Source organism: Anopheles arabiensis, chromosome X, assembly GCF_016920715.1.
Source record: "Anopheles arabiensis isolate DONGOLA chromosome X, AaraD3, whole genome shotgun sequence".
NCBI classification, from domain to species: Eukaryota; Metazoa; Arthropoda; class Insecta; order Diptera; family Culicidae; genus Anopheles; species Anopheles arabiensis.
This window is the reverse complement of record NC_053519.1, coordinates 10560261-10695836: the sequence shown is the minus strand read 5'-3', so window position 1 is coordinate 10695836 and position 135576 is coordinate 10560261. Positions and strand designations below refer to the sequence as shown.

General features: G+C 45.5%; 4 protein-coding genes and 1 long non-coding RNA gene across 6 annotated transcripts; 3 read left to right on the top strand and 2 right to left on the bottom strand.

Moving 5' to 3' along the window:
• Nucleotides 1–69838: 69838 nt before the first annotated feature.
• On the top strand, nucleotides 69839–72438 carry LOC120906776 (achaete-scute complex protein T4-like). The gene is made up of 2 exons (XM_040318753.1): nucleotides 69839–71424; nucleotides 71545–72438. The coding sequence occupies exon 1, from the start codon at nucleotides 70282–70284 to the stop codon at nucleotides 71398–71400; it is 1119 nt and encodes a 372-aa protein (XP_040174687.1). The 5' UTR covers nucleotides 69839–70281; the 3' UTR covers nucleotides 71401–71424; nucleotides 71545–72438.
• A 4037-nt stretch (nucleotides 72439–76475) lies between these two features.
• On the bottom strand, nucleotides 76476–78913 carry LOC120905931 (cytochrome P450 4g15-like). Its single transcript, XM_040317280.1, has 3 exons — nucleotides 77991–78913; nucleotides 77012–77862; nucleotides 76476–76937 (listed from the first exon to the last, which is right to left on the bottom strand). Exons 1-3 carry the CDS (start codon nucleotides 78665–78667, stop codon nucleotides 76777–76779), a joined length of 1689 nt encoding a protein of 562 aa, XP_040173214.1. The 5' UTR covers nucleotides 78668–78913; the 3' UTR covers nucleotides 76476–76776.
• Nucleotides 78914–81219: 2306 nt separating this feature from the next.
• On the top strand, nucleotides 81220–83061 carry LOC120905932. Of its 2 annotated transcripts, XR_005739962.1 has the most exons (3): nucleotides 81220–81426; nucleotides 81514–81895; nucleotides 81963–83061. It is a non-coding gene; the product is annotated as an uncharacterized LOC120905932 (long non-coding RNA). The 2 variants fall into 2 exon arrangements; XR_005739961.1 differs by having other exon boundaries at nucleotides 81235–81895.
• Nucleotides 83062–93083: 10022 nt separating this feature from the next.
• LOC120905569 lies at nucleotides 93084–104873 on the top strand. Its single transcript, XM_040316491.1, has 3 exons — nucleotides 93084–94156; nucleotides 103196–103508; nucleotides 104817–104873. The coding sequence occupies exons 1-3, from the start codon at nucleotides 93084–93086 to the stop codon at nucleotides 104871–104873; spliced, it is 1443 nt and encodes a 480-aa protein (XP_040172425.1).
• A 20819-nt stretch (nucleotides 104874–125692) lies between these two features.
• Nucleotides 125693–131954, bottom strand: LOC120906549 (protein yellow). The gene is made up of 2 exons (XM_040318307.1): nucleotides 131524–131954; nucleotides 125693–127629 (listed from the first exon to the last, which is right to left on the bottom strand). The coding sequence occupies exons 1-2, from the start codon at nucleotides 131756–131758 to the stop codon at nucleotides 126215–126217; spliced, it is 1650 nt and encodes a 549-aa protein (XP_040174241.1). The 5' UTR covers nucleotides 131759–131954; the 3' UTR covers nucleotides 125693–126214.
• Nucleotides 131955–135576: the final 3622 nt, after the last annotated feature.

Here is a 135576-nt window from a genome sequence, read left to right as displayed (position 1 = left end):
TCTGCTGCCAAACCTCGATCATATCTCAATCCGTATTTTGGTGGTTTTGTTTTTCTTCCGCTCGAGATTCTGTTAGTCGCATGGAGCTTGAATGCTGCAGCACGGTGGGACTGAGACTGGACAAAACAAATAATTTCATACTACACACATGTCATACCATTTACTAATCTATTTAATTTTTTAATCGGTCAATCAATTAATATATTGTACATCAAACTTTAAAGTTACGTTGTTAAATGCAAATATTTCATTGTTTTAAATTTCATCAAAACCTAATATTTTGCATATTCTTTTAAAGTGTGTTTTATTTGAAATATTGGTCTCAAATCTCTTTTGCCAAATGTGTCATGCCAAATATAATCCTCACCATAGGCTTAAGTCTTCAGTTCTTAAAGCCAAACCTAACCTTAAAATTATGACACCGTTAGTAACCAATATGTTTAATAGAACTATGGAAATACAAACGAAAGCGAAAAATTATGGGATCCAACACTGGACTAACCCGTCAGAGACATGCGATTTCTCGATAAGCTACATGCAATATAGGTTTATCTATGAATTCAATACAGAATTATCACACTCAATACAGAGCTACAAAATCTATGATAAGACCAGATATTGGGAGATATTATGTCAATACCAAACCTCTTTGCTGTTGTTGTTTATTTATTTGTATTTGGGTTCACTATTTTATTTCAATCTTAATTTAAATCTAACCTGCATAATTTTCTTCTTTGCAAGGTAATTTCAGCTAATAACGTTTGCATAAAAAAGGCTTTTTTCGAAAGGCTGTAGACAAACAAAACTATAACAGATATTTTCTTTCCATAAACTTCCCTTGAAAGCCAGTTGTTCAAGCCTAATTAAAAAAAAAAATATGCAACCTTGCGCTTCATTCATAATATTAGCGATGGCGGACGAAGATATGCGTGTTCTTACTTCTATTTTTACCTATTGATCCTCAGTTATCTCGATCAAATTGCTGGAATAGATCTTTCGCGTCCTTTTGGTCCATAAATATTCGTTGGAATACAGCTGGTTGGTGTTTGACCGGTTCGCTGACTAGGGTATCATATAGATATTTAGCCGTTTCATCTTCTCCAAAGATCCCTGCAAGTTTTGACAGCTCCGAAACTAGCGGACGCGATTTCCACTTCCTGGCACACTTTCCTGACATGAAACATAAACATACGTTTCCCATTTAATTTTTCACTATTTGGCTGATTGCATTGTCCTCTCGACCAAGCGAACGCAACGATCGCCACTGTCCTCTAAGTCTTCATATTAAGCTTCATTTGGAGCTTCTTGTCGCTCCGGGTCGTTGCCTACCATATTTTTGACCATCACGGCTAGACGGTTCTACTGATAGCGCTTTCAAGTGTTGGCTGCTGACTTAACGGTTACTATTGTTGAAAGTACAATTAACAATTCGTCAGTGCAGATGCAGGTAAACCCATGTAAAAAATACAATTTTTATCAATTTTTAATCCAATAATAGGGCTCTAGTATACATTAAATAAAAACAATACGTTTAATATCTCTTCGGAAAAAATACAACATAAAATAAATATGCACTGTATGATGTAAGCGAACTGATTATTTTTCCCATGGTGAACCGATTTCGTTGACATCTTAACTTCCACGTGCAGCAGACCCTCCGTCCGTACGTACAATTGTAAAGCCGTGCTCGTCAAACTATGAATGACTCCTCACCTCACAAGAATGCTCGTCCCGTGACAGTGTCCACCGAGTAAGTCCGGCTTTCGGACCAATTCGTTACAGGTTTGTTTTGTGTTTGTGTCTAACAAAAAACGCTGTACCCTGCACATCGTACCGCATTAGCAGGGAGCAACTTGGGAGCTCCAAACGTTGTATTGCTATCGCTCCGCTACGATCGGGCAAGATAACGACGGTGGACACGCAGAACCGTCGCAGATCCTGCGACGGAGATTACAGGTTTGTGGGTTTCGCTTGTTCCACGAGGCCTGGGATCATCCTGCTACAGACAACTTGCCGTTTCAGCTTGCCGTTGTCATTCGCGCTATCTTTCAATCGTTGATCGTTCGATAAGCAGTAGCCTGGAGTAGCCCCCGACAAGAACGCCCAGAGAGAGTGAGAACGAGAAGCGAACGTTCTTTGCCTGTGGCTGCGCAATGGGAGTCAGTAGTCTGCAACATTTGCATGTTGTGCACGAACCTCTGACTGCAAGGACCTCCGCCGTGGTCCAAGGAGTGGAGGCTTCTCAGTTACGGGATTTAAGGCTGGGTTAAGTCGATCCCAGGGAGAATAACGAACCGCAGTACTGGTACGGCAACGACTGCTGGGTTGATGATGAAACACCACCATTGCGGCTGATCGGTACGATCGGTGGGGGGCACAATTGTCGACCCGTTTGTTGTCGTTTTTTTTTCGGGTTGTTTCGCTGTTTCGCAGTACCGATCGATGTCATCTCGAACTGTCAACAGCTGCTCAAAACCGCTCCCCAGCAAAAGGGTGGGAAAACCTCAAGCAAAAGGTGCGTAGATGCGTCTGGCTTCCTCTCGCAGGCGAGTGCTGCACCCGGTGCACCCGCGTGGATCCATGTGCTGTGCTGCACGGGAAAGGTGTGCGATTGATTGCTTGCATGCGGGCGCATTTGCAATTTACTTTCGGCGCAATTTATTACCCACGACGGCTGAATGATGGACACGAATGGGGCAAGATTTGGAGGGGGGGGGGCACCTGAAGGACGTGCGGTCGCATCGTCGGCGAGGGAGGTTCGCACCTTGTCCCGTGGTGTCAAAACGCACGCGAAAGATACGAGCAAAATGTTTGATGAGCGATTTTTATTGATCTTTTCAGCATCTCGGTAATCGCCGTTTCTGGTTGTTGCAAACAACATCCTGTTAAAAAAGGCTCCCAAGAGATAAAACGATGTGTTTCCTTCTTTTATTAGTTGTTTATTTGAATGTAATTATTCTTTTAATGCTCACTTATTTCTTACTTCAGCTTCGGGATGGCTCTCGAGGAACAGGACAGGGAAAAGAAATACACTCTAATTTTCAGAAAAAAGCGAAACACAACAAAAAAACACCGCTGCGAGCGCTCGGCTACACCGGGAGCGGGTGACACCTGTGGGTGACATTTATTATCGCCATCTTCGCAGGGCAACCGCGGCAGCAAATTAATGAGCTTCGAAAAACATTTAAACTTTAAAACCGACTGCCCGGCCCGGCGGCTGCAACAAATCAAGAAGAAATGGCCCGGCAAACCGAAACGCGCGCGCGCGCGCGCTCTCGCTCTCGTGCAGCAAGCGACGAACCCGAAACATTCGAGTGGTGATTTCTTGTAAGCGCACAGTGAAGCAGGGAAGGGAAAAAGGACCACGATAAGTAGAAAGTGTTGCAGGGGCGCTATTTTACTTCTTTTTGTTTTGTGTTTTTGGACGAGGGTGTTTTCTTTAATTTATTTTCGCGCAAGGGAGCCACTGCAAAGGGTGCTCCGGCAGTTTTACGATTTGGCTACTCCATTTGCTGCTGGCGTTACGTAGCCGGTGCAGAATCGGCGCAACCATCTCCCCATTACGTTTGTGTCGCCCGTTCAGCCCCATGGTCCGAGTAAACACATAATTATGCATACGTGCACACCGCAGCTAGGTGTCACTTTTCGCTGGAAGCGACGCGTAACGCTCACGCACTTAATTTATGACGATTTTATTTCAGGACATTGGTTTGGAGGAGCTGTTGCATGCCGACCGTTGGCCTAGGATAGTAAAGGAGCAATTTGCAGCTCGTTAATTTAGTGCCGGCCGGTGCGGGCTGCTGTTGTTTTAGCACGGGTGATGAAAGATGGAAGTGAATTGTGCGAAGCAATGGCAAACAACAACAACAACTACAAAAATGGGAAAAACAATCCGATCCCGCACGAAGGCAAAGCTGTGAAAATTGACACACCGTAATTGGTGCTAATTGTATGCAACGGTGCGCGTTTAAGGAAAGGTTCGTCTTAATCAGGTGTCAAGTGGCTAGTTTAGCGGCGCGCTAAGGTGTCGGGAAAATTGGGGGTGACTTTTGCGTCCTTGCATTTTCTGCACGATTAAGCGGGTACTCTCACCTTCGTGTGAGCGGAATGGCACAAATGGTGGAGTAAAAGTATTTCTTCTCACCCACATATGTTGGCTGTGTTTGTTGCTGATTTGCGATGCGTTGGGTGACAGCGCAATAAAAACAACACTTAAAATCGCCGGTAGACAGGGGCGGATTAATCCATCTCGGAGCCCTAAGCAGGGGATCTAATTGGGGCCCCTAGTTTCCTTAAAAATCATCAAAATGTATAAATATGAACAAACATTACACTGTTTACATTTTTATGAATATCTTTTCACGGATACCAAATACATAATCCTGAATTCGTTAGGGATTAATGTGTATGATCGTTGTTTCCGGCAGTGTAAATTTTGCAAAACTAATTCAAATAATAGCCATTGTTAGGTGTAAGACAGTTTTCATTCTCTACAAAAGTCATTCAAACCAAATACACATTTGGTCGTTCTTCTAAATCAAGAATATATTACTTACTTACTTACTTATCCGGCGCTACAACCGCTTTGCGGTCTTGGCCTGCCTCAGGAGTGTCCGAAACCGCTCACGGTCTCGCGCCTTCGTCTGCCAGTCCGTTATCCCGGCCTTAATGGCGGACGCCTCCACGCCATCTTGCCGCCTCAGTTTGGGCCTACCATGCCTCCTCTGTCCTTGTGGACGGCCTAAAAAGACTTTACGGGCTGGGTCGTCTGTTTCCATGCGTACAACATGGCCAACCCACCGGAGCCTGGCGAGCTTAATACGCTGTACGACAGTGAGGTCTAGTTAGAATACTACATCTCGTATAGCTCGTCATTATAGCGGCTCCTCCATTGTCCTTCCACACATACGGGGCCAAGTATCCTTCTGAGCATCTTCCTCTCGAACGCGGCTAAGAGGGTTTCGTCAGATTTGGACAGTGTCCATGTCTCAGAGGCGTATGTGAGTACTGGTACTATATAGGTACTATATAGTCCCAGCTTCGTCCGTCGCGACAGGTTCTTTGAGGTGAACTGCTTTTTCAGGCTGTAGAATGACCGGTTGGCAGCCAGCATCCTTGCGCGCAACTCAACTTCCATACTGTTGTCGTTGCTGACCTTTGACCCAAGATAGGTGAATTCTGGGACGACTTCAAAAGTGCGTTCACCTATCTGTACATCACGCCTACGTAGATTCGGATTATTTATTGGTAGGTCCGCTGATGTTGCCACCATCAGTTTGGTCTTTGCCTCGTTTATCTGCAATCCGAGGTTCTCTGCCGCCTGTTCAATCCCTTGGTAGGCTTCTGCTACATAGGAGAGTCGCAGACCAATGATGTCTATATCATCAGCGTATGCCAGGATCTGGGTTGACTTATAGAAGATGGTTCCCGTAGTCTCCACCCTCGAGTCACGGATGGCTCTCTCTAGTGCCAAGTTGAATAGGAGACAGGCAAGCCCGTTCCCCTGGCGCAGACCCTTGGTGGTAGCAAAAGGTCCTGAGAGTTTTCCATCCATCCTAACCTGGCATGTGACGTTGGTCATAGTCATTCTAACTAGCCTTATCAGTTTGGCCGGGATTCCAAAAGAGCTCATAGCGTCGTACAGTTTTACCCTGGCTATGCTATCGTATGCGGCTTTGAAGTCTATGAAGAGATGGTATGTGTCGTTTTTGTATTCAGCCATCTTCTCCAAGATCTGCCGCATGGTGATGATCTGATCAGTGGTTGATTTTCCGTTTCGGAATCCTCTTTGATAGTTTCCTACTATCTCTTCGACGTGCGGGACAAGGCGATCCTGAAGGATCAGGGAGAATATTTTATAGGCAGTATTCAACACCGTAATACCCCTGTAGTTGTTGCAGTCCAACCTGTCTCCCTTCTTGTATACGGGGTAGATGATGCCGAGATTCCAATCACAAGGCATCGATTCGCTATCCCACACCTCAGTAACAATTTGATGAATCTCGTTTTCTAGTCGTGCACCTCCATTCTTGACCAGTTCAGCTGCAATTCCGTCGGTTGCGGGTGCCTTGTTATTTTTCAGCCGACGGATAGCCTTTCGTGTTTCTTCTATGCTAGGTGGCAGTAGCATGACACTATCTGCTAGTGGCGCTTCTAGCTGTTCGTTTAACTGGTCGTTGAGTAATTCATCAAAGTACTGAGCCCACCGCGAGAGGACCTCTGGCTGGTTACTAACCAGATCTCCATCCTTGTTGCGACAGCAGGTTACCTTAGGTACAACGTTGTTTCGGTGACCTGCTATCGCTTGGTAAAACTTTCGTGTCGGTCCGTACGCCTCTCTGGTTTGCTCGAGTTCCCGCATGTTTTGCTCTTCCAAAGCATGCTTCTTGGAGCGGTGAACTCGTTTCTCTACGCGTCTGAGCCGTGAATATTCCTCTGCGCATGCCCGCGTTCTATGCCGTTGCTGCATTGCTCGGTATGCAGTATTCTTACGTTCGGTCACTAGTCTGCATTCATCGTCGAACCAGCCAGATTTGGTGTTGCCACGACGTGGTGGGAGTATATTTCTTGCACAGTTTATTATTTTTGTTTTTAGAGCGTTCCACCTCTCGCTCGTAGTTTCATATCTGTTTTCTATTTCTGTTCTAAGAATATATTATATGGAAATAAATCAAACAACGAAATGTTAAATTGCCGCTTTTAAAACTCCACACTTTCCAAGCTTCAGTACTGATCTAGTTGGTCTACTTTGATTCTGTTGCCCTAACCTTGACCAATTTGATCTCGGTAACAACCTGACGAATTAGTATATCTAAAAGGCAGGAAAGCCTAAATACAAACTTAATTTTACTCATTTGTACTTTTGTATTTTTAGAGCAGAGTTTACAATTCATTTGCTTGCTCAATTATGTACAAGAGAGATGTAAGCCGCTAAAAAAAGTTTGTGTGATTTTTTGTTTCACAGAAACATAAAAATTGCCTGAAATCCAAGTGTCCGACAATGATTATTCTGTACTTGCGTATTTGTAGACTTGTTTCCTTGCAATCGAGACCATCGACGAAGTTTTCCAAAAAAAAAAATTAAACGTCCCAGGAGCTTCTTCATGCTTCATTGTCATGAGAGGTTTTATTGCTAATATGGATGGTCCGAAAGAATGTCGAGTTTGTGTAAGCCTTCAAAGACTATCTCCAATGTTCTTAACAACTTTTGATTGCTTTAAACGTTATCAACACGTTCCACACAATTAGTTGTAAGAATGTACTACTTTGGTTTAGTTTTCCATTCATATGACCATTAATACAAAAATCTGTCGCTTAAAAACGCGAACTAATATGTGCCGGTTTAGCTCGGGGCTCCCTTTAGGCCGGGATCCCGCGACCGCTAAGTCCGCCTGAAGGAAAATTCGCCTCTGCTAGTAGATATAAGATTTTTGTAAAATAAAATAAAATGAAAACATCGCACGATATTGAAAATACAACAACAGAGGGGCCATCAATATACACGCTTTTAATTTTATCTTTTACTTAGTATGGCTACCGGAAGTTGTATGGACCCATTGTTTTTGTTTTTGGCTTGATTTGGATCACCAGTAAAATGCTCACTTTATCGATCGAATTGATACACCGTGGCAGTGGCAATTGTAGGACACAATTTATTCGATCCCAAAACATTTTAAGCAAGGGCCAGCCTAACGCTCTCGCTGCCATGTCGGGCAGCAATTTTAAACCACGGAGGTCAAACCCCAAAAACCTCCCCGCCTTAATAGGCCCTAATCGATGCCGTGTTTCTTGCTAATGCTAATCGAAGCTCCAGCTCTGGTGGTTTTGATTAGCTGTTTCTGGGTGACGCTTTTCTAGCCTGCCGAGACGACGAACCCTAGACAAATGTTTAACACGAATCTTTGAGCCTGCCAGCTGGGGAAGGCAAGGAATGCCACGTGCTGAGGGCTAATGATTTGTGAAGCGTGCGCCAAGCGTGCTACCCTCCTCTGAAGCAAAAGCCTCCTACCTCCCAGATAACTTTTTTTTTTATTGCATGACATCGTTGTTGGATACAGTTTGGTTAGATGCATAAATTAGTTGGGTCCCTCTTTTTATTTCTTGGGGCGAAAAATTCGCCCCATTTCCGTCTTCGGCTTCCTAAAGCGTCCTAGGAGGGTGGTGTGGAGGTTTTGTTTTCATAGTGCTGCGACGGCTGTGGTCATCTAATTCAATTAACAAATAGCCAAACCACAACACGCACGCACGCAACGCGACAGGCAGCGGGAGCAGTTTCGCCGTGAGCATTTGCCTCCGTAAACCGATATCCGTGTAAGGGCGTATAATTATTATGACATCAAATTAACATGTAATAAATTGTTCGGAATGTTCGGCGCTCCGTAGCCGATCATCTGAGCCCATTTGGGGGGTGGATTTTGTTTCTTCTTCTTCTTGTCCCATTGCTCCTTCAGCCCAATAGAAACATAAAAATAAATAATTCGGGCCAAAGGGGAGAGAAAAAAAACCTCGCGCTAGACGAGAATATGCAAATGAAGGGATCGCGAAGGGACAATGTTAATTGCTTAACAAGCATTTATTCTTCATCCTCCTCCCTTTGGTGCAGGTTGTGGCAGCGGAAGGGTTAATATATGAGCATGTTGAGCATGTTTTTGCTTTGTTTGACTTAATGAATCATGAAGAAATACGAATTGGAAAACTATTTTTGTTTCTCCAAATCAAATATTGGCTTTGCTGCTCGTTTAAGAGGGAAAACAACTAGTTTTTTTTAAGTAATAAATGAACTATCGGAACTTTTGGATAGGATAGGTAAAATATACACTTCATAATAAAAAAAAAAATCAAAGTAACCAATTTTAACCACATCTTAACCACCTATTTTAAAGGATAAAACTTTCTGCTTTCGCCTTTCTTCCTTTGTCATTATTAGTCTCTTTCCTTGCAAAACTACTCTGCCACCGTGAGAAACAGCTTCGAGGTCAAACCAATTATGCTGATCTTCAAACACTGCACTGGGCGATAATCACTCACCCGCAGCGTAACCGGAAAGGCTTCTGTCCGAGTTGCTGCCGGAGCCGCTTTTCGCTAAAGCCAAATTGCTTTTATTTTTTGGCAACGCTCATTTTCGGTGACAAACTGTCGCTTCCGCTTTTAGTGTAAGTGTGTGTGTGTATGTGTGTGTGTCCATGGGGGTATGGGCCTTCTGAAGATGCGTTTTAAAATATGCAAATTACATAATAAGGAACCTAAATGTTGGTACGATTGTCGGTAGAAATGAACCGAATAATGAAAAAAAGAGACAAAGCAAAGAGAACGGATGTTCCGGATGTGGCATAATGTTAGTGCACTGCTTGCCGAATAAGTTGCGTTATGTTGGTTTGCGAGTTTGCGGTGAGTGGAGCACAGGATCAACACAGATAAGGATCAGATACAAAGATAAAGGACACTTGTACTTCATTTAGACACCAATCTAAACCAATCAAAATCAATTTCTGAACATTTGAAGTCCTTGTAGATGCACTTCAAAATCACGTATAAGGACATGTAATAATGGATTTTGGAACCGTATTGTTTGTAGTTTGCCTTACAACTAGAAAGGAGCTTAAAAACCGGGGTAAATTTTAAAGAATGTTTTGGGTAATTCATATCATTTTGATTTCAAATAATCAGGAAATAAAGAAACTAAAAGCGCATCTCTCAACAATCAATGCAAAGTGGGCAACGACCACATGTGTCCGCCGGGATGAAAATCAATTCGTCATACTAGTGCATGCTTTTCTTCATTCAATACATTTGTTATGAGCATTTGGGGGCGGTATAATATAGTCGTCAACACAGAGACTACCAATGAATAATTTTCATTCACAACATGTTATTATTCATTTTGCGTCGAAGTCAAAAGCATCAACAATTGTTGGGAACTAACGCGAAGGCTGAATAAATATCTTCCCTAAAACTATTACGCATTTTTAAACTATTACGATCTGATTGCTAACCTGAGACCTTATTTTCCTCTGTTAAGCCTCGTGTAATCTGCCTGTTCGTTTCAAATCTCCGTTTACGACAAGTAGTTGATGATGACTCCAACAACATCATCAAAATCGGTGACGCTCTTTGGAACAAAAAGTTAATTTTTGTTCGCGACCGGGAATGATTGCAGCTAATTTCAACGACAAAACGTATGAAAAATGAGAATCTTTTATATTATATACGACTCACGACTGAAATCGAGACAGATCATTTTAAAAAAATTACGCTACAAAACGAAAACCATTTTAAAAAATTACACTACAAAACAAAAATAATAAAACAACGAAATTAATTATCAATATAATTGATGTTTGATTTTCGATCATTGATACACTAATTATCCATTGAAGGTAATTTGCTAATAGTTTCACACCACCATAATATGTTGTTTTTCCAAATATTTATAAAACATTTATTGTTTAAAATTAAGCATTTCTACCGTATACTCTGCTATTTTATTTATTTCTTGTAGCACTTTTTCGACTTTATATACAAAAATCAAAAAGGTTCGGCTGCTTTTGATCAAAGTGAATGAATTTTTTAACTAAACCGTTAAGAATTGTGCATGAAAAAGGTTTTTTTTCCACCCTGTGAACCACTTAAATTGTTTATTTTGATATAAATCAAAGAAATATACGTTTTCTTTACGATTAGGTAGCAACATTTTTAACTTTTTTGTTTAAAAAAACACTTAATTTAATCCACTGTTTAATAATTGGAACAAAGTACTCTCTTGGTACTTCGCTAGTACTTTGCAAATACTTCGATCCTATTAATTGCACAAGCCAAAGTGTCCTGTTTTCATCGTGCTATCATTTTGACAGTTTTTGTTTACCATTCACGAGCGGCAGCAGGTGCAAGTTCGCTACTTATTTTGCGGAACTTCGTCTTGAACCAAGGACAAACGTGTAATTTAACAGCGTTTCGTGTTGTCCCAAAAACTAATCGATAGAAAAACATCCATTTCAGGGCTCTTTGTTGTCGATTTTATTTTATTGGAAAATGTGTAATAATTGGCTGTAAATTGTGCAGCAATAGAATTTTGAGTTTTTGTAAGTGTGCATAAATTGGATTTTTGAATTGATTTTAAAACACTGTTTCAGTTAAATGTTTCTGCCTAAAATAAAATATACATACTATTTTTAAACCATACTTGTTATCCATCTCAAACGTATGAAATACGTGGGCTGTTCTCTTAAGTATGCAACAATTGGCAAATTCCCCTATAGAGGTAACAAAAAATTAAAAAAAAAACTTTCAAGCGACACATTGATTATCAAAAGCTAACCATTATTTAGTTAAATAGAATGGTTTATGCTTGATGGAAAAATAGCTCGAATTTCGGACAAAACACCAAGATTATACTCTTTATGGCCTTTATCTCAGTAATTTTATGATAGAAACGTGAAATAATTTGGTCTTTCTTCTTCTTCTATTTGGCGTAACGTCCTACGCGGACATGCAGGCCTATACAGGCTTTGGAGACTATATAAATATATGGCACTAACCTGCGGTAAAGTGAGTTTTGCTATTTTATATACAGGCGTTTGCCGTTGCATTTTATAGCCTATATGCACTGAAAAAACTGAAACTATTCAAACCCATCAGCTGATTTACCCTATTGCCAATTCTTCACATAAAACACGTTCTTGCATAGCACAAGTACAGAGCAAGTGTGCCCCGAACGTATTCCCCAGCACCGTGGTATCTACCTTAAAAAATCCCAAACACCAATTTCTGTCAGTGCGAGCCGGCTTCCTTAAAAAACATCCAATTGAACAAAAAAAAAACTACGTCTGAAGAAGGGCCCATCTTTGAAATCTGTTTGAAAAGCGCAGGATTAAACGCAAACCTCTCATTACCGGTGCAAGCGGCAGTCGCAACCTGCTGTGTGCTTGTGCACACGAAATCATACCTTTGCCGTTCTGCTGCAACGAAATCGTGAGGTGATCGTATGAATTATCACTTTTGATTTTTATTTAGCGCACCAGAGCGAAGACGTCCGCGTGCAATGGTAACCGAAACCGGTCGCGCGGCAGGAGTTTTAACAAAAATAATAATAATCGATTGAGAGGGCCGCCGCCGCCGCCGTTCCTGCGCCAATCTTGGCAGTTTGCGGCCGGGTCCGCACGGCCGAGAACGGCAGCTTCAACGGCGAGCGTACGAGCGCGCGCGCGCCTGGGCTCGCTCCTTTGCTGTGCGCCGCGCCAGTTTGTCGCGTGGCTTTGGGTCGGGCGCGGACGCGGCGCAAATGGTAGCGACCGGTCAAACGGTTCCACGGGAGTAAATAAATAAATAAATAAAACCTTGATGCGCTCGCGTGGCCCCCGTGGGAGAGCGAGAACGGGAGACAGTGCGAAACAAAAACAAAACAAAAAAACCGATCCATCCCCTACTGTAGCCGGTTTTTCGTTGCACGTTCGTTTCGGTTGCACGTCGCTGGCTCTTGGGGTCGAGCGTTCAGCGGCCGAAAGTGGAGAACCGGGGTCCTGCAATTCTGCCGCACATTGGCCGAGCGAACGCCTTAAGCAGAACGACGAACGTGCGCGCCGTGGAAGTACGAAAATTAAGAAGAGCGCTCCAAACAACCAACCCCTCCAAACGACTGCACATTATTCCCCACACGCTTCTTGCCGCTCTCGATGCGCACGTCTCGGTCTTATCGTGGATAGCATCATCGTCCGTCATTAGGCCTCGGAGGCCCTACTCCCTTTCCAGCGCCGTCCGGCACCGTTGCGGCATCGGCCTGCCGCTCTATCTAATGTTTGCAAATCGCATGTCACCTTGTTCCACGATAATTGTGTCCCCGGGTCGAACCTATCACGTGCGGGGTGGTCCTTTCAATATCTGCATGGACGCCCGAAAGGCGTTTTAGAAAACCCCCGTCGCCCGTTTCGCGGCGACGGCAATTGAGCTGCGGGACCACACCTGTGGACCGCGAAGTGTTTTTAATCGAAACTGCAGCGCAGAGAGCGGCACGCAAACGCATCGTCTGGTTTTTTGATAAATGTCATCCGCATGTGTGCCGTTTCGTCGCTTGGCCGCACTCTAAGTCTCTAATGCACTTGCGGGCTGGTGTTAATCTAACTTCGCTTAGCCGGTTGGATAATGGTTGCCTTTTTCAGTCCTCCCTTTTGCTGCACACAGAGCCAAAACAAATCCTGCCAGCGCCTGTACCAACGCATCAACTGTGGTAGGTCGTTGGACATGGCGAAGTTATGCCCCGCCGCGAAGCCACGAGCACGGTGCTGTCCCTCCCCAAAAAAAAAGTGCAATTATTATTGCGAATCCTCGTAATGGGCCCGACCGAAATGTGACGGCGATAATGGTTCAGCAGGGAACGTTTCCCGTGGTCCTGCCTTTCCTGTGCATCCCTCGCGGGGATAAGCCGCCGGTCGGCTCATTGATTGAAAATTGATTTACGTCCAGTGTCCAGCGCAACCGACATCCCTTGCGTACGCGCCGTGACTCGTCTTGTGCGGTCCGCAGCGAGCGGACTTTGTGGTGCATCCTTCGGTGCAACTGCGCCAATTTGGCAATAGAGGACTGGAACCATGCCATGGGGATACAATTTATTTTTATTTTGGTTTGGTTTGGACTCTCACGCGGGAGGTCCACGGCACAGCGCGTTTACTGACTGCGCATGCGGTTGCAACCGAGCGGTCGAGTGTGCGTGAGCTATTGTTCCCGACCGGAATGTGGACATCTCCTCCGGGTGGTTTTAGGTTTTAGCTTTTAGTGCAAAACATACGAAAAGTGCCAAACTAGGAAGCAGGAAACACGTGGAAACATGTGTGTGTGTGTGTGTGTGTGTGTGTTTGCGTTGATTGATTGATGAGGTCAGCTCGGGTCTGGGATGGCCAGCACGCGGGGACCGCAATTAAAACTCACTTAGCGGATCGAACCGTTCACGCCGGTAACGAGCTGCTGTCATCAGGTGGTCAAATTTGTCTCTCTTGTTTGTTTATTGTGTTTCTTTTTTTTTTTTTGGCACACCACCACCCATACGACATGAAGTCGTAAAGGAAAGTGATTGTTTTGACTGTCAAAAAAATGAGGAACAACAGCCAATCGTGGTTTTGAAATGATACCAACGCAGGATCGGTGACGTTGATGGATTGTTTCGCCGGAGCTTATTGCGCTCTCACTCTTTCACTCCCTCTCTAGCTCACACTGTCATTCACAGTCACAGAGCACTGTAAGCTTGATAAGGAAGCCAAACAGTTTACACCCATTTTATTCCTTTAGTGGCGTAGCTTTGAAGATGTTTACACTAATTAATTGTATTATTGCTTTGCTTCGTGTGCGTCACTATTAGCATGATCAACTTTTACAGGGTTTCTCGGCTACCGGAGTGTCTCATTCGGACATAACTTAATCGCATGCTTTTGACATATTTTGTGACACAACACAATTTTGGCCAGTTTTCTTAAGCTAGCTTTAACAGTGATTTAGGTAATCATTAAAAAATCAAATTGAGAATGTGAAATGTCCCAGAACAATTTCGTTCGAAGCTTTTTGTTCATCGGTCAGCCAGATCATGTTTCATCAACTAGAACAGACAATAATCTAAAGGATCAATGTCTAGGCTACACACCGGGGGAGTAAAACTTCCATTTTCAGTGTTTTTTTTTAGTACCGTTTTAACGATGCCGTTGGAGCAGTTCTTTAAAAAGTTAACTAACGGGGTCCGTCGCTTGTTAAGCAATTCCCTCATGAGATTTATAACTTTCGGACAATTTTCCTTTCTTTTAGGCGATAAGATACTTGCGAATATACGTGCAGTGTGTCAAATAGGGCCCACCGAAAGGTTTTTTTCCAATAATGAAGTAGAGCTGCGGTCCAGGGGTAAGATTTTTTTAATATTTTCACTTAAACTATTACAATATAAAGTTGTAGAATCAAAATGATTCATTGTTGCTATCCGACACTGCAATTGTTGAAAGAGTTATTTTTTTGTAATTCGATAATAATTGTAAGCAATATCAGCCAAACTAAATTCAAAATTGATAGTTCCTATTATTAAATCGTAATGCAAAGATTCGTAAGTTAAGAATCTGCTGAAAAATTATCGGGTTAAAAGTACATTTGATAACTATCAAAATGCTTTTCGAAAAAGTAATGCCATTTCAGACAAATTAACAACTGATTTCTTTTGAAAATGCACTTTGACAATCGTTTTACTCATAAAAGGCAACAGTGTTGCATAAAAGGCGCCAAACTCGTAAAAACACGAGTAGTTTTTTATTATTTTTTTCAAATACGATCGAAAATAATCCTGAAATAGATTGAAATAAAAACCAACTAATTTGAGTGAAATTTTGAAGAGCTCATGGAAGAATAAATTATTAATACGTGAATAATACATGGATCTTTTCATGGATTGTCGTGGCGCGCCATGAACTTATTCGTTGTACAGTTTATGAACTGTATTCGTGCCATGTGGCCTATTCTATGATAGTTTATTTTTAATGCGTTTAAGTTCATGTTTCTAATTTTGCCGAACTTTTATGTATTTTTTTACCTCGCTTCGAAAGGGCCACATAAGGTCCGGTGAATTTAACAAATAATTATCAAATATAAAATAAAGTCGCTTGCAGAACTTTAAATAGATTTACTGCAACCAAACTTTATCTAACCAGACTAGTTTATCTTTTCTGTACGAAATTTCGTATACCACTTCCTCCATTAAAGACATGTTGAAACAATTTTTTTAATAAATATGCTAATATTGAACTAAAGTTCGACCATGCTGATTGGACCGTCATTGCACATTACGATAATTAAAGTTGAAAGATACAACGGTACAAAATTTCATTCTAAAAGATCTTCAGTAATTTGTATACTCAATCTATACTCAAGATGGGGTAATAGATTTTTTCCATCTTTCAGTCGAATCCTTTCGCGGGCCGGATTGCATGTTGCGAAGTACAGCATGACGCAAAATTACACTTTTTGTAACAAAAGTTAGAGTTTACATATTAGAATCATACAATTACAAGGTTACATCCATCGTACCGAAATTACCAGTAGTGGAAAATAAAGCCTAAAGATGGCACTTAAAAATTACTATGGTTTTTTTTTTCATTGCACCAAATTAAAATAAATTATTGACGACACCTATGCTGAATGCGAACCAGCTTATTTATAGCCCGAAATGTATTAGCTGACATGTACTGGTTGTTTCAGATATTCCAATTCAATCAATGAAATAATCAGTGATTTCTTCATCATGTTATACGATGTCACCACTTGCTCGATCATTACACACGAGTAAAGATGTAACTCCTACAATACTTCTGGAGTATTGTGAACTTAAATATACTTAAGCCCTTCTCAACCCAAAAAGTCTAAACTCAATCACAAGTTCAAATAACAGAATATGTGTCGAAACTTCTATCAAATAAATATATAGTACTAGTCGTAAAAACCATTTCTTCTCCAATATTCATCATCAAAAAGCTGCTACATGCATTATATTCTATATTAAAACCTCTTTAATCTAACACTTCCCCGGTGCCGGTCTGGTGGTATGACTTAACTCGTGACTCGTCATGAGTTCAAGCCCTGAATGGATCTTTCCAGACAAACTATCCTAGTATGTGTAATCAGTAAGTCCACTGAAAGACAAGCCCCACTAATGGTACAGGCAGGCCTTGACCGACAACAGTTGTTCTGCCAAAGAAGCAGAAGAATCAAACACTTTAGCAGATCTTTCAATTTTCAAAATATTTGTATAAGTCTGAGCACTCCTCAGACTCCAAATCGTGAAATGAATCTTATTACCCATGATTACAGTGAACCCTAACATACGTTTCGGAGGCAAGGACAAATCTCGGAAATATACTCCAAACAAAATACTTCAACGTATAATTCAAAATATTGGCTTCAAACTAATTGTATCTTTCATCTATCGCGGCCTTGCTAAGCATTGGAAAGCAGAATTGACAGCTGTCGTAGCAGACCAGCTCGATTATCGAGAGCACTGACCTCAAATGAAGTACGTACGGTTGCGTGCGAATCTAAATCCCTTGCAACAGCGAAGAACAAACGTACCGAGAAGCTGCCGACTGTTCACAAACACATCAGCTCACGTTATGATGCGCAAACGTCATCACCAATTACCGATTATCGATGTTTATGCCGCAAAAAAAAAGCAAACGCTTTCGTGAGTGCATATGATGCGAATGCGAAAGGTTAAATCGTTTATCCAAAAGCCCAACAGGAACAACAACAACAAAAAAACCGCAAAACAAAACGGGACGAAGCGCACACAATCGCATGCACATGATGACAGAAAATTATACGGCTAGCTCGGAATTAGATTTATAAGATTATGCGCGAGGCGCGCATCCCGAGAGTGCGAGATCCGGGTTAACTGACGCACTGATAGGGGATAGGGGTTTGCGTGCCGGAGCGCGATGCACAATTGTAGGGTTTGCCGCTACCGCACAATAAAGGCAAGACATACACATTTACGCAAGCGGCAAACGATGGACGGTGAGCGAGACTTTGGAGCTTTGTGGCAAACGCCTTCCCTGCGCCCCGTGAAGACCCGCTCGCCTTCCCGTAACGATGAGGTGTCAATTGGTTTGGCCGGTTTTCGGCGTCACCGTTTGACGCTTTTGGTGCCGTGCAGCACGCTAACGAGCGTTTCCGAACTCGAGACTTCCTTTTTTTTCCTCTCTCTCTCTCTCTCAGGATTAAAACAAGCAAACATGCTGCAAGGATGGAAATGGCGGTTGCTGCGGGAGAGGGATAAAAATGATGGGTTTCCGCGGGTGCGCACGAGAAATGAAGCTGGCAAATTATCGCGCTCATAATTTATTCGCGCCAACTGCAAGCGCTTGAGCAAGCGTCAAATTTCATCTCGTGCAAGCGTCTTTAGCTCCAACGGGCGGGGAAAGTTGCTCCAGAAGTAAGCAGTGTTGACCTTGATGAGAAAAATGCGTGATTTGGGATGGAAAATGGTGAGCATTTCGATTAAACAGACGCTGTGATGAAAAAAAAAACAGTCAACCAGAAGTTACGCCGGTTTAGTCTTGTGGAAATTGTTTCATTCTTTAAACGAACGCAATAAAACGATGACAGTAACTATCCGTTACGAATCGATTGAAAGCTCCATAGCACCAGGCATTTGGTAAGATGAAGATCTATTTCATTCTGCCGGTATACAATCTCACCGTTCGTCCTGCGCGGTCACCATTACTTGCCCGTTCCTTTGTTGATGGTTTCGAACCGAGGGCAGTTGATTTCCATCTCACCGGGATCGTCGACTCAACTCATCCGGCAAGCCCCTACGCCTAACCCTTACGATACAAACAAACATTTGGCCGTAGAAAATTTCCTTTTCCCAAACAAGGGCCCAAACGAAGGCTCCGAAGGAGAAGAAAAAACACTGTTTGATTAGGCCCTGTCATGGCGGAAGTCCCGGAAATAACTCCCGGCTACGAAACGTCAAATGCACGGAAGTGCCTAGACTTTGGCGTTGGAATTGTTTGCCTTTCTCATCGCTCATTCAACCAAAAAAAAAAAAAAAGGTCTTAAAACTCGATCTTGCGGCCGTGATTTTCTGTTTGATTTTGTATTTAAGTGCTCCATTTGCATTGGAGAATTTTGAGCTTTTGAGGACAGGAGCAACAAAAAAAAGGGTTTGATTTGACTTAGCGGGAGCATAAAAACCAGAACGGATGCTGTTGGAGGATTTGTTTGCCCAACTACTGTGTGTTTGTGTATGTACAAGCTACTCCACACTCAATCTATTTCGATAGCCGTTTCTGAGAGGATCTGTGCATCTTTGTGATTTGTGTAATTGTGCATTCCGGCGTGGCCGTGGTCTTGTTGACTTCTGGAGCATCCAATAAAAACACCCAAGAAAAAAAAACACATCATTTCAATGTACGGCTCAGGATTAAATTTCTTAGAAAGCATCCTCTACCGTATGTGTGAGTGTATATGTTTGTGTAATTATTGAATCTGTTTCCCACAGCAAAGCTCCCAAAAAAAACCGACCAGAAAAAAATCAGACGCATAATTAAATTTCAAACCTTACGCTACGGAACGCAATCGGTGCAATGCAGAGAGAAAGAGAGAGAGAGAGACCAAGAAGAAAAAAAGCACCCAAACACACAAGCCCTGTACCAGAAAACGGCACACACACAAAACGATAAATAAATTCGCCACGCGAAACATCAGCCTCCCTACGCCCTTTCCCCTCCCCATCCTCCCCCTACATCAACGGACGGGTGTCCGCTCGGTGGCTTGCAATGCTTCTCACGCCGCAGCGCAAAGTCGTTTGCGGGCGACTGTTGAAGATACGCGCCACGCGAGCACCGTTTTTCTTGCCGGCGAGAAGTGCTGCCGATTCTTTCTCTTTGCTCTTGTTTATTTTTTTTGCAGCTCTTTTTGTTGTTTGCTTTTTTTGCTCATCGAACCTTGTACCTGTACCTTTTTCCTGTCTTCGGTTTTCGGGGTTAGCGTGTGATGGATATGCATCGGGAGGTAGTCAACAGACTAAAACAGCAATACAAAAAAGCACAGCCAAACAGAAGACACCAAATGCAAAAGGCGAAAAGGCGCAAAAATTGTTCCAGAGTGGGGGGGGGCAAACGCATTATGGCAAAAAAGAGGGGGACGCTACCAATGGGAGGGCAGAGGGGGACTGGGGACGACGCCCGGCTGATCGGTAAGTCACGATCCAAGGCAGCAAGAGCTACATAAATTACCGCGAGCGATCGCCAGCATCCTTCGGAATATAAATATATAACCAAATAAATTAAGACCGCTCGCGGTGATTGGAAACCATCGCGTCGACGCACACACATACACACGCGCGTACGAATGCAATTTAGCTGCACTGTGTCTGCATTTGGGGGTCTGCTTTTTAGGCTCCGTCTTGTGGCGAGGGACGGGGAAAAACAGGAAGCGGTAAATGAACTTGTTGCATCGCACTAATACGCTCCAGTGAGTGGGGCGACCGAGCACGACCAGCGTACCCGCGGCAGTTAGAACGTTCTTGGCGAGCGCAGGACCCTTTTTAGGCGGGCGCAACAGCGCAACCCGTCGTCTGCTGGAGGTTCCTCGCTTGGTGTCTTTTGATATATATATTTTTTTAAGGGCAACCTGGGAAAACGTACGATGGCGGGGATATTGTATATTGAAAAATATGAGAAATCGACCCCGGCAGCAATCGATACGCCGGCCGGTGTGGTACGAGAACGTTACCGTGGCGATTATTTATCAACTTCATCTTCAGCCCCCCCCCCTCCGCTGGAACTTGGACAGGGCGCATCCAGCGCATCCAATCTTGGTGTTAACCACCACCAGCAACGGAAATCTCTTACAGCCCAGATTGCAGCTCGGCAAGCAACGCATCGAGCGTCCGGTCGCACCGCTATCTGGTCTAGAACGATCGCCAAGGATGCGAGCTATCCTTGCGCGGGTGGGTACAAATTGCGTGCAAAATCTGTGCCGTGCGCTGAACCGAAACGGGCTGGCACGCTGCGGTCGGTGAAGCCGTGGAGCCGGGTCATCAACGCCTTGTTTGGTGTTAAGAACTTTTCCTCCTGGACCGGTGGTGCCGTTCTCGTGACCGCCGCCTTTAAAGCCACCGGATATGTATATCATTTTTAGGATCTGCTCCCGCCGTGGAAAACGTAAACGCACAGGAACGGCGATCAATATTCATCCGGCCTTTGTTTTGACTGTTCTCTCTCTCTCTCTCTGCCTCCCTCTCTATCGTCCTCAATCGTTCCCTTGCTCTAGTGCCGCTTTGGCCCGACACCGGCTAATGGTCCGCTGTTGTGTATAGGGTTGTAAACGCACGCATAATTGGAGCCGATGGTTTGTGCGGATGCTATTCGTTTCCTGTTTCCTGGAACGAGCCGCGGGCCACCGATGGTTGCCGTAGCCTTTTTTTGCCGTTTTTTTGGCCTTTTTCTTTCGGTCTCTCGGTCTGGACACGCGTACAGAACTCGCCCGCTCCGCGTGTCCAGCGTGCGGGTTTAGTTTGTTATCATGCGATGGAAGTTCGCAGGTTCTTGGGAGAATATCTTCATTGAAAAAGCAAGCAGCGCTCATTTCGAGAGCGGCTTTGCACGGTCTACACAACTACTCAACTCCTTATTTTCCCTTCCTTCTCTACTATTATTGTTTTTTTTCTTATTATAAGGGTTTATCGTAGGGATCAAATCCAGCACTCAAATCCAAAAGCTCCGCTCCAAAATAAGCTCGTCCTAGGGCGTCCCTGTCAGCAAGGCAGGACCAAGCAATAACCAAAAAATTACCTAACTATTAAAGGATTGAACCGACGCGCTCCATTCTCTGTCATTCTTCTGTTTTGTATGCCACGTAGAAACCGATCTTCTAGCCATCATACTACGTCACAATAGAGTCCGCGCTCGGAACCGGATCGTCGATAAGTTTGTGCTGCTCGGTTAAATACGTTTAATAGTTTTACGTTGCACAAACTTGCAGCTTCATCGGGATCCGTTATCATCCCGAGCGCTCGTATTCCATCAGCTTTACTCGTGTTTTTCCCCCTTTTTTCCTCCATTCACCCTGTTTGTACGCCAGGATTATCGAGATCTTGGGCCCGGGTGTTCTGTTCCCGCTTTGTGCACCCGCCACGGCATTAGCAATTCCCCGTCGGTCCCAAACCGAGCCGAGTTTAAGTAATTTGTTATTCATTTTATTTTGTTACCCACCGCTTGGTCCGCCAAGGGTGCAAAAGAGATTGTATCGTACGGGGTCCAGGGCCCGTTCGATCGATCCCGCACGACGGCTGCGGGCACAAATTGATAAATTCCATTCGTTCTAGTATTTTTTTAACCCGAAAGGATACGCGAAACAATACGTCCTAGTGAGTGTAGAGCTTCGATCGCACGATGTGAGAAGGATGCAGAGAAAACACGACGAGCATTCAAAGCTGAAAACGATTAGAAAAGAGACATAGAGGGGCAGAGAACGGCTTTGAATTAATGGTAAGCGCTTAAGCCAGCCATCAGCTTCAAAAACGTATCACTCAGCTACCTCTTGAAGGAGTGCAAATGTTGCCTCAAGATGTTGAAATTCGGATACGGATCCGGTGACAAAAATTCTGATGTTTCTTTTTATTCCCCTGGGGCGCACAAATCAGATCTGACAGAAGGTGGCAAACGTGTTTGCATAATTTAACGTGACAGCTCCACCTAGGGATGGCACATCCTCTCCAGAACTGGAAAAGGGATGTAAAATGCAGGTGACAACTTCACTTCGTACCGGAATGTCTAACGGGCAAATCACACTAACGGTACCTAGTATAACGGGGTTGCCAAAAAAAAAAAAAACACCGTTAGTGGGTGTAGAGTTTCCCATTTTTATCAACGCATTGCGCCGCATCGAATCGGCACGGAAATGGAAAGTAGCCCTCACAGGTGTGCGCGTTTGTGTGCGCGCGCCCTTCGAGTCGGCTCGTGCTCATTAAACATGTCAGCTGCCGGTAAGGCTCTGCCGGAAGGAAACACGGGCTCGAATAGGAGCAGGCGCGCTAGATCAAAAAAAAAAAAAACCTTCGAAGGGTGTCGACTCGGTGTCAACTGGAGGACACAAATTGATGGAATGAAACACCCAGGCCCAGACCTTTTGCAACGCAGCGCTCGCTATGTCAATATTTGCCTGCGTTGGGGTGTGTGTGTGTATGTGTGTGATGTCAGCTCAGAGCACATTGCTCCGGAAGTTGGGCAAGGTTTGCGTGGGCGGTTCCAGCACGGTTTCGCTACCAGCAGCAACAGCAGCAGCTGTGTGGTGCGATACGGAATAGATTAGAGGGCGCGCGCTCGCTAGCCCTCATTGCCCTAGGCCACTCTAGGATTCACCAAGCGTACACGCATGCACCCGATAGGTGCTTCTGGGAGGGAGAAGAAAGCATTCAAACGACCTACAACACCTACGCGGTCCTTGCACAACGTGTTCGGTGCTGTGCCCCAACGCGCTTGCGCTAGGATGTAAGCGCGCGCCCGCGTTACCCAAACAAACATACCGTTGCTGTGCCCTGCACAAACTACACCCGCCTGTCACCTGCACAAACATACTGGTACATCACAGACACACACACACACACACACACACACACACACACACGTCCTTATAGACAAACCATCTTATCAAGGCCTTTGTGTGTTTGCGCATAGCCGCGCGAGCCGCGAACGCGTGCGCAAATCCTGAAGCCGGCCACCGAGGGTGGAGGAGGATTAGAGCTCGAACTGTAATAGAAATGCTATTTAGCGTAAAATTGCTTCATTCTAGTGCGGGCCGCTCCTGGACCTAAGCCAACGGACGCTACCCTGGATGGATGATGCTGTTTTCTTTTCTTTTCTTTCGATTTGGGTGTGGATGGAGTTTTTTCCACTTTCTGCCTTTTGTTTGAACCTTCTTTCCTAATCTTGCATACGTTCGCCGGTGCGGTTACAGTGTACTTCGGGCTTCCCTGCATGTTTTCCTTTTTTCATCAAATTACGGCTCGTGTTTCGTAAGAAGTTGCGCGTTTCTACGGCATGTGCGTAGAACCGAGAATTGAAAACTTCATCGCACACATAATCTTCCTACCCTTGTGAGTGTTTTTCAGCGTTTGCAAAATCAACTCATAGTACAATCATTTCTTGTACCCATTTCAGAGCCTCTCGCTTTCTGCTTTCTTTTTCTTTAGATGTTGGCTTTGTTTTCCCCCTAAACAATGTACGTCCGTAACGAAGGAGGCGATTAAGGGTTCCTGCGTTAAGGTAATCTCGTCCCAAGTTTTTGAGTGCAATTGTTTTATTGACATGCCATGGCTATGCGTGTGCGTGCAATTGTAATGTTTTGCATTATCAAAGGCGCTCATATTTCGGGTGACATTTGACCCGTGAATGTCACAATAAAGCAGCACACTCGGTTTACCGTGCGTGCTGTTGCGTGTGTACGCTGCCGTAGATATTTTAAGGTAATATGGTTTTATTTACAAAACCGAACATTACATTACATATTGCACTATAGGCCTACACAACTTATTTCTATACAATACAGTACAACAGTTCGCAAAAGTGATTTGAGTTTGCTCACACTAACATTAGAATCGACAGTGCAATTCGTAGAGGAATAGGCATTAATCATTGTTGTAAACAGGTCTTTTGAGCTAAACTCTGTCGATCTAAAGTTAGTACAAAATAATGGTCTTGGCCTAAGGATTCGACTAGGTGCACGAAAGTTAACATGTGCACGAATGGACGGGGTGTCAATAGAACTGCAAAGTAGCTTACGTAGAAATACACAATGTGCCGTCATTCGTCTATATTTGAGAGACTCCAGTCCGAAAAGGAGGCACCTAGTTCGGTAGCTGGGATATGTACAATCGCAGGACCAAGGTAAACGATAGAACAATACGCGTAAAAACGCGAATTCTTCTATCTGTAATGCTGTTTAGGAGTCCATAAAACATTCGCGAATTCAAGGATTGGACGCACGATATGGTGAAAGGGTCTTTGAAATCTTTACCAGCACGACAAATGGAACCTAATAAGCAGTTCGCTTTGGAAATGCAGAGCTCGTAATGATCTTGATACTTTTACCTGCTGACTAATTGCATATTTTTTAAAGTATTATAATGTATTTCAACAGTGATTTTTTTCATGACATGGATTTCTGCTTACACGCGAGCGATTTCATCAGAAATAATATAAATAATATAATATAAATAATATAAATAATATATAATATTTTCCAAAATTCATATTTTTTTTTGTTCTTCTAGTACAAACGACTGGGTAGGATTGACTATCCTGCTACGGTAACAATAAGTCACTGAAAGCCAAGCTCACTTCATTAGTGGGTACAGACAGGCCTTGACCGGCAGCGGTTGTTGTGCTAGAAAAAAGAAAAAGAAGTACAAACGACTGGAAGACCATAAATTTTCCTTTGAATTATTTTGGTATTTTCTGAGCTTAAAATTTTGATCACATGCTTCAGTGGTTCCTTTTTATGAACTTGAATCATCAATTCAAAGAATCAGTGATATCAATTATTTCCTCAGTTTCTAAACCACATTAGTTTTCCTTACGCATTTGTTTGACTACACTCTTTTTTTATAATATTAGCGTCGTGGATACCTATACACTAGACTATCCTTGTTAGTAATCAAAGGTAATGTCTCAGCTGTAATCGAAAAGTTACTAGCCGTGTATAACGACCCCCTTAATCTAATTTTGGTCATTTTTGACCTAAAACGGTGTCGTTGTAAATGCTAAAATACGGTATTTAACATTGAATGTTTTATGATATGCATTTTACAATTTTCAACATTGTCAAGCTGGGCCGAATTTACGCTGATCAGAATTCCATTTGTTGTTTTTCGAACCAAACTATCCCAAAGTAGATCTGATAACTAGTTACGATTTTTCTGCCAATTTAACTCCTTGTGTTAAACATTTCTTCATATATTAATATAATTTACAAAAATGTCATATAAAATAACTTACTTATGAAATAAGTAAACTATACTTGTTTCAGGATTATCAAAATGATTATTATCGAAAAAAAACAGAAGCTAGTGATATAGGTTTTCTCTCACAACTCTTTCCCCTTGAAAATCTTTCCAAATTCTAAAAACACAAGCTTTATTGCATCTAATTCATGCATGCAACAGATGGTTTGCAAAAGTTCCTTCTTATAAGTCCATAGTTGCCCTCGTCCAAAATGCAGTCGCTCGTTTCCATAAGCTTTTCCTATGTGAGTTCGCTCGGTCTGGCGCGCACGCGCACGCGTGTGTGCACCTATGTAATATCCTTTTTTTTTTTTAAAGCAAAACTGGCCGGCTGCATCCGTGCCGGGCGCGGAAGCAGTCGATAGCCGCCGAAAAATACGGACACACCGGGAGCCGCCAAGTCGAATTGATCGCATCGAAAAACGGGAGAACAAGCGGTGGAAGTAGAGGAAGAAAAAGAGGCAGAAGATCCGAAAAACACAAATCAACCGCCCGAGCCGAAAAACCTCAACCAACAACAAAAAAATACACACACACAGCGATGCGCTCGACCCCGGCCGCTCTCCTTTCGATCGAGCATCAACCAGCCGACCGGCAGGTGTACCGGGCCCTAAAACCTTCCCTTCGCGCGCCGTCTCTCTCTCTCTCTCTCTCTCTCTTTCCCCCTGGATGGTCGTACTTTTCATCCTCACCAGCAGCTCGAATCCCTTTCTGTTCGGCGTTAAGGGCTTGCTCGGTGGGGTGAGGGGAGCTAGATCCAGGACACACGCCGCGAAGATGATGGAGATCGCGCCTGTACGTCTCGCGGACAGTGCAGAGGAAAGGCCGAGGAAGGGGAGATAGCTGGCACACGCCACATTGCCGACTCGCCGAGCGCTCCCCCTGTCTCTCTTGGCTCCCTCGTACGAAGCTCCCTCGGCCTAGCGAGCCAGCTGCTCATTTCGGCGCACGGTGATGTAGGGCTGCCCCTGTGGAGCTACGTTTTAGATGTTGCCTCCTTCCCCCCCCCCTCCCTACTTCTCCTCCTCCTTCTCCCCCTCCTGTCCACCTTTCATCACTCCCGTTTTGGCGGGGCTCGAGCCGTGATAGAGATTAATGGAGTGAACAAGGTGGGGAGGTAAGGTAGGCCGAACGGGCCAGGATTTAAGACGTAATTATCGTCAATTTGTCGCCCCGGACAGGCCCCGGCCGCAGGAGCTTGTTGATCTTTTAAGTAGACTTCAGCATGTCAGATTAACAGAAGGAGAGAAGGAAGTGCTGCCGGTACCAGAAGCAGGAGAATCGTCTCTGTTGTTTGCGGTCTAGGCGCAAAAAGGGGTTAAGGGACGGCACGGTAATCGTTCTGTTAGCTGCTTCGTTCGCATTACAGCATGATTAGGAGTTGGCTAGAGTTGTTAACGCATGCTCAATCTAGCTATTTGGAGACACCTTTGCTCAATAATAAGTTCAGTAAACTCGATAGAAGAATAATGCAAAAATTTGAAAAACCAAAAATTTATATCAAAAACCATTTAGCAAACTTGGACCAAGCGAGTTGAAGTCATTCGTTCTCACTTTCAACGGAGGTAAAAAACTGAAGGACACAGGAATTTTAAACAAAAAAAGCTCTTTTCACTCTCACCTCCACAAAGATGCCATTCCCTTTCGATAAAGAATATTCTTGTGTCGGATATGTCGCTAACGTTCTGTATCCGCGTGCGCGTGTGTGTATGTGTGGTTTTTGATAAAATAATTTATTACAACTCCTTGCAGTCCTTTCATTCTTTTTCCCCTTATTTTTCCTCTTTCGCTATCTGTCTCTCTCTCTTTCTCTCGCCCTCTCTCTCTTTTTCTTTCTCTTCATCAAGCTACTTTTACTGGAATGGAATAGTGTGGCTGTTTGACTGTTGGGTGAGGTTCAGAAAAAAAGGGTAACAAAGTACAGTCACAGCCTTGTGTGTACGCATGTGTATGTGTGTATGTGAGTGTGTGCATCAATTTTAATGAATAATTTATGCCATCCGTGCGATTGTTTTAATGTTCCGCTTTCGACACGTGTTCCGTGCGGTTTACGCACCCGTCTAGTTGACTACTTCAGTCTTTTTACGTGGAAAGTGACAGTGTGGCATTTACATCCATGTGTTTTGAAAGTTTTGGTTTTTATTTCGTGCTCACTTACGTGAAGTGAAGAATAATTGCGCGTTCACGCATTCTTGAAAAGTACAGCAACACAACACATACCAAAAGAAGCAATTTGCGCATAAACTTCTCGAGCTAATGCTATAAACGTTTTGAGTAGCAGCGAAATAAAAACTAAAACTATTAACCATTGTTCTTTCAATATAAAACCCGAGCCCTTTTTAAGCATGTAGAAGCTGCCTGACATTCATATTATTCGGCATAATAATGATTATTACGATCGATCATTTCCAGCAACTAGCTGTTGGGCAGTTCACAAAAGGGATCGGGATACGTATTTGAAAAAAAAGGAGCTAAAAAAGTACGATCTTTTCGAGGTTCTATTCTTTCAACGGGATCAGAGAATCTCGAATAAAAAGACACAACACTTACCCGCCAATAAATCAGGTGGCTCGAAGCGCGGTGCGACCAGGGAAGACCTCAATAGAGGTCGGTAATTTTGGTAGCTTATAAAACAATAAAAGCCTAAGAACCGTGCGACCATTTTCCACGAATTGGGCAGCGGTTCTCAGTACCTGATAGATTTTTGTTTCTAGGTCGCACCGTTCGTTCGCCGCGCTTCTCTACCATTAAGAGGCGCAACAGGGATCGCTTCCTGCGCTTGTTCCGCTGCAGGCCACTGCACAATTTATGACAATATATATATATATATTTTTTAACCGCTCTCCTTAAAATCGAACACGCCGTACCGTGTAATGATTATCCTCGTGATAACAGGATGTATATTCAAAGCACCGGGTGTCACCGGATGTGGAAGCTAGAGCGCGTTTCGCTTTAATAAGCGCATTGGAAACGACTGCAATTGCACAGCCCGTTCCGCTGCATCCGGTGACATCCGGTGATGGGCGAGCGAAAAGAAGAAGGAAGCAAACCCCCTTCCTGCAACCTGCACAGAAGGATCACTCGCACACGTATGCTTACCGACCAGCCTGTTACTCGAGACGATAAGCTTTCCCTCGCGGGAAAAAAAAACACACAAAAATTGGCCTACCATCGGGTGAAATTCGATTTAATTGTCAGCTTTCTTCCGCGTGGCCAGCCACAAAGGCAAGGAGCAAAATGCAGCCCGGCAAACCGTCCCGACCGGCCCCGATAAGCGGCGGCCATATATCCCCCCACCTTGCGCGGCCGCGGGGGAACGATTGATAATAACTCAGCGGCCAGGGCAGTGGGCGCGGAGATCGAACAGGCCGAAATGTAAGCGCGCGCGTGCTCGCCCCATGCTGTGCATCGCTGCGCGCACCACTTGATAACAATTATGCGTAATTATATGCGTTTGCCCGGCCGGTCGCGTTTTATGACGGACGGCTCTGCAACTGGGGGTGCGCAGCGTACCCAGGAGCTAGGCCACCGGTTTTGAACATTTCGCTGGTTGTGGTCCTGGTGAATTCTGTTGCATTTTTGTTTTTTCGAACTTTTTTTGGACCTGTTTTCGAGAACGGGGAAAGTAGCGCCTTGTGCATGCATCCTTGCTTTCGCCTGCATGCTCACGGGTGGGTGGAAAAAGGCAAGAGTATGTGTGCGTATGCGTGTGTGGTGAGCTATAAAAAAGATAAGAGGAAAGTAGTAGCTCATGCTCACGCTGAATGCTTCTTATCGTCAAAAGAGGTGTCGATAAAAATTTGGCCTGAAATACCAGACTTCAGCAGGGAACAACCGCTTATTAGTTTCTTTAACGCAGTAACTGGTTCTGGATTCCGTAGCCAACATACAACGCTTCAACCTAATCCTACACCTGTGCTAGTCTAGCGCAAAAACAAAAACTTTCATTCATTTAAGTAAGTTAAATGACAATTCAATAATATTGCATGTTTTTGTCAAACGTATTAACAGATTGTTAGCATGGTAAAAAGGAAGTGGTAGTCAGTAGCTAATATACTATGTGTCTAAGACATAGAGATCGATTCGATACAAAAGACTACAGCTAGAACAACTAAATGAAGCAGCTAGGTTTCCAGTCTTTATTATTAGCATAAATAATCCCTGAGCTCCCAGTGGCCGGACACGTTGTATAGTCGTCAACTCGCACCACTTAACAGCGTGTCCGTGATGGGTTCAATTGACGAATGGACCGTGCCTCCATATACAGGAATGACAATCCTGCTCAGTGCTGCAAAATGTCATGAGTATTTAGTTTAGCACGCATCTCAGCCGACATTTTTGTCGGCGATAATCACGACATTCTTGGAATATATTTGGCGCGTGAGCTCTAGCAACTACAATGAGCATGCTTTCTCGCTCTATCTGTTATGATTATCTGTCGGGTCAAACAGAGCGAATCAAAAGCTCATTTTGATTTCTTGGAACCACTCGCATGATCATCGCGATGATCACCGACAGAAAATGTCGCGACCAAGTGACTGACCAAGAGTTGGTTGCACACAATGTCACCAAGCATGTGATGGTCGCACCAACTGTTTGAGGCTCGCCTCTGATCATTACAGTAGAGCTCGTGACGCTGAGATGATTTTGTTTCAGCTGGAATTTATCATTACTATGTCAGTGACATTTTGCCAAACTGATCACAGCAAAAAAAAGTCGTGAAATAGTGACTGACCAAGCGATGGTCGCAAACATGTCATGAGCATGTATTAGTCACACCAACCGTTCTGGGTCACCTCTGATTATCACAATTGAGTACGTGACGCTGATATGGATTTTGTTTCAGTCAGATTTTTTGATGACATCGACAGTGATATTTTGCAGCACTGATCCTGCTATGGGTAATCAATAGGTATCTGACTGCCAAGCCCTCTAGTGGTACAGGACCGGTAGGGTTTGACCGACAACGGTTGGTCGTGCCAAAGAAGAAGTAGAATCCATGAACTTTGAAGTTCTATAGCAGAGATCTCCAAACTACGGCCGGTTATAAGGCGGTTCGCACTAACTTTGAAATGGACAAAATAAATAGTAGATTATTTTGACGATTCACATTAAAAAATGAGTTTACACACGAAAATCAAGCTCCAAAACCAAATATTCTCTCATAAAAACGATCTATAAACGTTCACCCATTAGCTAAAGGTAACGTCAAAATGATTCTCAACAACGTTATTTGCGCAGTTAGTGTCTCCATGGCAGCCCTTTCCTCCTCTCCTGCTGCTGTTATGCATGTCTTGCGCGAAGGTAAACAGTACTACACAATTTCGACAACTTATAAGTACCTTCTATAGTTGAAAAAAAAACATTAGCTAAAGCGACCGCTCTCTACAAAATGTAATTTTGCGCAGCGTAAAATGCTGACAATTATTAAAATGGCACAAATATAATCCAATAATACTAACCAATCATGCTTTAGATCGCAGTTACTACACTGTGAATAGTATATTTTTGTTTGTATATCTTATTAGGAATAATGTTAAGCAGTATGGCGTTGATAGTGTTAGGTTTAGTTATAAGTATGTGTGAATTATACATGTAACGGGAATTATATATGTATATAGAGAAGCGACTCAACTCGATAACTTCGATGCAAAAAGGTTAACCAGAATTAGGGACATGTTACGAATAAAAGTTAAGAAATAGTGTACTCATTCATATTGAAAATGAAAATAAAATTATTAGAAGCATAAATAGCTTCTTATTTTTATTATTTTTCTCTGTTTATGCCTTATTTACTTGCACCCTTGTATTATTATCCTTTACAGAATTTATTATTTGTGTTTGCTTTATTGTATACCTTTTTAAATTATACTTAAATGTTTGTGGCACTGTTGGAGCTTTGACTTGTTTTCTTCTACATTCAACTTAAATGTGTTTTAAGTTCATTCATATTTCTAGTAGTTTTTTATGTTTTTTTCTGGATTTCATATGTTTATTTTATACTTTATTTTTACTTTTTTCATACTTTCAAATAGTATTTCAATTGGCGATGTGGTGCAACTTTTCTCCACATAAAATTAACCTACGAGCGATATTATCCCACTCGTGGAGTCGTGTGTGTGTGTATCTCATCCACTCGTGCTCTTCCGGTGTGACGGCGCAGATAATCGATTGCACTTGAACCTGAAAAGTGCAAATGGATGCGCGCGCCCTCGAAGCTGCAGGGTGGACGGCGGGCAATACAAACCCTCCACTCCCGCTCGGTGCGCCGGCATTAAACCAAACAGATAAGAAGATGCCCAAAGTTGAGATGCTGGGGAGAGAAAGGGAGCGACAGAAGAAGAAAAAAAAACGACACATCGCAAGGTTGCATGGAGCCGTGAGTGCGAGCGACATGCGTTACGGACTTTCTTTCCAACGGCATGTCCTTTGCGGTGCGTTCTCGTGACCACCGTGGTGACGTGTGTGTCTGTGCCCGTGAAAGCCATGCCAGTAAAGGAAGCAACACAACAACAACAACAACAACAACAAAAAGCGTATACACAACAAAACGCAACCACGTGGGAAAGGCATTTCTCTTTCTCTCTCTCTCTCTTCCGCGCTCTATCTCTCTCACAGGCTTGAGTTTCGAAAAAGTACCGTTTTCATATTAAAGCATTCTCCTTTGATGTGTGGATCCCTTTACCTTACTATTCCCCCCAAAAAAAAAACGGTAGCGGGATGGTGAAAAGGGGGCGCCTAATTGACGCACCACAAGAAGCACAGGGCGCACTTATGTGTGTGTGTGTGTGTGTGTTTGTGCGAGTTCATCACGATGACGATGAGGGGCGGATGAGGTCAAAATTGATCGAGTGACCCATTTCGAAATTGGTATGTTATGCATGCCGCGATTATGTGTCAGGATCGAGGCTCCGGTGCACTATTCCCCGTGGCCGGGGCAGGAGAAACAGGAGGAGGAAACAAACCGGGGTCCGACCGCTTCGGTTTTGGATCGCGGAAGCGCATAATTATGTTTCACATTTTCGCATCTTGCGATCCCTTGGTGGGCAAAGGGATAACATTCGGTGGCGTCGAACTCGCGCGAACTCGGTTCTCCGCGAAAGGGCGGGTACGGGCAAAAACAAAAACAGAGCAGAAACTGAAGGGCGGTTTGAACGCATCCCAGGACGGTGGCCGTTTGGAAAGGAGTGCCAGTGCCAGCGGTCTGACTGGTTTCAATCGATACTAGCTATATATGGCGATGGCAATTACGAGTGCGCTCGGCTGGTGTGGAATATATTAGGAAATGGAAACAATTGCTAAATGAGGCATTCGATTGATTCACTTGGATTATATCATACGTAGAAAAAAGAAGAACTTTAGAAAGGGCAAGAGAAAATGAAGCAAACACAAACAATTCCACGTACCAAACAAACTTTCCAACATGTGGTTAATGTTGAAAAGAATCTGAATTCAAAATCACATTGAATATTTCAAAATTAGCTTTACGTTTGACACAAAATACAGTAAAAAGTAACTGAAATGAAAATTTGAAGAATACATAAAACTGGCTAGCAAGTTTAAACGCAATCATGCATTGCAAACGATTGGAAAGCGTCGTAGATTTTGAAGCATTTCTTAAAGCAATCTATGGCCGCTGAAGTACAATTACCATCTATCATACATTTGCCAGCTCAATGCCTTGCTACCATTTTAATCGACAACAGACAACGTTCAAGTAAATGGTTGCCTTACTTGCAACAAACCATCCATTGCCGAGGAGAGTGAACGAAATTTTACCATTAATACGTCCCTTTTCCATTTTATTAAAGAACCACCTACCCCGCTCAGCGGAAAACTGTGCGCACTTTGCATGCAGCCATCACACACTGGTGCAGATCTTGCGTGCAGATCGCCACTGGTACCATGAGTACTATCAAATGTCAATAACGGGGTAATTGGCGCTTGTAGGATTAATTTCGGTACCGCTAACCGGGAGCGAACAAGCAGCGAGTGCGCTTCTGTCCATCTTTCGGGCGTTTTTTTTTTTTTTTTTGTATTGTTGCACTCCACCCCAACTCCAGTTTGACGGTAGCAGTGTCTTGTTTCCTAAGTAATTTGTGTAACGGTACCGGTAGAGCCGCGAGAGGTTCTGGAATGGCAGAACGCGTTTAATGTTTCGCTCAGCTCGCCGCCTGTTTGTGGGCGCATTCGGTGCGTGTGTGCTCGTCTGTGCACGTTGGTTTGTTTGATGAAAAGGTTTCGAGTCGCAAATTACGCGCATCCTTGGTGCAGTGCGCACGTTGCACTTTGGCACATTATGTCATCGGCATTGCCTGGAGCGAAGCAAGGAGTGAGCGCGCGCGCGCGCTATTACTCGCGTTCTGTAAAGTTCTTGGCTCGTTCGCTTGCCAGCATGTCCTGCGTTACGTAACCCTGTGCGGCCGGGCAATCTTGCGGGCTGGGGAGGACCCGCTCATTAAGCGCACGGAGCGCGGAAAGATGAACTCACTACCTGCTCATTAAGTCCGTGCGAGCGATCCATGTTGCAATCATAAAATGTACCGTTCCAGCCGGTTGTCACCGGGGCGACCTGTCATCAATTTGCCTAAATGCGGCACCGAACCGCACGGCAGATGAGGACAGATGGCATTAGCGGAAGCTGGCAGCGGGTACCGGCAAGTCAATGAACTTTTGTGCGACCTGCGAACTGTGTGACATTGCATTGCCTTGGAAGGTGGGCGATGAACCTTATCGGTGCGTGGTGCAAAACTTCTAGCTGTACGTCTGTATCTATTGCCATGCACGAGATTCCTAGAGGTCCTTTAAATTCTTGGCCACGTTTACAGAGATCAGCCAATGATTTGGAGGTTCAGTCAGTGCAGCTATAATTTCTTTCCAATATATGCTGGCGTTCAATCGGAGCGTGAATTTTCAATTACAGTAATGTTGAATCAAACGAATCTCCAGAAATTTTGTGTTCTATTGAAAAGCCAAGAATACTTGGAACGAACTTCTACCTGATTGTCTGAACCCATTTCCAGTGAGAATATTGACTAGTTTCAATGCATATGGTTAAAACATGGATAGGTCCTCCGGTATATGCATACTGCGCTTAAATAACAAGAACCCTAAGAACGTACTCGTAGCTGCACGTCGGCCTGGAATGAAAAGGACCTCCAAGAAATTCATGCTAAGGAAAACCGCCAGCAAGTATTGGAAAGAAATTCTAGCTGCACGACCGCCAAAACATTGCCTAGTCTCTGGAAACGTGGCCAAGCATTAAAAGGTCCTCTAGAAATCTCGCATACAAACTGCCACCTTGCCTTCCCGTGATCTAATTCTAATGGATGGCTCAGCTCCTGACATTGATCTAACTTCAGCCGCGCGCCTATCATTACCCCGGCGCTTAATAACCGTGTTTAGCAGAGTATCGTTATGATCGGTGCCGCGTGCAACCAGGACGCAATGCATTAAAGGAAACGAAAGCAAGATAACAACAACAAAAAAGGATATGCATTAGATCGATCGACTGACCGCGATCCTGTTTCGGGTGCCGGACAAGGATGCACATTACCTGTTTTCCTCTGTCCGGTTTTGGTGGATTGGGACACAATCCCTCTACCTGAACCCTGGTTGGGTGTGAAGTAGCCCGTACCCTATAGTTGCTTTCCCGGCTACAGGCTGTGGGGCGTACGGCAGGCGTGCGCTAATTGCAGATCCGGTGCGTAGGAGTTCGAACGTGTCGAACCCAATGCCTTAACCTCGTTAGGGTCCGTGCGCCGTGAATCGTCTCAAAATTGCTGGTTTTGCTTTCGATTTCGGACAATTTTGCCGCCAGTGGTGATGGCGCGGCGGTCACAAAAAAAAACGGCAACAAGCAAACCACCAATGAGCCGAGTGAGCTATGGGCGACTCGCCCGCCGACCGACGGGACGGGGGCGTGTGTGGTGATCACTTTTAAAAGTTAGCTGCCCATTTCCGGTTCCTAACGATCGGCCGAACAACCTTTTTGGAGCAAAACAGTGCAACAATGTGTCAAAATCCATCATATCGAGGTCGAAATGTAATGATGGGTTTGGTTGGTCGGAGCAAGCTTCAGCAAGACGCAGGGAGGCGTTTTATGCACTTTCAGCCACACGTCGGGTGTCTCGTTCGCTTTTACTTAAGCTCAATCAATGCTGAAAGGAATGGATGAAGTCAGCAAAATCAATCCAATAATTGGTTCATCCGATTTAATCCGGCAGCTTAGCGGAAGGTGCAAAGCTGCACTTGGCATCGGTGTAGGTTTTTACTGTCATCGTATGCTTTTGATTGTGCGCCAACGAAAACCGTGCATTGAAAATAGCACTATTATATCTTCATTTTCAAACCAAACCCTGAATTTCGAGCATTATTTTAAGTAAGCTTTTAGTGAAGCTGTCAATTACCTTTCTGTGCCGTGAGATTCCTGAAAATGTTATGAAAGAACAAAAATAAAACACTAAGAATGGCGATAAAACAGTCTCAGCATTGAAATTCGTGCAAATGAAGAAAGATGGAAAAAAAATTGACTGACCGTAAAATAAACTTAACCAATGCTTTGTAAACATGTTTCCTTACCCCGCCTTAGCCACAACCACCATAATCAGACGCTCGTTGCAAGTTAAGTAGCCTTAAGTTCCCTGTTTAAAGCTCATTTTACGTACATTATGGCGGGTGTCTCACCGTGCGCTGCCTTCAATTATCTATGCAATCATTCGTAAGATGAGCCGCGTTTGAGCTGTTTGCCGGCAAATTCTTGCCGACCAGCCTGATTATCGCAGCGATTAGCGTTCAATGAGCAACCTTTTAACAGATTCGGTGAAGGAAAGAGAAAGAGTGGTGAGGCAAAACCACGACGGCAGCTAATTTCGATCGAACCGTATCGAATCGCGATGCAACCGCCGAATTCGACCGCCATGCCTAATCGTGCAGCTTATTATATCTAACCGAACGGTTGAGCCAAGTTGCGAAGCGCATTTTTGTGTTATTTATTACGTGCGCGCGCTTATAATGCGGCACGGAGTGCAGTGAGCATTACCAAAAAAAAAAAAAAAATAACAGGAGAACCCACAAATTGATCCGCTGATTATGGGGGAGGAATACTCACTAAACATAACAACAAGCCAACAACATAGAGATCGGTACAAGAACAAAGCGATTTAGCCGTCCGGAGTCGGAAGCCTAACGCACCATTTAAGGGAAGCGTGGCTAATCTCAATTAAACAGTGTTTTATCCTTGCCGACGGTGCCGGTATTGGGATGCTGGAGTTTTTTTTTTACTTAGAGTTGCTTCCTTTTTAGTTGTTATAGGTTTTTACACAACAAAAACGCGATTTCCCCGAACGAAAATTGGAGTTCGATCACCAACGGTACTGCAACAAAGGAACATCATCAAACCACTGACAAAATAATACACTCACACACACGTACACAAAATATCATACCTTTGCTGTCGAAACAAACTAGACCTTTACCCGTAGGGCTTCTGCTACCCTTAATAGGGGTCGATTAAATTCATATTACGTTTGGTCCCGCGTGTGTCTGTGCGCCACCGATCTTGGTTCGGAATCATTTCCGTCCTCGAAGGCTTTTTTTTGGGGCTGTCGATGGGGATACCCTTCTGCGGGTGCGAAGTAGGAAAAGCAATAGCGAGAAAGAGAGAGGGAAGAGATTTTTGTTTCAGTTGGATCGGGCTAGCTTCTGTCCTTCTGGATTGCGCCGTTTGCAAAAGGGTTTCCCACTTGTGGCACGCGCCAGCCAGCCCTAAATGTCTTGTGAAGGAAAGGAGACACACAATGGAGTGAGAACGACAACGGAGTGTTGAGGGGAGGGAGGGGGGCGCCAGGTGTATTATTGCGGTTTCTGGGGGCCCTTTTTTCCTTTTTTGTCGATGGGTTTCGGGGGTTTTCGATCATTAATTTCTCTTCGACGACTGTTTGGGGTTCGTCGCTGCTGGACCCGCACAAGTCTTTCGTATCTTTCTCGCTCGTTTCGAAACAAAAACAAAGCAAATGGAATCGGGATTTCAGGACAGACCCAACAGCAACGCAAAGCTCACAATCACACACACACACACACACACAACTTTACCCCTACTAATTACATGCTTGAAGGCATACCCAGTGACGATAGGCCCTGTGCCGAAGGCCCTTCCGAAAGAGCCCAACTCTAAAAGTCGCACTCTGCCTTCATCCACCGGAGGGAAGCCAGCCTAATGCTGCTGATCGTCTCCCCGTACCCCCGTACACCCCATTGTTTTGGGCGATCGTGTTTAGGGCGTCGGACTGGTGGAGTGGATTTGTTTTTTTTTTTCCTTGTGAAAATGTATGTTTATTATTTATGCGCACATTATTGATATTAAATTATGGCATAATGCCGCTCCCTGATTGGCCGGCGTCAATCAGACCGACATCACTGCAGGCTGAGCGCTAGCTTCAGGGCTCGATTATGGTACATAAATTAAAGTACACCGTTGCTTCTTCCTGCCCTGCGCACGTCCTTCATATCGCAGCAACTATTCGGAAGGCAACCACCGGACGGCTCACCCCTCGTGGTAAGCTAAGACCCGACACAGCACCGCGGTGTACGATAACAACTTAAGGCGATGATCATTTAATGACAGCGTTTCGAGTCCCTGTCCGGGTGTTTTGCCTTTTTTTGCGTTCAGGTTTCAAGGTTTTTCCTAATCGTTCAAGCCGCTGCTTTGAAGCCGTTTCTTAAACATAGTGTTAGAAATTATGAGTAATCTCTTTTAGCAGAGAAATAAAACTGCAAATAAAGCAAAACTTAGCTTCATAGCTAGTTGTCAATTGGTTGGACTGCTTATTTTTAATGATTTATTTGCCTTTCGTCTGTTATAGTTGAAGAAAATGGTCCTATCTCTTTTTAATATGCAAAGGCATACAATTTATTTAACGTTTGAAAAAGAAAAACCTGCCTTTATACTGACATGGCTCCATTCGTTAATAGCAGCAAGAAACAATAGAACATTACTTCTCTTTGCTAGAACTCTTATCTAAACTTTACATAACAAAAATATCGAATCGTAATGATAAATAATCGACCGTTTCTTCAGCAACTCTTTCAAGGGCATCGTACCAAAGCGGCACCCAAAACGAAGCGTTTCGGACCCATTAGCGCAAATATCGGGCATTTAGGGAAAACGAAAACGGAACAGCCCGGGAGAAAAAAAAAAGGTGTTAACATTACATTTCCGCTTCGACCTTTCTGCCGCTACTCTTGGTTGTGGGCTACACTCACAGCCCTTCGCAGCAGGTCCGGTTACCGTGCAGAAGTATCGGCAACGAACAACCAAGATAAGACACCGACTGTCGAGCATTATTTTATTGGCTTCCACTCTTGCACTCCTGCAAGCACGGAAACAACTTGATACAATTTATCTGCCAAACAATGCCTGAGAGCTCACTCCCACTCTTTAGATCCTGACTGCCGGGATTTCACTTTCCTTTATACAGTGTGAGCATACCAAAAAAAAATCAAGAGGAAGCGATCAGGCTCTTCCGGGGCAAAAAGATCGATTCGTCTCAAGTAAACGATCAATCTGAACGCTGTTGTTAACCTTTTTTTTTTTCTTTCTTCAAATCCAAATCAGGATTATCTTCCACCGTCCGGAAGTAGCGTGTCGGATGAAAGTGAAAATAGTTCTATAAAGCAGCAGTCTACTGTGCTTCCTGTACTTTTGTTCTCTCTATATAACACACCCGATACAAACCAAAAAAAAACCCATATCCTCGATCGATCTTCATCAGCGAGAAACTCTAAAAACAAAACAACATTTAAAAAAAAACTCTCAAGCACAACATTACCCAAGCTCGACAATGCCTGCTATCGATAATTTGTTCAACTTTTGGCCCTGTTCGATATCGGTAGAGACAGATGGTCGCTTATCGGTGGCAACAAATCGCACCCAATCACTTCCGGGGTCTCACTGTGGCATGATAAATGGTAGCTCCTAGGACGTTGCGAGAGCGACTGCAACGGGGAAAAGACGAGAAAAAAAAACAAAGGATACGCCACTGGCAAAAGGTGTTAATGAGGTCCTGGAAGGATTGTGGGAATGATTTTACTTTTATATCAGTTAATGGTTTTTTTTTTTTCTCATCAATATTTCCGTTGTTTTTTTTTTCATCCGACGTTGGGTTTTTATATCAACTTATCACGGTTAACGAGAGATAAGTTCTTCCGTTTCTGAAAATTTCGTCAGCAGCGTGGGAGCATTGTGTATTTATCTAGTTCATTTATATGTAGCCATACATTGTCTGTTTTTTTTTCTGTTCTTCGATATCTTGGGCAGTTCTATTTTACTCAATTTTTCTAATGAAATGCAGATGTGTATCTATTTTTAGCATGCTTTATGTCTACGTTAAATTATATATTTGTTTTGATATCATGTACTTGTTTTCGTTCCAAATCAGCTTCATAGTATTCTTTGTTGAAATGTATACTTAAAATACCATAAAACACCTAAAACAACCTTTTTTTCCATCGGCTAGCCCACTGCAAGCAAAATATAATTCTAGCACACAAACAAATATGGAACCTAATTTGGTTCTGGTTGATATTAATGTCCATGTAATCAATAGCCATAACACACGCCTGAAGCAATTGAGCCTAAATGCCGCGTGTAAACGCAGCTCGGACAGCAGAAAATCTCCGCGTCATCGCTGGTCCGAAAAAGGGGCGTCTTCACACCTTTACCGCCCTGCACGAAACAAGCCAGATCCTAAGCTAAGCACGAAAGGCCTGCCCGGGCGCTTTCGGCACCTGGCCTGCCGCACTCGCGGCACCCGTGAGGGTGTACGTGCGCAGAGCACTGGTCTGGTTTTAATTTGAATAATTACCGACGCGTTTACGCGTGGACCACACGAAGCACACCAGCATAGGGAGGTTTCCAATTATGGGCGATGATGAATGGGTTTATAAGTGGCGCATGGAATACCAAGGAGACGTGTGAATATGTGTGTTTGGGTGTTTCTGTGTATGTGTGTGAGAGAGAGAGAGAAGGAGTAAACGAGATGAAAAAGATGAAATAAGGACGCTGCAGCCCTTTTTGCAATAGAAAAACGGATAGTTGACGCCTTTTTCCACCGTAAATTATTTCCAATAACTCGCGCGTTAGTATCCTTTTTCAAGCCGGGTTTGTTAAAGCGCAACTGGAAAAGGGAATAGCGTTCTGACCAAAGCAAATCTGTGCCTTGCTAAAATTCGGTATGTGTTGCAGCTGTTTTTGAGGAAGCAAAACATGCCTTTTACAAAACAGAATCTGTTTCGGTGTTATAACCTTTCCAGGTTCCGGGTCACAAAACCATCCATAAAGTAACGCCCCGTTTGGGTTAATGCTTATTTAAAAGGGTTTAATTAGTGGTTCTGAGATGAGGCAGTTTGTCTCAAGTTAAAAAAAAAGTAACATTATTGTTTTCCACAGTGCGCTTTGTTCCTTATTTGAAGCATGATTTATGCCAAACTGAAAAGGTTCTCATAAACGTGCACAGTGCGCTTTAACGTAACCGAAAACTCACCCACTAACGCTAAGAACAGCACAAAGCAAAACGGAATAGATCAAATGGCGCCCGAATTTAGAACGAGTGATTTTTCGACCTCTTTTTGTAAGGTGCGTCCTAGATGCACCTCCCATGTCCTACGTTGCTCGGCCCTTAAATGATGTCATCAAACGATTTACGGCGACTAAGGGCTGGGCGGTTTTGAGTTGTAACAAAAAAAAAATCATAAAACCTATCCCCTTTTCCCTTCACTAGCATGGGGGCAGCAAATGAAGAAGTTCCAAATTTAGCGCCACGGGAACGATTTTCCATGAAATCCTGAAGTCAAACGCTTCTTCACTTCCACAGCGCTCCTGGCTCGTCGCTTGAGAGTGGGAGTGAACGGGCACACCAACAAAAAAGGACGACGTGCCCCGATAGCGCGGCAGGATACCCGGGCCTGTGCACCGGCGTGAGTTATTTATGAACTGTAGCGGCAGCGTAGGCAGCGTTTGAAGTTGCACCGAGACGATTCGAGGAATTTTGGACTTGGATTTTTGATACTTTTTTCTTCGCTGGTTATTATTTTCAAATTGAATGTTTAGATGCTGTTCCTGTCAGGCGAAAGTGCATGTGTAACACGTGTATACGGTATGCGAGAAATTAAAAATAAAATAAAAACGCTACAAAATAAAACGCATCGATTCGGATTGAATGCCGTAACAACATCCAAAGACAGCAATCATCGCATGTAATGCCGTAAGCGACGAACCCGCATCACCAACCCCTTCCGACGTGTTGATTGATCGATACGCCGGGGCAGATGAAATTAATTTTCTGCTGAATCAGGAAGGCATGATGGCCACCGGATCGATCATCGGTTCGATTCGGCATTACACCGGTCACGCTAGTGCGGCCTGTCCCACTCGTTGGGGCGTTTGCAGCCCGGGTATGCGCCCACAAGGCGAAAGATCGTCCGATTGCGACAGGCCGTACATGCAAAGTGCATTTACCCCGTGTGGGTATGTGTGTGTGTACGATAGCGGGTCCGTGTCGTCATAATTAGAACCCTTCTTCCCTGTGCGCACTAACCAGTGCTGGATGGCAATTTTGGATGGCATTGAAATTGATTACCCGAGTTACGTTTCGTGCTCGTTGCGCTTCTGCGAAATCGCCTCACTGCGTACCGGAGGGCTTTGAAGTGGAGTGCAGGCGGACACGATGAGGAAGCACGCCGGAGAAGGCAGAGTTTCGGCTTTCGTTCTTAGTACACGACTGCGGCCATTGATCTTTGGCCAGTTTTGCGGGTGCACTTCATCTTTCCTTCAGTGTTGCGTGCGATGTTGATAGATCGTGAAAAGAAATTGTGCTCCCAAGTGGCAAACTATTCGGAAGCTACTGATATCAGCGAGAAAGGAAAGCAAAATCTTCTGAGTTTTAAAAATTTCCGAAAAATAAGAAGGGTTTATTACCATGATTGAGTTGAGGCTGAGTTGTGTCGCCACAGGGGTCGCGCGTCCGAAAAATCTCGCTAGTTCGCTTAACGAGCTTTTAAAAGCCCATAATCAGCGTCAGCATTGCACCGACCAGGCGGGAACGTCTTGACGTTTTAGAAGGCCACGGCCAACTCGGGGCGAGCATGTTGACGCCTGATTAAAACCCGTCTATCCTCCAGGGGTGTACCATTACCCTATCGGATCGTATAATTTGAGCGGCTGATAGAGCTCGCTGACGTTCATCATTAAGTAGGGTGTGTGCGCTGAGCCCGACGACACCACCATGCTAAGTGGAAGAAAGATAACCAAAAACATCAGCAAAAAAATACTTTATCATCCCCAAACCACCGGGTTGCACGGCGCAAGAACTCGTCTTGTTCTTAGCAGCACGTCGCTCCTTTCCCGTTCTCCTGCGCTCTCTTTCTTTCACTCACTCGCTCTCCCTCTTGCCCTGGTCAAGTTCTTACTTCACACGTTCTCACGGTGACAACGTTGGCGACGTTGCTGTTTCTGGATGCTGAATGCAACCTCCCTCTACCCGGCCCCATCTCGACGCTGGGAGCTTGATTTATGTGGGACACGCGTCACGCGTCAGGCCTTTCATTTCACGGCTGGTGCATGGTGCAAACTTGGGGGCCAAAATGGCCACGCTAAGGGTTTTTATTTTAAATCTTGTAAAATAAAGCATAAAGACTTTTAACAAAACAAAAACATTTGTACACATTAACACGGTTCGAAACAGTTGATAAATAAAGAAGACAATTAACTCACAACAACAATATGAAGGCTGGTAATTGAATTTCATGTGCTGTTAATACAGTTGCTTTTATTTCAAAGAGTAACCATTTTGCTCCGACACACCGTAGCGCCAAATGTGCCCCTTACATTATTTAATACCCGAAGAAAGCAGTAAGGGGTTTAGCTGGTGTTTTATTCACAAGAATGAGGAAGTAGAACTGCGTACGTCTTTGCTCGGCGTTTCTGGAGCGGCTCATTATCCTTAGCGCCGGTTGGTTGGATTGTCGTCTTGCTTCGCAATCGTGGGACCCAGGATGTAGCCACACGGACTGGTACTGTCCTTTTAAGGTCATAAGATGGGAATGTGGATGAGCGTCTGCGTCTCAGAACGATACACGCGGTGAGAGGATTCGACCGTGGCGGCTAAGGAAAAAATGCTACATCTGACACTGACGAAAAACTGCTGCAATTTATTTAGTTCTATCTCTCATTGCATCGTGTACGCGTGTCACAGGGAGAGAGGGAGGCAAAAAATGGAAACCAACTGCAAAAAGTGGACCCTCTGCACAAAACCGGCTTCGAGGGACGGAGAAAAGCTACCTGTTCCGAGGATAAGCCACCGCCGCGGAAAGAAAGTCGCCCCGGCTAGAGGTATGCTGCGCGCTAGTGCGAGCATAAATTCGGCAAGTTTTCAACGGAGCGCGAGTGCCTGGCAGCTGGTCGAAAGTTTTTCCGCGATCTCACCTGCCACACAGCAACCTCGCGCGCAGCTAATAAAAGCTACAATGTTACGGGAGCAGGCGCAATATACATATAAATGCGATATGGTGCTTTTTTGCTGTTGCTGTACATCCATCGGCTTACTGCAAGCGACGAACCCGACAAGAGCAGCCCTGTGAATGGCACGGGAAACAGCGCGGCTGATAAGCCAACGACCAGCTCTCCCTCCATGCCAGGAGGCGGCAGGATCGCGCGAGGACGATAATGAGCGCAACATATGTTTACCTTGTGTCATTACGATTTTGGGCAAACTTTGCTCGATCGAATCGTTTTCCTTCCTTCCGCGTTTGCTTGTCGGAATGCGAGTTTTTTTTTTTCTTTCTTTCGCTTGAGTGAAGTTTATTTGCGTTCATCAAACTATCATCGACTCAGGTCCATCCTCTGACCCCTTTCACTTGAATAGTGTGTCAACAGAGCCACGTGGGGAAAGCGGAGAGATGGAGGAAGGAGAGAAAACCGGTGCAATAAATTATAATACCCGCCGTCGCGATGGACGGTAGCACCGAGCGTATGTGTACGCGTGCGCACGCCCGATCTCGCCCGCAGATGCAAATTGGAGCACGCGGAGGCTGTGCACACCGGGCGCGAGCCAACTGCGGTCGTCCATCTGCAGCCGTGCGTGTGTTATCATCTGCCGCTGGCTGGTGGTGGTACTCTTCGCCAGTTTTTTTATCTACCTTTTGCTAGCTCTTGATAGTGGCTCTTGGGCGGCGTGTTGTCATATTGATTACGATCTCCTTCGAACGCACACCTTGCGTGTTTCCGTCTTCTGAGGGTCCTTAATGACTTACTACTTATCGAGAGGGCGTTTTGAGGGATGTGGGGGGATGGGGCGGTGTCTTGTACAAAATGAAAGATAATTTTGTCTGAAAACAACAGGATATCCTACATTACTGAAACGTGCATCCTATCGTGAGACGACAATCACATTAAAAGATAAAAGATAAAAGATAAAAGATAAAAGATAAAAGATAAAAGATAAAAGATAAAAGATAAAAGATAAAAGATAAAAGATAAAAGATAAAAGATAAAAGATAAAAGATAAAAGATAAAAGATAAAAGATAAAAGATAAAAGATAAAAGATAAAAGATAAAAGATAAAAGATAAAAGATAAAAGATAAAAGATAAAAGATAAAAGATAAAAGATAAAAGATAAAAGATAAAAGATAAAAGATAAAAGATAAAAGATAAAAGATAAAAGATAAAAGATAAAAGATAAAAGATAAAAGATAAAAGATAAAAGATAAAAGATAAAAGATAAAAGATAAAAGATAAAAGATAAAAGATAAAAGATAAAAGATAAAAGATAAAAGATAAAAGATAAAAGATAAAAGATAAAAGATAAAAGATAAAAGATAAAAGATAAAAGATAAAAGATAAAAGATAAAAGATAAAAGATAAAAGATAAAAGATAAAAGATAAAAGATAAAAGATAAAAGATAAAAGATAAAAGATAAAAGATAAAAGATAAAAGATAAAAGATAAAAGATAAAAGATAAAAGATAAAAGATAAAAGATAAAAGATAAAAGATAAAAGATAAAAGATAAAAGATAAAAGATAAAAGATAAAAGATAAAAGATAAAAGATAAAAGATAAAAGATAAAAGATAAAAGATAAAAGATAAAAGATAAAAGATAAAAGATAAAAGATAAAAGATAAAAGATAAAAGATAAAAGATAAAAGATAAAAGATAAAAGATAAAAGATAAAAGATAAAAGAAAAAAGATAAAAGATAAAAGATAAAAGATAAAAGATAAAAGATAAAAGATAAAAGATAAAAGATAAAAGATAAAAGATAAAAGAATTTAGTACTTTTATACAATTTATCATTAATTTGATACGATTCGTGCAGAATATTCAGATATTTTTCGCTTGTTAATGGATTAAAATTATTAGCAAAAATAAAATTTATACTGCATTGGACAATTCTTGAATCACGAATTCGAGAACCGCGCAACTTGGGAACAGGCTGTACATTATACTGAAAGACATTCTGCATCAAAAGGAATTCCAAAGCTTCAGTTCAGTGCACTCTTAAAATTACAATTTTATCAAGCTCATTTCATACTTTCGCCCTCATCGTACGCATTACATGAGAACCAGTGAAAAAAACGCTTCATGAAAAGAAAAACAAAGGAAAGTGTAGTGGTTTGTCAATTTAAATAAAGGTTAGGAACATACGAAATTATCAGGAACAAAACCGAAAGCCAGTTTGCATGCTAATGAAAATGCTGCATGATTGATGGGACCACGGAACGATCCATAAAAAAAAATCCAACTCAAAAAGAAAGATAACATTTTGAAACAAACCGAATCATGAGCCCGTGCAAGAAGAAAAGTAAGGCAAAAAAGAGCACAAGTAACACACACACACACGAAGACGATGGCGCATCACGTACGCTGGTCGGAAGCGCTTCCTCTGGCAGCGGCTTAATAACCGGGCATCCGAAGTTTGTCAGCTGAGTTTGATGTCCTCGGCAGAGGTAGCTCATTAAATCATAATAAAATCAAAAGTCCCTACACTTTCCACCACGCGGCCGAGCGAAAGGAAAATCGAAGGAAAGCGAAATGAGCGAAACAATTTTGCGAACCGTTAGAAGCGAGGCGGGACAACGCAAACCGCGTGGCACTTGGGCGACGCGCGCACCCAGCTTGATTGATATGAGCGTATGTATGTGTGTGCGTATGTACATTTTTTTTCGGAAGTTAATACACCGAGAGCGAGTTTCGATATATTTTTTTCTCCACTCCGAAGTCCACTTGTTGCGAAGTTTCGGTGACAGGAACTCGTACCCATCGTGCATAATTAGTTGGACCTTTCCTCTTTCCCTTTTTTTTTTTGTTGGTGCTTCCTTACTTACTTGCTCTTCCTTACTCCCGTGTTGTGCCCTGGGGGAAGAAGATCCTGTTCTGTAGCCAGAGCCAGAGCGGACATAGACCCGTCCCGTCCCATAATTGATCACTTTCGCGAGTAGGAACTTTTCACGAGGACGCAAAAGAAGGCAAAGGAAGTAAAGGAAATCGTTCCACGCGCCCTATATCATTCATGAATGTGTGTCCCTTCTTCGCTTTGCCTCCCTCTTTGTGTGTGTGTGTATGTGGAGAATGTTTGGCCTCGGTCGTTTGAAAGTTTCGATTTCGGTGAGGCTCGCGACACGATCGAACCTCTGATCTCGATCGGACCAGTTACGGAGAAGCAGTCTTGAGGAGCTTTTTTCTTTTTTTTTGTTTTTTTTTTTGGCTCGCCAAGGTTTATTTCTCTTGCTGCTGATTCTAAAGACACCGGCCAGCCCCAAAATCATCAACTTGAATGGTGGGGAACGGGGAAGGGGGTTGCACGCAGGAAAAACAAACTACACCTCCAAGCAATTGCGTGCGTGCTGCTGCGAGCGAACCACACCAAGGGTTTGTTGTTTTATGTGGCATTTTTTTAATTTGCTCCTGCGAGGGCCAAATACAACACTGCGGCGCGGCGACCGTGCACTTGACGCATGGGCTGCCCCCACCCCACTTGTGCCCGTTGGCGAGCTGCAACCGAGTTTCGGCTGCATTCCACGCGAGTCGCGGCGATAGGGATTCATTATCCCCGATGCCGTAAGCCTTCGGTCATGATTCATTGGCTCGGCAAAGCCACGGCACGTGCAAGCGGCCGACAGGGCGAGCGTTTGTTCATTATCATTTCTTTCGCCTGCCTGCTGCGTGGCTTTGCGTTCTATTTGGAAATGGGGAGTCCATTAATAATGAATATTGCTGAACAGTTTTACCGCCAGCAAGCTGGGCCCTCGAAAGCAGTGGTTTGGGATTTCAATTTGAGTGCGAAGCGAAGCACGCAGAAAATGGAAAGTATTATCATTTGAAATGTCAAAGGTTGATGATGAATTTCGTCCTCCGAATTAGTTTAGAATCGTCAGGCATGCAATTGCTTGACAAATGTTTTACGCTTCCTTTGTTGCATTCGATGTTTATTATTTATTTTTTACATCTTTCAAATTGAGCAGACTGTTGCATGAACAACTTGCTTTCCCTCTTTCAAAGTGCGGAAATACTTTAAAACAAAGGCAATATCCCTTGAAACCGTCTGCAACCGCATCATAAAAGTACGGCGAGCCCTTTCCCAGTGTCGTTCTGGAGAAAGCTTTAAATGCAGTCAGGCCGTGTGCAAGAAAGGGTATACAGTAATGATCCTTCACGAAAGTAAAACAAACAAATCCATTACACGCACACACACACACACAACATACGCCAGGGCGATAAAAACCGTCTACAATGTTTTACGGAGTGAGGTTTCCGTCAACAGTGATCGGTTGCGCTACAGTTTGGATTTTTGTTTTTTTTTGCGATGCCGCAACTGAGCCGCACTTCATCAAATCAAGGCCCACGGTCCACCGGGCTGTCACACTAACGGTGCGGTCGGGCGTGCCGAAAGGTCCAAGGTCGAGCCAAAAGTAGGCCTCCACGCGGGTCACGTTTTCGCAGGGCCGCAATAATGTTCGCAAATTACCCAAAGAACACCACACGCACCAGCAGCCGCAGCTTGGAGCGCGACGAGACGGTTCATGACCGCCGTACGACTTTCTCCCGCCTGCGATGCGTGTGCCGCCCGTTTCCCGACATTCTTGCACCCTGCGCGATCCCCTCCTCCTGTTGGTCAAATCGATCACGTTACAGAAGCGTTCCAAGGCACGCATCTTCGATAAACAATGGTCGTAAAACCATCGCGAAAAAAAATATACACCACACTCCTCAAAACGAGGCTAATGATGCATTTGGAAACCTCGTTCGGTCTGCATCGGTCTGCATGCGGCGAGGCTCTGCTGGACATTGTCTGGCGATGCTCGAGCGTACTGTAAAATGTGAAAAATGCTTAATTACGCACGACAGTATTCGACTGCTTTTAATTGATATCGGAGATTAGGGCGCGGGCAAGACAAAGAGGAAGCTTTGAAATCAGCCGCTGGCAGGTGATGGAAGACTTTTCCGCGTCATACACGCTTAGAGAGGGAGAAAACATAGAGAGAGAGATAGAAACATACGTGTAGGGAGAAACGGTAGGAAAAGAAGATTTGAAAAATCTTTAATTTTTATAATAATTTTCATTTTAAAACCACGCTACAGGTTTTTTCTTCTAATTGCGATAGCGAAAGGACTATTTGTATGTAACGAATGCATAAAACAACACCTGAGCTACACCCTGCGCCGTAAACCCAGAGGGAAAAAAAAGGAAAGAAACAAAAGTTGGAAAGAGGACAATCGGCCAGGACATTGCCGTCGTCCTGGCCAGCTTCAGCTGCCACAAGCTTTTTCTTCCTCTTCGTCAAGACCCACGGGCACAAGGTGTATGCGTACAGGCAGGTGTGCAGGTGCAGGTCGTCGATGTAACGGGCGCGCGCGCGCGCGCGCCCGAGCTAAGGCACACGACCTACGGGGAAAGATCCTTTCGCCCTGTACCATTTCCTGATCAGGAGTTTCTTTCTGTTTTTATTATACGCTACACATTGCCCAGGACTGGATTATTACTAAGCTTTTCTTCTCTCTTCCCCTCTCTCTTTCTCTCATTCTTTCTCTCTCTCTCTCTCTCTCTCTCTCTCTCTCTCTGTCTCTCTCTTTCTCTCTAGTTTTCCATCTCTCACCATGGTTACCTCGAATCGAGACGTGTGTGTATGTGTGAGAGTGTACATTGTCGCAAAAAAAACACACACAAAATACATTAAAAAAGCGATAAGATCAAATTATGGATTTTTGTAAACATAGAAGTGCACCGGGGGACACTCGTACGAAGCGAAAATTGTATGCAGGTAGGCATACGGCGCTTCCACAGCACGTACAAAACGAAACATTAGCTAGTGCAAAGAAGAAATCAATAATCGTATAAACGTTTTTATTTTGTTAGTGTGTTTGCGATTTTTTTTTGTTTAGTTTTTGCCTAACTGTTTATCCCAAACCGTGGGGATAATGGAACCACATCTCAATGTACAGATATAATCCGTGTTGGTGGTTTTTTAACCGCCTCATCTCGCTTCCTAAATTTCCCTTTCCCTCGGGTACGTGCTCGAGCGGATCAGAAGATGCGACAAGGCGGCTATACGACGGCAGAACGCACTAGCGGGCAGGCAGGCACTAACAGCAACATGAGAAAAGGGCACAACGAAACAGGTGAAAAGTAAATTCTCGCCGAAACGTTTCTCGCGGTGTCGGGCGTGCGGAATGGGTCGTGCGCGTACGCAGCAGCCAAGCAGGGACGCGTGGCGGGTGTAAGTGCGCGCGCGCGCGCGTTCGTTTGTGTGAGTGTGTATATGGAATGTACGGCGAAAGCTGCCCGTTGATTGGTCGATGACACGAGCCGCGGCACTACCATGGCACTACGGCGCATAGCGTGACGGCTCAATGTTCTTGCGCACTTGCGCGCTTTGCGCCCTCGTTTCCGTTGCGCCGATGCGCGCAGGATTTTCGGCGTTGCCGCTGCTGCTGCTGCTGCGCTTGCCGATTTGCATCGGGTGGGGAGGGCTAGGCACTTGGGGATGCAGACGGGGGATCAGCGCAATGTGTGCTTTGGTTATGTCTTTTTCCCCCTCTGTCTTTCTCTCTCTCTCTCTCTCTATTTCTCTCCTCTTTCATTCGTTGGGTTCCATTTGCCGGGAGTGCATTCACGCGTGGCGGGCGCGCGAGCGATCGGTAAATTTGGTGTGAAATGAGTTCGGTTTTTGGGCATAACACGCCACGGTGCGCCTCGGTGCCGGCCGGTCGTTTGCGCTTGCGCGCATCGTTTGCGTCAGGAATGTTTGCAGCTAAGGGAAGGAAGCATTCTTAGACGACGCGATAACCTGTTTTAGAAGCCGTGTGTGTGAAGTTTTGGTTTTATTTGTTTGTTTGTGACAAGAATCGCGAAGATTGCAAACATCCTACCGATACCCTTTGCGCAAGTGCGTGCTGTCGGAGTAGATTGATCGTAAATTGTTGGTACAGCGCGTCGATTAGGGAGCAAAGATGTCTTAAGCGAAAGCGCGTTTTTTTAGATATAAGAAGCTACAGGTCTAGCAAAGATTGCTCTTCAAACCACCTATTGTGAATTGATCAGAAAGCTTGAGAAGTTTGATTGATCAGAAGTTCTTGATTTAATTGCCAAACGAAATAAATATTCTTACATTCATTTATACGCAAATGTGCAAATGCAGTTGCAATAAACTTTGATCGAAGTCTTGTTTGCGTACAAATTGATTTTTCAAATCAATTACTGCCAAAGCCCACTTTGTTTGTTTTGGATCATTAAATATGTTTATTGAGCTCATATTAGTGCTAACAGCAATCAATTGATAAGATGAATTATACTGTAAAAGTACTAGTACAAATACAAAAAACACGCCTAATGTTTTGACTTTTGTAAATGGATTGTTTGCTGTTATTTGACTTTTAAAGAAATCACGTCATCGTCCTACTAACTAACCTGCTTTTGTTTAAAACTGCCATCTCGCATCGTTTTCGCTATAAATATATTTCACTCTCTATCTTTTTGTTTTAAATATAATGTTTTCGCCTCTTTCTTTCTCTCCTCTGCACGGTAAACGATTATTTTGCCACGGTGTTTGTAAAAGCTTTCCATTCCTTTCCAATTCTGGGTTGAATCTCCTGGGAGCAACAAATTAAGAAATGGTCGCGTGCGCGATAAATAAAACAGTTGTACAGGTCGCGCGCGCACTCACGCGTCTCCATTTGGCACAGGTGTATGGTCCAATTCCCTCTTAACACAAAAATAAAAAAAACAACAACAACAACAATCCTTCCATCTTCGCTCGGTGAACGGCAGATGAGCAGCAAGGATCTTCGCAAAGCTCCTCACGGTGCGATAAGACTGCTTGAAAGTAATGATACCGGTTTATCCACCGAGCCCACCGCGCATGCCCCGGGTACGCCGGGTACCGGATCGATAATCTTGCCCGCCTTCCCCTCTCCACGATCCTCGCAGGAATCGCGAATGGAAGCTGGAGCTGTCGGACGCGTGCCACTCTAACGGCAACGCTGAAGGAGTGTGCCGGCCTCGGCAGTGCGGTACGGAGCCTCCGGTACAATCCGGTTTCACTTACTTGCGTTACCTTTCCCCTGGGCAGAAAAGAGGAAGAAACACATGAGAGCTCCCGCTAGCGCTCGAGCGAAGTCAAAGGGGAACACGTAGGGCGAGAACAAGGACCCTCGTAAGGATGATTTGCTCGCTGGGGCTGAAATCAATTTGTCACTTACACCTGCCGCTCTACGAGCCTTTTTTTATATTATTTTTGTTGTTTTGTTCATCCTCTTTCATTTTCTCCCGGCTCAAGCACACACACACACACACACACACACTTTCTTTAATCAATCCGCTTTCCTTGTCTCAAGTTCATTTTTCCCCATTCAGCTGCTGGGATGACGAAAACTCCAGCCAAAGCACGGGTACAAAAAGGATAGTAAAGTCGCGACGCGCTTTGAGCCGAACCGAAGCTGCCCAAAACGTGACCTCGATGAAAAGCATTCCTGACCCATTCCCTCGCCCACGTGACCTCGCTTCCGATGCGGCCTCGGGCTGGACTCGCACAGCCAGCGCAGCGCGCGCTCGAATGAAAACATTAAACCAAAACGATCGGGAAGCCTATCGACCGGCCTGCCGATTGCACGGTACCAGTGGCCCATAAATCGATTTCCGCGCTAATGGGAACAGGCGGAGTGTGCGAGTGCGAAAACGAAAAATTGCTACTACCCATTCGAAATCCCACCGACGCGCTTCCCTCAGCGGGATGCCGGTTTTGCGGCTTCATTTAACGGCCCGGATTCGCCAATTCGCGCTTGTGTGCCTGTATGGGAGTGTGTGTGTGTGTGTTTGTATGCGTGCGTAAAGACAAATCGTATCGCGGTGGGAAAATAAATAAAACTTAATTAAAACGGGCTTACTGCGGGAGCTCGTCGACAGGCGGCTCGCGACACGCGGCAGCAGTGGAAGATGTCAGTGATTTTGTTTTTGTTTTTTTTTATTATTTTGAAATTTCTTTCGCGATTCCATCGCGGGCTGGCCTGCTCGAAAACACCCCGCTGGGACAATTAGGCGACCAAAAGCGGAAAGCGTAGCGAAACCAATGAGCATCAATTCGAGCACAGCGTAGTGTGAGCACAGGCAAAGGAAAGCAATAAGATTTTATGCGCTTTTGTGTACGTGTGTGTGTGTGTGGTTGATTTTTTTTTTACACAAATTCTTTCGCTTCGAAAACGGAGAGAACGAAGCAAGGCTCGCTGACGATGGCTTTATTAGCTACTCCCGAGTGGAGATAACCAGTTGGCAAGATCAGGATAAATTCTGTCATTTGAGATTATTGAAATCAGAAGTCTGGAAGTCGAGATGGGGTCGCGTTGAAGAAAAAAGGGAACCGATAAAGATTACCGTCCGATGGAATGGATTGAGTCGTTTCGCTCATCGTCATCAGGAAAGGTGTCATAAATTGACAGATACATCTTTTGGCGTATGACCGCTAAGAATGTTGGATATTGCGCGACAGTGTTTGGGAAACGTGAACATAAACAAGAGAAATATCAAATATCTTACTGAAACGGATCCTGTTGCGTGAAATTGTTAGAAAAATGTAGCATAAACTGACACTCACTACGATTGTGTCGGGCATTCAAATCTCTGAGAATTCTAAAACATTCTAAAGAGGGACCTCTTTTAGGCTTGAAACTACGACGGGCAGTTTGTTAAGTCTTGAGACTTGATGACTGTACCAAGAAACCACCCTATACCTCTTAGTCATGGAGGTCCAATAAATTTGGCAAATCCCATGGAGGATTTAGATTGCAACATCTCCAACAAATCTCATTGCTGCTACTCCTAGATGATCAGAGAAATTCAATATTACAATAAACGAGGGGAACATTTTATCGTTATAAGGATCTACCTACTTTGATATAAGCTTCTTTGGCGTACATACAGTTTCTCAGTATCTGAATTGTTAGATCTTACTGGATCGTACTGGATAGTCAGTCCTACGTAAGGGAGCATGACGGGCTTGTTAATGAGTCGTTCGAGTTGACCATACCAGTCCGGCCCAAAATACTTTTGTAAATAACTATGATGTTTCATGTATTTAGATACTTAGGCCTATTCTTGCAATCGAGATGTCTCGACGTCGAGTTGAATATTGCTAAGGAAATCAGGTCTACTATGCAACTAAACTATCCCGTTTGCACCAGTGGTTTCAAGGTTTCCATAGAAATGTGTCAAGTAAGCGAGGTTTAATCATGTAAGCCTATAGGTGTTCTTTTGAATCGAGAGTCGATTCAGGCCAGTCATTCTCGATATCAAAAACCTTGCGAGAAATGGATCGAAAACGATGTTTTGGCAGTTTTGGAAAATTATACCAGTTTTACCTATTTTTTTTTAACTTTCAAATACCTATTTTTTTTACTTTCATTCAAATTCTGTTAACGTATTTTAAATCCATCTCCGAGAGTTGGTCTGGCGATCTACTGCAATTTTGGATTCCCGTATCGATGGATTTTCCCTAGTAAACTTCTGTAACAATCAGCATATTTCAAAAAGCAATCGAGACAAGTTTCTCGACTCAACTCGAATCGAGAAAAAGAATAGAATAAGTTCCACTGTCAGCTATTCAAACACTTTACCGAAGCCTCTTCTTGAATCATTGTTAACGGAAAAGTTTCCTTTTATCAAACTCAAATCACAAACGCTCTAACTTTGTGCGAAGGTCCTTCGTGCTAGATATTTGCATCAAGAAACGTAGTGTTTAAGGGATTGCCCAACAATCTCAATCTTTCATTGGAACAAGCTGCAACACAGAGTTCAACCGTACGGAATTCCTAGGAGTACTGGACCGCAAAACCAATGGTGACTTGATACACTAGAAAAATATCTAATGAAAAATATATAGCTCTACTAGTGCGAAGCACAAAGTCAAATCCAATAGCATGCTTCAAATAGCTGCAACGGGTTGCTGCTGTAAGGACAACGAACCAAAACTCATCGCGGAACGCATCTTCCCAGCCCGACCACGATTGCTGAAAGGTTTCCCGATAGACATCCTTCGATCCATTTGCGTTCCGAAACACGTTCGAAGCGAACCCAACAAAGGATCCCATAGATATTCCAGGTATACGACCAAGTTTGAGCCTAGAGCTCGCTCCCAGCATCTTCCAACCAGCTCGCGGGAGCTCCCTGTGGAACATTCGGGGTGCATCGTTAGACGCTTTGCACAGGCAGCGGAAAACATCAAAGCGCGCACCGAATCGCAGCATCATTTCTTCCCGGCCCGCTCGGATTCCAGCATCCTCAGTCTCGTTTCATCTTCTTCTCCCTCTTTCTTAGTACGTTTAATCACCGTGGTCGCGGCAGTATGCGGATCGCATGAATTGGCAAATTGAGATGATTTTATTTCGAAATCGCCGAAAAAGGCTGGTGCGTTTTTGGGAATGTTCTTATCCCGCTTGGACCCTGCTACGCACGCCGGGGAGGAGGCGAACTTTCGCCCGGCCGGTGAGAAATCAGCCGCACAATCCCGATTGAATGATATGCACTACTCAGGCGCGGGATTACAGTCGAATGGTTCATTTTCTTATTTGTTCACCTTAACTGCTTCAACCAGATATACACTCCGCTCCACAAATCAAGACATCCAGATGCACCAAAACCCCGAAAGGATTTGTCAACTGAACGTATCTCTCTCTATCGCTCACTCTGTGCAGGGCAAGACATTCCTTGCTGATGGAATTTGTGACCGTGGAGCAGCGTGTCGTCATTAATCCTCGGGAGCGTGTGTCGTTGATGGGTCTTGCTGCAACCGGGGTTTACGTTTTTTGTTTCTTCTTTTTTTTCTGTTGGGGGGATCACCTTTCAGCACATTTGTCTTGCCAGCATGGGGTTACCGCTCGTGGACACACATATACACAAGATCACATTAACTCGCGTGTTTTTGGCTGTAATTAATAGCCATCCGATTTTTCTCCCCAGTGCAGGAAGAAAAAAACCGAGCGCACATTCCATCCAAGTGCAAGCGCATGGTGCTGTGCGGGATAATAATTAGTTTCTGACTAATGGGTAAACACAAGCGCACCGAAGGGCTTGCTAACAGTGCATTGACACATACATACATACCGATCCAGGTTCTAGTATTTGTGGTTCAGGTATTTCTACCAACCAAGTGTGCCCGTAGCTACGGTGATAAATGATCGGCAAACTTTCCACCTCCGTCAGGACTCGTTCGGTCAACAATCAATCGGAGTAATCCCTCTACAAATTGTATTTGTTTTTTACACCTTCACGGTGCTGTGATTGTGGCGCATTGCATAACCGACTCCCTGCCGGCACGGTCACGATGCTGAAAAGGACGACCGATGCCTGACCGCCGCAGAAGTCGCAGAAGCCCACACCCCCGTCCCCCGAGGGGATAAAGGCAACGCATCGATCATCTATCGCGGATTGCCCTTTTGACCCTGGTCACGATGCTTCCTGGATGCACCTTGCACGATGCGTTCCTTTTATTTCCTTTTTTTGTTGTTTTGTCTTTTAACCTGTAGCTTTCTCGGTCCCCTCTTTGTGCCTCACATTTACAGTGGGCCGTTAGTCGCGAAAAAAACGGACGTCCACCGAGCGTCCCGCGGGACTTGAATCTTGCTTGCCTTTGCGTGCTTGAGTGTGGTGTGAGTGGTGCTTTGTTTTTTCTTGTGTTTTAAGAATCAAATAATTTATTATCGATTAACTGGATACGTGGTGCAGCGGTTTGGAAGAGCCGGGGCAGATTGTTGCAACGATTGGGCTCGAGGTTTTCGTCTGCATTCTGTATGCCGGCCCTGCATTCCCACCGTTCGTACGCTATGTATTGAAGATGTTATGTTTGTATAGTGTATTGATTTATTAGTGGGTGCTTTTTGTTGCGGATAATGTTGAATAATTAATGAAACAAATTCTGTTTAAACCATTTCCTGCTGTACCAGGAAAGACTTATTTATTTTATGTTTAGCAGAGTTTAGCGAAAAGCCTGATATATAAAAGCATTTCTCAAACGTTATCAACTGGAGTAGTGTTAAGACTAGGCGTTGTTTAAACATTACAATCTAGTGTACTGCATCATATATAAGAAGCAACCGCATATTCTAGAAGCAACTGAAATACACACTATAATGTAAAAAGTATACATTGTAACACAATTAGGAAATTCAAAACTCTCCATCATTATAACACACTCAACAAATTAGATCACACCAAAGCATCACACTAGACGAAAACAACCGAAACGCGAATCATAAGCAAAATAAGCGTTACTGCAGCAATGTACACAAACACCTTATCACTCTAAAATCGCAGCGTGTACAAAGATCAACGAGCGCATCCGTGAAATGGCAATAAAAGTCAAGAATTTGTCTTCTCTGTTCAAGAATTTGGATATGTCCCGCTATCCAAGGTAAGGCCTCCAAATCTCAACGTTTCTAGTAAGGGAAACGCCTTCCAGATTTCTATGATCGCCTGGATGATCAAGTATCGATAAGTCCGCTTGGAACAAGCTTTATTGCATCTCAACTCATGTCGTACGATGAACGCATTAAATTACTAAAGATTTTAATTAAATAGTATGAAAGCAAATTAAAATTGCCGCTCATCAATTAAATAAATATTGTAATAAAGGTCTCGAGCAATTTATTTTTTGTTAATTTTTAAAGAGACTTTGAGCCGATTGGCCTCATTCGCCTCTTTGAGCCATTTATTGTTACTCTCGTATTCAATAAATGAAAGGTATATCTGAGTCTTAATATTACATGTACAGCTGTAAACCCCCTTTTGCTAACTCGATACGATAAACGATAAACAATTACGCCTAACATATTTAACGGCACAAGAGTTTATTTTGTATTCATAGGAATTTTGTATGATCAATAAAACATCCTTTCGCAAGCATCTTTTTTCACATTTTTATCCAATTATTTTTATGATCAGTGTACTCAAAACCCATTGGTTGACTCCAGTTCTATGGCTTTTTCTTCTCAATGTCTTAAAAAAAATGGAAAATAAAAAAAGACGTAAACTACCAACAAACTCATAGAACTCTACAAGTTGCTATGAAGGAATGCAAATATTCTACAAATCTCACGATGTTGTGTATGCAATAGAAACCATAAAAATGAAAACGATGCTCAAGTTGTAAAATGATGTACCGGTTACCTTTACGAACGGCTCATCGGCACAAATCGTTGACCTTTTCCAATCACCTTAAGGTGCTGGAATTATTTTATTACAGCTCAACCTCGCACAAGCTCATCCGATGACACCAAATCATCGTTACGCTCGCATCCGCCTTCGACATCATTCGCGTTAGGCAGGCAAAATCATATTCCATTGAAGGCGATTAAGGAGAAGTAGGACGGATGAAACTCGATTGTCGACCCAGTAATGATACCGAAACTCCTCGATTATTTCCCATTGCCCTCCCGGGTGTGACCTATCCCGCACGAGTAGACCACCCCGGCGGTGCTGCAAACGGACACTTCCTTTCCGTTTATTTCTCATTTTCTCTTCCGTTTTCCCTTTTTCTGTGTGTGCAATTTGAAGTGAAGATCCGGAAGGAAGATCCTACTAAAACTTAAAAAAAAAAGCAATAGCAACCAAATACCACACGACCTACGGGGACAGATCGGACAGGGGACACCGATCTCACAGCTGACAACTGCATTTTCTTCGGCAATAATGGCTCAATTAGACAACAGGCCAGCAGCAGCAGGAAGAACCTAACCACCAACGGTGGACAAAGAAATCAGCGGGAAGGAAATAAATCCATCCCTACAGCACAAACAACAAAAACGTGCGTTCGCGTCTTGCATCCTATAGCCACTACCGTCGACGACGAAGCATGGGGAACGATTGCAATCCCTACCAACGGATACATAAATCGATGGATTTTTGGTCCTTGCCCAGCACTTTTCTACCAGCAAGTCAATCAACTTGCTGCGAGTTTAAACTGGAGCAAAGAAGTACCACAGAGTTTCTTCAGAAGATGTCTCCATGAGACACCGTGCCTAAAGAGTTCGATCATCCCCGTTCGGCGTACAGCCCTGCCTGTATCTGTTTGTCCTTGTTTCTAACAGGACACAGGCTCTTCCGTAATGGTGATCGTATATTTCACCCTCTCCCCCTCTTGAACGTTCCTTCCAGCCAAATGTAAATTGAGCGAAAGTTCCGGCTAGGGTAGAAAAAAATGAAATACGTTTGACATACCGGGACAATCAGTCAAACTACAAAAAAAACACACGCAACAAAAACAAATCCAAATGTCCAAACCGTCCAAAACCAACAGAAAAACAGCAACGAATCGAGGCCCTAACAAGCGGTCGCTGGAAGATTTAGGAAAGGACAGTTTGTGCTTTTCTCCTGATGTCATCATTATTACGACCTTTGCTTTATTAAACGGCGCTTGATTGATCGTTCTTTTTTTTGTTTTGAGCAATGCTCAGCACATCCAGATCTCCAAAAGTGAGCCCCGGTATCCCTGGAAATGACATTTGAAGGTATATAGTTTGTGTGGCTTGCGCTGGTTGTAAATATTATTTCTGTCCACCGCAGGGTTGGCAGTTATTAGCAAATGGATCTTCATTTCTATATCGCTTTCTCTTTCGCTCTCCTTTTCTTTCTCGTTTCCTCTCTAGATATCTTTATGTCCTATACCCAAAACGTGGCGTGCGGTCCGATGCGAAGCAACGCAAACGAAATTTAATTGTATCTCATTTGATTACATTCATCATAAATTTGTTCCCCAAAACTCGACGAGACTGAAAAGAAAGTCTTGATGACTATATTTCTTTGCACGTCATAATGGATGAATGTAAACAAAAAAAAGAAAGATTTAACCCTCCATTGCCAAAACGTTTTTAAAGTTCGTTTTTAAAGTTCGCTTGCAAACAGGCCGAGCCACCCTGTGTGTCTTCTGGCACACATATACACGCACGTAGTCTCCCAGAATCCAATAAGAATTACACGCTGTGAGCATCCTTTCCCAACCGAATATGTGTGCTATTTAGTGTCGCGTCTGGTTGTGTTGTTTGTTTCGTATACAGTTGGCGATCTAATGCCGAAACATTCGGGCGTTCGGTATCTAAATTTTAAATGGTGAGTTTTTTTTTTTTTGCTGTGAACTGAGATTTTCGCCAACTTTGCAAACAGAAAGAACAGACAGAACACAAAAAAGACTCACCAGCAGCTCGCCATAGCCAACATCACCGGTAGGTGATTTCATTTTTATCCACATCATATTCGATTATACGTGTGCATCGTTTATGGGTTATTTTTCTCCCGTCTGCAAGCTTATTGGAGTTTTTTTTTTATTTCTCTTTTCTTTTCAAAGTGTCGCATCTGACCAACATCTGACGACTGTAGACAACCTTTTTGCGGGTCCTTCCATGCGAGCGCAGTAGACAAAGACAACATACTCATCCATTGATTTTTTGACGCAACGAAACAGAAAGAGAGGCAGCGTTTGGAGCAGAGGCCACCAGGCGAACCACCCGTCATCAAGATACATTTTATGCAATTTTATGTCATCACGTCAACCCGAGCTACCTGGCTACACTAAAAAAGCAAAGGTAGAAACAGGGAAATCCCGGGGCGGAGGGGGGCATATTTTTGAGATTTGAATTTTGCTGTCAAAAATATGCTAAACATATTCATAAGAAATATGCGACCATCCCTGCAATGCCCCGCCGTATTAGATGTCGTTCTTCTAAGCAGCGTTTTTGAAAGCCATACAGCAGCTGAGGCGATGCTCTTGCAAACTCGTCAATACGATTTTATCTGCGTGTTGTGCACTAACAATTCGGGGGTACAAACTTTGAGTTATGTAGACTATTATGTTTAATTAAAGTAGCGATATTTATCACCATAAAGACTTATTCCTCTTAAAAATTCGCTTTAATTAATATTGAGGTAGAGGGTGACACTCTTTGTGCAAAATAATTGTGTTAAAAACAATTAAAAATCCACCACAGCACAGTTTACTGTATATCAAACAAAAATAACCAAACACATAGAATACTAACCAAACATCAATAAATTGCTTACTACCTTAAATTTCTTAAATATTCAAATATAAAATCTTTCTATTTGGGATCTGCCCATTGTTCCACGGAAGGGTGCCACAAACTGAGCAGCCTGGCTGACAATGTTTGATGAGCTTATTTTTAATGCAGACCTACCTCAAACATGCCACCTACAAAACCCTCCTCGTTTGCAATACATCATCCGTAAGTGCCTGGGCAGATGAATGTTTTCGGATTCGAACCCCTTCCATCACTTTGTCTCACTCTGATAAACTTTTTTTTCTCCTCGTGAGGTAAAATATGAAGGGAAATTAAACAAAAATATGAGAAAACCAATCCTTTTTTTCCACTTCGTTTGAATAACAATTCTAAAGCGTCCGTGTACATGCGCAAAATCGAACAAAACAGTCCCCGTACAAGGGGGACAAAAGGCTCGACGAAAAGCGTATGGGAAGCAAAAAGGGGTTTTGGATAGCGAGAACTCGGCAGACCCCGTGTTAAAGACTGCCCTGTCGTGGCACCGAGGGTGCCAAGGGAAGCCCGCCTGTTCGAATGCTGTTTCTGACTGTCCAACTAGAAGTCTTACACATCCTTTCCCTCGGCCCACGTGGAAAAAGGACGCGCCTAACAAAAAAAGGTCTCACTACATGCGCCGTATCAAAACGCTTAAGCCCGTGGTGGGCGAGCAATAAAAAAGGATTAAGATATCCTTCGACGATCGCTTTTGGAAAGCCCTTTTCATGTCGTGTCGCGAGGCAGACGGCCGAAAAAGGGGAAAGAAAAGGGTGAACAGGGCTAGGTTCGTCGTTTGTGCCGACCAGCGGAAAAGGATCACTTGCCGCGATCGAGGCAAAGGTGTCCCGTTGGTGGACCGCTTGCCGGCCTCAGTAGAGCGAGTTAAGCGTGCGCCGATGCTTTTGCTCGCATTGAATCGATCTGGACGGTGAATGCACCCAAGAGGTGCCGAACAAAGGGACGGTACATTTGAAGCGACGAGAAACGATGACAAGAAGCGAAAATAGGCGAAGAAAACAGCCCGCGATTCTCGCTCGAGTGGTGAGTAATGGTTTCGTGGTCCTAAAAATCCGAACCCAGTACCCGGTGTTGTGCAGAAAATGTACCAATGTGCATCTGGGCGAACTATAGCTGTGTTCCCTATGAAGAGTCCCCGGGCAGGACGAATCGCAATCCGTTCCGTGTTGCTGCCGGTCGGAGGGACCAAGTTTCACGCATGATTTTGTCCCTTCCTAAGCAGGCTGTGCCGATGTCACTGCTTGTGTGTGTGTGTGTGCGCTTCGTTCCGGTAATTTCCCTGCACCGTATATGTCTGGTGTGGGTGGTCGTGTCCCGATTATTCCGATGCCACCCGGGCTCTATCGGCTTTGCCAGGGGGGGGCTGTGATGGCTTAGACGCAAGCCATCCAAGACAAAACCAAAGACAAAACGGTATGGTTGAGCAGCGGGAGGAAGAAGAGAATGAAATCCTCGAGCCGATAATTAGCTCACCGGAGAGGATCTGCCCAGCTCACGGCGCTCATATGGGCTACGCATTTCATTTCCTTTGCCATAGGCGGTACAATGGCTCAACAAATTAGCCAGCAGCCAAACAATGCGCAAAATACCTTCTAATAGCCGCATGCGCACACGTCGGATGTCCAGCTGGCCCCCAGTACCGTCACCGTAGCGAAGAAGGAAGGTGTCCTAAGACGTATGGAAAATCGGTCAACCGTCGCAAAGAAGACTTCCAGCAAAGCGAAAAGGTGTGACCGGCCGAGCCGCAGCCATTGATCCCGGGACATTGATATATGCAAAGGATGCGCGCCGTATCTTCGACTGTAGCCGAAGTCCCTGACGAAGATGCCAATTTGTAGCGTAATCTCGGAAGATCCGCAGGCAGAGCAGCCGCGCACAAATTAGCCCTAATCCTGAGCGGCAGGTCGGCAGTCGGCGACCCCAAAAGCTTTGGAACAATTATGTAATGAAGCTTACACAGTTGCCTTGTAGCAAATCGGGTTCTCGAGACCTGTCGGCTCTGTGCAAGATCGTGTGTTAACGATTGCGCCCAGCCTGGAAATCCCTGCAGCGAAGAACCACAGAGCACGGAAAGCAGAAGATACACAGAACACAGAGCCGCGGCATCTTGGTCGATCGGCAGGCCAAACAATAGGCATCCCAGAAATTCCCCCGTTTTTGGGGGGCAGATGTATTTTGGATTTGAGTGTAAGCATCGCCTTCGCGATCGGGAGTGGTTCTCACCTTTCTTTCGGTACGTTTCACATGCCACTTCACAGACTCCAATAAAAGAATGCCCGCACTAGTTATCAGTGCGCACCCACTGACATGTTTACGATGGGGTCTCATTTCGCCTGCGCTACAAGTCCCATCTTGAAGCCTGCAATAAAATCTGGCATTGTACGGACGTGTATTTTCTTGATGAATATCAAGTAAAAAGCGTTTGGTATTGTTCCGTACGACGTGGCTGGAGAGCTCCACAACTCCAGATCCTGGAAATGTTGAGCTACCAATAAAGCAATAAACCAATCATAACGAGACCACATCGCTAATCCATCGATTCCTGTCCATGAATGCCCGCGTCAAATGAGCGCTTATCGTGATGCTTTAGTTCATTGCCCGTCCTAAAGGAAAGATCCGTCCGAAGGCTCCTCCAACAATACTATTAACCTTGACGTGTTGGAGTTGCTTTCATAAATCATACCACCAATATATGAGAATGCATCATATGAAAGAAGCAGCCGTTAGTGTTTTTTTTTTTTTAATCTTTTCGTTCAAAGGGCCGCCTCAATCTTCAGCTCCTGGAACGCGAACTTCAAAGGCGGCTCACGCACTCCTATGGATGGGAATGATTAATATGATTAAATTTTTACGTTGTGGAAAAACTTAGAATAACCCGTACATCACCCAGGACGCTTCCCACCTTCGGATATTGCTCCAAGGTCCCGAGTAGATTGCGTTGTGGGTGGTAAACGCATTATACCGTACGACGGCGAAGCATGAAACGCTTCCGGCACGCAGTTTCGAAGCTACGTCCACAACTACACAAAAAGAAAACAAACAAAACGAGCCCAAAAAGTGTATTATCTTTTAATATCTTGTCAGCCGATGGGCGCCCCGGAACTCGTCACCTCGACGAGGAATGAGCCTCCCGCCTCGCCCCACTTTTTTTGTGCGTGGCACGAGCGCTTGTGAGCAGAAACAAAAAAGACCCCGTCACATAAACGTCAATTAAATTCTAAACGTTACGCCGATGACAGCCGCAGAGTGGAGCGGCCTTCTCACCCGCTTCGATACGGCTCCCGGTGCAGCTAAGCGGCATTTAAACGCTAATTTGCGCCATCAAAAACGGAAACGACTGCAGTCGGTGGCTTTGGGGGCCATGTGTGTGTTTTGAGGATTTTTTTTTTCGTCTCTATAGTGCGGCATAGTTTTGCTCCAATTCCAATCAGCACGCGACAGGATTGGGCTGCAGTTTTGCATACCTAATTGGCAGCCGACGCAACTTGACGCGGCTTGGCCCGGGGAAGAGTATGGAGAATGGAGCGAAGAGATAAAAATGCAAATACGCCGATGCTGTCGGCAGGCGCAAAGATCACAGGCACCATAGCGCACGACACGCGACTTTGACTGTGATGATGACACTGTGTCGTTTCGTGTCGGGGCTTTTGGGTTCTCCAATGCACCGGATGTTTTATTTTTGTTACATACGTCAGCAAAAAAAGGTGTCAGAGAGTTTCTTGATGGGGAGCACTCTGGGAAGGGTGTGGAAGAAGAAACCTGCAGATGGTGATTGATTTTTTTGTTCCTCTGCTTCATCCAAGGATCATCCCGGTCAGCTTTGGTGTGGTTGTTGATGGTGCCTGGTTTTGGATACTGTTTCCCGTTTGACATCTGACATGTTTGGGACACTGGAAAATCCTCTTGCCAGCACATTCAATGCTTGTGAATTAAGCACCAAGGGTGAACTGGAAGGATACGGGAGTTTGAAACCCTTTCTGAAGTAAACGGTTGAGAGTTTTTTTGCCAAGTCGTATTAACAAAACAAGGGTGACAGTATTTCAGAGAAGAACGTTAATCCATCGGAATTAAAAAAGGCGCTGCAAAAAAATCCGGGGATCACATTGTCATGCGTTTGGGGGGAGCAAATCGTTTGAATTATTCCTTTATTAATTCCTTCAATCGGAACACTCTGCTGTGCTAAGGTCATCCGTGAGGAGCTAACTTACCCATCTTTGATGCCGCTCATCCTTACCTTTTAGTTCTTCACACAGGCGCAATCGTTTTCCTGGAAATCGCTCCACTCAAAGCGAAAGAAATAGCCTACAAAGCGTAGCAAAGCGTTCAAGTGCCGAAGTACCGCTACTGCCGTCACAAATCGATTAAAGATCCAGGTCACTTTCGGTCAGCGCGACCCCAGTAGCCGTCGTCCCAGCGCGTTGTCCGCTTACGATACGCTTCCTGGTGCATTTTGGGATAATCTTCTCCAGCACCGGGGCCCGTTACGAAGACGACGAATTCCAGCGTACCTCGAATACAAGAAGAAGAAAATGTTACGTGCGTACCAAACACACACGCACGCACACAAACACACGATGTAGGTTGACAGGACTCGCCCCGGAGGGTGATATTTTATTCCGGAGCACCTTCGTAGCCTTGCAAGAATGCGGTATTGTAGTGTTTTCTTTCGATTTCCAAGGGTGTCCCTATCAAGCGAGATCGATGAGAACCGTGTCCCACGGGCCGTATCTTCGTGTAGTTGCTTGCATTGGTCTTGCTCTTCTCATTTTCTATCAGTGTACCAATTCACCAAAGCCTCCCAAAGCTGAAGGAAGGAGGAACGACAAGAAGCGCAGGGCGCTGCAAGAATGAAAAAAAAACTGAAACCCCGCACAACAAGTTCGTCCTGATTCCTAAAGGAGTCCTTTGCGCAGCCAAAGAAAAGAAACCAGCTCATTGTCCCAGTTTGAGTCCGGGTTGATGTTGCAAAGTCTCAGGTAGCTCGGGATAGAAAATCTCGTCCCTCGAGAACCTCCAGCACACAGCATCCCGTACGAACGTCTTACAATTGCTGCTCAGGTTCGCTGCTTTCCTCTCCATTTTGCCTTGAATTTTTCAGAAGTTCTCGGTGCTCCGGGATTTCGCTATTGCGTCGCAAAGGTACACAAGATTACGGCATTTCTTCCAGCAACCTTAATGGCTAAGATATTGCAAGACTTTCCCCTTCCGCCGTTCTGTCCTCTCCTCTGTGCGGCAAAGATGCACACGCGATAATGCAACGAACCCTCGGTAGAAAATGAGCTGCTACGGATGCGTATCGAAGCGAAAGAGAAACTGTCTGGATCTTAGCCGTGTCTTGAGACACGGCCTTACCTGGTGTATGGCAGGTCCGCTGGTCCTTCTATTTGTTGCAAAATCATTGCGCACAGTTCGAGGACCTTCTACGCGGGACCCCTGGCAACTACCTGTCTGGGAATGGATGGTGCCTCCGGGCGAGCTCGACTAAAGCCCGCGCAAGGTCCTCCGGCACACTCCAATCGGACGGAAAAAACAAATAGACTAAGTTGTCGCTTCACACCTACCGTACCTTTGGTTTGGTGCGCATGTACGCGAGGTTTTCGTGCGCCCAACTGCACTTCCCGGTGGTCGGATACGCTGCACAGCATCGGCAGTACGTTGTTCACACGCCATCATGCTATCGTCATGGTGCAGTGGCAAAGTGGTAATGTACCGTTCGGAACCGTGACAATATTAACAACACACCAGCGTGCGTGTCTGTAAAGTAGAGAGAGAAAGAGAGCGCGGTTAAGAGAAAGGACACAACAACGCAAAAAAGTAGTTAATGTACTTCGTAAGCTACTCCCAGAATCTTCAGCGCATGGGCTTCAGATTCAACCAATTTACGAGTATAGCACACTTCGCCCGCAAACGGTTCGTCTGTCACATAATCCTCGTGCAAGAAGATGACGCTCCGCATCGGATTACCCCAGCCGGGATGACTCAAGTAACGCAATCTTTCGGCCCGTCTGCTCGGCTGCGCGCAAAACGTTGCCTAGCGGTTTGTCCTGTGACTTAGTACCACCGGTTGCGACCCGATGCTGGCCACATTTGGCCCATGCCGGTTTGCCTGGCAGACACATATGGCGCGTGTCGTTTCGTATGCTCATATTGCTCGAGTTTGGAGAAGAAATTGATTTCGTTTTTTTTTCTTGTTACGTTAGTTCATCAGGGTCTAATACCATATGTTTCCACTGCGGATGACGACATGTTTCAAATTGCAGGAATTGGCTGCCACCGGGCAAAACTGAAGGCAACAGATTTATTCATAAAGACAGTGGTATCTCGCATAGAAAGAACCAAAATACACAATTTCTACTGCAACATCTCAATCAATTCGTAATGAATCGACCAATGTTCCAGAAATTCCTTTCGCGGCAGAACAACATGCGGATGATTGTGTTTGGGCTGTAGCTACCAGCTTGAGGAGTGTTCGGACGGTTTCCTTTTTTGCGCTCAGATAGGAGCAGCGTGTTTCCTCTCAAACGAATCACTTAGACAAATGAATAATTCAATGGTACATCATTGGGTTTTTTTTTTCTCGACCCCGATACTAGGTGCTGATGAAGAGCCGCGAACACGCTCATTTCTAATGTCTAACCGCTTGTCTTTGGTGCATCCACATCGCTGGTTTTAGGTTCTTGTGCGCATGTGTATGTGTGTGTGTGTGTTTGTCAGTGCCAAAATTGTCGGAGCATGCGGCTTCCACTTCCACAGCTTACCAGGTGGACCGGCGCACACACACACGCACCTGGTTCCTAAGTCGCTGCCGCTGATGGTGATGTGTATTTAATGTTTATGCTTCTGTTGCGGGCAGGTGGGCGAACGGGGTGCGCAAAGCACATCCTTAAAATGCCGCCAGAAGGGCCAGAAGACACAAAAGCACGGCGCAAAAAAAAAAAAACGACACCACAGAGCAGAAACGAAAAATCACGATCCGGCGTGTGGCCGATCGTCAAAAACCCTTTTCCACCACGCGGCCCGTTCGTCCCACAAAGGGTGCCGTTTGTTCCTTTTGCCCTTCTTTGCCATTTTGGACCGTACGGAGCTGTGGAAAATCTTATGTGATTTTTAACGCTGTCTGATGGGAGCAAAATTATCTCACTGGAAAGGTTTAGACGAGTCTCTAGAAGTTCGTTTTGCTAGTGGCAGAATTTCTCGCAAGGCCTCACGTTATAATTTTGTGAAGTTTAGATCTCACCGTAAATTACCGATCGGGATCTTTCGCCGTGATTGATCGCAGGAGGCTGGAATTTGATTTGAATTAAGGAAAGCCTGGAATGACTGAATGGCTGAATGGCTGCAGTCGAGCCGCCCGATCGCGAACACCGTGTTAACAGCAACCGTAAGATTATGCCCCGGTTGCGAGATTACACACCATCCATCGTACCGTTGAGGGTTCGCGATGGTTTTCCCGTATTTTTCTCAATCCAAACGGCAAACCAGCGACAAAAAAAACATACCCCAACCGTTCCGAAAGGAAGTGGATCGAGGGGAGTGAATAGTGATCGTGAGATCGCGCGCGAAGAGGATGGGGGGGGGAGGAGTGCACGAATCCTGCATCTGCCGGGGCCTGCTAGTGTGTGGATCCGCGTTGCATCCCTCTGCTGTCCGCTAGGCTGCTGCAGGCTGGCAGAGGAGCCGCAGAGCACCCGCATCCCGAGCAGAGGCAAGTCAACCCGCGACTTTCCTGTTCCCGACCCTCTTCCTCACTCTCTTTCACTCTATCTCTCCTTTTCTCTCCCTCTCTTTCTCTCTATCGCTCTTCAAGGAGAAAAAGCTGAAGCGGCAAATGAGGCAGGCGAAAGCAAACGAAAGAGAGCCCCGACAGCGCATTGAAGATGATCGTACGCGCAGCAACAACGCAACAAAAAAAAATATCAGAATGCGGCACGCGACCGGCTCGTCGAACGCGCGCGCGCGCATCTACAAACACACGCACGGAGCGACACACGCATTAGGGGTAGGTTTTTGGGAACCGAACCGACCCCCGAAGGCTCCCGGCGATCTCGCCCGATCTCGCTCTCCCGTGATCCTTTCGGCTGGCTGTAGAGTACTCATCTCGTAGATATGAATTCTGGTAAAAAGGCGAGAGAGAGAGAGAGAGAGATAGAAAGAGAGAGAGAGAGAGAGAGATCGAAATGCGCCTGAGAAAACAGATAGGAGCAACAAAGAACTGAAAAAAAAAACTTACAAAACACAACGAAGGGCAGAAGAAAACGGAGCGAACGATAGGAGGTGGTGTGGCAAGTGGTTGAAGGGAAGAAAGATAAAGATAGAAAGACACGAACGAGAGAGCGAGGGAACGAGAGCAGAAACTGATACAAGATCGTCTTGCTGTGTGTGTGTGTGTGTGTGTGTGTGTGTGTGTGCATCAAAAAGGATCTTCTCGAGCGATTTTGGAAAGCGAAGAGCGAAACCCGAAAAAACCTTCTCTCACGTACGGGGAGCGCGCGAGCGAAACGGAACCGATCTTTTGCCGTGCCGAGCCCGGCAGCGAGAGCGTGATGGAGCGGCGCCGAAGAGAGCGGACGTGCGGCCGCGTGCACACACTCGCTCGCTCCGTACGCAAGTGCCTGTGCGACCCGGAGCAAAGTGCGGCGAAGGTGGCGTGGTGGCCCGAAAAACTGTACAAAACGCATTGCCCTAAGCCCAGAAGGTATCATTTCGGGAGCAACTTCCGATGCGTGCGCACTACTCACTGCTCGGACCAGTATAAGCGGAGCTGAAGATCAAGTGCGGTGCGCTCAGTGTGGTGTCTACTTGCAAACAGGACAGTCAGTCTTCGGCAAGACCTGACCGGCGGAACAAGTGCGTGTGATCGGTGTAGTGCAGGAATTTAACGTGCAGAGACGAAAAAAAAACACAGTGTGATCTCGGTGGTGAGCAGCATTTATTGCAAAGTGGAACCGAAATTTGAGGTTCGTGCAGCAATCCCGAAACAATCCTTCCGGAGTAGCGGTCGCTTTCGTTCAAAATTCTCCAATCAATTCAATCCCCATCCTTGGCACCGGCGTGCAACTGGGAACCAGTGGCGGGTGGTGTTTTCGGCGATCCAAAGTGATCTGAGCTGATCCCTCTGCAGGGACACTTCCAATCCAAAAGCGACAAACCACGACAAAACCATGGCAGCAGCGGTGCGCAGTATGGCACTCAGCCAAAATCTGCACAACATTATGCCGGGCAACTGTGGGCTGGCGCTGCAGCAGAAACCGATCGGTTCTGGACAGTTGACCAGCAGCTCGGCCGCTTCCCTGCTCGGCAAGCAGCGGCCACTGGCGCCGGCCCCAACCGTGCTGGGCGGCCACCGGGCCAACGCGAAGCTGCCCGGTGCCGGCCCGATAGTGAGCAGCAGCAGCGGCAGCGGCAGCAAGAAGTACGCCTACTGCGGGCTGCCGTACGCGACCCCGCAACAATCAGCCTCGGTACAGCGGCGCAATGCACGCGAGCGGAACCGCGTCAAGCAGGTGAACAATGGGTTCGCGAACCTGCGCCAGCACATCCCATCAACCGTGGTGACCGCGCTGACGAATGGGGCGCGCGGCGCCAACAAGAAGCTCAGCAAGGTCGACACACTGCGGCTGGCGGTCGAGTACATCCGCAGCCTGCAGCGCATGCTGGACGAGAACGGTGGCGAGCTGCCGTCCAACAAGCAGCAGCAGCAACTCACCAGCGCCTCCAGCACCAATCAACTGTCGAACAGCTCGCTCTGCTCGGCCTCCTCGGGCAGCTCCACCTACTACGGCACGATGTCGGAACCGTCGAACGCGTCCTCGCCGGCACCGTCCCATCTGTCCGACCACTCGTCGCACGGTGGCACTGGCGGCGGCGGCGGCGGCTGTTACGCACCGATCGCCGGCGGCTTCAAGCACGAACCGTACGACATCTACGTCGATCCGTCCAGCTCGCCGACACCGTCGTTCGGTTCGGACCACGGCATTGGTGGTGTTACGTCTTCGTCTGTGCATCTGCATGCTGGCGGCCACTCGACGGTGCTAGGTTCGGCGACCGACAACAATAACTACATCCTTGCCCAGCAGCAGCAGCAGCAGCAGCAGCAGCAGCACCATCAGCATCAGCCCCAACAGCAGCACCAGCAGCAGTACCACAGTCATCCTCACCACACACCGGTACAGTTCAAGACCGAGCTGCACGACAACACGCAGTACGACGAGGAGCTGAGCCCTCAGAATCCCGACGACGAGGAACTGCTCGACTACATCTCCTGGTGGCAGCAGCAGTAACACGCCCCCACAGCATCCTAATCGGTAGGTGTTCACACTCGCCCCGCAAACCCTGGGAGCTACTCCGCTGCAAAACAAAACAAATGTCATACATGTACTAAATACCATCCTCCCATTCTTTTCTCTCCTCTCACGCAATTATAGAAACGGCAATCGATAGATGCCCCGAGGGAACGGTCTAGTCAACGCGCGTGTGTGCGAGTGCGTGCTCCTGCCAATAAAACACCCACACCAGCAAATGCTTGCCAGTGACGAGGTCCACTCGTAACCAAGAGTGTTGTGAAGGTGCAATCTCCTCTCAGTGTTCGCTTATCCGGAGCACAGAGGATGAACGTACCAACGCCTGAGCAAGCGTGTTCATCGGTGCGTCCCCGCAACCTACCCAGTTGAAATCACGCAAAGTGCCTTTTTTACACTTGTAGCCTCGGTCCTTGTAGCTGTATGCAACGGCAAAATGATGTTTTATTATAGTTATACTACTGATGTTTATACACACGTTACGGAGCTATCATTTATTAATCTTTTTTTTGTAATGTACATGTATTGCGAGCGTTTCTATTGAACCATCGCTCTTGCTTGCTTAAGTTTATTGTACTATTTATAGTTACACATTGCCCAACAAACAGGGAACACGAGAGAATGAGACACTGATTAAAGTTAGCAGCTAGGGATTGTACAGGAAAGAGAGAGAGAGAGAGAGAGAGAGAGAGAGAAAGAGAGAACAAGTCATAGTCATCAGTGTAGCAATGCGATTCGAAAAAACAACAGCAAACCAGTGAAACAATTTCGCCTCGGGTTAGTTTTTCGCGTTAGTATAGTGTATAAGTTGTTAAGTACTGTTGTCGGCCATCTTTATATTATATATATATATTGCAGTTCAAATATTATTTAGCGCGCTATACAGTGAAGCGATTGTACAAAGCAATTTACGTTGCGTTGCACGTAGAAATTTAATAAAAGAAAACCCCACACACACAGCCAAACACACACTCGCTCGAACAGCAGAGGTGCTAGAGTGTATGGTATTTGAAAAAAAAATCCCTAAATGGTGTACGTTTTATTTGGTTGAATTTTATAGTTTTTACAAGAAAAAGCGAATAACAATAAGAAATACCTGCTGCGCACATTGTTTGGAAAGCAGTACCTGTCCAACCAGGTAAGCCTTGAAGTTTCTTATGAGGTTTTTTTGCATGGAATACATATTTCCTTTGGAAGATGCAAGTTAAGGGATTTTTGAAGGGAAAAAAGGTTATATCAATGATTGTGTGAAACTATTCCTGCAAGATCCTACGTTTAGGTTATTTTTCTAGTAGTGGTCTCATCCGATATCCTTGTATATTGAATGTCAAATAGAAATCAATGAAATCTAGGCTCAGTGAATAAAATCAAACCATGATGTGATTTAGTCAATGTCTTCAGCGCACGCAACATGGAATCATGGACATTTGACTTTCCAAGAAATCAACTTACACGAGTAATATCGCCCCATCCGCTCCTTTTGCACTGCACGGTAACTTCACTGTTCCAATAGATCAATAATATTTTTTCTGCGTCCCTACCTCGACACAATCGACTTGTCTGTTCTCTAGTCGGAAGCGATTTTTTATAGAACCCTGAGCTACAAGCCTTCTTGCTCGGTATCTTATCTAGAGCTCTTAGGAGCGTGTGCGGAGTTAGTTGGTGCGCCGTCTCTTCCGGTGGTCCAGTTTTGCTAGCCATCGATTATGATTCTTCTTCACGATGCTAATTTGTAGCGCAGATAAGGCGCAGATATGAAAGAGCACGTAACTTAGACTGTACAAATACGGTGTATTTATCGTTGCAAGTACCCGGGAACCCTTGAACTCAACCTATGCCGTGTGAGGGGATGTGTGCTGTCTACTCCGGAAATTTTGGTAGACCGTGTCGGGAAGCTATGCCGACCATCGGTAATGGATGGGAGGTAAAATATTGGAGCAGCTACAACCATCCATCAATAATTAGCATGAGCCTAATATTGTAGTGCGCCTAAATAATTGATGACGTCGAGGAAATAATGGCTCCAATTGATTGGCTGGCAGCTACGAGCTTGTACGGGTCATGCGGAAGAGATGCCTGATAAGCGAACATAGGGGTCGGATTTTGACATTTCCGTTTCTTTACTCCTCTGTACATTGAAACATTGAATCATTTACATTTCTGTTCCCTTCATAGCATTTGTATATCCCTTAGTGCGTAATTATGTACAAAAAGAAACATTCCTATAGTTAACAAAGTCTCGATTGCTATAAAACGATTCGATAGCTCCTACCAATCTTGCCTATAACTTGTCTCGTGTGTAAATATTGACGGCCTGCGCGAAGCGCGTGCAGTTTCGAATCCACGCTTTCGTCGCACGACAAATCAATCCCCACCACCCTCTTCCACGCTCTCTTCTCTTTCTCTTCTTTTCCATGCCCGCATGTTGACATAATGTGTCGTGGAATGTAAACAAGATATGCTGCGGTGTCGTGCGCCATCCCGCTCAAGCGCGGCTAGGATTAGTCATTGGTTAGTTGCAAATGTTTAAGAGACAGAATATTTCTCTGTACCGACGTCTGTTTGACCATTTCACGTCCGGCAGCACAGCACCGCGCGGTTTGCCGTGCCAAGGAGCGCAAGTGCCGCATGAATTGAGCTTGAGAATTTAGGGAGTTTCAAAAAGAAAAGAACGGAATAAAACCGTCATCTGTGGTCGAGTTTGTCCTTACCTGCGCTAAGATTCTGATGAAATCAGTATGTCAAATATCGTCACCGGCTGAACCAGCAATGACAGCATTGCATTAATGCTAGGGTGATCGCACCTCACGCCCTATCGCAACCGTACAATAAATTAATGTACAATATGTACAACCTTCAGCACCGTTCAACGACACACACACACCCCCGCCGGGAAGATCGAGATAGAGGGAGAGAAAGCTGGCAAAATCGATGCGACCACACGTAGTCCCATCATCCGCGCCTGGGTTGATCGATAGCAACGGTCCCCGAGATGTCTCGAGATGTCCTGCGGCGACCGTGTGTGGCTTACCACGCAGAGTAATTATATCGTGTTGCTCTTCTTTTTTTCTTTCAGACCACACAGTGCAAACGCTGCAAGATACGGGACAAACGCATGGGTGATCGCAATCTCGGTACGGCTCCTCCGTTTTTCTCCGTTCTTTTGCATCGCACCAGTCCGAAATTGGTTTGCTATTGCCGAGGCCTGCTGTGCTGTCGTGTGTTTGTTTATTTTTATCTTTAAATCGAGACACATGTAGATGATGATCCTTCAAGCACGAGGTGTCTATTATTTGTAGCATCATTCTACAGGATAATTGTCACCTTCTAGCCAAGGAACACAAGGAACTCTGACAATGGAACCAGAAAAAAGGGATGTTTTTGGTTTGTGTCATGAAAACAGTCAAAACAAAAACACAAAGCTGTCTGCTTTGTGATTGGAATTGAATTGTGTTCCTTGCAGACGAAGATGGCTAGAATAATTGAGACCTGATCTGACATCGACACACGGGATTTGCAATACCACCTTCAGCTTCTCGGCCCTCGGGTCCTGGAAACAACAATCTGGCACTAAGACACATGGGCTGGTATGTCTTGATAAAAGATGTTACCATAATTAATGGCACCGGGGCACAGCCCCAGGAAGTGCAGATATCCGGCCACGTGACCGTTCGTGGAACCCGTTCAGCTGTGTGGTCTTGCTGGGTAGAGTGCGCCGTAGGGTGCATGGCGTGTTTGCACAAGCACCCACCGCGTGTGGCGCGTGTTTGTATCGAACCCATATCAGTTCGTGTAGAAAGTGTGGTCAACGATACGGTTTAATGTTTGCACTGGGTTGTGGGTGTGTAGGAATCGGCCGATAACAGCCCAGCATGGCATTGGGCGCCCCCGTCGCGTGTAGATTGATCCAGCTGTTCAATTATCTTGAAGACCGAAACGATACACTCGGATATTGCTGGATGTCGAAGATGTCGCTGTTGCGCAATCCAGACGTTTGGGACGTGCTTAGAACGTACCTGTGCATCCTGATAATGAGCCTGTGTGGTTCTATCCGTTACTGCTGCATGAACTTCTAACACCTTTCTCCGGACATTCTCCGAAAGCAGGGAATTAATAACCCTCTGAAGAACGTTGGTCGCCAGCGTACATCAACTTATCAGGACGACACGGACAGGCGGACGACTGATAAGCTAGGGAGGACGAGCACACATGCACGATCGCAAAGGTGTGAAGCACAGTGTGAAGCAAAGGTGAGAAAAGTCAAGAAGCGTAGGCGTTTGCTTGCCGATCGAAAGCACACAACGGTCTCGAAAACACTTTCGCTTTCCCGTGCATATTATTTGCCTACCTGGCTGACTGGGTAATCGTGCACGGCGAGTCGCATTCATTAACCGTTGCTGGGTTCAAGCGACCGGGCCAAGTGTGTTTGTGTCGTGTTCTTTGCCGTCGTTCAGTCGCCAGTTGTAAAGGTTCTCGTGGTCGTAAACTGCACTAGTACCCCATTAAAGGTTCACTTTACGATCTACAATCTTAAAAGGATTGTCCGGAACAACGCCACTCCAATAGCTTCGGCGCTCTTGTATTGGTAAAAATAATATACCTTATCGGGAGAAACCTTCCCATTCAGGACAATGCTTTCAGTGAGGTTCAATTGATGGATTTTGACACATGTCGCTGGTAGATAGGAAAACAAACAGTTCTTTCTATTTTGTTCGGGAATCTACGTATACACTGTCTAGATGGTGACGCTCGATAGGCCAAAACCCCCAAGATACCCGGCGACATCATATCAACGTTCCCAGATCCTCGCCGAACTCAATAAAGCTGTTCCTCGCTGCCTTGCGATGAAGTCGTACAGCGTACCCACACAAAACAAAAGCAAAGATAATCGATCCCTTTCGCTAAGAGGTTTTGTAGCGAAGATAAGGCACCCGACTGACCTGCAAACCCTTTCGCGGACCGACCAACAGGTAGCTGCGGACTTTCGGCGGACTTTCCAGCGAAACACCACACCACACGAACCGCCGGACGTCTTTACTTTCGGTAAAGGTTATCGATTAAGTTTCTACTTTGTTTTTATTTTTCTATAACGTTGAGAGCATAGTGCGCTCTAAAACAAAACAAAAAATAAAGCAGTGAGATTATGGTTAGCAAATGTTTTTTTCTCTCTTTCTTCGCCCATACCTCTGCCGGCCCAAATGCATAAACAGCCGACGTCTAATGTTTTGCTGCCTTCCCGTTCATGCCTGCTTTGAAGCTATTTCGCTGTCGTTTTTTTTTTTCTAAAAGTGTCCCACACAACAGATTCCCAGAAATGTATCCTCGTCTGGTGTGTCCCCGGATGCGTTCTCGGTCTTATCATGCCCTCGGCTCCAGCTGAATCTGGAACCCGTCCGTGCGCTTCAGGATGATGTCGGCCTGCAGCTTAAAGTCCTTTTCGGTCAGGTTGGAGACAACGCGATAGTGTCGCAGTACCGTAGACAGCAGCACCTTCAGCTTGAGCATCGCATACTTTCGACCTGCGGGGACAGAACGAGAAGTTAAATTTGTCTGATGTGTAACGCCCACCCACTAACCCATTCGCTACACTTACCCACACAGCTTCGGGGGCCAGCACTGAACGGGATGTAGCTGTAGTAGTGGCGGTTCTGGGTACGCTCCGGCAGGAAGTTGTCCGGGTTGAACGTTTCCGGATGGGGGTACAGGTCCTCGCGCCGGTGGATCTTGTACGTGCCGATCACGACGGTCGTGCCAGCCGGGATCGTGTAGTTCTTCGACGCGAGCTGCACGTCTTCGTTGATCTTGCGCGCAATCATCGGCACCGGCGGGAACATGCGCAGCGTCTCGAAGATTACCCGCTCCAGGTACTTCATCTCGAGCGTGTCGCCGAAGGTGGCCTTCCGCTTCGAATCGCCAAAGATCTGGCGCAGCTCCGCGTACACCTGCTCCTGCACGTGCTGATGGATGCCGAGCAGGCACAGCACGAAGCTCGAACCGGCCGCCGTCGTATCGTGGCCCTCGAACATGATCGTGTCCACCTCCTCCTTGATCTCCTCGTCGCTAATGTTCGCCCCGTTGTTGGCCGTCTCGATCATCAGGTCGAGGAAGGCGAGCCGGCGCTTCTCCCCGATGTCGTTCTCGTCGTTGTCGTCCAGATCATCCCGCAGCATCGAGCCCTGCGAGATGAAGGCCGGCGAACCGCCGAGCTGGCCCTCGCCCGGCTTCTCCTCCTTGCCGATGATCTCCGTCAGCGACGGGGACGGCATCTTGCCCTCGGCCATCTGGCGCTCGTACAGTTGCTTCTTCTCGCGCACCACCTTACGCGTTAGCCCGTGGATGATCTGCAGCAGGCGCTCCTGTTCCTTCTTGACGCCGGTCAAGTTGAACAGTGGGTCCAGGCGCAGGTGGATCTTCAGTTGGCGCTTGTGCAGGATGTCACACATTCTGCAAGAAAGTTTAAATTGGTACATTTTAAAGCCCCCAAAACACTGCCCAGTGTGCAATCGGGTGAAAAAAGACGGTTTTGTTGCACCGATTGCATGCATTTGGGAGCACTGCGCTCCCCCACTCACTTCATGACAGCCATCGCGTACTCGAACCCTTCCTTGTTTTCGCCCGTACGCGTCGATCCCATCGCCGTCTCGAGCAGAATGTCCACCGTCACCTCGCTCATGTAGTCGTGACAGTCGAACACGTGGCCGACCTCCTTGGACATGCGCTTCACCACCGCGAGACTGTTGTCGTTGAACACGTCGATGAACGTTTTCAGCACGTTCTGGTGGAAGGCGGGCGCGATCAGCTTCCTGTGCGACTTCCACTTGTCGCCCGAGCTGATCAGCAGTCCGTCACCGAGCCAGGGCTTGAAGAAGCGGTACTCGCTCGACTTCTCCAGATGCACGTAGCTGTTCAGGATGATCTCGACGTCGGCTGGTTCGGTCAGGAAGACGACCAAATGGTAGCCGAGCCAGCCGCGCGCTACCGTGCCGTAAATGTAGCTCAGCTCCATCGCCTTCTCCATGATTTGATTGTGCGTCTTGCCGAGCAGCATGTTCGCGTTCCCGATCAGCGGGTAGGCGACCGGGCCCGGTATCAGGTTGCCGAGCTGCACGTACCGGCGCGTCTGCATCCAGAGGTGGAAGAGTGTGCCGGCCACCAGCAGCAGCACGGTCGCCACCGTGACCGACAGGACCCAGCTGCCCGGGACCGTCTCGTCCATCGCCATTCGCTCCGGGATCGTTTCAATGCCCATGATTTTGCTCACTAGGCCACAACGTGCACTTGTGTACGCACTACGATCTTCTTACACACGTTTCACACACGTTTGCACGCGATGACGCGATGAAGACCGGTGCTGGATGTTGTACTGGATGCTGTGGCACACCACCTCTCGAACTGGTCACTAGATGTTGGGTCCTCGGTTACTGTTGCGTGTGTGACGAGAACACCACTGTAATGCACCACCGCTGAACCAAGCCGCTGCTCTGTGATATCAATCGCCCTGTGGCGAAGTATTTATAATCGGACTCGGGTTGCGAACGTACCTGGCCACACTGCTCCGGTGCAGTCTATCCTCCTCCTCCCCATCGTATTCCTCGTCCTCCTCCTCACCCATCAAATAGTGGTGCATACAAAGGGAAAACAAAACGGTGCAAAACGACACAAAAAAATATACAAATCACTCACAGTGAGCGCACCGATCGACTGAGTCGATGATATGGGGACGATTGCGGGTAGGTTGCGGGCGACAAGGGGCGAAAGGGTACGTTGTAGCAATAAACTTTTCATCAAATTGTAAATGGCAATGGTTATTCATCAGGTTGACCGTGCCGGCCGGCTGACTTGACTTGCCTTTCGCACCCTCGCGGCCCTCGCGCCTCAATCGGCTCACCTGATCGATCCTAAACATCATTCCTTTTTTGTGTGCATTTCGTTTCGCCCTAAAATTTTGCCCGACCCGGGGAACGACACCACGATTCTGGCGCACCGGTGAACACCGCTGCAAACGGCTGCAACTGCCCAGCCAGTGCAGCCGCCCGTGTGGTGCTCGCGCGAATTCGCAGTAGTGTACGTTATGGAGTGGCGAGAGTGTTCGCATACATTCAGTTCGGGCGTGTATCAATCAAACACTCTTTGCAATCAACCACCGGTGCACTGGACGGCCTATCAACCGTGGTTTGGCTTTTGCCTGTCTGAAAACTTCCCATCATTTGTGCAGCAGGCGCAGGCCGATTTGGTGCGCTTCCTGCACGCGAACGATTTATTGGATATGTAGCGTAAAGGAATGGACAAATGCTACGGTATCGAGGTGACCAGAACGTGCTTGGAAGGTAGGGCGTCGTGAGAATATTACCTTCTTTTGCAGGCTAATCAATTGAAGAAATTTTGAAAAAAAAAAATCAAATAAAACGTCAGCAACATCTCAACGATCTCTGAGTGCTCAGAAAGGTCTCAAAGCTTCAAAAACAAACGTCTAAGTAACTGGTCTGGTATCTAGTATCTAGAGTATCTGTAAAGAAATTTGAAATGAAGTATATATTACTATACTCATTGTTTTCTATACACATTATTATTCAATCAGTTTCATACCAGAGCTAAGAATAAATTTATAAATCTCCTTCTAAAGTGAGCACAAATATCTGAGGTACAAAAAAATAATCCATGATGTATTTAATATACCTACAAATTTTGTCTTCCCTTTATTGCATTACAAAGCGAAAATATGATCAGAACGCATTCCACCTAAACCTAAATCAAAGTCTAAACCTTCATTATTTGCAAGGAAAACGATGATGAATATGATCACAATGCATCAGATAATCCTTCAATTTCCCATGGAGTTCAACTCCAATACATTCTAAATCAAATCAATGTTCTGTATTCTCCAATATTTTATCACATTACGACATTGAAGGATTCTATTTGTTTTAAAGCAAACTCGTACGACTTAACAACATGCCCGTCATGGGTTCAAGCCCCGAATACACAGTGGATTGTAGTATGACTGAATATCCTGCTATGGATTAATCAATAAGTCACTGAAATCCAAGCTCATTAGTGGTACAGGCAGGCCTTGACCGACAATGCTTGCAGTGCCAAAGAAGAAGAATAATAACTGTATACAATATATTTTCTCCAAAAAACTAAGGAGAAAGGCTCCAAAAATCTTGGCGCCATTTTAAAATGACAGCGTTCCTGTTGGGAGTAGCGTGATTACAGAGTGCTGGAATAAGTTTCAGACATGAACATCTCTTCACCTACAACAGTACAGATGAAGCTCTCAAAAATTAACGTTACCTCTCTACGACTTCGGAGAAGATTTCTATTGCTAAGTCAAATCTCGTCAGTCTCCATACAGAATCCCTCACTATCAGTCAAACCTTCAGAGTACCTTCGGATATTCAAATCTCCCTTCAACACCGTGTCGGCTACCGACAGCTTCTCGCCTGAACTGTGCTCATCCAAACGACAATCTGATTTGTTTCGATGACGGTGTTTGGGACAGACACACACACACTCACCCACCCTGCTCAGCTGATTCTGGCTTGCAAAACAACAAACTAACGACCACCAATTTGCATACGCTCCTGACCTTCTTCGTTGCGCTTGCAATTCGAATCCATTTCTGCTCTGCCATGTGAGTGTACGCTCTGCTGTTTTTAATCGCTTTGCTCGTTGGTTGATGTCCGCACACAAAAAGTGCCGTGCATCGACCGATTGACCCGTACGTCCGAAACCAACCCCTCCGGCGCCTTATCAACTGGCGCACTCGGGCGATGAAACCGCGTGTGTCATAAATTAATTGTCAATTGGCAATACGGAGTGTGCTTTACCAGGCCCAGGTAAAAGGGCGATTTATGAAACCATACCGGTGTGGTGCAGCTGAAGTTTAAGGTGGTACAGTTGCAGTTGAAGCTTCAAAGCTTTAGTAGAAGTGGTGCATCTCGCACGTGACTCCGTGATACGAATGGTCGATGTGAACAGTTATCTTGAACACGGTAATTCTAAATTGTAAATGTCCGTTTCTTCTCCAACATCGACCATATTTGCTCGTGCTTATTATACTTTTATTCTTTGGTGGGCTCACTTTGGGAGCAGTGAGCATTTCGACGCTGCTATTGCGCACGCTCCGCTCTGAAATGGGTACAATTTATTCATACCTACCTGTCTTCCGATCGGTACAACCCGCGCGGGTGCAAGGTGAAGGTGTTTTGTGCCAAATTTATGCGCATAGGCATACCCCGGCCAACACGTGGAAACGTGAGGCAGCATTTCGCTCCCGGAGCTATGATTCGCATTAAAATTGCATTAAAACCCGCATGTCCTGGGGTACGCGCCATAATCCCACCAGAAAAGAGGAGCATTTCACGGCAACGCTAGAGCCGCACCCGGTCCGGCTAGGTTAGGAGCGAATAGATCGGAACAATCGTTTGTCAACGCCGGTTTCTTTGCGCCGTCAGAATATCGAGTAATTATGCCGGTACCTCTGATTTTCTTCTTCTTCTTTTTGATCATTTGAATTAAAGTATTTCCCCATTTCTTCTCAGCCCATTCCCAACCGCGCAGAAGAACCTGCCCGGCACGTGACTCGTGCTCGATGAAGAGGAACGTTTCTTTGCGTTGCTTTGCAAGCTGCGTCTAGCCGCTGCTCAGGAAGCACCTGAATACGGGATGTCGCACGTCGCACTCTGGATTTGATTTGCTTGGCTTCGTTTGTGCGAACACGTTTTAAGTGGGAGCGTACCGTCAACCATTAAGGCACACGCGCGCACGCCCGTATTAAACGAGTCGAGTATGTCCGTTCGGGCACGGCCGGGATAGATCATCCGTGAAATTACATAATAAACGGGTAAGCGCGCGCGCCTTGCGGTTAAAAAGCTCACCACAGGCCAGAATGCCACGGTTGTGTTCAAGAGGGAACGATCGCCCCCGTGCCGTACACGACATGCCCAATGTCCGGTGAATCCAAAAACCCGATCAACCGGCTCGAACTCGTCCCATCATTGCGCGTAACGTAAGCGGATTATCCCGGACAGAAGCTCTAAACCTCCAAACTCAATTCTCTCGGCTGTTCGGTATGCTCGTGAAACAATTCTCTCCGCTACAGCTGGCTCACCGCGAAAGGGGAAGATTAGAACAACACTGACCGTGATTTTGCGTCACAATGCTGGGATTTTGTGAACCGTTTGCCAATTGTGAAAGATTTTCCAGTAAATCTAAAGAACAACAATCGTACTTCGTTGAGCTATTAGGTCATTAGGCGTAATCTTGTCAGCACAGGCAACAAGCTGAAAGGTTTCGTTTTTGGAAATGTGCAGGGGTTTTCTACAATATTTAGAACGGTTGTGACGGAATGACAGACATTTGGCAGCTTATCAGAGTGCAACATTTTTTCAGGTTGGAACTGAAGATTTCTTTTCCATGCCATGGTTATTGTAAAATTGTTTAGTTAGATTGAGTTACAGTGTACAATTATACTAATGTTATAAACAACATATCAGTTGTAGGAAGCAGATCAACTCGAAAAAAACAAAATATCTTTGAAACTTAAAGTTCAATGTTGAGTTCAATCTTACGTCCCTTTTATTTGTGTTGCAAGTAGCAATATTTTTAAATAATAAATACATAAACAATAAGTAACAATAACTTCCGCCGTTTTTTTACCTTTCCGTCATTGCTAATTGACTGTTTTGAACAACACACAGTACACCAACACGGGGGACACGACAACAGTCACCGCACGTAAGCAGAAGCGCGCGGAGTAGGATTTTCAAAACTAAGCAGGGATTATTCCACTGCTGGACATGCTCCCGTTCCATGCGGATGAGCCAACCGACACTAAAAGAATTGAATAGAGCGAGAAAGAGAGGGAGAAAGTTAAACAGCGAAACAAAATCAAGGGTTAATGGTAACCGGGCAGACAGGTGTGATGGCCCGTGGACAGAAGGACACGCCATTGCGACGGTGTGGCATTGCATACGCACTCATCGGTAATGACGCTTTAGTTTAATTTTCATTTGCCGGACAATGACAGGCTGTGATTGGAACCTTTCCCCTTACAGCGTTCAGCACACTTCAATGCGTTTGTGCGATACACGCAAATCCAGGTGTTTCTATGCGGGAATTAAATTCAACACACACATACCCACACACAAAACCTTTACACCATAGCAAATGTGTGTGTGTTTTTTTTTTCTTGTTTTATTTCGTCTTTTTAAACGCTTCATCCCGCAGTGGACGGAAATTAGGCGTGAAAATTGTAAAAAAATAAATAGGATTGCATCCTGGATGAAAATCCCTCTCCGCCACCGTCCATCGATGGTTTTTCCACCGGAAGCGATAACGAAAGCGAACGCACGTTTCTATCTCTCCCCCCAACCCACCAGTCCGGGCGTGATCGGGAAAGAATGGCTGTCAAAGGGCTTAGGGATATTTTTTGTTGTTGATTCTGTTTCCGCCGCGCTTCTTTTGGGTTGTTCAAAATCCATCGATCGATGATTGATCCGGCGGTACGGATACAGATTTTGGTACAAAAAGGACGAGCATTTATCTCTCTCCTTCTTTCTTTACTCTTTTTTCGGATTTCCTTTTTCCCATTTCGATAAAGTTTGATTTGAGTGGAATTTATTGTAGACGTTTACTGTAATGGGCTTTATTTTCACAAACTATCTCGGGTTTAATTAACGATTTCAAAACCAATTCATCATTCAGTTTCGGGCGAAACAGAGAGATCCTTTTGTTTGAGGAACCGGGCACGCATGTTAGAGATACTGAATTCAATTTTTACAATTGTTTGCTGTATTGGAAATTATGTTTTTAAACTATCATGGTTTGCTCTTGCATGCATAAATGTCGGTAATACAAAAATTCATTCGTTCGGCGGTGCTCAACAGCAGCAAGAGAATTCCAACATCTTCCCAAGTAGTGCTCGAGATGTCCTAAAAATAATACAGTTTATGGTAAACATGACACCCAGTTTCGAACTTCGTCGACAATTATGCGCTCAATGGTTTTGGGATAAACAAAACACTTCCACTCTCGCCATGTGGAGTCTTCACGGCTCGCTCAGGACGGAAACGTTTCGCGCGATTCTGTTTATGATTCACTTTTATGACTTTCCCCCTTTCTGCGCTAACCGAGCTGTGAAGAATGTAACAAAGAAAAAGAAAGGAAAATGAAAAGGGAGAAACAGAACAGAATCAGCAAACAAAAAGGCAGAACTTCTTATTGGAAACGTAATCGCTCGGCATGGCTGTCACCGTCGCCACCAAAAATAGACGTATTTGTGTGGAACACCCGCGTACCATGTGCGTGATACGATGGCACAGTGTGGCGGAAGCGGACTTTATTGGCAGTTTGTCAGGCGATAGTTAATTAAGCAAACACAAACCATAAACACATCTTATAAGAAACTAGCGCGTTCCCATTCCCCCGTTTGTTCCAACCTTGATCTCTTCCAATGCTCGTCCAGTGAGTCGAGATCGGCTGCACATACCGTATATTGCACACACATGTGAACCGTACTGCAAATGGTACATTCGTATGGTAGAAATGTGAGAGTGGACCGGCACGGGCAAAAGTGCATCACTACAGATGCTTGCCATTGCCATGCAGCTTCCCGGAAACTCCTCGCTGCTGGGAAATATTGGAAAAATGAGTCACTAGCAGCAGCAGCAACATGTGTTTTGTGCCCTTAAAAACGCACGAACCATGTCACGAAACGGACCGAAATGCATCTTTAGTTTTAATATTTTCTGGTGCGCTCTCGCATGTTCTCGTGTCAGTTGATGTCCAAATGGGCAGGATGTAAAAACAATCCAGGAAGGGCGCGCGAAACGTTGCGCGTTATTGGTATCGTTGGTGAGTTAAGTGTCGCACTATTGCTATTCCGGGAGGAACGGAAATAATTGTCATCGAGTCGTCGGGCCGGTTAGCCATTTGGGATGTGGTCTCTAGGGACACGATGAGGTGTTGTAATATGTGGTCCAAACATTCTTTGAAAGGAACTCACAGGATTTACAAAAAAAAAAACACATGTTAGCCCCATCAGTGAGAACTTCAACGTTTTGAATCCACTGTATTGTCAGTAAATCTTCAAAACTACGGTAGCTTCAATGTCCATAGTTGGTGGAACGGTTCATAAACATGCTCAGAAATAATGCTGATTCATATCCGTAACATCTCCAGCTACTGGAGCTCTTTTGACAGCCTTTGTCTCAAAGTGAATATTTAGAGATACTCAACACAGGAAGCATTTTACCAACCCGCAATTTTCCTGCAAGTCCAACGCACATTATTTTGACATCCCAAAGCAACATGTTTGTCGCCACATACTCACATTCTTGCTGTTTGTTTTAACCAACTAATATTCAACGCGACATCCAGCTGCGACATAATGCGTTTGCGCTGCTGTAAAACAGAAGTGTTTTCCAAGAGCGCCACACATCTGCCGTTGGACAGTTGTTGCGCAGGTCAGTGTTGTAGCGTGTTCCTGCGTCGGCAGGTCTTGAACGGTGAAGCCATACTCATTAGCGATCGAGTGACCAGTTCGTGCTCGTGTGTGCGTGGGCCAGAGTGTCCCATTACAGCGCCAGGCGCAAGATCGAGAAATCCTACACTCCTCTACTTCCGCGAACTCGGGGTGGACGAGCACAAATCATTAACACCAAAACACCGAGCGGCATTGTCCGCCTTCTACTCCATCACTTATCTATCGCTTTCGCTGGAAATAGACGCTTGGATTCCCAAAGGACCGACGCGTGGGACACGTACTTGAGCTCGAGACAGAGCTTCGACGGGCGTGTTGGCGACTGTGTTTTGGGCATCTTTTTCAACAAACATCTCGGACCAAATTTTAGCAAGGAATCAACAACAACACCAACACACGCACTTCAATCCTAACCATATTCCTTCCGTCGTACTGCACCGGCGGAAACGGATATCAAGTGCGTTTGCGTTGAAACTCTAGACGTGCACTGGTGCGCCGATGTTTTTTTTTCTTGGTCAGGATCAGGATTGCTTGCCGGTTTGCCGAAGGAAGTGCGGTTTTGTGAGCGTTTCCTGTGTTCCCGTTTTCGAGTTCCCTGCTATTCCTGACCGCCTCCGTTCACCATTTCGCTTCCCGCCGTTTCGTAGCGGCATTAATCGGACCAGTTCAAGGGCACGGTGTTTAATGAAATAATGATATTTAAGAAGAAGCAAGCAATGAACCCCGCTGCCGAACGGTGGGCTGGAAAGACATTGAGTTTTTTTGCGCCGTGGTTTTGGGGGAAGTGAAGGAAAAACCGCAACCAGTACCATCTTGGGCTGGGTTCAGGTGTGCGGTAAGCAGACGGGAGAGTACATATTGGAGCGTCATTGATGCGTTGGAGTTTGGCTTACCAAGCAAATGATTTGGCTATTAGAGCGTAAGCACTATGGCACTATGGGAAAATTATGAAAAACAGAATATATGTGTTGATCGTCAAACCATCAAAAACTACATCATTGAGGATTTTTTTTTATAAAATGCTAAATACTTGCTGAACATATTTTTATTCATAAACAAGCTTTTATATATTACAAAATAAAAAGAATCAATTACATAGATATGCTCAACTTATATCAAGAAATTTCATTGGTACAAGATATTTTTTGAGCTATTACACGTGAGTGACATGTTATGTTATACGAAAGATTCCTTGGAAGTATAAACTTCAGATTTATAGGTAATTTTTGTAATAACACTCTATTTTTTGTTTTAATAATATGTTTTTAGTTAAATTGAAACTAAACCAGCAATAAGCCATTTCTTTGCTATCTTTTAAACATTAGTAAGCAATTCTTGAAAGAAAAATTTGCAAAGTTTTATTTTAATATGTTTCAAATATATTTTATGCAGGAAATATTTTTTGAGTATTGGATTTTTTTTTATTTGAAATTGTTTTAGTTGTAATTAAACTAGAATAGCAATAAGTCAACTCTTTGCTACTATATTTCATATAGTTAGGTTAAATAGACACAATAAATTGCTCGCAGAAGAATACAAGATTTTATTTTATCACCAGTATTTAAACTATACAAATAAAATTTAAAAAAACCTGATTTCATAGAAATAAAAAAGAAAACAACATCTTTTGCAGTGTTGCACACTAACATGTCTTCCACTCGTGCGGTATTTTAAACCCCTTAATATTAAAAAAATAATTACCCGTCACTCATGACATTTACCCAATGTGCGCTCGTGTCACTCGTCCCGGAACGCTTCCTCGCCCTTGGCACAGTTTGTTTGCCTGGCACTGGTTTCGATGGAGATGAAAAATTGTACAAAACGGAAGATGTCCGTGTCTATGTGTGTGTGCGTGTATGTGCGGTTGTTTCTTGCTTGCGTTGGCCCTTTTCCCCACTACGCATGGTAGACAATCCGGAAATGAAATAATAATGCGCGCAAAACGCAACCAACCTAACCGAAGGGGACGTGTTTCGCCCGATCGGACACCCTTTATTTATAGTCCTCGGGGTGAACGTGCGGCGATCGTAACCACCGGCAGAATTCGGCAGGCGAAACGGCCTCGACAGGACACAGGAAATGATAGGCGCACATCCGGTTGCGCTGGAGCTATCGAAATTTTACAAGGACTTTTCGGAGAGACGCCGCGAGTGCAACGAACCAACAGTTTCTGGGGTTCGCCTGCACGGAAATCAATCACAATGTTTTCGACACGAAACTAATCAAATGCATGGTTTTGTGATCCAATGCATGTCGTATTGAGCGAGAATGAAAGAGCAAAGAAATAAAAAAAAACATCATTTACTGCACGTTAATTACAATTCAGAAGGGTTGCATTCGTGTGAGTGGAGTTGGAGTTTTCTTTTTCTACTCGTTGCTGCATTTACATCCTTGATGCATGCCAGTATCCTTCAGGTGTACTTTGATAGTACGCCAACCGTATCGTGTCAGACATTCAGTGCAGGGGTGCCATTAAGTTTATGATTTTATTATAATGGTTGTGCTCACCCGATATCCTGTTTTATTATAATTCAACGGAATTCCAAACAAAAACACAGAATCTCAACAAAAAATGAAACAAATTAATTCAAAATGCCCGCATGCCGTCCTTTTGCCAGCTCGTGTCCTTTCGGGCGATGCGGCAAGGCCGACTTTATCGTCGATCTTCGCTGGGACATCCTTCTTCACCCACTCGCTGTGGTTATATTGATACACATTTATAATTTCAGGTTGGTTCCCCACACACATCTCATAAATGTCCCGTGGAACAAGATAACGATCCTTACCGCAATCGCTGCTCGCTGCAAACTAGATCCTGGCGTGGGGACAGGACCTCTAGAACCGCCTTGTGTGTAGCAACGGATCACAATCACGGTGTGTGACAGTTTTTTCTTCTCTCTTTTGTTCTCTCTCCTTCTTTCGCTCTGAGATGTTTTTTTCTACTTTTCTTCTACTCGACGGGATATCATCTTGATACCTGCGCGGTCCTGGCGTCGTCCTGTTCTAGCAAAATTGGGTACAGGAAGAAAAAAAGAAAGTTGATTAATCCATACCAAAAGGATTATTGGTCTGGTTTCTTGAGCTGCATTGTGTATGTGTATGGAAGATTCTAAAACTATATATTTCATTCCGCTTCAAGCACAATCTCACATGGAGCACCCAAACGACGAACGTAAACAGAAAATCAAGATCAAAATCGTTTCCGACCGAGCGGTTGTGATATGATGTTTTGTTCCTGGATCGTAAATCTTGTCCCTTTTATGATAATTATTACAAAAACACACACTTTGTAGCTGACAAGCTGCGTCAGGACACAGCACAGACGGTTGGGCAATGTATGGAGTTCCGGATCCCGACATACATTCGTAAGTTCTTTTTTAGCCGATCTCGAGAGATGATTTTGTTTTGATGGATGCAAAAAAAAATTTCTACTTTTGTTATTTTATGTATCTTTGGTTTTCAAACTGTCTTAGCTGTATCTGTAAATGATAGAAAAGTATAGTTTATGAAATTAGAGAAAAACGTTCAAATTCTTATTGTATTAAAGCAAAATCGGAGTAGTTAAGAGAAATCTTGCGCGCAGGCTTCACCTGATTACTCGCCGTTGTTACTAACAATATATCTTCACTTTTTTACTTAGCTTTGTTAAGTTAAAATATCTGTTTTTTGTATAAAAATAAAATCAAAGATGTTTTACAAATGAATCTTAATGATTTCAGTTGGGCGTCTTCCATAAACTACGTAATGTTCATTAGGTGGCGCAGATATCGTCAAACGTGACGATTTTTTTTTACATTGGGAAGAATCACAATTGTTATGAATCGCAAAACACATGATTAAAAATAAATACATTTGAGTTAAAAAATTTTACTATATAATTATCATTCTGAAATCGAAACTGATCTGAAACTATTACTTCGTCCGTCTCAAACTAACTAAAGTTAGTTAACGGATCGTACATATGGGTATTTTCCTAAATCTTTTAAAAAGTTCCAAATGCTTCCAATACCTTTTTCAATGTGCAAATAGTTAATCTTTGGATCTCAGCCTTTCAGTTCTGTCACAGTCTTGCTCTTCAAAAACCCAAATTGCAAATCATGTGATTCAAATTATATGTTTAAATATGCTGTTATAATATGCTTGACATGGTAAGATACGTGAAAATATAGATATATTTCTCAAGTATCAAGAGGATGGTTGTATGAGGTTGTAGGCAATGTTGGTGTAAGAAGTGTTGCTAGAGCTATGAGGATCAAATTATCCGTATCGGTAAGGATTTGATTCGAATAAACTTCTTGTATTTAAGCAATTGTAAAAATACTATTATTCAGCCCATACACGATTGAAGAGGAACAGTAACTACAGATGCCTTGAAACGACGACTGAATTTATTTCAAGAGTGTGCTGTTCAATAATGCGTATAATATGCCAAAATGTTCTAAAAACATCAAAGGAAACCACCATTTTTGTGAATTTTTTGAAACATTTGGATCGTTCCCGCTTCGATAGAGTTTGGATGTTGCAATGGATCATGGATGGATTATGTTTCAATTCTACAAATGTAAATGAACAACATTCATTTAAATCCTGTTTTCATGCAATAAAACAAGCAATGGGAGGAGGTTATCGCTATATGTTACATAATTTATTGAGACGGGCTTATTTTAATATAACATTTTATTACAAAAGGAGGAATTGCAATTTTTGCATTACGTATTTTGATCAACGAAGTCTTAGGTCAAGTTTTCAGACAATTATATTACAATAAGCCTACTTTCGAGCAATGTCGAAACTTGGATGGCTAGAAATTGTTATGAAGAATTGGCCTATACAGTTAAAACTTGCACTCTATATTATCCTTTGGAATACGTTTAGAGGTAATAAATTTTTAGAAAATCTCAAGAAACGTTTAAAATTTCAGCATCTCAATTGTTGCGTTTGAAAACATTTTATTTACTCCCACACGACATGCAAACCTCGTTACACTCAATCATCAAGCGTAACCTTTACATCTTCCTGTAAAAATGTCCTTTTTCCTATTTCATCCATGTTGGAACCGTGCTCAGGCCACATTCATTATCGTCCGTCTTCCAACATCGTCTCGATGCATCGTTCCGTTTGCCCGTGATAGGCAAAGCCCTGCGGGGCTGCAGCGCCCTTGTTGGCAGCAACGATGCGACAACACTTACCAGTAAAACCAGCAAGCGCGGAAAAAAGGAAAGAATCCCGAAATCCTTAGAAATAGGAATACGGTCCGCAGTGGAAGGAAAAACAAAGCCTGGAAAAGGAAGCAGGGCAAGGAATCGAAGCGAACTGCTCAAATCTCTCCTCGCCAAAACTGTCGAGACCCAATTTTCTAACGAGTGTCGATCATCTTCATGTTGTTTTTTGTGTGTGTGTGTGTGTGTGTGTATTTGGAAAGAAGACACAGCGTTTTCCCCACCCGACCCTGAGGCCGTGGGATAGATTTTCCCCGGGACAGACCGGCGAGAATTGATAGCGAGAATAACATCTTCAACGTTTCGAGCGGAGTTGGGTATTTTTCTTTCTTTACTTTTTTTTTGTATTTCCTTTCGGTTCGGTTCTCGCTCTGGGTTGCGTGACGTTAAGCCGTCGCCAACGATCAGGCTTAAAATGTTTTGCGTGATGCACCCTCAAGTTCAACAGCGACGCGGCGTGTAGCGGAATCTGAAGAGTTTTTCGAGCGAAGCTCGCTACCAGTAGCCAAGTCCTGCCGTTGGGTTCGGTACTTGTGCAATCCCCTGAGAGTCCTTGGGAACGCGCCGAAGTTGAAGTGTCGCTCGGAACTCGGCGACACCATTAGAGCCTTCCCGCGCCACTGTGCGGGAAATTGCTCCGTGCGCGAGGCGACTTAGCTTCTACCTCTGTTAAGGTCTCTGCTATGTCGCTGCCTCCAAACGCCTCACCCTCCGCCGCTCGCAGCAACCAGATCCAGGGTGCGCGATCCAGTGCGGAAGCGAAGCCAAAAATCGAGCCCAACCCTCTTCCAGCCGGGTGTGTGTGTGTGTGTGTGTGTGTGTGCGAATAAATGTAATTGGAAATAATCATAATAGAGAAAAACCCCCTGCGCTCGCGCTGTATGGGTGAGGCTATGTACAAATGAGTTGAGTTTCGTGCCGGAGGGGTCCTTGCGCACCGAAGCGTATCCTGAAGCCGGTTCTGCCGCTCGCACCACATCTAGGATTCGCTTCCCTGCCTCCCTCCGGGGGTTTTTTTTTTTTGCGGTGCGTCATTTCGATACATAATTCTGAGCCCAGTGGTTACCTGGTAGAAGGACGGCAGGGGAGACGGGTAAGGGAGCGGGTAATGTACAAAAAGCACCCCGTCCCCTTCCCGCTCCTCTTGCGCCTGACAGTATTATGTGTGTGAATGGCGAACCGTGAGGAGACGGGAACGGGTGGTACGGTGGACGCGGCAGGAGTTCATGCGGTTCTAGCCTCGCACAGGACAATGCCGTCAGGACCTTTCTCGTCATCTTCTCCGTCTTTTTCCCCTGGTGCTGCTGCTGCCAAAAACAGAAAGGCATAGAGGGGTCCCTTACCTTTTACCAAACCGAGGGTAACCCAGGGGTGCGTATGTACGACAAAAAATACACACACACACACACACATACGGAGGGACACGGAGCAAAACGGCAAAAAGTCCCCATTTGCTGCTGATCATTCTGATGCGCAACACACACGCAACTGGAAGAGAGGAAGAAGGCCAGGTGTGTCTGTACAACTTCTGACTCACTCACGCGCGCGCGCGCGCGCTCTCACACACATACAGCTGATCGGAACCGAGTCGAGCGCCGGCATTGCCTGCTTTAATTCGTCTCGGGGCGAACGGGGCCGGCTGCGAGCGCTGGGCACGCGACCAACGTTCGCCAGAACAACGGCAACCACGGCGGCGACAGGACAAAACAGCGCCGCAGATCTCGCAACGTCTGTCCACGCCAGACAGTGTACTACAGCTTCTAGTGCCTTTCCGAGTGACTGCATGTGTATGCGTGTCTGTGTGTGTGTGTGTGTGTAGTGTGTTAAGTGCCTTGCGATAGATGTCCCTGCAATATCAGCATCCCGCCCGTCAACTTCGCACCGTGTGACGACTTGACCAGGAGCAAACAACTCCCCAACCAACAAACAACAACAGCAAACCACAACAACAACAACAAACAATGTCATCACTCAACCCACCGAAGCGGCTGAAGCTGAAGGAGAACCAGATGGTGGTGACGATGCGCGATCTGCCGGCCGGGCCGCTCAAGCGCAAGCTGCCCCTCGGCAACTACGTCAGCGCGGACAACGTGCTGCCCCCAGCCGTCACGATCGCGACCCTCGCCAAGCAGCTGGCGGGCGCCGGCCCACCTGCCGGGCCCGGCCTGCCCGGCCGAAAGCGCTCGAGCGAGCCGCGCACCGCCGTGTCCGCGGTCGAGCGGCGGAATGCGCGCGAGCGCAACCGCGTCCAGCAGGTCAACAACGGGTTTGCCGCGCTGCGCCAGCGCATCCCGGACGAGATAGCGGATGCGTTCGAGGCGGGCACGACGGCCCGCGGCGTCCACAAGAAGCTCAGCAAGGTGGAGACGCTCCGGATGGCGGTCGAGTACATCAAAAGCCTCGAGCGGCTGCTGGAGCAGTCGGGCACGGCGGCGGGCCGTCTGCCGGCGGCCTTCCCGCCGGTCGACACGCCGGAAACGCAGCTGCCCGCGACGCCGCCGCCCGAGCCGGCCGGCCAGACCGGCAGCAACTTCTTCCTCGCAATCAAGCCCCGCACCGACCTGGCGGGTGGCAACGTGCCGGCCGGTAGCGCCGAGACGCAGATCACCATCATCAACGGGCACCAGTACATGCGCATCCCCGGCACCAACACCTTCCAGTATCTGGATCCCGGGCGGCTGCACGACGAAGAGGACAGCGGTTCGGTCGGCCGGACCGAACCGCCGCGCACTGGCAGACACCAGTACGTGGAAGAGGAGGACGAGGAGGAGGAGGTGGTGGGGGAAGAAGAGGACACGTGCTCGAGCAGTGGGGATCTGCTGAGCGAGTCGGCGATCGCCCTGTCCCCGCAGAGCAACTTTACGCTCGAGCCGGACACGGACTCGAAGCGCGACGTCGATTCGCTCTACCAGTCGCTGGTGGCCCAACCGGACGGGGGCGTGTTCGACCAGCAGCAGTACGACGACCTGATGCTGATCAAGTCCGAGCTGCAGGACGAGGCGGACCTCGCCGAGGACGCATCCTTTCTCAGCTGGTTCGAGGCGAACCAGCAGCTGCAGCTGCAGCAGCAGCTCCAGCAGCACCTTCAGCAGCAGCTCCACAGTCAGCCGGGCCTGCTCGATTGAGCGGCGGCGCGGGAGAGATCTGCGATTATTTATTGTATTTATTAGTATGCGTTACGGGAAGGGAACAACACACCGTCGTCCATTTCGGGGCGTATCCAAAACCCCCAATATACCAAAGGGTCTTACTACTCGGCGGCGATGCCCGGCGGTAAGCGTTCAAACGAGTTCGAAGCGAGCATTCCAGCAAATTTAGGCTAGGTTGCGATTGCAAACAAAAAAGGGAAAACCGAAAAAGCACAACGTCAACCCTAAGCCTCAACGACTTTCCAGTGCCTGCGCGAGCTGTCAGGGGATGCCATTTTACCCTTTGCTTTTTGACAGATGTATAAGTATTACGTTTAATAGTTGCATATTTACCTAGACTGATATAGACCAAACCTTGCGGTAGCTTGTATGTTTTATTTAAGAAAATCAAACCCTTCCCAGCCCTTCCCTTACCATCCCCCCCCCCCTCACACCCCAACACACCAGCTCACTTTGACTGTATATGTGCAGCGTGCATGTGTGTGTGTGTGTGTGTATGTAAGATTGAAGATGAATAAATAGGAAAAATATTAAAATGGAAGAAACAATAGCAATGCTGCATTCGTGTTTGGATGAAACAGAAAGAAAAAATGCTGGAAGAATGATCTCGAGGGGACCCTCGGGGCGCTCGCATTTTGTTTTGTTTTTTTTTTTTTTTTGCTAGGAGAGCAATGATGAAAAGGTGAGCAAGGAATAGGGAGAGGGAAAAATGAGCTGCAATCAACTACCGAATGCAGATGCTGGAATTCACACGGGCTTCGAGAGGGGGGAGAAGAAGAAGGGCCCAAACGTCCAAAACGCGATGAATGGGTAAAACTATGGACCTGAGATGGGGCCCTATCTCAGCACCCAAACTGGTACCCAAAGGCAGACCATTTTGGACTTATTTTTTGAGAGAGAGCTACCCAAGGAAACATTTTGGGCGATGGTGTTTGGTTCACCAGCGTTCCGTGTGGACCACGGATGCTTAATGGAAATGCTCCGTATATTTCCGTACAGTATCTCATTGCGGCGGAACCTTACAAATGTTATTGCGCGGTCGAATCAGGAATCGCGCATCGTATCGATGGAAGAAGGGAGTACGAACGAGGGGGGAGAAGAGGGAAGCACAGAGAAAAACGCTACACATTCACTCATACATTCTTACAGCAGCAGGCAATTCGCGAGAACTTGAAATCGGGAGAGTATATTTTAACGCTCGCGAATGAGTGCAAGCAGGTGCGGTATAGAAGATAGAGCAAGACAGCCCAGTTTTTGTTCAAGCTAGGTCCAAAATGTTTTCTTGGGGGGTGCTGCGAGGTATAACAAATTCCGCCAATTTTTCCTCGGCAACCGAACAGTACCAGGATTTTCCAATATGGACGTGTATATAAGGGATACATACAAACAAATGGGGTGTCCCTGCGCCACGCATGATCGCTTTGTGTGGCTGTGTATCTCTACGCTCTCTCTCTCTCTCTCTCTCTCTCTCTCTCTCTCGCTTTCTCTCTCTCTTTCTCTCTCTCTCTCTTTCTCTCTCTCTGTCTCTCTCTCTCTCTCTGTCTCTCTAATGAGTCTTTCGTATGATTACAGCCACAACATCGCAAGTCGCACGCTGTGTAGGGGAAGTCAGGGTTGGTTCGACACTGTGGGTAAGATCGACACCTCGCCGTTTTAGTGTTTAAAGAACTTTTTGAAAAAAAAAAACAATTGCTATACCTCATTCATATTAACTGTTTCAAACATTTGAGTCACACTTTACTGATAATAAACCTGTTAATTGTCAAAATAAACAACAAAACCAACACATGGTGCTTATGATTGACAGCTGATGTATTTTTTTATTTGTATTTTTTTGTATTTTTGTATTTGTATTTGTACTTTTGGCTTTTGTTCAACAAACTTGCAGTTTCCGTTTTAATAGTATTGTTTTATAAATACTTTTTATTAGTTCTGTATCAAAATGCGTATCTTTATGTTCAACTATATAGTTGAAAGTGTTTTAATTTTTTAGAGATGTCTCGTAGCTATGTGCGGTAAACGCTGAGCAAAGGCTCAATTAAAACATATCTTAGAAGCTAGCTAGCGTTGAAGCGAGATATCAACAAACCAAACAGCTTATATTTATGGAATTTAGCTATCATTATTATTATTATTATTATTATTATTATTTATTAATCTTCAACGGGCCGTATGGCCTAATTAAGATGTAACAGTTCAATAAAAAAAAATATCAAAAACAAGATTTGCATCGCAATTCACTGCGGCCACGGCAAAAGCCGGAGACGTTCCTTGAAGCACTGAGTTGAGATGTCGAAGTCGAAGCAATCCGAGACAGTGTTGAAGACAGACATGCGGAACATAGGGTCAGACCGACCAGCACTGAAACGGGGTTGAGCGAGCCGTAGAGTTTCTCTAGACCTAAGTGTTCGGGATGGTGCATAGATATCGACTCGATGCAACAAAGGCGATGAGTCGATAGAGCCATTTAGCAATCCAGCGATGAAAGAACACTGTGCATTGCGTCTTCTAACCGAAAGAGGTTCAAGGCCTAGAAGACGGCACCGCGCAGCATGCGGAGGAAGATTATTGTGATCCTGCCAGGGAAGTAGGCGTAGGGCATATCTCGTGAGCTTACGTTGAATCGCCTCAAGTCGAGCAATTGAAGAAGCGGTAGTTGGGCTCCAGACTACGCACGAATATTCCCGAACCGAACGAACGATACAGTTGTACACAGCTTTGATGCACATGGGGTTGCGGAATTCATTAGTTGTCCGGATAACCACGCCAAGTAATTGATTTCCTCTGGCTACAACGTCATCGATATGCTGTTTAAAGTTCAAACTAGAGTCAAGCAGAACGCCCAGGTCTTTGGCATGATTCTGTCGATTAACTGCAGTGCCGTCCATGAAGTAGGTCCCAGTCACTGGGCTCCTGCATCGACTAAACGACACACAGTAGCATTTCTCGATGCAGATAGTCAGTCCGTTACGCTTGCACCACGAACAGAAAATTTCGATGCAGTCTTGCAGGAATGTACGATCACCTGTGTTGTGAATAGGCGCAAAAATTTTTGCGTCGTCGGCAAACAGACTGATACTGTCGGGAGGTAAAGCGAGGGTAACATCGTTGATAAACTTTATCTTGTTTGCCAAATTATTTAATATTAGGTTTAGACATATTAAAATTAATATTATTTCGACTTCGGCCGTATTTAAGGCTTATTTTTGGCCGGAGTAGGCTTAGTTGAAGAACAAAATTGTCGCTTTTTTGAGATCACAATAATTAATGTTCGACTTATGACTCTCGAGTTAGCAGAAAAATAAAAGTTTAAAAACAAATAAACACCCTTATTTTTCTTAAAACTGGTACGAAATACTTTGTTGAACTTCAAGGAAAAACAACCGGCCACCAGAGTTTGTTATTTTAAAAGCTATAACCAATGTGTCGAAATCACCCCACAAGGTGCCCATTTAATCCCATCGTGGTGTCGATCTTACCCTCACTGCAACACACTTTTTTTTATTTATATCAAAATGTTATCAAAATCAATCCAGGAACCGTAGATTTTCGTAAGATGGCAGGCAATTAATCAAACAAGCTTTTTATATGTCTACTAGTAAGTTTACATCGGCTAAAGTATAGGTGTCTAAACTACCCCTAGTTCCCGTACGCGCTAACCCTTGAGCGATCGAAACGCCAAACTTCAAGTCCAGGAGGTACTCAATCTAGTATTATCGCTTGTGACTACTGTTTTTCTCCTCTTTTGTGTGTGTGTGTATGTGTGTGTTTTTTTTTCTTCTTCATACTAAGCAACACAATAGCACGCTGGAAAAGTGTCCCCTGCTGGGCGAAAACTTCGCCACGAAGCGCGTATTGTGACGCAAGCGTGCGCGAGCGCGACCGAGCACATTCCGTGTTGGGAAGGACCCGAGTTCCGTGGGGACCTCGGCATCGCCGCACTTGGCAACCGCTTTGTTCTGGATCCTCGAGAGCCCGATGCCTTTCGTCCTTGCGCCTACCTGCGGCTGAATCGAGCGAATGGTTCCAGCAGCACGAAAGGACAACCCATCCCGTGTAAAATCCCATGAATCACAGAAATCAAAAGTAATGGTAGAAAATCAACTGCATCTACTGTACCAAAAAGGACGACCAAACTCTAGGCACCGACGGCAGCAAAAGAGTGGAGTGAACGTGGACGAAGCAGACGGACGAAGAAGGAGGGAAGAAAGCGGCAATCGAAAGAAGACAACAAAAATGAAGCAAGGATCAACACGCCGAGGACGCCGGGGATAGGGAGCATGGGCATGGGTGCGGGCTCGGCGGATAAGCGTGCCGTTTCGGACGGCATCGGAAGGCACACGACCCGTACCCGTAGCTTCCAATCCACCTTGGCACCGGGACAGCTGAAAGCGACGAGCGAGAAAACGAAGCCCGAAACGATCCCGGCGGCGGGCAGAAGAACGGGATGGAAGCGAAACGAAGGAGCGTGGTGAATAAAAGATCGACCGATAGAAAGGACGCGCGCGACCGGTCCCGGACCATCTGCAACGGTGTACGCTATAAATGAATCCAGCCGCACGATAAGGCGCAACTGCGCGGTGTGCAACCACGGGCTGGGTAACTGGGTGACGAAAATTATTACACACACGCACAGGAGTATGCGATCAAGGGGCCTGCGGTATTGCCGAGAGAGAAAGAGAGTGAGAAAGAGGGAGAGTGAGAGAAATACGCATTAATTTATTCCTCCCAGTTTTTTCTACGAATCCTAGAAAATTATAAAAGGGGTGCTTTTGTTACGTGCACGATACTGCACGATAAACATTACGTTTAAACGTGTCATTGAAATTGCGTTCAACTTTATGATTTCTGCTTCCGTTTCTGGTTGTTTGTTCCACCCGGGGTACGATTTGCACCCGAATGTCACTAAGACTGGGCCGTGCGCGGCTCCCGGAAGTACGGCCCTAAGGTGTTTACCGGAAGTGCGCCGGATCGTCCCCAACGCGCAGCGCACGTGCCAACTGCCTCTTGGAAAGGTACTGCGATACTGCGCGAGTTGTGCAGAAGTGCGTGCGCGTGCGCGTCACTTCCGGGGTTTGCACGGGTCCCTCCCCGCCGGGCATTCCGGGACTCGCGTGCCTGCAAAGTCAGAACAGTGCGCGCAGTAATACACCTAATCGTGCATTACGACACAAAACCCGGAGCGCTCGTTTAAGGACACTCGAAAGAGCTAAAAAAAACCCCTTCCCTCGAACGACGTCTGCGAGAAGTGTCTTCGTTGCTGTCGACTTGCACGAACTAGAGCAATGGGCAAGGCTCTTCAAAAACTTCCTGCCTGAAGTAGACACAACATCCCCGCCGATTGGAATACCCCAGTGGAAGATGATCGAGTGCCCTTTCCTCGTGAAAAGGTGCGTCCTGGTACGATCGACACCAACACCACCATCACCACGGGAGCAGATGTTTTTCGCCTGCGCCGTCGTGTTTATCCCGCATCGTCCACGCGACGACTCCTTACAGTGTGTGTGCCGGAGGTCCAGGTGCTTTTGTACATGGCACTTTGAAGGAGCAGGGCTAGAGTGGAGAATGCAAGTGAGGGACACCAGGAAGTGTCTAGAACGAGCATGCGAGACAGGTAGAGAGAGAGAGAGAGAGAGACTAACGAACTACGCCACAACAAAAAAATAACATAACAAGTGATCGTCGATTGATTTGTATCGCTGTGCTGACTGCTAGCTCTTTTTTATCTGTTTGACAGCTTGCCGAATTTCTCCCTGTCACAACAAACCTTCTATGCGAAGGGGAGCCGTCGTCTTCGATTTCCAGTTTCTACAAACCCTCCGCTACACTAAAATCCAACCGGACAACTTGACGATGCAGCAGCTCCTAATTCGCGCGGGAGTCCCCTGGCTGATTGCAGACCAGCGTTGATTGGACGATAGCTGATGAGCGTTACTATGGCTCCCATTACCGAGAAGCGAAGCGCGCGAGGGTTGGCAAAATTAAACTTTGTTGCTTTATTGGAAAGAAAGTACAAGGCGAGAAGGAAACAACAACTCCCGGCAGCTCTACCCGATCCCAAGTTCCGACCGCGCTGCAACGTAATGAAGTAAAGGATGAGCTCCGAAAATTGCACCGTAGCTTTAAGCGCGGCTCACCCGTAATTAGATCAAAACTTCTGAAAATCCCGGGGCACGTTTCGCGCACACGGTTCCGCCGCACACATTCCAGCCCGTCACGTGCCTATTTCTCGGCGGGTCCACTCGGCGTGCGCGCGCGCGCGCGAGAGAGGTATGCGCAATTATAATAATATTATAAAAACAATAACAATAATGATAAAGGACACACTGTGGACGTTGGAATGGGAGAATGAGAGAATTAGCGACGACGATAAGGCAACTGACGGACATCGGCGGTTACAATGCGGAGTGGAGGGTGGTATTCGCTTTGCCGAAATGATAACCGTCCCTGGCTGTGTGTGTGTGTGTGTGTGTGTGCGTGTTAGTGAAAGAAGAAGGGCAAAAGCGATAATAAACTCCAACAACAGCAACAAAAACTCCACAAAACCGCCGAAGAAATTCAATTTTGGGTTGCGATCGGCGCGGCAGCGTACGCGAGCGTGAGCGCGCGCGCACGCGCGCGCGTACGCCGTGCGTCTGTATCGTGCGGGAGCATTATTTTAATTTTGTGTGCCTTTTCGTCTACGTTCACCCTGCCACAACCCTTTCCCGTTGAGCTTACGGTGTTGTGGCACAAGTGTATCGCAGTGCCAGTGCGTTTTGGTGCACCGCGCCCCAGAGAGCTCATTTCAGGGGGCACCGAAATTTAAAACGATAAAAATAAAACCGAACTACAGTTTTTGGAACGTGTACACAACCGCACGCACACACACACATACACCTTGGGATGTTTCCATGGGGGTGGCAAGAAAGGGGGAAACGGACTGCGCTTAGGCTCCCGGGGAAGCAAGCGTTGCTGTGCTCTTCATTAGAAGGTTTCCAAGGTTTTGCGTTTGCTGTTTGTGCGTTTTTTTGCCGCTTTTTCGTTTCTCCCTAGCGGCTATTGAAGAAGACGTGCGCAATATTAAAGCATCATGCCTGTTTTCGCTCGCAAATAAATTGGCAAAGCACTTGCGGCTAAATGAGTCTGAGTTTTTTTTTTTAAGTTTTGTTGGGTTGCTTCTTGCTCTTGGAGTCGTTTGATAAATGTGAAAGGGTTTTGACTTTAACGAAATAGAGGTGCTAAGGTAAATCCCGGTTTTTGTTTCAATACGGTTTTGATTATGATTCTACACACCAGCATCCCGAATAAGGAGAAGTGGTGGGGGATATGGGTGTTTGTTTTTGTTTGAAGTTATTTGGTACTTGTGTCCAAATACTAAATCTGTTCCCCTAGAGTTAGTGTCCTCGAGCTGATCGAAGTCTTTTGATCATCATTTTAGATTTTTTTTTAAATCTATTTCTTATCCTGGTATGCTACAGAGCGATTGGAACGATTGCGTTGCACAAATTGAACTGCTTGGTTGGTTATGTATGTAAATTTCAACTGCCTGAATTAATGCCATTTGTTCCAAATACTTGTTTCCCTGTGAATTATTAACCTTGAAAATGGTTGCAGCCAAATAATGCTTCAATTATAAAAAAAAACCCTCACCCTCGGCTCAGTGGATCGAATTTCCTAGCCTCCAGATGCCCTAGGCCGGAATCTCGACCTAAAGCCGTGTTGCTTTCTGGTGTGGCCTGAAACAGTTAGCTATAGAAAGCTTTTTCCGCTGCACAGCAATCCGAATAGGAAAAGGGAACGGCTCCTTGATGTGTACATGCTTCCTGGCGTCTTTTTTTTCTATATCTTTCTTTTTTGGTCACCCAATTGTTTATCCTTCAAACTGATCCCTTTCAAAGGGTTTAAGGCGCAGCAAATCCTCGATGCGCAGAACGTGATGAGGCGGATTTTGCTTTTTTTTTCTAGTTCGCAGTCGCTTATGTGCAATGTTCAGGCGAAGGAACAATGCCGTATTCATCAATTCGTGGTCGGCTTGGGTTGTGCGAAAACCGAAACAAATGGTCGGCGTGCGACTGGGAGATGGAAAAGCGGGGAATAAAGCAACACCGAAAGGGGTACACATTGGAAAGTGCTTTGTCAGGCCAACGGGGGGTCGACGGAAAGTGACAGATTTTCCAATCTCTGATGAGTGTTATTCGTAGAATTTCATCCTTTCAGCTCGCAGCACCATTCACCGCACCATATGGTTGAGATGAAAGCATTTAATAGAAACCTACACAAGACAAACACTGCGCCTAAAAGTATGCAAGGGCAGTGATGTATTGAGGATGAGCCCAGCGAATGGAAACAGCGGCATGCTCGAAAACTTTTGCAAAAAAAAAGAATGACACGAAATAGAACGCAGAAACTGTGTGTGAAACTGTGCGCTAGTGGTGAAAGTCTTTCGTTTTTTTTCCACCCATCCCGGTGCTAAGCCGGCCGGGTTTACATTATTTGTTTTGACTACATGCGCATTGTTTCGAGGCGTAGTAATTACTTGGGTTGCTCTTTTCATTTGGTTTCTTTTCTTTTTTTTTGGCATTGCACAGGTCGAGTTTCCGTTTCGGGTACTGGGATTAGGGAATCGGTGATTGAAGCGACGAAACCCGAATGAAGAGGATTAACTGCTAATCCGATCCCTCCGACTGTATAAATGCTTCCGATACCAGCTGACTGCTCTTTTCGGTTGCTGGGTCTAGCACGCGCCTTTACTGTGCTGAAAGTAAAGTGGTGAGTAAAGCATAATTTAAAAACATGTTGTCTTTTATATTTGGATTTAAAGTTTATCAATTCTTGTTGAATTCAACCAAACAAACAGCATCATTCACGGTAGGACATATCTTATTAAGCCGCAAGATGCATCCACAACCACGATTTGGCCGCGTTTTCTTCCCGTTGCCCAGTTTCAAGATCACGCACGCACACATGCACATGCCGTCGCTGTCGCTAGATCCTTCGCTTGGGCGGATGCACACCAGTCATGGGGACGAATATGACGACCGAACAATGAACTCGACCGAGGCCCGTGTCCCGGGCAAGGTTAAGGACAACGGAAGTGGATACCGGAATGCAAATGGCGCACAGCTTCCTGGCACTCAAAGCCACTATACAGCCGTTCCGTGCGCTGCTTCCGTGCGCTGCTTGCTTTCCTTAAGTCGAAAAAAGCGAACGAAAACAATGCGCCAGCTAAACAAAGAGCACACCAGCCAGCGCAAGGTAAGCATTCGAAAGCAATCAGAAAAAAAAAGTCGAAGAAGACCGAATTACGAAAATAGGATTCCGGCTTTGTAAATCGGGTTCGTCGTCTGCCTTTGTGCTACCGATGGCCATTGAACGATTGCATTCGCTCGTTGCCGTGGTAGCGCTTCCAGTTGTCTTTACTTCCTCCTTTTGCCCGTGTGTATGTGTGTGTGTTGTTTCTAAACTTCTTCGTGTGCTTCGCCTCCTTCGCTTGCTCCCTTCCGGTTGACTTTTTCCTTCCGAGGCCAGTGATTTCTTCCAACTTATTTTGCCTCTCTTTATCTATCATTCGCCGTTTTTTGTTTTTTTTTTGCATACAAAGATTTGTCCCAACAGGAAGAGAATTGCATTAAAGGCCAGACGAGTGAGCCGGACGATTTGCATCACCTAGCATCCGGACATACAAGCGCACATAAACAATGCGACGAAGCGAAATGCATGCACGCGCGGCTATCGTTTTGTGAGCCTTGTCGGGGAACCAGGACCGGGCAAAAAGGATGAGACCAGTGTGCAAGAACAGGAAGCCATAAGACGAGCGGTCGGAACAATACCGAAAATGTTTGTAAGAAAAGAAAAATTAAGATTGATTTTTTCCTCCTCCGAAATCGGAACCGTCCTTCGGCCTCGGTGGATTAAGGATATTCTTCATCTTACGAGGTAAGAGATTTTTCCTTCCTTCGCACACAGCATTTTACGTGAATGTGGGTCCTTTTTTCTATGTTAATCTTATTCTGTTTTGTTTTCTTCACAATGAATAATCTCATTCCAATTTCTCTAAGACAGTGTTTTTGACGGAGGAAAATTACCAAGCAGATCAATATTACTGTTAAGCTAAAGCTGTTCGAAGACGAACAGTTTTTTTTTTGCAGTATCATCAAAAACATCAAATGCAAGGAAGGAATTATATCCATTTATATCTAGCTGTATTAATTTTCATTCTTCAATCGCTTTCCTTTCAATTTCAATCATCAATCATCTATTTGCAACCCTTCGAAAACCGGGTTGTGCGTCTGACCTACTTTTTTTATCTATTTTGAGACACAACACACATACACACGAACACATATCTATTTACAGCACCCTCAATTAAAGGTGCTAGTTTCGCTCATTTAATTGCAATAATTATTACACCACTCGGGGTTACCTTTTCAGACTTGAATTCGCTAGCCTCGCTAACGGTCGCAGCACATAGCCGCTTCGATCCATCTTCCAGGAAGAGCTTTTGGGGTGCAGCAGCACTAAAACCTTTAATACTTGCACTCAATTTGCACCCCTTTTCTCTAGCCACCCGAGCGGCTTGTGAGAGAAGATGGGCAAGAAAAAAGCAACGCATCACTGTAGAGAGAAGCAGAAACAAACGCTAGGGAACGAAGGACTTAGCGTAAGCGACGAACCCAACCGTACAAGAGGTAGAAAATTAATAGGAATCGAAAAAAAAACATTAAGGCTTTAGGAGCAATCTTCTCGTCCTTATCGGACGCTTCCCTGCGTTACCTTGGCTAGAAAGCAATCCTATCGGTCCCGTTTCGTTTTTTACTCCTTACTAATAGCAATCCCATCCCAGGAATCCTTTTCGCAATTTCGAAACCTGAAATTTTAGGATCGCTTACATGCTTGATTGTTTCGATCTTGGAAAGAAAACACAAACGCAAGCGTGTCCATAACGAGAGCGGAGGGGTTAGAAAAGTATCTCTTGCGGGAAGACAAAAAAAAACACTCATCCTCCTCCACAGCTGAAGGTGAAAAACGTTTGTAATCGTAGCGTTTAAGTCATTCGTCGTTGCGTGCATTCGACCCGAACTGCTCTACATATCGCTCCCAATGCCGTATCTTTTCGCCCGACCCAAGGCTACGATTGGTTCAGCGTACCCGCAAGGCTCGATGTAATTGGAAAATTAGAAAACATGATTCAAATATTTTTATTGCTTCATTATCCTTTGTTTCCCGCGGTAGGTCGCTGGATGCCCGTGTTGCTGGATGCCTTTCGGCCCTATCGCTTTAATTGCTGGTAAAGGTTTCTTTCAATTTACTCCCTTTTTATCGCAATAGGAATGTGCTGGCAGCTAAGCGGTGCGGCGTGACCGGTCCGTTAGGGTTAATTTTAATTGGCGAATGAATGAGGATCAACCTACCAAACAACCAGAAAAAGAAGCATCATATCCTTCCAAAACTACAGGGTGATGATGGATTCCTAATCGAATGTACCCTTCCTTTCCGAAGATAAGAGATTATTTAAGCGAAAGGACACCCAAGGACACCAAGGTATTCTCGTGCTCGATTTGTTTTACCGGTTCTAACAGTAGATTGATCGATGGTCGGCGGCACCCGATGGACCACCGGGTGAAATCGTTTGTTGATAATAAGGGTACGCGACCTACCCTGGAGATCTAAGCGCATAAAGTATAAGCGCCTTTACGAGTAACCCGATCAAACCGCCACCATACATTAGCTGCAGCGATTTCTTTCGGTATCGCGTATCGATTACTTCTCAAGGTGTGACGGCTGAAATCGAAACCAACCGATGCTTTAAAAAACCCCTTCCTCTATGTAACTACTCACACGCTCATGCACATTTAAGACTACATCTTTCAGCGCGATGGCTTTACCGGCCGGTTGGTTCTTCTTCTCGACAGCTCAGCTCTGGCAGCTATCTTTCATCGAGTGCCACTTTGCTCAAGAGCCGCTTCTAAGCGGCCTGTCCTCGAACAGTCGTACAACGCTCGTCGGGCTCGTAAAAATGCTTTACAACCAAGTAGGGGTGTGCAACTTTTAATGGAAGAAAACAGTTTTACCAAGTACACTAGTGGAAAGGAAGGAAAAGGTCCCGCAAAAAGGACGAGGTCGCGCTAAAGCAAAGGTCCCATCTGGCGCTGAGAAGACGGTTTTAACTTCAAATGTAAATGAATTTTACAGGGAGTTAAAAACAGAGTGCAAGAGAAAGAGAGAGAAAGCGGGCGTCAGAGGGTGTAAGTACAGAAGCCAGTTTGCTGCAAGGCAAAGCAATGTTTAATTGTTTGATTATGGTAATCAATGCCCCTACGGGCAAGGATACGGACCGTTCTTGTTGCCTTCAAGGATCGCGCTTACGATCGATGATCGCTTCGTTTGACCATGTGTGCGTGCAACGGTTTACGATCGTGAGACTCTGGTGCATGTCACATTCTGGGCTGCATTTAATGGTGTTGCCTTGAAGTTTTGGGCTTTGGTTTATTAGTCGCAGTCTCTTAGCTATCGTAAAGTGTATCGTGTTATTATCCTTATGTTAAAGTAGCCTGTAATCGTATCTCTACGCTTTTACACTTTTTACCTTCCGTCACTGCAGGACGGCTTGTAAGATCTATTCTTTTCAGTTGCAGAGCAGGCAACGAACCGGAGCCATCTGCAGCAAATATTTTGAAAAGTGAGATTTATTCTTACATTCAAAACTAATCATTGCTAAATGCGCAGCAATAGGACTGGAGCCGTTCCTTTTAAATTAAAAAAAAACTGCTAAATATGCACTTTACACTAAACAATGTTCCTCGTTAACTACAACTTTCAATAGCTACTCTGGAAAAAAATAAATATTTATCGTTATGGCCAAGCAATACAAAAATTAACACTTTATTTCGAATCCATGGTAAAATATGTTATTTAAATGCAGTAAAAAAATCGCTCAGACATAAAAGTAGACATAAACGCAACGAAGTTGATTCTCGAAGCAACCTCTGCGAAACGAAGTTGCTTATTGCTTACCGTATTAGGAGAAATCTATGTGTCTGATTTTTACTAATTTTAAACATTATGTTTTCTAAAGTTTGTTTCATTGATAATTACAGTTTAAAAATGTTGTAGTTTCCTCCTTGTGATGTTTCCACACATCATGAAAAATATTGCTTTCGTGACATTTTTGATAGTGTAATTTCTTTTTAAAAATTTTCTGTATGTATTACAGGGTTTTTTTACTTGATTTCGCAAGCGCAAGCAACGTTGAACGTAACTGCAGCAATTGATAGGAGAAGCGCATCATTTGTTTTCAGAACGTCAGCTCGCTTATGCCATAATTTGCACAAGCGCGGTACACAATATCACTAATCCAGTGCTGCGGATTCAAACAAGTATTCAACATGCTTCGATAAATGCGTGTGCCATTATTATTTATCTTGAAAAGCTGCCCTGATACAAATAAACATTGAAAATGTCTTACCACTTTCTCAAAGAGGCTACAACAATCGGGAGAACAAAATTGTTCTAGGAACAAAAAAAACAAGAGCAATGTGACAGCATGTGGCTTTCGGTGCTACAAAAAAAAGAGAACAATCTGCAAACTACCATGCCATTGAAGTGCCACAATAGGTAGGCGGAAATCAGTTCATTCAAAGTTGCGCGATTAATTGTTATGCTGCCCTACAAAACACACCAGCCCCTGCGATAACCCTACTGACTGGAAAGCTGCAGTTTCGGAACGCCACAGGCAACACTTACCCAGAGCCTGTCTGTCTGCAAGTGATCTTTTGCACAAACTGAAACCGACAAACGGAGCAGTAACACACGCACACACAAAAACATTAAAAAAAAAATGCACAAAAAGCATGCCCATCCTGCCGAGAGGTCTAGCAAATTTGTGTACCGGGTTAAGAAAGGCACACCGGGTGGGTACACAGAGAACAACGGCACCGCTCGCCTACTGGACAGAAGCGGCACATGCCAGCACTAAACACAACGGAAAAAAGGTGGCAGTGACAACTGATGATGACACCGCGCCCGGTCCATAGAGAATAGTAGGGTGCGCAATCTATTCTTTGCCCATTTGCTGCGGACTCGGAAAGACAAAGTGCCCTCGGGGACTCCGGGTACTCCCCCGCCAGGCGTTCGGTCAATTCGTTTGCCATTCGGTTGCCGCCAAGGACTGGCGGGCACTGTCTGCGGCAAAGGGACACTGTTCTGTGAAACGGTTTAATGAGCGAACGATTACGGACAAATAACCATAGAAAATTTCACGCCAGGAGCGTGACACCGGGGGCTTCGGTCCACCTGGCGTGTTGCGCCATGCCGTGCGCCAGTGCCATTTTTGGTGCCATTGTAGTGCACGGGACAGAGAAGAAAAGGATGAGCTAAAACGAGGCCACTCGGTCTGAGCTGGCGAAAAGAAGGTTGCCGTAGTTGAGACCCATAAACCACCTGCGGTCTGTGTCCCGGCACAGTTACCAATGGTAGGCCGGGCTTATGCCGCTGCTGCCAAGACATCGTTTGCATAAATCCGACGAGGCTCTAACAATTCACCAATTTGATTATAGTAACAACCCAAGCACATATCTCCAGGCTTAATTCAAACCCACCAATCTAGTTACGAAATGTTACCATCAATTGCACAGGAGTTTCTGCAATACATCCAAAAGCGTTTCATCAAATCACTCCCGCAGCGATCCAGCGGGAGACGTCAGGACGACACAGACACAGCTGGGCATCAACTCCCGGGGTCCAGTTTCCTTCGAAATTCTAATGCGGATCTTTGCTGCAAAGCGCACATCTGGAAACCAGTGCCTGCCATTCCTGCAAGGCGGTTAGAACAATGCCTGGCTGGGCGAAGGCAGACCATACCTGTTCCCTCTCGCTGTGTTTATATGTGTGCACGATTTGATGCGCCGAATCGAATGGCGGCTTTCCGCCAACAAATACGGTTAGACGTTGTTGGCAAAGCACGATTAGCTACAGCGCACCGGCAGCTGAATTTCGTTTCGTGCGCCGTTCCGCCCAACGTCTCAAAAGTTCTAGACTAACTGAATTCTGCCCCCCGAGAATCTCGGAGGCGATCGATACATGGTGGCCAAAACGGCACCTTTTCCAGACACTCTCCGTCACCTTCTGGTGTTTCGGGGCTAGAACCAGCACTGCTACCGCAAAGCGCATCACCCCCTGCTCGCAGTAAAGCTGTGAAGCCTTCAACACGTCCGGTGATACGCAGCCGGGTTGCCACTTTTGCCAAAAACAAACATATAATCAGCGGTCCCGCTTGAAACCACCCCCCCCCCTCAGAACGGAACGGAGGGCGATTAGCGGACGCACGGAAGATGCAGATTTCCGGGCGCAGAGAAGCGATGCGCAGCAGCAGCGATCATGATTCATGGTTCGAGTTTTGGCCGGTACGCCCCTTTGGCTTTTGCATCTTCTGCGTGCAGCGCGATCACTATCAACACTCGCAGGATATGATAGCCGGTTGGATTGCCGGGATAAGCGCTGGTTTTTGGCCGGGGCAGGAGGCCGGACCCGATTGCAATCGGGCCCGAAAGCGGAACACAAACGGGCGCACCACCGCGCCTTAATCTTATCTTGAGACCCGACGCCTCCCACCGTTCGCTGGCGTTGTCGTTGCTTGTTTGCTTTTCATTAGGCCGTACCACTTAGTGCCGGGGTAAAGGGGAGAAGGATATTCAAATGACGGACGATGCCCGGCCCTTGAAACGCACGGCACAGTCTAATGATGATAATGTCGAACGTTCGATAAAAATGAAACCCAACCGATTGGGTACACCTATCATTTGGGGATACGTTCCGGGAATGTAGAATGCACTGGCTGCGATGATGTCTGCGATGCTCCGTCCGATCTGAAGGAGCTGATGTGTGTGTGTGTGTGTGTGTGTGTGTGTGTGTGTGTGTGTGTGTGTGTGTGTGTGTGTGTGTGTGTGTGTGTGTGTGTGTGTGTGTGTGTGTGTGTGTGTGTGTGTGTGTGTGTGCGTGTGTATCTTTTTGATTGTTAGAGAGAGTGTGTGTGATCAGCAAAAATGAACAGGTAGTGACAAAAAAGGAGTTTTTAACGTGATGTGCAATGATTATGATTGTATGTTGAACAATATTATGAAAAGATATGACTTTCTGAAATATATTCTAATTAATTTACTTCATTTGTCCACAACTCAATCATTGAACTCTTAAGAGCTTCATCTTAAGAGCTTGTCATGTGTCAATCTCTGCATCCAAATAAGAAAGACTGTTAGAAAATTTCGTTACTACAACAGATCTCATCAGCACTCTTCAGCAAATGTTATTTACTATATTGACCCATCGTATTATTCATTCCGGCCCACGAAATGATTTTGTTGAAAATAATTAATTTTGTATTATGATGCGTGTTAAACAACACGATTTATCTCATGCTTGACATCTCCAAATGAACAAAGCATTTCGTCAATCGTTTGCATTACTTGACTCAAACGACCCTGACTCAACCCTGACCCCTGCGGAAGGTGTTTTATTTTACGGGTTTACTAGTAATATAGTTGATTTAGACCACACTAATAGCAAGTAACTTCATTCAAAAAAGAAATAAAATATCATTTATCAGAATAAAAAGTGTGAGAATCATGGTTATCATCATGGTTGTCATGAAGCGATATAGATATTATAGAACCAGTTTCTTCCAGGATAGATTTGCAAAACTGATGCTCTGGTGGAAAAAATGAGACTTCTCTAACAACCTACTTTAATATAAAAAAAATCGTAAAAGCCGTAAAAGTCTTTCCTCAAACTATATCTAACGATAGCCCAATAGTTTTGCGGCATGGAAGGAGGCGATATCTCGTAAAAGGCGGTCAAGCGATATTGCTCTTGCTTTGTTGTTTTGACTAATCAAACTTTAGCGCTTTTTGTTTCCGATCTTTAACTGACATATCTTTGCAATTAGTTTTAATTATATAAGCTACCAATCTTGATCCTTTGGTTGGACAATAGAACTATCGATAAACAACAATATCATCAATTGCACTGCTTGAAATTATTAATCTTTTTTGTGTTGAGCTAAAGCGGAAAGTTTTTCTCAAGAATAAAACAAAACTGCATTATATTGACCTGCGGCTCTCTATTATTTACTAAATTTGGCCCTTTACCTCGAAAGATTACCGAGCGCTGACCTTTAACACACCCGAGCTCTAAAGTACCACAGTGAGCTCTGTCTAGCTCCGCTCACGCTCATCGCTATCTTGGCGAGTTCATTATACCTCCAAAGACTTGCACGTAATGTGAACACGCTCTAATATTACGCTTTACATATTGGTATATAACTACTTAAGAATAGTTTGATTCAATCGATCGAGAGAATCGAGCATTCGGAGCTAGCTCAGAGTTCTCACTTTGCAGAGTTGTGCTTGGGGATTGTGCTCCCTGAATAAATTTCCACAATTTTCACATTTTTTTTAATTTTACTGTATCATAATTTCATAATTACATAAGTTCATAATATTAATCTTGACTTCCTATTAAAGGTACAACATCATGGTTGTCATGAGTTTCAAAGGAGTTTGAAATAATGTGACAGTCCCGGGTTTAGTTCAAAATACTAATCAGATATTACTGACTGTTCTACTCTTTAATTTATTATGCTTGATTCTCGCTGTGTTGCAAAATGTTCTGTTCTGACGTGCAATGAAATTGGATTCGGTGGGTAATTAATTTCTCTCGCCGAACACGTTCGCCTTTCAACCCTCACGTGAGCGGTTATGCCGTGTGTGCGCAGATAAATTTGCGCTCGTTCGTTTGGCGTGCGGTATCACTTTACTCGGGGCTAGCACTAGCACGAAAGCGGCCAAATACCTGGTGTTAGAAAAACTTCCCAAACCATGCCTAAAAGTGTTGTGCCCGGTGTAATTTAGAACAAACTCGACAGGTTCGTACCCCTCGCGGAGAGCGCATTTGTCACCGAAAACGGTTTGCAAGCGTTGCCAACCACCGAACAGCGGGGTAAAGCGGGGTACTTTGGGTGGTGTGCAAATTTCTGGTGCTCAGACACGGAAGGTGTTCGCGAGCCTGCATGCAGAAGCTAAAAAGGAACTAAAAGAAAAAAAACACACACACACATACGCAGGGTAGCATTTGTTCACAAAACAATTTTAAAATCGCTTGGCATTTTGCTTCCTTGGCGCTCTCACGCACCGCACGCACACTCAGGGCGGTGGTGGAAATGGAGCAGAAAAAAAAATAAGACATGGGGCTAAGCGAAGGAGGTGAGGGGATGTTTGCGTGCGCCGAAAAATAAACGCCTCTTTTAAACCTTCCCAACTCCTGCAACTACCCGCACGACCACGTCGATACAGTTTCGGGGCACACGCTTATGCATACTGATGAGCTCGAGCTGGCCGTTGGTTTCTTCTGGCTCCTGCAACGCATCTTTCACACTGCATACAGCGTGCAGCCGTGTGTTAAAGAGCGTGTGAAAAACACTTGCCCCACTGCCCGCCATCCTCAGCGATGATGAGGCGCGCGCGTACACCACAATCGAACTCCCGAAACCTTCCGAGCGAACTAATTTCTCTACTGATTCGATCGTTAGTCCCGGGGTGAAACAGGTTTCCTCGGTTTTTGTTTTATTATTTTTTTTTTTGCGAAAAAACGTTCGTTGTTCGCAAGAAGACGTGCACTAATGCTCGGCTGATGGGTGCATGCTGACTTGAAGAAAGTTCCCCGACCCGACCCGCCCCAGGAACGTCACTCGACGTGGGGTTTCGTTTCTTGAAGGATATTATTTCGCGCTGGAACTTCGCTTGTCGCCCCAGAAGCAGCGTTGCGTTTGAAGTGCAGCCAGTCCAGTGGCTTAGATGCCGAAACTTGTTACATCTTTACCGTCGTCACACACACACACACACACACACACACACACACACACACGACACATGTCAACCATTATGACAGCCTGGAAAGCGGCGGCAAGCAAAGGCACGCCGGGAACGCGCGTGGTCGTCCCGCGATTTCCCAGCTCTCCAGCCCAGGCCAGTGCGCAGTCCGATAAACAAACAGCTTTTGCTCTCTCGGGCGCGCGCGCGCCCGCCTGTGTGTAATAATTCATCCACTTTTATTACTCAACATCCCAGCCCGTAATGACGGACTCTGTCGATGATGAACAATGCCAAACGTGTTTTTGTGTGTGAGTATGTCCCCTGCGAAACGTTACCTGAGATCGCCCGATCGCTCCTTAGGCTTGCGACAGTGTCCGGAGGGTGCTTCGAAGGGTGCGCTGAAAAATCAAAACATTCAAAACATCATTCGGTTAAAGCACGGAGCGGCGCAAGGCGAGCAAAACGGGAAACCCTCTTCACAAAGCAAAACGTTAGAAAGACCGGACGGAGGGGACCCATTGTGCCCGGGAGCGTCCGTTCGGCAAGGGAATAATTTATTTCAAACCTCAGCAAGTTGTCATTAATAACGTGAGGATGGCCGGTGCCCTGGAAGGGGGCGAAAGGACACGAACAGATCGTTTCAATTGAATTGAAGCATTTTGCTATCGCGCTCCGATCAGGCTGGCTTGGCCGATCCGTGGGTCGGAGCGAATTTTCGTGGATCGGATCGGATCGCCATCACAGCCAAACGGACCAGCCATAAATAATCTCCCCGCAAAGGCCCGTGATGAGGGAAGGGATTATTTATTTATCATTGCACGGCGGCCGGGAAATCGCCCGTTTGCCCGAAGATGTGCCAAGAGTTTGAAAAATCTCGTTGCACCATTCAGCCGAACTGAAGAAAAAAAAAAAAGATAATATGTGTCAGCGGAGACAAAGCGGAAACAAATTTTGTACGTTTTTTTTTGCTGTTGTGTTTTTCCTGCTCTTCCGCAATGTTTTGTCGTGCAGCATCGCCACACGCATCAAAAACTGCGTCTTCACTGGCGGAATCCGGTTCGAAGGACCAAATCCGATCGCACGGTGACCGTAATGGTTTCATCATTTTATTACTTTCCCACTCTGTAGTGTGTGTGTGTATTTTTTGTGAGTTATTTTTCTTCTTCATCTTCTTGTTCAGCAGCAGGGATAGAATTTAATTCGCGTCCATGTGGAAGATATTGCTTTTATTTGTCATTTTCCCCCACAAAGCATTTCCTCGCTCGTACGGCGAGCCTTTCCGTCCCGCTGGATGGTGCACCGAAGAGCAGAAAGGGAACAAAAAACACGCAAACGCACAACAACACGGGAGTAAATCAAATATTGATTTTCTAAGCGGATTTTAAGCATTCCCCTGTGCCGACCGGTCCAAAGCACACACACACACATACACGGATACAGAAATAAGAAAGCAACAACAGCAAGAAGAATAAATCAACATTGCCAATAAATGCCAGTGTATGCCGTTGTTGTGTGCCTGGTAGCGAAATCGAGAGGCTTGCTGATGTTGCTGATGAGGAGCCTTTTCGCTCGCTTGCTTGCCTTGTTCGGGCGTTGTTTGCTAAAGGCCTGCGCGGGCGCATACATGCGCACACACACACATACAGAAAATCGAAACAATAGAAACCGCCTACCCATATCCAGAGGGCTTGACGGGGGTTTCGATCGGTTTCGTCGATCCGATCGATCCCTTTTTCCTTATTGTGTGCACGCCCGATCACTCCCTCGAGGCCTTTTTTTTGTTATGAATCGGGAGTGAATGAAAGTGGCGTACGGCAAAAGGTGGCAGAATAGGTCGAGTGCTTATAAGAGAGAGAAGGAGAATTAGATAAAGAAAGAGAGAGAGAGAGAGAGAGCGATCAAAAGGAAACATAAGCAATTTTGCTTGGAAAAAGCAAAATTTTTCAGTGCCACACAAATCCCTTGCCGATGGGCTGCCGTTGTTCGATTTGTGAAACTAATAAATCGTTTCCAAATTTAGAAAAGGCAGCGTGATGGAAAGGGCGTGATGAAGGATAGGAGGCTTTTGTTGCTAATACATTCTTTTTAGTGGAGAGCAGTTTTAATTCTCACCTTAACTCAAGCTCAAAAACTTTACAGATGTTCGGCTGCACGTTTATAGCTTTAAGAAAATCTAAACGTATAAACAATCCTTTGCCTTCGCTCAAGTGTTGCTTGTCTTTTTGCCGAACCGATGCCACTTCAGGGTTTTTCTTTTTTTGTTTCTGCGGTTAATCCTTGCATAAACAATCGCCAAACGCACAAGGATGCCGCCGCGCTCGGTGAAAGTGAATCCTTTGAAACCCTTCACGGGCGGCAACATGTTGCTTCAAGTAGCTTAAACCCGGTGGTCCACAGTGTCTTCAACAACAGCAACAACAACAACAAAAAAACCCCTATCCCACTAGCTTAATGAGACACCAAAGAAGCCGTCCTCGAATGGGACTTCCACCCTCTACCAACGCCGCTCTCTCGCTTGCGCTTCTCTTCGCAAGCGCCCTCGCCGAGATTACGTGCGCAGCAAGGACTCACGGCACCGGGCCGACCGGAGTGGCAGATCACGTTCCACGTCACGTTCCACGAGCCAGGGAAAACATCTGGCTCAACACAGAACCGGCTGGCGAGCTGACTCCCGGCGCAACAAGCGAAGAAAGCAAACGAAAACCGAGACCTACGCTAAGGTCGTGCTTGTTCCAGTGCTGCGCGGCCGTAGTGCGCGTGAAATCGATCGTTTTTCCTCCTTTCAGCTCCTAGGCAATAGTGGTGGTGGTGGTGGTGGCGGTGGTGATGTATGGCTCTTGTGTTTTAGGACTTTTCCTGCCCGCCCCGGACGAGCTCTGCACGGAAGTACAGGGGCAAAGTAAACAGCGGCAACATGTGTAAGATGCACACGTGCACAAACTAAATTACGGTGCACCTAAACTAACAGGCGCGTCTACCAGCGCGCTCTGCAGCGATTTTGCAGCGGCCATAGCGGCATTTTGCTGAATAAAGTCGCGTAGTCAGACACTGGGGAGAGCATTGAGGTTTATTGTAAATGATAGACGAAAAACCCGGAATATCTTAGAAACTGCAACAACGCAGTTACGTTAAACAATTTTTTTTTTGGTCCTTCGAGCCGGATTCTTCACGCCGCATTTTAAATCACTTCACAAAGAGAGCTTCACTAAGATGAAACTTTTTCTTTTTTATGCTCTTCGTGTGTAACACACGACACATCACAGCTGCCACCATAGAAACCCAGCGTAAGCCGACACTCATCTGCAGTGTGCCAGGTTGTCGCGCGAAATTGTGTGTGTGTGTGTGTGCGTGGCAGCAAAAAGCAGATGTCGGTCGTGTGCCGAACACGCGCAAAACGAATCACGTAGCGGCCGATGTGCCGCTCAGATTGGCGACGAACACCCACGATGCTATGCTTTTGCGGAATTCGCGTTAGTTAGTGCGTGACATTAATGTTGACGAATGATGATTGAAATAGCACCGTACTACATTTGCTGGCTATGGTGAATTTCCTAGGCGGCTTGTTTGAAGCGTTTTGCCCTGAGTTGGTATGCAATCTGCATAGCATTGATTGAAGCTGAAATATGTCAAGCAGGTCGTGAAATGAAACGCTTCACTGTATTATTAGGGCTTGGTATTTGTTCCGACACAGCGTATCGGAACGTATGTAAACACATTTTACAAAGGAAACCATTAACAAGCAGAAAAAATGACTATTAATTTAAGTTCAGAAGTGATTATTATTATTTAATAAAACCGTGATATCCTTTCCAGTTGTGTCCAATACCGTGCCAAACATGCAAACATTTTTATTGCATATTGGTACTGCTCCGCACACACCTGTTTTGCAGCAATTGCGAAATATTTTCTCTGCATTCATTTTTTTTTGGGTTAAAAAAATAATTTAGTTGTCCAGTTACGCGCTAAACTGCACCCGACACAATTTAAATTAAAAAAAAAAATAATTTTCTCCGAATATCTTTAAATCATTTAGCCAGGCGCATCACAATGTGCGTAGAAATAGAAATGTTTCTATTTTGCCGCTGCGTCGTGTGGCGTTAACACATGTGACTGGCAAATCCCATACATTTTTGCAAAATCGTAACACATTCCGTCGAAACAACTACCGCTCTCTTAGAGGGGTGGCAAAAAATCAATTTTGAATTTCGTGAAGATGAGTATTTAGCCGAATTAAAGAAGCATATCGAAAGTGACATCATAATTTAATTTAAAAAAAAAAAAAAAATTTTAGTCACCCCAGATCATCCTTTTCTACATTTTTTTTTTTTCTTGTCACTATACAAATGCTAACTTATTCTGATAAAGGTAATAGCAACAATCAACCCTCTACGTTACAATCGAGAAGCGTTACACGTCTTTTATTATTCCCAAGCAACATTTTGATGGTAATTTTGTCAGCCACGCAACCGACCGGGGTAGTAGTTCATTTGAATAAAAAAAAGATCTTAAATAAAAATATAAGCTAATTGCCTTACGATAAATCGATATCACCAGGACTAAAGTCTAACATTACAAGAACCAAAAGGTTTTATTCTTTCCCTAATTGCACTGTGGTTTACGAGAAATAGTCATCGATAGGTTAATACCCGCTAAAAACTTAAAATTGAAGTAATATTTTAAATACGCAGAATCGATTAGATTATATTGAGATCATAATTACGTTTGGTGTGAGAGTGCTATCCGGGTAGCTCAGAATCGGAAGGATGCCGGTTAAACGATTTCCACGTATAATACTTCAAGAAATGTTAGTTTCATGTAAAAATTCTAAAATTTACTGGTTTGATTAAGATCTCACTTTAAACCAATCGATTAATTATTAGTAGAATATTATTTTAATCAACATTCAAAAACAAAAGCGACGTTCCAAAAAAATATCACTATACACTAGAGAGCTGCACAAAAAAAATGTTAATCAACTTGATTATCACGAAAAATGTTTGCCACGTTTCAACAGCTGGCGCACGTCAAAATTATGCGCACGGTTAAGTCACCCGCCGGTCAATCCACCCCCAGATAATTGACGTTCTACTGTAATGATAGTAATAATAATAATTATTATTATTATTATTTATTTATTTGTCGACCTTTTAATTAAACTAGGATATTGAAATTAAAAATCAACGTAAAAATGTATTTATTAACCTTTTTGAAAGCAATTATAGCACTTTCACTTACTTACTTACTTATCCAGCGCTACCGCTTTGTGGTCTTGGCCTGCCTCAGGTGTGTCCGAAACCGCTCACGGTCTCGCGCCTTCGTCTGCCAGTCCGTTATCCCGGCCAAAATGGCGGACGCCTCCACGCCATCTTGCCGCCTCAGTTTGGGCCTACCATGCCTCCTCTGTCCTTGTGGACGGCCTAAAAAGTCTTTACGGGCTGGGTCGTCCGTTTCCATGCGTACAACATGGCCAGCCCACCGGAGCCTGGCGAGCTTGATACGCTGTGCAACAGTGAGGTCGCCGTACATCTCGTATAGCTCATCATTATAGCGGCTCCTCCATTGTCCTTCCACACATACGGGGCCAAGTATCGTCTTGAGCATCTTCTCTTCTGTTCTTTGAACAATGTCCATGTCTCAGAGGCGTATGTGAGTACCGGTACTATATAGGTACTATATTATTTTTATTATTATTATTTGTTTATTATTTTTATTTCATTAATTGCTCGGCCACGTGGGGTTACAGCAATAGTTCTTACTGACTATAGTGTACAATTATTCACGAAGGAGTTGGAAGGAGTTTATGGTACGGAAAAGGAACGAAGGCGGGATCGGTAGACAGGATAGGATATGTTGAAATCGAACAGATCAGAAGTACTATTAAAAGACGACATAGCTCTTACAAAAGGCTCATTGCGAGAAAAACGTGTACGACATATAGGTAACTGGAGACGAAAACGATAACATAAGGTGCGACAAGGTGCATACAAATGTAAGCGCGACAGAAGTGAAGGAGTATCAATCGTATTGAGCAATATGCCAGCGACGAAAGAAGCCCGAGCGACCGAGAGGCGGTGCTCCAACTTGGCAAGGCCTAATAGAGTGCATCTAACGTCATACGAAGGAAGCGGAATAGAGTGATGACCCAGCGACCTACGAAATACGATCCTTGTAAAACGTCTCTGGATCCTCTCAATCCTTTGGAGCAGAGATAGTTGGACAGGAGACCAGATGACACAGGCATATTCTAGTACGGAACGGACCCAACAACAATAAAGGGACTTAAGACAAAAAGGATCACGAATTTCAGTGGATATGCGACAAATATAACCAAGACTTTTGTTGGCCTTGTTGATGACATAGTCCGTGTGCTCCTTGAAAGAAAGCCTCGGGTCAAAGAAGACGCCAAGATCCTTAGACAAGGACGCACGGGGAATAGGGGCATCACAGACACTATAAGCATGAGTTATACTTGTAGAGAATCGGAAGAAAGACAAGACAGAACATTTTTCAGGACACAGGACTAAACCGTTAGAAGCACACCATGTAGAGAATTTACAGAGCCAGGATTGAAGGACTAGACAATCAGCTGTAGAAGATACAGGAAGAAAAATTTTAACGTCATCCGCATATAGCAAGAAGCCGTTAGGAGGAAGGATCGAAGTACAGTCATTGAGGAAGAGAATGAACAGTAAGGGACTAAGGACACTACCTTGAGGGACACCCGAAGAACTAAGAAAACATTCAGAGAAAGAGCCACAGATTTTAACTACATATGAACGATTCTCAAGATAGGAGTTGAACCACGGCAATATAGAGCCACCGAAACCTAGTTTTCGAAGCTTAGCAACAAGTAATGATAGAGGTATACTGTCAAATGCCGCTTTGAAATCGGTATAGATAGTGTCTACTTGCTTACCACTAGACAGGTAGTGATATAGAGAAGACAAAAAACACATTAGGTTGGTGGACACTGAGCGATTGGGCATAAAGCCGTGTTGTTCCGTAGATATATAATTTTTTACACAAGGCATTACAGATAAATGGACAATTGACTCGAGGATTTTAGAACACGCACAAATAATAGAAATGCCTCTGTAGTTTGATGCTAGTGTGCGGTCACCTTTCTTATAATTTTGAACAAGCCAAGCATATAGTCCCAGCTTCGTCCGTCGCAACAGGTTCTTTGAGGTGAACTGATTTTTCAGGCTGTAGAATGACCAGTTAGCAGCCAGCATCCTTGCGCGCAACTCTGCTTCGATGCTAGTTTATTACTATTAATATTATAAACGAGTTGCTACCACTTCGTTACACGACCTAAGGTCAATCGCGCGCCATTCTCTTCCCAACCGATCAGCACTCAAGCATCGTGCCAAACGCGCGTTCGCTGACCTCCTGATAGATCGTACCCACACTTGGATCTACTTCCGATGAGTGTCATCGGTTGCTATTTACGGGACCATCAGTTGGGCCTTAACAATTATTATCAAATAAAAATCATTAATATTGAGACATACGGCCTGATACCGGCACTCAAACGGTAGTCGAATAGAACAGAATTCATGAAAATATTGGAAATATGCCAACGAATTTATCGGCTTTTATAAGCCTTTTCACAATCCTAAATGAATCAAAATTTAAAATAATCAAATTAATTACAATCAATGTTTCAAGTCACTTTCCGTTCGAGTGCCGTGATCAGAACCATATTTATTATAATTAGGCATTCAGCAAAAATGTTGCTTGGGTTTGAGATAAACAGACGTTATGTGTAACGCTAACGAAACGTCGAGGGCTGATCGTTACTTTGACCACATAAAAGATAATTCTCATGCTCTTTTGTGAGCATTGCAACGAAAGAGAGATAAAATGATATTTCCATTAAATTCAGCATTTTACGAATTTTAAATTAAATTTGACATTTCATACACTTATATATTTATTAATCGAGTCATGCTTAAAATTTTATTAATCAAAATAAATTATTTGAAAATATGTTTGCGATTGACAATACTTGGAGCAAATTGTACGGTTTTGACTAAGGAATTGTCAAATTTAGAAAACCGCAGTCGAGAATCGCGTAACTAGGGAACAGAGATATTGATTCATAAGTTTGATTTTACATTGGAAGGGCGTTTATCCGGGTTCACCAGGTCCTCGATCTCGCCCGGATACTTGAATTTCACGGCCAATAGGCCTAAGTGTGATTTTTAATTCGTATTGTGTTGTTCTAAAAAAATTAAAAAAAAATAAAAAAATAAAAATGCTCTAAGTTTTTATAAATTTCATGTTTTGTTTTAGCAATACAGTAAGGCCGTTCCTCCTGAATAAAACTTTTTTCTTTTTGCGCAACAATCGTTATTACAAAAGGCCTGCCTGTACCACTAATGATCTTGACTATGGTTAGCTTCTTGACTACCCATAACAGGATGGTCCATAGCAGTGTTTTCACTTATCAAAATTTTTATGACATTTGCAGTTAGCATCTAGTGAAAATAATATTTCGTTCATTACATTCACAACTACCATGACACGACTTACCAAGAACAACATTCATTTATATAAAAGCAATCAAAAGATATGCTTTGCGATGACATGATAAAAAAGTAGAATGAATGTCATTTGATATTTTTCATGTTATTCGCAGGCAGTATTCACAGTACTGCTTAATCGTACATTTATCGATAATTAGCTATTGGACAACTCGATATTTGAACCTATGCCGGATAGTTTGTCAAGTCGTGCGAATTGACGACTGTACCACGGGACCGGCAATTTCATGTTTGTTGAGCTAAACTATTTTAAATTGGTCATGATTTTGTGTGCTTCTCGTTATGCATAATATAATAACTGTTGTTATAAGCGGACAACCGGGCTACCAGAGTAGTCAGTAATTTAGTAGGTTTTTGACTTTTTGAATGTTTAATCCAATATCGATGCAATGTTGTGATGAAAATTAAATGAACTAATGTAGTTTCTGAGGCTCTTCAAAGATCGGTTCAACTCATAATCGTTTTTATTGCATTGCTTTTCAAAGATGACAGAATAAATATTTCAGGGTTACAGGGACTCCATTCTTAATAAATATCGAATATCAAAATCGAAGGGGCCTCAGACGACCCCCTAGTCCGCCCACCGTTAGATCCGCCACTGTCACAATCTCTGGATAAAATTATTTACGCCATCAGGTAGCTTGAGAGCAATGAGTTTGCTAGCAGCGATGGGCTGCTGATGATTTAATATTTTTACGATGATATTTATGGTGAGGCCGAGATGATATGTTTAGTATATTTTAAAGAGACTCTGAGCATTTTAGCATCATTCATCCCTTTTCATCAATAATTAAATCTAATCTTATAATTTTACTTTCTTCATTGCAAGCTTTATGTGGCTCAAACTTGGATGTTCGGGTCACGAGCGGTTCCAGAATACAGTGGTTCTAGAAGTGCAATTAGAAGAAAACATCGAGACTGAACGAAATGTGAGATGTATTGCTCACTTTTTCGCTTGGAAGCACTCTATGAACACGAGTCTAGTACCATGTGAGCGAAGGATGCAAGCATTCTGGCGGTGTATTACCATCTTTGGCGTAGTAATGTCATGGATATACCGTGGAACACCGCTCAATTGCACATCAACAGTACCATCATTCTCTCTACCGATTTCAAACTTTAACCAGCTTGACGTGTAAATGAAATGTTAGTAAATGTAAAACAAATCTTTGACGGAGTGTTCGAGCACGGAGTGTAGAGCCAAAGGACGAACACCAAGCTCCGTGATCTGTTCGGCGCACCAGTTATCCCGACGGTGGTGAAGGCAGGCAGGATACGATAGAAGACCGGACATGGCTCGATTTCCCATCCATATCATCCGCTGAGGTGCAGAAACCGATTAACAGATCCAAAAACCATCGTGAAAATCATTTACCTAATACTAAAAACTGGCGACCCCCCCCCCCCCCCCTATTTCCGCAAATTTTCTTCGTTTTATACGTTTGACGCAAAAAACATTGCCGTATCATCTGGCGTTATGTTTCAATCTTTTTACAGCTTCCAACACCCATGCATAATCGTTCAGTATCAGTTAGTAATGAGACGAACATATTATTTCCACTTTCATACTGTCCACCCAATACACGCTCTGGTCGCTCGCTTTATCGCAAAAAAGGCCGTTAAATAAATACATAAAAACCAGTTCCAGCTCGCATTTAATGAAGCGTGTAACATTATTTATTATCGATTTATGCACCAATTTACCCAAATAGATCAATTACGTTTGGTTTCTCTCACACGTACCCACACTCCCCCACTCCCACTCGGTGCCAAGTATTGGGGCAAGGAGAGGGGTGGGGGAGGGGCTGGCTACAAATTTAAGCTGCAAAACCGCCAACAACACCGATAAAACGATTTTACTTCATTCCGTGCAAGCTGCAGCCTTGCCCCGGGCAACTAAAGATTTCCTCCTTCGCAGCGTCGCCGCTCGGAGTACGATATAACGATTCGATTCCGTCGCCGAACAGCAATCCAGTTCATTAATGTCTCCTCGCCTGGTCAAAAGCAATTCTAGTACTGCCAGCTATTAGCACCTTACCCGAATAATCCACCCTCGCCATCGAACCAGCACCACACCGCGGGGAGGCTTCAACAGCCAACCAAGTAGCGAACCGTTTCACGACCAAACGATCATACGCATTGGCCAGCTTGGGTGATTTCTCTCCGGCTGGCCCGCTAGCAATGATTTTGCTGCTTTTAATGTACGATAACCGCCATCATTTGCACACCTGCCCGGCTGACGATTGAATAAGCGAAACAAACAGCGCCCGGGACAGGGCAAACGTACACAGCCGGGTACGGTGCACATTTTGTACGTAAATGAGCGGCTGTCATATTCGGTTGAAGATTAATGAGTCCATCGAATGCCAAGAAACAGAAGGGGACAAACTAATACGAACCCCCAACCATCCAGCAGTTTCCAAACCGTGCATGCCCCTTCCCGTCGACTTCAGCCCGTTCATGCGTACGTTTTTATGTGTGTGTGTGTGTTTTTATGTGCTTATTTTATCGCCCTCTGGTCTGGGGCAGGCTACATCTACAAAGGACCCGACATGGACGTACCGACAGCCCGGCCTGCGGGGGGATGGGTAAAGCTGTCCGGTTCCGGTTTGGCATTGCTCCAGTTCACCAGCGGGGCAGCTAGGTTCAGCAAATACGGCTTGGAATAGGTCATAAACATAATTCGCTCGGTGGATTGCGAAAGCGACAGCCGTGCCACACGCAATCCGAGCCGAGCTGCGCCGAGATAGCCAAAGATCTTAGACTAGCGATATCTAACCTCATACACACGGTCACACACACACACACATTGCGATCCGGAAGCGTGGGGCTCTGATGGTGCTTTGATGTCGGTTTTGGAAAGGAGGACTCTGACAATCAGCCTCGATTTGTCGAAACCTTTTAATCAACCTTCCCCTGAACGCCCTGAACGAGCTGAAAGTCGTTAGGATTTGGAAAGACCTCCAGAACGTAGCGTGACAATCATGCCATAGCAGCAGCCAAAACTCGCAACGACGCAAGACCTTGCCGACCTGTACAGTTGACGAGGCTCGAAAGATTCTCGTAACCGCAACAACAACCCGCAACCGCTGGCAGCTTGCAGGTGCCCTGTCGGGCTCTTTCACTAAGCGCACCATACTAATGATGTGCTCTTTGGAGCGCACCCACGACTCCGATCCGACTCCGGCTATTGTTCGGGGTCGCCCGGAGTCGTCCGGAGTCATCCGGAATCGTCTGGAGTCGTCCAGAGTCGTCCGGAGTTGCCCGGAGTTGTTTGGAGTACGAGTCGTCCGGAGTCGGCCGTTGTCGACAGGAGTCGAAGTCATTCGGAGTCGTCTACAGTCGATCGGAGTCAACTGGAATCGGAGAGGAGGAGCCATCCGATGCAATGTGCTTGTGATCAGGCATTAAATTCGCAGTGTTTTTTTTATTTCTTTCACTTTGCGAGTGCACTTCATACACAGGCCTTTGTGTCGAAGGCCGACTCTGGCCGACTTCGGACGACTACGACGACTCCGGAAGCATCCGGGCGAATCCGGGTGATTCCGGGTAACTCTGGACGACTCTGGAAGACTCCGGGCGACTCCGGGCGATTTCGGATGATTCCGGGTGACTTCGGATGACTTTGGACGATTCTGGGTGACTTTGGGAAATTCCGGACGGTTCCGAACGACTCCAGAAAATGCGTTTGCGGGCCTACCTACCGGAGTCGGTTCCAAAATTATCGGAGTCGGATCGGAGTCGACTCCAGATTTTTGCCAACTTTTCCCCATCACTATACCATACCAGGCGGCGTATCCAAAACGGCAGTGCGAGAGAAAGCAGACTGTTGTGCCTAATCTACCAGACCGATTGGCCAGACAGTTTGTGCGCCCGGGCACTACCTTACAAGGGATTTTCCTGCACTTAATGACGCACCAGCGTCAGCGCAGGGAGGGGGATTAATAATGGTGGATGCATCGCTTAGGTGAGCTCTTCCTGTGTGTTGCTGTTTGCAAGGGAAGCGGAAACAGTCTAAACGGTCGCATTTAATTTTGTTACCATTTTATTACAGCTCTTCCGAAGTACGTAACAAAACTTACATTCACTCTTTCGCTCGCTTCCTCTCAATCGTGTGTCACTCTTGATAATTTATTTCCTGTCACCTTCTGAAGCTGTGTCTCATCTCGACAAAAGGCATCGGTACCTTAGTGTAATCGTTTTGACGGGTGTCGTTTGTTTTTTTTTTTCAGTTTTCTACTCCCTCCAACCCGAGACGCAACTCACACTCGTGTTGCGCCATTTCCTTAAGCTAATACGCATTTGCTGTGTATGTGTTATCGCTCACGAGGCAAAACAAAAGCGACAAGAGGTTGTGTGTACTGTGCCGTGTCGATCTGTGCTGGTGGCTCCGATTTGGGCGTGTTTTTGGGCACACGGTGCACTGTGTTTGTGTGTGTGTGTGTGTGTGTGTGTGTGTGTGTGTGTATGTATTATTGAACGACCAATAAAACAGATCTAACTGAGGTCTGTGGGTGCGCGTCGGTGTGGCTTAGTGTGTGCCTCTCCTTTAGTAGAAGAACTGCTTCCACGAGTCCTGCTTCTTGTGGCCACCGTTCCAGTAGCCGCGATGGCCGCTGTACCCGCCCTGCTGCTCCTGCTCGTCGTGCCCGTGCTGCGGCCCGTGGTGGTAGCCGTGACCGTGGTGCGGCGCACCGTGCGCATGGAACTCTACGCCGTGGTACTTGTTGTACGCGTACGCCTTGGCCGTCGTCGGGTAGGACTGGGTGGAGTACATGTGCGAGGTCGGCGTATCGTAGCCCTGCGTAAACTTGTGCACCTGGGGCGCCACGGTCGGCGCGAAGCTCAGCGACGGCGTGTACCCGCCGGACAGCGGCTGCGAGTAGGTCGTCGGCAGCAGCGTCGTGTCGGTGTTGTAGGTGGTCGACAGGTCGGCCGCATCGCCGCCGAACTTGGGCTGGATCGCGCCGAACTGGCCCGCCTGCACGTCACACACCGTGCCGGCGACGAGCGTCGACAGCGGGGCGGAGAAGATGCGGAAGTTCACGTCGCTGTAGTCCAGGTCGGCAATCAGGAACACCGGCATCCGGTCGGAGATGACCCACACCGTCTCCTCGTCGTCAATCTTCACGTCCGCCGGGAAGACCAGCTCCACGTCGTCCCGGTCGACCACGCCGTGGTACTCCGGGCTGTACGGCAGCGACGAATGCCAGCAGCCGACCGCGTTCTGGTCGATCAGGTTGAACAGCTGCAGCCCGGTTTCGCTCATCACGCGCGACGTCGTGTGGCTGTTCGGTCCGCGCTCCTTCAGGTACTGGAAGTCGTGGAAGCTTTCCTCCACCTTCGTCTCGTCGCGCAGGATGCGCGTCGACACGGTGAACTCGCGGTGGCTTGCCAGCGGCGAGAAGTACAGCGTGCGGAACCCGTCAGCCTGCGGTGGCGTCAGCGACATGCCGAAGATGCCCTCCTCGCCCCACTGGAAGTTGAGCCCGGCGACGTTAAAGTCCCCGCGGAGCGGATCCGGGAAGAAGAAGCTGTGGGCGAAGCGCCACGATTTGTTCTGCTCGAACGAGTACACGATCAGCCCGTACCCGAGCTCGTCCGACATGTACGCGAACGTGTCGTCGCAGCTGCGTCCCATATCGATGGCAATGTTGGCGATGAACGTGTTGGCGTTGGTGTCCTCCGGGCGGAGCTCGTACCGGCGCAGCCGACGGTTCGTCTTCAGATCCCAAACGTTCAGCGCGTACGGGCAGAGCTGCTGCGTGGTGTTGCCGATGCCGACGGTACCGGTGTCGAGGGCCCACAGCCGACCGCACTTGTCCGCCTTGATGCGGTATACGGTGGACAGACCGTTGGCACAGTCGCCCGCCACGTTCGAGGACCAGTCCGGGTAGGGGATGAGGGCCGGCGAACCGGACGGCGTCTGGTTCATGTCAATGTAGTTAAGCGTCGAGGGGATACCTGAAGGGGGGAGGGAAAAATAGATAAGTTGTAAGAGATCAGTGATTTAGGTGCGTGCGTCACTGCTGACATTGATCGCTGAAAGCATCCTGAAGCGTACCGCGCGTGTTTCTTGCAAGGCCACATAGCTCCAGGAACCTGTATCTCCAAACTATCTCTCCAAGCGCTGCTCAAGCATTTGCCCCAAAGCACCTTCAGCTCGTTCAGTTTCACATCAGAAACTCAACCAACCATCAACTAATGGTTTCTTCGGGTAGGTCTGGTGCGCAAGGTTTCCCTTTCCTCTTTTAGCCACCGGCATCGTCGCTAACTAGCTAATCCACTACTCACTTTCGAACCCTGACTCGCGGCAACCCGTGCGCGTCCTTGAACTTGGACACGCTCGCCTGAATGATTTCAGCGTGCGTTTTAGACGTCGTAGCTTGCCGAAAACGGAGCACATTATTAAATAAATCCTACCGTGAGGCTCTTGGATTTCGGTTGCCGTTGTCGGCTGCTAAACATGCTGTACGCTCCAAAAAACAACCATGCGTGATGCAATCTTGAGCTGCTCAACCCGTCCCAGAAAGGGAACGTTCCAAAAGCACTTGCTTCGGATGTGTCAACCTTGCGGTGACCGAAGAGTAAAGCAGCGTATTAGGAGATTTTAGGCAGCAGTAGATACCACAATTCCGGTCCGGCCCACCATGTACCAAGGCGTTTCGTGCCGTGGGTTTCAAGCGATTGCGGGAGGCGAAACCTATGCAAATCGTTTGCCCGGCGCGGCCCTCCGGCCCCAACCTGCCTAAGCCATCGCAGGCCTCCGCACGCTCGCAGAAAGCGCATTCGAAGCAATTTTTCATACTCCACCGTTTCGTTTTTCATTTTGACAGCTTGTTTGCACCGGGCACTGCACCGTGTGTGTGTGTGTGTGTGTGTGTACAAGTAGTGTCTATGTGGCATGCGGTTTCTGAGTTGTGAAGTACGCGGCGTGCCTCATTTCGACATTTCGACTGTATGTTTGCTTCCGCTTAGCTGCTCGTTCGGGTGGCCCTAATAGCGCAAACCGTTTTCTTTTCTTTTTTCTGCATTGGACGCTATTTATGACGCCACGACGTTTCGCGGCACTAATCATATTAAGAAGGGCCTGTTAGACGGTCAGACAAAACTAATGTACCGAGCGTCACCAAACCGCTTGCGACGGAGCTGGACCGAATGTCCTAATGTTGGCACCTGCTTTCAGCGCACTGCCAATCTGGTGGCTTGTTAGCAAACAGTGCGCGCTCGCGAGAAAGACGTGTGTGGCTCGGCTCAGAGGTTTGACAGATTGGCAGTCCCCCCCCCCCCCCCCCCATTATACACTGTTGCAACCACGGCGCAGAAAAATTCGGTCACATTTCATGGCGCACGCGCTGTGACACCCCAAATGCCCACTGGACCGGGGACTACGCGAGGTCTTCACGCGCTAACGTTCATCTCCAAAAAAGCCCGAAAGCCCGAGGAGTTGCAAACATCGTGGTGCGTTCTTCGGAACGCTTTGCCCGGTCCCGTCTAGAACGTGGCGTTGCGGGCCCCGACGATGTCCAACCGCAGATGTCCTAGTTAGGCAGCGGTGCGGTTGTTTACACGGTTACACGGTTTTGCGTAAGGATGGTTTTGCTCGCTCGGTGTTGTAAACGGTTGGCGCCTCCCCTGTGTGTTGCGTTGTGAGCAGGTTCGTCCGTGCAGCACGTAGCGCCGTGTTGCGACGAATCATTAAGGTGCGCTGCTCAAGTGAATGGGTAATCCACACAGAAAGAGCTTAACATGATAACAGGCTGTTGTTTTTGCTGTCGATCTGCATGCGATCTAATTCCAACACATGTTTTGTTGTAATGTCTGAAGCAGCCCAGTGGCATTATCGCGCGACTCACGGACCTATTCGAAAGCGGTTAATAAGCTGCAAACAAGCACCTGTGGGATAAGCTTTGCAAAAGAGCAAGTGAATCGACCATCTCACGTGTCTCATAGTCGTGAGATTGGAATTCTGGAACAGTGAGTGAGCGTAACTCACAATCTTCCCCGTCGTGAGTCCTTTGTTGCCACAACAAAACTAAAAAGGCTATATTATGTAAATTGCTACCACAGTGTCCTTGAGTTCCGCGACAGACCAATTTAGTCGCCAGAAAACAACATCAATACACTCTCCAATTAAGTGGAAAATTTATTCCAAAAGCTGTTACATGGACCTATCGGCATTTCTGACGCTTTGTTTATTCCTTTTATGTCTGGATTTGGCGAGATGGTTTGTGCGACCCAAGGTTGCGATAAATTGTGCCGGGGAACTATTAATATCATTGCTGAACCAATCACAACCAACCCACGGTACGCTTTCCCTGCACCCGAAAATATGTGGAAAGAGTATTCTTAAACGGTTGTTTATGGTGTCCGGGAAGACATGCTACCAATGCGAAAAGCAAAAAAAAATGCCTTTATAGCATGTCCGCAATTTAAATATCTTTTCTACCTCGTGCGTTCTCAGAATGCCAAAAACTGGAATTGTGGAGCCTGAATAGGGTAACCTACCGAACCCGAAAACAAATGCGTCAGCAGGTTGCAACGCCATCGGCCGAAAAAGATCGACCCACTGGAACCTGTTTCGTTTCCTCTTCACGCCTTCGCTCCCTCTCTCACTCTCTTTCTCTCTTCCTCTTCCGCTCAAGCGCTTGTTTTGGGCCTTCCCGTTGACGTTGGCCGATGCGTCTTCCGATTTCGCTGACGCTTCAAACTGCTCCAAAACTGCTCTACATACGGACGGCAGTACGGCGGAAACAAACTTTTTTTTCTGTCGTTTTCGGTTAATGCACGAGCGTGGGCATGTGTGAGGCGACCCATCGCGAGCTCCGAAATCAATGTAAAAAAAAACAACAACCCCAAACGATGCTCCAATCGACCTGTCGGAAAGCAGTTTCCAGCGACCGCAGTGACGTCGACCGATTCGGGTGTAGGAAATTAGTCTAAATTGATTATTTACACTGATCCGTTTCGGAGAGTGGCAATAAGAGAGCACAAAAAAACCTTTCCCCAGGATTGATTACACCGAGATGCGGTAACTGCGTGTTGGTGGCATCGTCATCACCAATAAATCAAAAGCACACGCCCCTATTAGCTTCTTCCATTAATTCATCTGCCGGTTGTTGCTGCTTTTTTTTTTGCTTTATTCCTCACCCAGAGCAATCAAGTGAATTTCACCCATCAACAAAAACAGACAAACAAACTACGGGCTCCAATAAAACAACAAAAAAACAAAAAAAGCGTGCTCGAAAACGCATCAAGCGAATCCAATCGTAACAGCCGCAAGGCAGCGCCGTAATCGACTCAATCCGGAGCTGATATTAGAAACATGGTTGAAGGTGAGTGTCGATTTGAGTTTCAGCGTGTACATTTTAACTTCAGTGACGAAATGGTAAGCGCTCAAATGAAAAATCGCAGCCCATTAAGAAACATTAACAGAAACTGAATTCTGTAGGATCTGCAGAATGGCCTAAAAGCTAATAAAGGCTTTCAGTAAAAACAATATATCAGTTTGTTGCCATATTTAACCAAGTCAAACAAAAAACAAACCGTGCCATCGGCATCTTCGTCTTCACAGCTCCAAATTGTTTGTTGCACTATACGTCAACAGGTTTTTGTTGTTTTTTTTTTTTTTTGAGACAGGGCAAACTGTTCAAGCATTTTTAAGAACAAGCATTTTTTGATGGTAGAATGTTGACGCCCAATATGTCCGTTTTGGGACACCGAACCGGAAGAGTGAATTCTGGGCAACTAGGACGGAATAGCGCTCTATTCTCTTTTGCTTGCCGGCTTTTGCACGAACCGAAACGTTACACATAATCAACAACGATAAATCACACTTCCAGGACACACGTTACTTACCATCCTTCCATCTTGGTACCGAGACGAACAGCTTGTTCTCCCAGCGCTCGATACCGACCGGCAGACCGTTCGTGGGCACGTAGTCGCCCCGCGCCAGTGCCTGTTGCTTGAGGCGTTGATTGGGGAAGACAAAATCCAGCTGCTGCCAGCTATAGCGCTCCTGGAGCTTCTGCGTTCCACTGACACTGCCGGCGGCCACCAGGCACGCCACCATCAGCAACATTCCACCGTACATCGTGTCCTTATGGTTCAAACGTTTCTGTTGCTGATTGTGTGTCTGTTCGCTTCTGCCACTAAGGAACTTCTGTGCACAACTTGGTCCCAAACACTTGGCTTCGGGGTAGCTTCTCCGGATCTCACACACTGCTCGGCGCACCACTTCACAACAACTGATGGTTGGTCGAGCTCCGGCACTGGGGTTATATCAACAACGTCCGGCGCGAAACGCTGCTCCAGCGACGAACCTCCCACCAAACGCCCCGTGAGGTCTCGCAGGCCTCCGGTCATCCAACCGAGCACGAACAAACGAGCGGGAGCGTAAAACGTGCGTGTGCATCGATCGAGCCGCGAGCGAGACGGACGAGCACGAGAACGTACCTAAGAGAACAAGAGCATCAGTCAGAGAAAGGTAGAGAGAGAGAGAAGAAAAATAGAGAGAGAGAAAAGGAGAACAAAAAGAGAGAAATCATTGCTTTTTGGGTCCTGGATGCTACTAAACGCAAGGTGCGCCTTATGATCCGTATCCAGGTAATGGCCCTCCGGTCAGCTGCAAAGGGCAGTGTATGTGGGTGCGACGCGGTAGGTCAATAAAATTCAGCAACTTCACATGAAGATTAAGACAGCCTGAGGACAGAAAAAGAGGAAATCGGGTAGTAACAGAGGTTGTGGGAGAGCTGAAAGGCGAGACAAACAATTTAGCGTCTTAATGAAGCTCAATTTTCGGGTGTAATCAACTTATTTCGATGTGTGAAGCTATTAAACCCGTGCTGACCAGTGGAGAGCAAACGGGTTTGGACGAATTTGAAGGTAAATTATGTTTAAAAGCAGTTTAAAAGTCTGCTTAAGAGCCTTTCATCACAGTTTAATGTACCATAAATCATTAAAATTAGCTCGTACTGGCATCATGTTGCTAAAAAGTCTCCAGAATGTTGAAAAAATATTGAATATCAACCCTTGATATGCTTTCCATAAGATCTGAAGTTAAATGTTACACAATGTAGATAACTGCACGGTTTCAGAGATTCCAGTGCCGCGAATTAATGTATCTTGTGAGTTTCAGATGACAACTTACTCCCAGGATGTCTAAAGGTTGATGTCTCACTAACAATCTAGTGCAGCCGTGAAACTTAAATGGAGCTGAGTTCTACTCTCGGGTTATTTCACTTCCAAGATATCCAAAATTTTAACTAAGCATTTTTTTTTTGTTTGGATAAATATCAAATAGCTTGAATATCAACAGAGGAACTTTTCAGCTAGTAAATATCTTGGAAACTATAGTTAGCAAATATATCTTCGCGAAAAAAATGCAATCAAATTTGCAGCAACTTTTCTAGCAGCAATAAGGTCCCAAATAAATAGCCACCCTTGCCGGCCCCTGATGCATATTAGCTGAAAGTGAACTAAAACTCGACAAAAACAGCCGTACCTTGGGCGTTCAATTCGAAGGTGTGTAAGGTCTCGGTGTGCAATAATCCAACAATTTACACCGAATCCGGCCAGCATTAGATACGGTCGTCGCCATCCCTGCCAGTTACTGTCAGCTCACCTGTCATTCTAATGGGTTAATTATGTTGCCCCCCCCCCCGGCTCGCATATCGATTACCCGCGAGCGTCCAGCAACAGACATCAGTGTGTACATTAGGGACCGGTTTTCATGTTTACCCCGCGTTTTTTTTTTCTTTTTCCTTTTTTTTGTACCTCTCTAACCAAACCCGGCCACCGCACATCCCAAAACCGCGGTGCACATCTTCCGAGGTAAAAGAGAAATTCCCAAAACCACACCCGGGACGGAGTTTCGCACGGGAAATACCTGCGCGATGGGTTTGGGAATTCCGCCGCGCGCTGGTTTTTCTGAGCCCACCTTGACCTCTCGCATGCAAGGAAATCTGTCCGCCGGTCGGGTCTGCCAGAACGGCTGCCCCGGTGTGCATTCTAGCGCGTCATGTACATTGCCGCCGTCTAGTCTTGCGGGGTATGCGTTTGGGGCATTGTTGAAATGCTCCGACCCAAGGGCAGCGTGCCGTTTTCTCCGCTACAAGCACTGCTGCTGCTACCAACGATTTTCCGCCCGACCGGCGATTGAGTCTAGACGGCGCGGGAAAGAGGCTGCGCCAACATCCTTAACATTTCGACGCTGTGTTCGGTGGCGGTGGGATGTGCCTGGGAAGGGGAATGGTGTGGTTGGGCGAGTAAAAATAAACCCTTGCACGATTGTGCGCCGAATGCGAGCGGGGTGGGATCGACAATAATCAGCAATAATCCTAATAACAAGTTCGATCGCTCGCACGCACTCACGAACTCTGCGATGCGGTGATCACGCGCAAGCTCAGGGACCATGCGCTGTGCGAAGGATGTGAGGCGGTGACGTGACGCCATCCGATTTAGCCGCAGTCTCCGATTTTTCCAATGCCCTCGATTGGCTTCACTTCTGGGCGAGATCTAACGCCAGCGCGAGGGGGAGGTGGACAGTATTATCTTTGGCTGGACGCAGTCTGTTTCCGAAAGAATCGATTGCCTTCCCTCTCTTGCCTATTTATGATGCCAATTTTTATGTGCGCCTCCCCTCGTCAACCACGCACAAGTTCCTAGGCAGACCGGCGAGGGGCTCTAGGGTGCTGGGCCTAAGGTTGGTTGCGACGTTCATATGTTTCGCCATCCGCACACACATATCCCTAAATTGGTTAAGCCGGTTGACGAAAACACGATCATATCACACGCATTATTCGTGAGCTGTTGCTGAACACAAGGTAAGTCTTTAGGTCGTTAATGGTCTCCCGCTGGTTGCAAGGCACTTCGTCACACACCGTTATATGGTGCCTAACCGGAAGGCCCGGGCCCGAGAACGCTCGTTCTCGTTCGAGGACGGGTGAGAACTTCGTGGTACCTTCGACGCCGCGGTGTACCAATTCGAGGGACCTACCTGCCGCAATTAGCGTGCGTCTCGGAGGTAAGCATTTCTATGATGAGGTGTCGCTGTGTTTCACGTTGCGCGACGACAATTAGCTGTCGCTAGGCAATCGCATTGTCGTTTGGGGTAATTTGAAACCATTTCCACCAAGCCCACCAAGCATCCACCTATCCCCCTCGCGTGTTCATTTGAGATGGTAGGCTTTGTAACTGCATAAGTGGTTGCGGTGCCATGACCAGGATTTGGAGGTTTAAGAGCACACGTTGGTTTGCCTGTTGCGCGAAGTACGTAAACAAAACAAAAACAAAAAACAGCGTCCAAGAGAAGGTGTTCAAACGGGCCTGTCTTCAAATTGTTAATTACCGATTCATTAGCAATGCGCGCAGAATGTTGCCTCCACTTGCTGCGGTACGCGAAAGATATTATCTATGTCAGCTTGCGGGGTCTTCTTAATTCTGTGACAGGGTTTATTTTTTTTTGCTATCGCGCGAAGCACATGGAGAAAGTTTTTCAAATCAGGTTTTTTATTCATGAAAACCAGAGCACATGACATCATGAGCTCGATACGTTGCGCTTCGTTTTTTACCATCGTTTTTTTAAAGCGCCCAACAGTCTGTGGATACTTCTTTGGAGCGTTGATCTTACAGATAAGCTTTTTTGAGCTTCTGGCGCCTTATACATGCATTCATTGATTTTAATGTTATGAAAAAAAAATACATGTAATTGCAATCAAGCATTAGAGACAAGCTCCGGATCAAATTTGAGCAATTTTTGTTAAAAGATTTTTTCTTCTCCTTCATTCCTTTCCCTTGTTCTTTTTCGCAAGTTTCGTTACCTGTATTCCACCAGCGGCATCAGTCAGTGAGGCGGGTCAGGAGCTTCGGCGGTGGTAAAGCGTAACCTCAAAAAGTGTCTTCAACTCGCTG

Bases quoted from the DNA above. Each gene is read 5' to 3' on its own strand.
- LOC120906776 (XM_040318753.1), top strand. From the start codon at position 70,282: ATGGCAGCAGCGGTGCGCAGTATGGCACTCAGCCAAAATCTGCACAAC.
- LOC120905931 (XM_040317280.1), bottom strand. From the start codon at position 78,667: ATGGGCATTGAAACGATCCCGGAGCGAATGGCGATGGACGAGACGGTC. The intron at 77,863-77,990 runs GTGAGTGGGGGA...ACTTTCTTGCAG, and splicing joins TACGCGATGGCTGTCATGAA to AATGTGTGACATCCTGCACA. The intron at 76,938-77,011 runs GTAAGTGTAGCG...CTGTCCCCGCAG, and splicing joins TGGCCCCCGAAGCTGTGTGG to GTCGAAAGTATGCGATGCTC.
- LOC120905569 (XM_040316491.1), top strand. From the start codon at position 93,084: ATGTCATCACTCAACCCACCGAAGCGGCTGAAGCTGAAGGAGAACCAG. The intron at 94,157-103,195 runs GTTCGAGGCGAA...CCCGTTGCCCAG, and splicing joins GACGCATCCTTTCTCAGCTG to TTTCAAGATCACGCACGCAC. The intron at 103,509-104,816 runs GTAAGCATTCGA...CCTTTTCTCTAG, and splicing joins AGCACACCAGCCAGCGCAAG to CCACCCGAGCGGCTTGTGAG.
- LOC120906549 (XM_040318307.1), bottom strand. From the start codon at position 131,758: ATGTACGGTGGAATGTTGCTGATGGTGGCGTGCCTGGTGGCCGCCGGC. The intron at 127,630-131,523 runs GTAAGTAACGTG...TCCCCCCTTCAG, and splicing joins GGTACCAAGATGGAAGGATG to GTATCCCCTCGACGCTTAAC.